The sequence below is a fragment of the Mytilus californianus genome, unplaced genomic scaffold (genome assembly GCF_021869535.1).
Source record: "Mytilus californianus isolate M0D057914Y unplaced genomic scaffold, xbMytCali1.0.p SCAF_1, whole genome shotgun sequence".
In the NCBI taxonomy this organism is placed as follows: domain Eukaryota; kingdom Metazoa; phylum Mollusca; class Bivalvia; order Mytilida; family Mytilidae; genus Mytilus; species Mytilus californianus.
The window spans coordinates 51697250-51813417 of record NW_026262581.1 but is presented as its reverse complement, the minus strand read 5'-3'; the positions used below and the strand labels follow the sequence as shown (position 1 = coordinate 51813417).

At 32.8% G+C, this 116168-nt stretch overlaps 3 protein-coding genes and 5 long non-coding RNA genes across 11 annotated transcripts; 3 read left to right on the top strand and 5 right to left on the bottom strand.

The window, feature by feature from the left end:
• The first annotated feature begins 11512 nt into the window (after positions 1 to 11512).
• On the top strand, positions 11513 to 12542 carry LOC127720778 (zinc finger protein 37 homolog). The gene has a single exon (XM_052227534.1). The coding sequence runs from the start codon at positions 11564 to 11566 to the stop codon at positions 12473 to 12475; it is 912 nt and encodes a 303-aa protein (XP_052083494.1). The 5' UTR covers positions 11513 to 11563; the 3' UTR covers positions 12476 to 12542.
• A 10097-nt stretch (positions 12543 to 22639) lies between these two features.
• On the top strand, positions 22640 to 25015 carry LOC127722992 (zinc finger protein 431-like). Its single transcript, XM_052229433.1, has 2 exons — positions 22640 to 23133; positions 24904 to 25015. Exons 1-2 carry the CDS (start codon positions 22640 to 22642, stop codon positions 25013 to 25015), a joined length of 606 nt encoding a protein of 201 aa, XP_052085393.1.
• Positions 25016 to 32768: 7753 nt separating this feature from the next.
• Positions 32769 to 37534, top strand: LOC127720700 (zinc finger protein 836-like). The gene is made up of 2 exons (XM_052227452.1): positions 32769 to 32792; positions 35560 to 37534. Exons 1-2 carry the CDS (start codon positions 32769 to 32771, stop codon positions 37408 to 37410), a joined length of 1875 nt encoding a protein of 624 aa, XP_052083412.1. The 3' UTR covers positions 37411 to 37534.
• LOC127720851 (uncharacterized) lies at positions 33580 to 113286 on the bottom strand. 3 transcript variants are annotated; one of them, XR_007990983.1, is made up of 4 exons: positions 113179 to 113286; positions 70693 to 70817; positions 43766 to 43904; positions 33580 to 33742 (listed from the first exon to the last, which is right to left on the bottom strand). It is a non-coding gene; the product is annotated as an uncharacterized LOC127720851 (long non-coding RNA). The 3 variants fall into 3 exon arrangements; XR_007990982.1 differs by lacking the exon at positions 33580 to 33742 and adding an exon at positions 41132 to 41789; XR_007990981.1 differs by lacking the exon at positions 33580 to 33742 and adding an exon at positions 41132 to 41218.
• On the bottom strand, positions 46324 to 57644 carry LOC127720873 (uncharacterized). 2 transcript variants are annotated; one of them, XR_007990985.1, is made up of 3 exons: positions 57495 to 57644; positions 54633 to 54826; positions 46324 to 46720 (listed from the first exon to the last, which is right to left on the bottom strand). It is a non-coding gene; the product is annotated as an uncharacterized LOC127720873 (long non-coding RNA). The 2 variants fall into 2 exon arrangements; XR_007990986.1 differs by lacking the exon at positions 57495 to 57644 and adding an exon at positions 55952 to 57108.
• Positions 48860 to 50753, bottom strand: LOC127720865 (uncharacterized). Its single transcript, XR_007990984.1, has 2 exons — positions 50107 to 50753; positions 48860 to 49944 (listed from the first exon to the last, which is right to left on the bottom strand). It is a non-coding gene; the product is annotated as an uncharacterized LOC127720865 (long non-coding RNA).
• LOC127720907 (uncharacterized) lies at positions 77479 to 100877 on the bottom strand. Its single transcript, XR_007990990.1, has 5 exons — positions 100809 to 100877; positions 91897 to 91984; positions 84299 to 84423; positions 79426 to 79564; positions 77479 to 77623 (listed from the first exon to the last, which is right to left on the bottom strand). It is a non-coding gene; the product is annotated as an uncharacterized LOC127720907 (long non-coding RNA).
• On the bottom strand, positions 107969 to 109500 carry LOC127720922 (uncharacterized). The gene is made up of 2 exons (XR_007990992.1): positions 109451 to 109500; positions 107969 to 108296 (listed from the first exon to the last, which is right to left on the bottom strand). It is a non-coding gene; the product is annotated as an uncharacterized LOC127720922 (long non-coding RNA).
• Positions 113287 to 116168: the final 2882 nt, after the last annotated feature.

The following is a 116168-nucleotide window of genomic DNA, read 5'->3' as shown; positions in this document are numbered from 1 at the left end:
TAACAACACTTACTGTTTCCTTGATGATAAAATTACGCGACATTATTCTCTAAATATATTGCCAAAATATCCAAGGGAACTTACTTTAAATAAATCTAATACAAACAGCAATAACTGTCCTTTCGATCCTAGATTTACGGATATTTCAGTTTCAAATGCACGGACGGTCAATTCTATACAAAGATTAATGGCACATGCAAGGGACGATTTTTCGTTCCCTTTTTATAATTTTTCTGTTTTTGACGGTGATTTTCCTTTGGCCACATCTTATGGTGCTTATATGTATCCCAAAGCGTTCACTATGTTAGTGTCTGTATAGAGATGTTATAGATTTCTACGAACATAATCTGTGGTCGATGTACGTTGAAGTCTAGCATATTTGTTTTTCGTTTATTGTTTTGTCAAAAATCAGACGATGTTTTTTTTTTTCGTTTGAATTGTTTCACACATGCACATGTTGTCATATCGGTTACTATACGGTAAGAGTTTTGCTCATTGTTGAATGCCATACGGTGACATATAGTTGTTTACTAGTAATTCCACGTCATTTAGTCTCTAGTGAATAGTTGTATCCTAGACAATCATACCACATCTCCTTATTTTATATTAAGACATACACCTAACTATATGTCTTATAACATGTATCTAAAAGATATGCAATGGTTTACAGCCCTGTCATTTATCGGTGCGTCTTGATCTGAAGGATTCTCAAAAATGAAAATAACTCTTTAAAAATTTGGGCCTACCGAAAAGTTTTCGGGATTAACCTTCATCAGTAACACTCAAATCTAAAATGTTAAAGGTCAACAGGTGTAATTGCATCTTTATGTTGTAAAGTGTTATCTATATATGTTTACTTACGGGATTATAAATATCAATTTATAGTTGATCTATATTTATTTTTAAAAGTTTGAATCAGAATAATAATCTTGAATTTAAGAAACATGCATGAAATACTTGCCACTGGACGTTAAGCAAACACCATTGAAGTGTGCAGAGCTTCCGCTCTTCGTGCTCAATTTGCTGTCAAGTTCCATCAACGAGTTTACACCAAAAATAAGACTAAAAAAAGTATTAACAAAAATACAGAATTCCAAAGTAAATTCAAAAAGGGTAAGTCCATAAAAACTGACTAAATTAAACGTTCGATTTTAGCAACCAACGAAACGAATGGAAACGACTGTCATATTCCTGACTTGGTAAAGGCATTTTCCGAAGAAAATGGTGAGTTAAACCTGGTTTTATAGCTAGACAAACCTTCAATTTGTATGACTGGGGTTAGTTCCGTTATAATAACTTAATTGAATGAGCAACCAAGACATAATAGGTTAAGGTGACAATAATTGGGATCCAGCAGCCAACACTTTGTATAAACATGCATCACAGACATACAACAAAACTGACTTAAGAACCGTGGAAGGAAAAGCTAAATGTGTATTTACCGATGTCATTTGTGAAAAGATGACACAAATTCGTACTGAAACTGGTGTTTTCAACTCCAAATTATTCTATTGTGTCACATGTAAAAAAAAAATCAGTAATGCTAAAAATTTGAAGACACACATCAAAGATCATGAAAGGACATGTCGGTTTAAAGCCTAACGTCTGTGAGGTATGTCGCAAGAGTTTTATGGACAAAGGCGACTTGAAAAAAACATATGCGAATACACAGTGGCGAAAAACTTTACAGCTGTAACATTTGTGGTAGAACATTTATATTTTCAAGTAATTTGACGTGTCATTTGAAAATACATAAAGTTTAAAAGAGCATAGTTGTGAAATATGTGGTATTCGATTCACAGACAAAGGCGATGTGACAAAGCATATGAGAGGAAAACATGGTAACAAGAGACCATACAGCTGTACCACATGTGGTAAAAGCTTCAAATTCCCAAAATGTCTAGCAATACATATGAAAACATACTAATGATCGACCATATGGTTGTGAGACATGGAAAGCCAACGGGGTCAAAATTCTTAATTCGTAAATTGTCTATTTGTAACTTGTAACTGTGAGATTTCAAAATTCTTCATTCGTAAATTGTCAATTTGTAACTTGTGTCTTTGTAATTTCAAAATTCTTAATACGTAAATTTTCGATTTGTAACTTGTAACAGAGACATATATACACATACATGTGTATATATGTCTCTGCTTGTAACTGTGAAATTTCAAAATTCTTTCTTGGTAAATTGTCAATTTGTATATTGATGTTTTGTAACTTGAAACATGTCGATTCGTTAAATGTCATCGTTGTTTTGTGCTAACGATCATTATGACGACAGATGGCGCTCGGTTTTGTCTTCGGTGTATAAGCCTTCTGTAATTAGGAGCACCTCCATATGGAGTATTAAATCAATTATGTACAGCACATACATATAAAAGAAAACAAAGAGATAAATACTTTGTTTTATATAGCATATATACAGGTACTCGGTTTTATGAAGAGGTGACCTAGAATAAACATGTATGTCTACTGTAATGGTCACCACACCTGGGAGGGGATGTGTCACTTCTTTTATTAAGATATATACAGATGTGTCGCTGGAATGGGCTCCCTTTTCAGCTTTGCAAATATATGACTGACACTTGGCAGGAAATTTCTTCTTAATATTTGACCGGGTCAAAATTAGACTAAATACATGAAATGTAAGATTGAGCCGGAAAATTCAGTCTAATATTGTTCTGGGCCGCAAATTTTGGACTAAATATATGATGGGAGAAATAGGTTGCCACCCAACTATTCTTAACATTATTATCTCAATGTTAAAATTTTGGAAAAGAATTTAATTATCTAATGATTTTTTAATGCAAGAAGCAAATGGATGAAAAATCTTTATTTATTTGGCTCTTGAGGAATGAAGATAAAAATGTTTTATATTATGTGTGCACTTAGCAAAAAAAATTAAATGAAGTATTATTTTAAATGAGTCACTAAGTAAATGTATACTATATATTAAAACTGTATTGAAGATGCACTAGTTTTTTATAAAGTCTAAAGGAACTAGAAATCTTAACGAGGACCTAAAATGGACTATCCATATTTCCAACGTAGCCAAGAAGGCAAACTCAACACTAGGATTCCTGATAAGGAATTTGAGATATTGCACACCAGAATGCAAGAAAACCGCATATATTTCACTGGTCAGTTCAATAATGGAGTATGGAGCAATAGTATAGGACCCCTACAAATCTACGAACATTAACAAGCTTGAAAGAATACAGCGACAAACTGCGAGATTTATAACAGGAGACTACAAATCCAGAGAAGATGGTTGCGTCTCAAAAACGCTCGCCAAACTGGAACTACAAGACATACAGACAAGATGCTCAAGCCAGAAGCTAATATTTCTGTACGAGGTGGTTGAAGGGCTGGTTCCAGCTATAGAATCAGACAAATATTTAAAAGAACGCTCGTCCAAAAAGAACAATTACTGCCAAGGGATTTGACAAATATCAGTCAATAAATATTGTGGAAAAACAAGTCAAGAACTACACAAAGTGTTTTGAGATTCCAACCAGAAAAATACCGCAATACTATAACTCATTTTTCGTAAAAACAGTAATCGAGTGGAACCACCTTGAAGACACTGTAGTGCGCACAGAAACTGCTCTCGTGAACAGTCAATAAATCGACGGCGCAATCTCTACTTTTGTATTAAATCCAGTATTGGTATACACAAGGTATTCCTACAGATACAGATACAGATCTAGAATGATTACTGGATCGACGAGACATGACATATACCAGGAGTATAATGGTGTGATTTGGTTTAAACAATATTTATTCAGATAAATCAACATTAAACGATATTATACAAATGAAATAATATTAAGGATTCAGAAACAAGCAATTTGCTTTTACAAATCTGTCTCCTTTTACAAAAAATAATACACTTATTGGACAATACATAAATATAAATACTGGCATGCTCTGTAATAAATATATCAATATGAAAAAAGGTGAAAGAAGAAGAAGATGAAGAAAAAAAAAAAAAAATTAATGAGAAAAAAAAAAAAAAAAAAAAAAAAATAAAAAAAAATAAATAAACATGAATTATTGTAATCTATACGGTGTGAAATGCTTGGGTTTCTATTGAATGATGAAGCATTAACATCAAGGGTTAAAACGTTTACTTTTAATAATATATTTCTGCACCAAACTAAATAAAAGACTATTTTGCTCATCCGAGAGTACCGTTGATCCAAAAAGCAAAGTTTTTGTGTTAACTTGGACAGGAAGAACTGAAACAGAATCTAATAGTTCATGTCTTAAATCAGTGTATATGGGACAAGATAACAGGAAGTGAGAATTTGTTTCTACATCACCACAACGACAATTTGGAGAGTCTACCAAATTACGAACGAATAAGTGAGAATTCAATGAACTTGAATCCATTCTTAAGCGAGCATGAAGAATTTGACCAAAACGATGTCCTATATAATAATACGCTGGGACCTTACAATTTTGGGTACTAATTTGTTTTTTGAATAATGATAGAGATTCACATTTTCTTATGTTTAAGTTAAGAGTGTTCCATAGTTTTGTTGTTGCTGGGATGAAATATTCAGAATATAAACGGGTCCGAGTATTGACTTGTGTAATATTATTTCTTTGTCTTGTATTATGATCATGCCTACTTCCTACTGAATCGGGCAATAAGTCTCTTAAATACTCTGGGGTTTTATTATTCAAAATTTTGTGATAATGAATTAATCTATGATTGCGTCGTCTTTCAGATAATTTTTCCCATCGAGTTTCAACATATAAATTGTTTATACTGGTAAGTTTAGTACCCCCCGTGACGATACGCGCTGCGTCAAGCTGAATATTTTCAAGTTTAGCAATCAAATTCTGATTTTGAGAGTCCCAAACGACATCGGCATATTCAAGAATTGGGCGAACAAATGATATGTAAATTTTTTCAAGTGTAAACCTATCAAGAACATTTTTCATTTTTCTCATTATATTTATTCTTTTATAAGATTTAGAAACTATGTATTCAATATGGTCGTTCCAGGATCCGTTGTTAGAAAAAAAGACACCTAGATGTTTGTGTTTACTTACTGTTTGTAGCTCTTGGGTATTCATATTTAATGGAGGATGAAAGGGTCTATTTATTTTTTTTGAAATTATCATACTTTCAGTTTTTTGGGCATTAAAATTCACAAGCCATTTTTTTTACCAATTATAAATCTTATCTAGATCGTTATTTAAAATTGTAGCTGTTTCTGTTGGATTGTCAACCATAATATACAATGAAGTGTCATCTGCGAATAGCTTAATTTGAGCTTGAATGTCTTCTATTATATCGTTTATAAATATCAAAAAAAGGAGAGGGCCCAGAATGGACCCTTGTGGGACGCCTGCATTTACAGGTAACCATTCGGAACTTGAACCGTTAATAACCACCCGCTGGACTCTATTTGTAAGATAATTTTCAAACCACCTTAGTAAAGAACCCGATATGCCCGCTTGTTGAAGTTTAAATAGCAGTCCCTTATGCCAGACTCGATCAAACGCTTTACTTATATCACAGAATACTACCCTTATTTCTTTACCGCTATCTAAAGCCTTCCCAAAATCATTTGAAATGTTAATTAATTGATTAACCGCTGAATCCCCCCGTGTAAAGCCTGACTGATTTTTCGTTAAAATATTATTACGCTTAAAGTGATTGTAAACATGTTTATATACACAACGTTCCATACACTTTGAAATTACACTCAACAAGGAAATAGGTCTATAGTTTTTAACGTCATTCGGTTTACTATTTTTATAAACTGGGGTAACATTTGCTCTTTTCCATTGATCTGGAAAAGTAGACGTACTTAACGATAAGTTAAATAGCTTACATAGTGGATACTTCAAAACAGAAGATGCTTCTTTTAACAATTTGGGACTTATGAGGTCTGGGCCAGAAGCTTTTGTGGGATTAACAATTTTCAATATATCTTCAACTTCAGTAACCGTAAGTTCTATATAACTAATGTCATCACTAATAGTATGAAGTTCTTCAGGTAACATAGCACTTGAATCATCAATATTTGACTGGGAAGAAAAAAATCGATTAAATTCATTTGCCTTTTCGATTTCATCAAATATTAAGTTGTTATTAACCATTAATGGAGGTATACTTGCGTCGTTTGTTTTTAATCCGGATATTTGTTTGACCGTTTTCCACCAATTAGTAGTGGACGGGTTACTGTTCATGATTTTTTTAATTAAATTGTTGTTATAATCATCCTTTGATTTTCTTATTAAACTGGTAACTTCATTTCGTATTTTCTTAAATTTTGACCAATCCGATTGGTTATTATATTTTTTAGCCTTTCTGTGGATTCTATTTTTTTTCCTTATCATTTTTTTAACATCATTTGTTAGCCATGGAGGTTCATTTTTACGAACAATTATTATTTTATTTGGAATACATTTTTCAGCAGCTTCTATGATAGTTTTTGTTATTTCGGTTGTAAATTGTTCAACGTTATTTAAGTTTATTACGGAATCCCAATTTTTTTCAGATAAAATGTTACGATATCTGTCATAATCTCCTCGATCATATAGCCAAATTTTTCGCTTAAAAGTTTTTTGACGACATTTTGGAAAGTTCAAAAGACTAATAATAGGACAGTGAAAACGTATTTGGTCTAATAAAGGTGGTCCGACTCCACAGTATGTTATTATGTGAGCATCGTTTGTTATAAAAAGGTCTAACAATGATGACGACGATTCAGTAAAATGAGTAGGTTCGTCTATCATTTGAGTAAGACTAAATTGGCTTAACAAAGGTGTAATTTTTGAATTAACAGGGGCTAGTTGGTTATCGTTAAAATCACCAGTGGCCATTATGTAATTAATAGTATTATCATTAGACGCCATATCAAGAGAATAACTCAATATTCAATTTTTTCCCAGATATCTGATCCACTATTAGGAGGTATATAAAAGGTTCCGAGCAAAGCCTTTTTATCTTTTAAGTTCTAACCATATTGCTTCCAAACTTTCGCTTTCGAGGTCACTTCGACGTTGAACATGTATATTATTTTTTACATAAACAATTATCCCCCCTCCAACCTTGTGTTGACCTCTGTCACGACGGAAGGGGTGCTGGTAATTTAGGATTTCAATTGATTCGTCTGTATGATTATTGTTTAACCAGGTTTCACTAAACGCTAAAATGTCGAAATCAGAATATTCAGCTTGAATCAGATCTATTTTCGGGGCTAGGCTTTGTACATTTAAGTGAAGAATTGAGACTGATTTTGAGAAAAGTTCACTGAAATCCGACATGTCAGTTGAGTTAATTGAACTTTGAGAAGAATCGATATCGTCACTTGGACCTGGATTTACCTCTATTCCTGCTAGGATTAGCAAAATTTGTATAACAAATAGTAAAAATGAAATAATAAATAGTCTAAGATTCACATTTACACTTGTTGTTTTTTGTACATTTGAGTCTACATGTTTCATCTCTGAAGGTTTAGGGCACACGCCTAGTTGATGCGACAACGTGAAGATTAAAATTGATAACACCAGTGCCTGCGAGACACTTTTACAAGCGAGAAATAAGTTGATACAGATAAAATCAATATAATTTAGTCTTTGTTTGATGTTTTTGCCTGGTGAGTATTGGCCAACTCTCATACGATATAACTCGATTCCTACCCCCATGAGTTATGTTACATCTGGCTGAAATTGGTCAAACTGAGAGCGGCCGTATACAAAGTTAAATAATCCATAGCATTTCGTTTGTTTTGTGAAAAAAGTGTAAGTAAAAAATAAGAAAAAATTGTGAGAACAAAAATTGAATAACAATATGTTATATGCATGAAGCAAAAGAAAAAGTATGCACATGTACATGGATTGAACAAGTAGTTTGGAGGAATGAGTATACACATGTATAAATGATACAACTTTATCTACGTAGTAATTCAGTACAACTGTTAATACCAGCCGTGTCAAATCAACTCGATTTAATATTGCCTGATTGATTATTTGATCGCTGAATTGACAAGATCTGTCCATACAATTTACCATTTATAGTAAGCATGCACGTTTTAAACAGTACAAATCGCTGTACGTTTTGTTTAAAGATTGCTTGTATACGATAAAATTTACAAATTGAAAGTAATATCTTCTTTTTTAAAGTTGTTTTAGGAGCTTGAAGTTAGCCATGAAAATTTCCTTACCATGGATTTTAACATCATGTAAAAACAACCGTTATAGTTTTACCTTTTTCACGCATGAGTAATTTATTTTACTATGAGAGTTTGTGTTGTGAACTTCAATACGTTAAAATTTGTCACGTGACAAATCAGCGATCAAGGTAAGTATTCCCGTGTAATTAACAGGAATTTGGATGAATTACAAATTAGATGTATTATGTACAAGAATTGTGTAGCATGTAATTATAGAAAAATAAACAAATAAATAAACAATACAAAAAAAAGCAAAAAATTCTGAAACAGGACTGTCAAATAGTCTGAATACATGTAGAAATACGTACACAAAAAAAAAATGTTGTCAATATATGCAGTTTTATTCAAAGTTAAATCATGAAATTTGGACACTCGTGTTTTCAGCTGATGCATTTGAAGATGCTCTCTCTGCTAATTCCTTCGCTCGTGCTTCCGCATATGTTATGAGTTGTGGTGGTGTGTACTCGCGTCTGTTTTGTTTGTTGTTGTATTCTAGCCTATCAAGGAAGTCCATGGAACCAGGACAGCAGTATATCGATACAAAACGTAGGAACGCTGGCATTGTGTTGACAACATGGACTTGCATTTGATTGTCCTTTACATAAATTTTCCCATCAACTGTCCACGTGTCTCTTAGATGATGCTCAATGCTGAGCTGTCTGGCTTTGTATGCAATGGCGTTTCTCGGCTTGGTCAGGTCCTCATTCATTCTGACGTACTTGTATTCTATTTTCCCTTTTAAGAATTTTCTGCATCTGAGGATCCTCTTTTTAACATTATGATCCTTAATCTTGACAATTATTTGTCTAGGAGGCTGAAACTTGTTGTTAACTCGGCCGTCTTCATTGCCTTCCCTTGTGCGTGGTTTACCAATTCTATGAGATCGAATGATGTCTTCGGGTGTTAGTTGTTCATCGATGGTTTTGATAAGATCTTTGACTAACTCGTTTGTTTGAATGGAAGATTCATCTATACCACCGTCAGGAATGCCGTTGATACGAATTAAGTCCCGTCGACTGTATTGTTCTAACGCATCCATGCCATCACGCAGCGATTGGTTTTCTTTATTAAGCCTCTCTATTTCAAATTTGTACTGATTGTTTAAACCAACCAGAAAAATACCGCAATACTATAACTCATTTTTCGTAAAAACAGTAATCGAGTGGAACCACCTTGAAGACACTGTAGTGCGCACAGAAACTGCTCTCGTGAACAGTCAATAAATCGACGGCGCAATCTCTACTTTTGTATTAAATCCAGTATTGGTATACACAAGGTATTCCTACAGATACAGATACAGATCTAGAATGATTACTGGATCGACGAGACATGACATATACCAGGAGTATAATGGTGTGATTTCCTGGTGGTGTCCCCTCTGGATATTTTGCCAATGACCATAATCGTAAAACTATGAAACTATTTCTTTTTTATTACACACCTATACCCACTTTTAACCAAAGTGACACGTACCCTACCCCTTTAACTGGTCAGAGAGAATATTTCGCCATCTCGCCATTTGCATGACAGAAGCAATTCTTGCGGCCAATCTGCTTACCCTAATTTTATTTCTACATGAAAATCTTCATATAATATTATGACAGCTCATTTTAGAGAGCAAAATATCAGCAATCAGTTAGATGTTATGTCTTCTAATTCTATGTAAAACTTTTTCGGACAGGAGAGGCGCCAACAATGGTGTTAAAAGAATTCCTGCCGGCGAGAATTATTTTTTGAAAAGTACTTCGTTTAAACAATATTTTATTCGATAAGTCAAATCATGCTATATAATATAATACTGTATAAACAATGGGATCCAGAAACAAGCAACATTGCTTATTTTAATCTGTCTCCAAAAGTACTTCTACTGTGAGAAGACCCCACAGAAACCAAGCTGTTCGCAATCATTTTATTTCTCCATGAAAATCTTTGCACATGATTTGGGGTTGGGGTTTTTTTTTTTGGGGGGGGGGGGGGGGTCTGTCAGGCCGATCATTTTGGAGAGCAAAATGGTGGCAAACTGTGAGGAGTGGTAGCCTGTGATCCTGGCTCACTGCTCGACAGTATTGCCAGGTGGAATACAACAACATGGTTTCGTCCATTGGATATTAGAATGATGCATCGTGGGATAGCGTCATTTTTTCTTCTCAAATGGCGGGAAATATTTATATTGTTACGAATTCATTGCAAATTATTTTTTATTTCATATGAAATGCAAATTTCGAAAAAGTTATCTTATATAATACAAACGTTTTTGATTAACATCGTGAATCAACTGTTAATTTACGATCCGATCGACGAAGTATTAGAATGAGTTGCCAGGCTAAGAAGGGGTGGGTCGGGGGTTGGGGTTGGGGGGATTCCTAAGCCCGTTTTGACCAAAAAAAGTTCAGTAGGCATGTACATTAATATATATATCTGTCAGCCCTTCCCCCTCAGTCAGAATAAAATGGCTGGGTTTTCCAGTAATGATGTAGCCTCTTATAGCCGACTAAATGGTGTGGGTTTTCTCATTGTTTAAGGCCGCGTTCGTTGCCTATTTAAATCGACTTAATTTAAACTTTGACTTTGGTGGATAGTTGTCTCATTGGCAATCATACGGTTTATTACCACATCTCCTTATATCTTTTTATCCGAATAATTCAGTCGTTATATCTATGACTTCTTCATTACCTTCGCAAGTAGGAGAGATCGATTATTAATACGTGGAGGGACGTACTGAATTAATCGGGCTGTATTTTTAAATAGTTTCCGTTCTCGAACGAAACGCCCCCTGTCGTCTTCAGAAAACAAAATAAAACCTGGTTCCTGTATACATGCCATATAAAAATAAAAAATTTCTGTTTGTTTTCTTTTATATGTATGTGCTGTACATAATTGATTTAAATTACTAAGGGTATATACTCCATACGGAGATGCTCCTACTTACAGGAGGCTTATATACAGAAAAAGAAACCGAGCGCCATCCGTCGTCATAATGATCGTTAACATAATACAACGATGACATTTAACGAATCGACATGTTTCAAGTTACAAAACATCAATATACAAATTGACAATTTACGAATAAAGAATTTTGAAATTGCACAGTTACAAGTTACAAATTGACAATTTACGAAATTAATTAAGAATTTTAAATTACAAAGATACAAGTTACAAATTGACATATAACGAATTAAGAATTTTGAAATTTCACAGTTACAAGTAACAAGTTGACCATTTACGAATTAAGAATTTTGAAAATTTCACAGTTACAAGTTACAAATTGACAATTTACGAATTAAGAATTTTGACCCCGGTTGCCGCTTTCCATACTAGACCACATAGTTGTAGTGGATGTGCAGGTGACCTAATTAAACATATGAAGATTCATAGTGACAAGAACCAATATTGCTGTTCAATATGTGGTAAATGTTTTAAGATGAAAAACAATTTAACAATTCACGTGAAAACACATACTGAGGAAAAAACACACGGATGTCCTACATGTGGTAAAAACTTAATAGATAAAGGAAATCTTACAAAACACAACAGAATTCATAGTGTTGAGAAAAAATATCGTTGTGAAATATCCATCAATTTGAAGGAACACATGGAAACACATACTGGTTTATATGATAAACCACGTGCACATGAATGTGATATATGTGGTAAAAGATTCAGGAAGAATAATTGTCTCACAATTCATATGAGGACCCATACTGACGAGAAGCCCTTCAAATACATGGTGTGTGGTAAGGCGTTTAGACAAAGCAGTAACCTGAACACACACTTGAAAATTCATACGGGCAATAAAAATCATAATTGCGATGTGTGCGATAAAACATATAATTCTCCGGGAGAATTGACTTCTCATATGAGAATACATACTGGTGAGAAACCCTATACTTGTGATACATGTGGTAAAGGTTTTACTCATAAAAATCGCCTGACTAAACATGTGGGCAGACATCCAGATTATAAGGCTTTTGATTGTGAAACTTGTGGTAAAAGTTTTAGATTAAAAAATAATTTTGTAAGTCACATGAGAATACACACAGGTGAAAAACCGTATAAATGTACCAAATGTGGTAAAAGCTTTGCTGAAAATGGGTCTTTAACAATACATACGAGAACACATACGGGTGAAACTCCATACAAATGTGATATATGTGACAAAAAGTTTTCCGTCTTAAGTAATTTACAAAGACACATTAAAAAGACACACAATGGTGATAGGCCCTTTCGGAGACAAAGCTCAGTTACAAAGACACATGAGATCACACACTGGTGAAAGGCCCTATGGGTGCGATACGTGTGGTAAGAGATATGCAGATTCTGGTGGATTGAAGTGAACACATACGGGCATTAAACCGTATAGCTGTGGTGTGTGTGATAAAAAGTTTTTAACTAAGTATGAGCTTACCATCCACCAGAGAGTACACATCGGTGACAAGCCATACACGTGCGAAAGATGTGGAAAAGGGTTTACTCAGCAAACACGTTACAGAGATCACATGAAGAAAAACTGAATTGAAATCTGATAAATTGATTTATATCAGGATTTTGCGTTAGTTCGTCTCAACGAAGTTGATGGTGACTAGTGGTGTATCCCCGGCGTCGGATTGGACATCTCCAGAAACAAAAATTGAAAGTGTTCTGAATTAATTTTAAAGACGACACGTTACAAAATGTCACACTCGTATTGGGATAATGTTATGTTCTGATGCCAGATTGAATAGTCATGTTGTTGGCAAAAGCATGTTAGTATCGAATTTGTAGAGGGGGGGGGGGGGGGGGGGGTCATACTTTATTTGCTTTTTATATGATCTGTTTAAATGTATACATATGAGGTTTCGGACAACTATGGCATATGCTTATAAATTAGAAGGTTTTCTTCAACTTGTGTTTAAAGAGGTTGTATTGAAGTTGATGATGATTAAAACATGAAAAAGCAAACACATTTTTAAGTGTTTTTTTTAACTTGAAGATATTAAAGTACAGATCATACTATAATGCAATTGCTAGAGCCAGAAAAATTAATTCTCCTTTGGATAAACTCAATTTTATAGATAAGAGTCCCCATGAAAAAACAGTCCAGGCAATTACTGAAAACTGTAATATTACATTAAAATGTAATATTACATAAATCTGTAATATTACTCTTTCCTGTAATACAACATTTTTTAAAAGGAAATAAGGGTTATTTCCCATTTGGTACATAAATTACAATTATTGCAGAAAACCATTATGTCTGTTTTTCTTTCTTTCAAAAACTAATAGTGTTTACAGTAAAACGACAACAACAACAAATTTATCAAATTTAATTTATTATGTTCATTGTTTACTTGACAATGAAAGCTAAAAAAAAATAATATAGATAACATACGCATGTACTGAATGGACAATTAAATTAAAAGAAATGTCACTGATTTCCATTAATTCCCATCATATGTTCGAAAGTCATAATTTTTATATTGTTAACAAATGTTAACCAGTAAAAAATATCAAACAGAAAAATGACAAACTGCATTCACATTTTAAATTGAAATTTTATGGGGACTCTTTTCAGAATCCAATCTATATCAAAGCTATTGCTCATTTAAGACATATAGTTTATGTATTCTGCTGTTTTAGGATTATACAAATCTTGCTGTACATATTTGCTTTTATTTAAAAAAAAAATCAGAACACAGTAAACAAGAACTTACAAAAACTATACATTTCTTTTTATATAATAGACTTAATGTTACAAAACAAGTTTTTAACAATAGTAGAATTAAAACACTTTATCTATTAGCTATATATTAGCCAATAATCATGTCTTTGTTTAGATAACTTTAATAAAATCAAAACAATACCCCACCCCCACACCCCACCCCAAATATGTTTTGTGTTATATGGGCATTTTTCAGGTACAAAAATGTACATGTATGCCTTTGGTCAATATTTTTTAAAGATAAATGCAATGAAATAGTCAAATCTTGACCTTGTCTAGGGATTGGGTAATAAAGGTAAAACAATTCTGCTACTTGCATATGCATCTCTTAATGTACAGTTATTATTTATACTTGTCTATTTCATTAATAAGTTGTGTAAATTTACACTTGGGATAAAGAAATATGCCAGTAACATTGCCTCTAGATCTGAATAAGGAAGATTCCCCCTTTATTGTTTCATTGCCATGCACGCAATCACTTTTGTATGAAGACCGACTTTTGAGTGAAAACTCATCTGATTTACTTAAAGAGTGTTACTCTCTCTCAAAGTCACTTTATGATCAAGGTTTATACTCATGGTACTCATATGTAAATCATATTAGGTCCGACAATAATATTAGCAAACCCAAAGATGAAACTAAAAACAAATAGCCTGCAAGAATCTTAGTAAAAAATACTATAAAAATGACTTCAGTAAAGATATAAAGAAATATATGACAATAAGATATCATCTCTTGACCAAAGTAGTAAACCTCTTTTGTTTAAGCATATAAAAACTGAATATAAACCAGAATTTTATTTGACATACCCTAATCTTGATACAAGAAAACTTATATGCAAATTTAGAATTAGTGATCGTTCCCTCCCTATTGAAACTGGAAAAAATAAAATATTCCACGCCCTCAAAGACTTTGCAATAAGTGCAAAGTTCTGGATGATGAATCCCATTTCATTTTATTATGTAAAATAAATAATGATTTAAGACATGTCTTTTTTAACGATTTAAAAACCCAATACAAAGATTTTTCTGATAACAAATGAAATATATTCTAAATCCAACTACTAGTCAGCAAGTGAAATCTTTAGGCTCCTTTATTAAACAGTCTATGGAACTTAGGACAGGGGGCACTTGAGGTCATTTGTTGTGTTGTGTGTTTAATATTTTGTTTTATTTTGGTGTGAATGTAAATGTCATCTTAATATTGTTGTTCATACATGTAATTGTTATGCCTTTGACCCTCTTATACGTGTAATTTGTGCTTAATAAAGTATATTAAAAAATTTATGTCCATAATTGGTGACACTTTAATAAAAGTAAACTATATTTCAATCGAGTTCAACTGTATTCAGATTTTTTTGGTCAAATTTATGTGGTGTATGGCTAGACATACTGTCATAGCATTTTTGAGCGGAATAGTTGTCAACAGAAAGTGGTAACTTCACTGTTGTATATCATGAATGGCGAGACATACTGCCATAACTTTATGGAGTGGAACCATGGTCAACAGAAAGTGGTAACTTCACTGAGCAGGTACATCACAGAATAAGTACTTAGATCATACATTCAGGTAAATATGATTGGTACCTTTTTAAAACAGTCAATAGAACAGGGACAAGTGACTTACTAGATATTATAGTGATGAATTATACAAGACCTAGTTGGAATTAGCTTTGAAATAGCTTTCAGTAACTGCTGCTAGGACTCTTAGATCGACACCTTGATTTTTCTTATTTTTGTTAGGTGTATTCTGTTTACTGAGTGCCCATCTGATGAATCGTGCCTTTTTAAAGTTTTTTTTATAGTTGGTTCTTATGTTATGGTGTTACACCACGAGTGGGGGTTGAGCGCTCACAACATGCTTAACTCCGTCAATTTCGTAATGTGTCGATCCCTAGTCAGTAAGTTGTTATTCAGTGGTTGTCGTTGGTTGCTTTCTGTCATCGTTTTATCTCACATGGCCCAAAGCTTTGCTCACTTGGCGTCTGTCGCCTGTCGTCATCGTCCGTTACGTTTTACAAAATCTTCTCTGAAACTACTGGGTAAAATGTAATCAAACTTTTCCACAATCATTATTGGGATATTTAGTTTAAACAAGAGTGCACACTCCTGTCGACGTCTTACTTATCATTGAATTCATGTTGAAAGTCTGTTATATGAAGGTTTTACTACAAGTATCACATAAACTTAAAATTATCAATGTTCTATGAAAATGAGGTCACAGTCCGATGAACCATGCCAGACAGACATCAGTGGCGGATCCAGAACTTTTTGTAAGATGGGGCCCGCTGACTGACTTAAAATGGGGCCGCTCCAGTTACGCTTCAGTGATTCCCTATATAATCAACCAAATTTTTTGCCACGAAAGGGGGGCCAGGGCCCCCAGGCCCCCCTGGATCCGCCTATGGACATGTACACCTTGCAATCATTCCACTAATCAAATATAGTGGTCCTATTGCTAGTTGTACATGAAAAACAGATTAAACCACAAAATATTAATATTGACCAAAGAAACATGAAAATGATATATCAAGATCATATGAACCGTGCCAGACAAACATGTACACCTTACAATCATTACACACGCCAAATATAGTTGACATATTGCTTATAGTATCTGATAATAGACCCAACCACAAAAAACTAATCTTTGTCCAATGAACCATGAAAATGGGGTCAAGGTTAGATGAAACCTGCAAGACAGACATGTACACCTTGCAACCATTCAATGTACCATATATAGTGGCCCTATTGCTTATAGTATCTGACAAAAAGACCAACCGCAAAAACTAAACATTGTCCAATGAAGCATGAGATTGGGTTCAAGGTCAGATGAAACCTGCCAGTCGAACATGTACACCTTAAAATCAATCCATTCACCTACTTTAGTTGACCTAATGCTTATAGTATTTGAGAAACGGAGTTGACCACGTAACTTTAACCTTGATCACTGATCCATGGCATTAGTTTCGAGATCAGGTGAACCCTACTTGACGGACATTTAGGCTGCAAGGAACCCATATATCAAATATATCTATCCTATTACTCGTAATAAAAGAGTGTTTCACTTTACAAAAAAAACTGGTTTTTTTTCAAGCAGTCATTGAACCATGAAAATGAGGTCAAGGACAATGGACGTATGACAGACGAAAACTTCGCAATATAAGGTAGCTGTATGCATGGTATGAAACATCCAGGTCTTCTACCGTCTGAAATATAAAAGCTTAAAACAAATAGTTTACACCATCAACTCCGCCGCCGCAGCTGGATTGTAATACCTTTGTCTCGCATTCTGCGAATTATGTCGCAGGCGAAACAAAAATATGACCGATGACCCCGCCTAACAACCAACATTGCCGACATGGATGAAAATAGAATATAGGGGTAAAACGCAAGCTTTGTCTATTATTAGAAAACCGCTATAAATAGTGAAAATCTTACAGGAGCAAAAGATTTGAGAATGTTGAGATCTGCCTATTATCTATTTAAATTAAAACAGTAAGACGACTTCTTACAGTAGTTATTGCCCTTAAATGACGAATATTTTAACATTTTATTTTGACCATTTTTGCCAATTATCTTGAAAACTATAAAAGATAAAGAAAAAACTTTAAAATTTCAAAAAAAAAAGACAAGATCTACAAATAAATTCATATGGCCAAAAAATGTCAGTCGACTCCTTATTGGAGTTATTGCCCTATAATTATTATTTTTACCAATGATTTTTTTCTACGTTTTTGCCTAATATCTCCAAAAGTGTAATAGTTAGATATAAACTTAAATAGCAAATAATGATCATCAAGACAAGATCTACAAATAAGTTAACTAGGCTGAAATCCTCCTTATTGGAGTTTCGCCCTTATTGACGATTTCTACCCATTTTTAGTGGATTTACATATTATCTTGAAAAGTATGATAGATAGAGAGAGACTTTAAACAGCAAAAATGATAAGATAAGATAAGGTCTACAAATTAGTCAACATAGGCGTAATCGTCAGAAGACTCCTTATTGGAATTATTGTCCTTTAATAACGATTTTAACATTTGTTTGCGTTTTTGCCTAGAATATCTTAAAAACTATACTAGATAGATAAAAACTTCAATAAGCAAAACTAATCAAACAACCAAGATCTACGAACAAGTCTAATGGTCGAAATCATTTGACTACTTACTGGAGTTATTGCTCTTCAAAGGGGCATTTATAGCTACGAGATATAAAAACAAATGAAATATGATTTTTTTTTTGTTCAATCATTAATGAAACTGATATAGTGAAATAAATTCGCTTTAAGCAGCCAATGTGGTTAAATGTTGATACATATTATCGAGTCAATGCATTGTTAATTGTTTATTTTAGACCTTTTTGTAATTTGGATATACGTTTTAGTATGTTATAAATCAAATATTAAAATTTGAGTCAAATCGGTGACCATGAATTTGACAGCTGATATCCCTTTAATGACGATTTTACCCGTGTTAAGTGTTTTGCCTACTATCTTGAAAACTAATAATAGATAGGTATTTATTAACAAAACTGATCAGCAAGAAAAGATGACCTATTAAAGTTCTTGCCTTTCAGTGTCAATTTTTCCATTTTTTTTTGCGTTTATACTTATTATCTTAAAACTGTAAAAGATAAGTAGACACTTTGAAAACAAAAAATATCAACAAGACAAGATCTACAAATAAAAGTCAAAGTATCCAGAAATTCTTAGTAGCCGGACACTTTATAGGAGTGATTGCCCTTAAATGATGATTTTTTTATTACCCTTTTTGTGTTTTGGAAAATAAATAAAGAAGATAGAGAGAAACTGTAACAGAAAAAAAATATCACCAATACAAGATCTACACTTTATTTTTTTAAATGAATTTTTTCTAGTCCACAATGTTGGAGAGTGTCCATTGTTAAAGATGTCTATAGACATAGCTGAGCGACCCAGGCTCTTTAAATCATCTAGTTTTAGCACACATCAGGTTGTTGGTTTTTTTTTTAAATTGCTTCACATTTTGTCATGTTGGTGTTCTTAAAGCCTAACTATACTATATGGGTTTTGACTTACGGTGCCTTACAGTTGTTTATCCACTCGTCCTATAGTCTCTGATGGAATTTGTCTCACTGGAAATCATCCCCTTATTTTTATATTTAACATATAACATTGTTCAGTGAACAACTTTTTACAGAAGTCTAAAGGTCAGTTGAATCTGTTGATTTATAAAGGATCTTGTGGTGCTCATTGTCTTCTTACATGGAGATAAATGAAAACAATGGAAAACTATCTATTACATAAGAAATCAGTATTTTGATAATCAGCCTGTCGGTCTAGCTCAAAGTTCATTTTAACATGTTTTCGTTCTGAATATAATTGCAATTAGTACCCACTGGACATTAAATACCCATGCTCTCATATGTAATGGCTTGAGATATTTTTACTCTATTTATACCAAGGAGTACATAAAAACCACAACAAAACTTACCACTTACCATTTAACGTGAGCAATGGCAATCAAATCAAATAAGTGACACTGTAAAATATTAAGCTGTTGCTGATATTATTTTCTCAATTTGCGTCGTTATATCAGAAAAAGTTAAATTTAGATAAATTGGAAGAAAAAAATAATCTTTTAAAGAAAATAAAAATGCTTCTGAGAGTAGATGAACTTTAGAACTAGACACGAAACGGGTTGTTTTTTCTGCCTTAAAGAAGTTTCAATACCATTCAATACGTTAAATACTGATTCGATATACTTGTATTTGGAGATGATTTTTTTACCAGCAAAGTAAACTTTCATAAAAATTTGTAAAGAGTTCCACGAAACCCAGTATCTTGCCTGAGATTGCTTCAGTCAAAACAGCTGCACTGATGACTGCAAAAATACCTTTTATCAGTAAAATACGGAAAAAGGAATAAAAGTATTTTCAATATTTTTAGTCAGGATATAAAGAAAACCTTCTGCATTATTAACATAAAATTCCATGAAGATTTGACAAAGTTATTGATGACTGAAAATTTTACCCTCATACTGTATCTAGATATTAACTGTAAATAAATAGAAGTCAATTTATAAAAAATAAAAATATGAACAAATAAAAAAAGATAAACCAAAATTTTTCTCTGGATATTTATTGTCTTTTGGTCATTAAATTTTTTTCTAAAGGTAAACCACTGCGGAATGTTATTTTTAAATATGATGATATTGTGTTAGGTATTGCTGAATAATTTACATATCTTGGTATTTTGTTTTCCGGAACAGGAAGTTTTATGTAATTCCACCCCAAGCGAATTGTAGTTTATTACCGTATTTTTTTCTTTGAAATTAATTTGATTGTTTGAACCGCCAGACAATATATTAGACATTCATAACTTAGTCTTGTTATAATTGGTGTAAAATTACTCATTTAGTAATTTTTTTTTTAGTTCAGCGGATTATTATCACTTTTTAGTTATCACAAATCCATATCTCTCATATAAATGGGTATAAATATTGAAATAGGTCAAGGACGATGCATTCGAATAACCAGCCGAATTTGATACCGAACGTCTTTCACTCGACTGCTGAAGCTGGGTTCGGATTTATGCCGCGAATTTATCTTTGTAAGCACACTATAATTGAAAATCGAACAATGCTGTACCTTCTTGTAGAGTGGTCGGAAACCGGCCGAAAACGACTGAAAATATTCAGGTTACAAATTATGTTGTCTTAATGAATAGATTAACTTTCGCTACGGCGCTTTTTTTCTCTCTCGGAAATCTACCTAAAACACCGAAACAACATTTAAGATTTACAGTGACACAATAATATACATTAATATCGCATAATTACATTACATGTATGTTTCATGAGAATCCGTTAGTTTGATTGGCTAACAACAACCGCGAGTCATTCAAAAATTAACCTTCATATTAAAATAAAATGTTACATTCGTGATGACACGTGCTTCCGCGAAAAAAGGACACAGGTAAATAAAAGAAAAAAACGTAATAAAACTTTTTTTCATGGTCATAAAAATGTTATTATAAGAAATTAATGCTTATTTTAGTAATTTGGTAGGGTTGTAAAAGTGTTGATTGTGCACACATTTTTAGAATGAAGCGCTTTTACGCCCCAAAAAAATTACAAAAAGAAACATTCAAACCAGTATAAACCGACTTTCATGCGCAAAGCATGTGTTTCTGGAAAAACCTTCACGACGTACATTCGATATTTAATTTTGGATTTAGCAATATAATTACAGATCTTTTGATAGCTCAAAAACTGAAACTGACCAGCTAAACGGAACTAAAAATGCCTCGATGGACAACAATACGTTAGTCGTAAGGGAGCTACCATTTTAATTTTAGGGGGGGGGGGGGGGGGGGGGGGCTAGGATGAAATTTGTGAAAAGGCAGGACAGGAGTTTTGAGTAAAAAAAAGGCAGGATGAGCAACTTTGCAAAAAAAAAGGCAGGATTACAATTTATGAAAAAAAAGGCGTTTAGACAAAACATCAACCTGAACAGACACTTGAAAATACATACCGGCAATAAAACTCATATGTGCGATATTTGCGATAATACATCTAACTTTGCGGGAGAACTGATTCAGCATATGAGAATACATACTTACGAGAAACTTTATACTTGTGACACATGTGGTAAAGATTTTACTCGAAAAAGTCAACTGAATTATTACGTTGACATACACTCAGATTATAAGGCTTTTGATTGTGAAACTTGTGGTAAAAGTTTTAAAAGGAAAAACCAACTTGATAGTCACATGAGAACACACACTTGTGAAAAACCTTATAAATGTGATGAATGTGGTAAAACGTTTGCGCAAAGGTTTAAGTTAAAATTTCACATGAAAACACATACCGGTGAAACTCCATACAAATGTGAAATATGTGACAGAAAGTTTTCATACCGTAGTAGTTTACAAACACACATTGAAAATGCACACAATGGTGAGAGACCCTATATAAAAACCTTGGAAGAAAAAGCAAAGTATAATATGACCAGTGTTGCTTCCTGCTGTTCAATATATATATGGTAAATGTTTTAATGTAAAAGGCTATTTTACAACTCGCATGAAAACACATAAGGAGAAAAAAACACACGGTTGTCCAACATGTGGAAATTTTTTTTAAGAAGAGTGCTCTTGCGAATCATATGAGGATCTATACTGACGAGAAACTCTTCAAATGTACCTTGTGTGGTAAGGCGTTTAGACAAAATAGTAACCTGAACAGACACTTGAAAATACATAACGGCAATAAAACTCATAAGTGCGATATTTGCGATAAAACAATTAACTTTCCAGGAGAACTGAGTCAGCATATGAGAATACATACTGGTGAGAAACCTTATATTTGTGACACATGTGGTAAAGGTTTTACTCGGAAAAGTCAACAGAATAATCACGTTGACATACACTCAGATTATATGGCTTTTGATTGTGAAACTTGTGGTAAAAGTTTTAAAAGGAAAAACCATCTTGACAGTCACATGAGAACACACACTGGTGAAAACCCTTATAACTGTGATGAATGTGATAAAACGTTTGCGCAAAGGTTTAAGTTAACATTACACATGAAAACACATTCCGGTCTATACAAAAACACGATAAAATGACACACATAAACGTTTGCGGAAAGGTATGATTTAACATTACACACGAGAACACATACCGGTGAAACGCCATACGCATGTGAAATATGTGACAGAAAGTTTTCATACCGTAGTAGTTTACAAACACACGTTAAAATGACACACAATGGTGAGAGACCCTATCACAGTGATACGTGTGATAAATCTTTCGGAGACAAAGCCCAGTTACAAAGACACATGAAATCACACAATGGTGGAAAACCTTATAAATGTGATGAATGTGTCAGAACGTTTATGGAAAGTTATTATTTACACATGAGAACACATACTGTTGAAACTCCATACGCATGTGAAATATGTGACAGAAAGTTTCCATACCATAGTAGTTTACAGAGACACGTTAGAATTACACACAATAGTGAGAGATCCTATTGCTGTGGCGTTTGTGATAAATCATTCGGAGATAAAGCTCAGTTACAAAGACATACTAAAATACATACTGGTGAAAAACCTTATAGATGTAATGAATGTGGTAAAACGTTTGCGGAAAATGGTAATTTAACATTACACATGAGAACACAAACGGGCGAAACTCCATACGCATGTGAAATATGTAACCGAAAGTGTTCATACCTTAGTAATTTACAAAGGCACGCTAAAAAGACACATAATGATGATAGACCTATCGCTGTGACCTGTGTGATAAATCAATTGGATACAAAGCTCATCTAAACAGTCATACGAGAATACATACCGGTGAAAAACCTGAAAAATGTGAGGAATGTGGTTAAACGTTTGCAGAATGAAAAACGTTGAAGCGACACATAGGAACACATTCGGGCATCATGTACAATGTATACCTTACAACACATTTATCCTTATTAACCTGTGTACGTTATTTCATTTGGCGGCATTTTGTCCAAGGGTATAGTTGTCTTTCTGATATTGTTTTACATCTAACCCCCTTGTTTTATTAATTTTGTATTTACATTGTGTCATAGACCAAATTTATTCGTTCAGTGTATGTTCACTTGTTTTTGTAAATACATGTGTGTGTGTATGTCTTTTGATTGAGTTAAGCCATTTCAATTGACATTTTATAGTGTGTCTTTCTATGTTGTGATGTTACACTGTTGTTTCAGGTAGGGTGAAGGTTGGCGCCTATTAAAACGTTAAAACCCGCTGCATTTGTTTGCACCTGTCCTAAGTCAGGAACCTGATGTTCAGTGGTTGTCGTTTGTTGATGTGGTTCATAAGTGTTTCTCGTTTCTCGTTTATTGTCGAGCCTTCGACTTTTGTCGAAAAAGCGAGACATAGCGATCCTACATTCCGTCGGCGTCGTCGGCGTCGTCGTCATCGTCGTCGTCGGCGGCGGCGTCCACAAATATTCACTCTGTGGTTAAAGTTTTTGAAATTTTAATAACTTTCTTAAAACTATCCTGGATTTCTACCAAACTTGGACAGAAACTTGTTTATGATCATAAGATAGTATCCAGAAGTAAATTTTGTAAAAAAAAAATTCCTGTTTTTCCGTATTTTACTTATAAATGGACTTAGTTTTTCTGCCAGGAAACATTACATTCACTCTGTGGTTAAAGTTTTTAAAATTTTAATAACTTTCTCAAACTATTCTAGATTTCTACCAAACTTGGACAGAAGCTTGTTGATGATCATAAGATAGTATCCAGAAGTAAATTTAAAAAAAAAAATCCTGTTTTTCCGTATTTTACTTATGAATGGACTTAGTTTTTCTGCCAGGAAACATTACATTCACTCTGTGGTTAAAGTTTTTAAAATTTTAATAACTTTCTTAAACTATCCTGGATTTGTACCAAACTTAGTCAGAAGCTTGTTTATGATCAAAAGCTAGTATCTAGATTAAGGAAATTTTGTAAAAAAAAATTTCCTGTTTTTCCGTATATTACTTATAAATGGACTTAGTTTTTCTTCCAGTTAACATTACATAAAGTCTGCAGTTAAAGTTTTTAAAACATTTATTAGATTCATAAACTATCCTGGATTTTTACCGAACTTGGACAGAAGCTTCTTACAATAAAAAAACTTGTATCGAGAGGAATATTTTTATTAAATTTTTTCCTCATCTCATTTTTGTTGAGCCTGCGATTAACAGCAAAAGTAGGCGAGACACTGGGTTCCGCGGAACCCTTACGAATTTTTTTTTATAGATTAGACCGTTGGTTTTCCTGTTTGAATGGTTTGACACTATTCATTTTGGGGCCCTTTATAGCTTAATGTTCGGTGTGAGCCAAGGCTCCGTGTTGAAGGCCGTATTTTGACCTATAATGGTTTACTTTTAAAAAATGTGACTTGGATGGAGAGTTGTCTCATTGGCGCTCATACCACATCTTATATCTTATATCTGTTAAACCGTAAAAGTTTTAAACGGGATATAAATTAAGTTTTCAATACAGAGTACATACTGGTGAAAAGCCATACATGTGTGACACATGTGGTAAAGGGTTTGAAATATCAAGTCGCTACAGGGATCACATACAGAAAAAATTCCAATAAAATTTGATCTAAATTACACAAATTATGATTTGAAAAGATCAAACATGAACTTATGATATTTATGATGAAGTCTAACTGCATATTTTTCGTTATGGTTAGATATTTATCAATAATTGATTGATTGCTGGATGTTTTTAATTGATTACCCTTGGAGATATATTTTGTATCAATTGTATTTAGATAGGAAGTTTATTGTCATTGTTTACATCGCGCAAAGGGAAACAAACTGTTTGGAATAGAATCGTTGTCAACATCAAATTTGTTATCATGTCCTTTTCAGAATAAGTACTAAAAAGTACAGGGAATGATCTTGTATTTTGAAGATTTAGTACGAAGTGTCTGACGAAAATAAATCTTAGTGGTGTAAGATTTTTATGCGATCTATATTATTCTTCGTTTGTACCAGAATTAATTTGCACCGATATTACGTTTTGGGGAAATATAATTATATCAAATACGCATACGTTTATTTTAATTTTATGATTATTTTCAATTTTTTTTCTCAAAATGTTTATTATTTTTAGTCAATTCGTTTATTAAGCTGTTAAAAATGAAGTAAAACAAAAACAAATAAATAAATATTAAAAACAATGAAAACTGAGCAGAAAATAAAATCTGCGTAATATAGGCAGAGTTCTTTCAATTTATGAATATGAATTAATAATGGTAGTCCGAGTTTTTTTGAAGTAGGAGTTTGTTATAGTCCTTCTTTGTCATATGTCGAGTTATCCAGCACCGCTCTGGATGCTGATGGTAATGATCAATGTTTTTCCCTTTGCAAGCATGCAGCCCTGAGAATTCGTCGCTTTTACAGCTTTCAATTCGATTTCATGGATGTGGCCAAACGTTCCACTTATTATTACAACACATAATATAGCAGGTTTTGTAATATTGGTGCAAATATTTCATTGTGAAGGGCCGATATCTTTCTCCGCTTATCTTTATAAACGATGGCCTAAATGTGTGACTATCTACCATAATTAGATAATAATCAACTGTCCTTAATTTTTTAACCAAGGTTTTTACGCAAAATCCTTTAATTTTGACCACTCAAAATTGCGCATTTGATCTTTTAATTTTGGAGCTTGAAATGGACACAAGACATTATTGACAACGGCACGTGCGCCCATAGTTTCTAGCGATAATTTTTCATATCACTCTACTGTGCTGAGAACATAATTATCAGTCATTAAGATCAAAGGAAAATTTCGTAAAATAGCGATAATATGGAATATATAAGGCTTTGAATACAAAAAAATAATGAAATGAAAATACAACCTCTATAAAAATCTTGTCATTGGGAAACCATGCTAGTTTGAAAAGAAAAGAACTTGAAGTTTTACACCATTTAATTGAATTGAGTTTACGATGAAGATTAGACGGTATCACTGTATCACAATATCACAGTGTGAAAAGTCTGACAAATTTAAATCTAAAAGACCAAAACCAATCTTTGAGAAAAATCTATTGGATATACTTTTATATATCTTAAAATAGCTGTTTTATATACCTTCACATTGTATATAGTTTAAACGGTAGTAAGCGCTTTATCGACTTGTCTTACAAAAAATTCAACGGTCACAACTCTGTGGTGAGTAAGGAGCAGACACTGTCTGGCAACACCCCTGGCAAACGGAATGGGTACATAAAACAAGAAAATGTTATAAATTGAATGTCATTTATTACATATAGAATACATGTATTATAGATATAATAAATGTGGTGAACCATTTGGGTCGGAAAATACCACCAAAAATTCAAGAGTAGGGAGAGAAATACAAATCATGTGAATACACAGAACCCCGATCCAATCCTTCTTTTGCTAAAGGAGTTCAATAATCCCTGTTTTATATATACTAAAAGCATTTTATTTTACTATAATTTCCATTTGAGTCTGCGAATATCAATGTCTGTATGGTCAAAATTAAACTGATGATTTTGCTGATTGGTTGAAATTTACTTTTCGGAACGCATTGAATGAAGTCAGCGGTCTTCGGAATAACCTTAACTGACAGATGCTTCTAGAAAAAAATATATAGGCCATCGCTTCAAAAGTAAATCAAAAACCAACTAAAACATTAACGTATTCTGAAATGAGTTACAAAAATATATCTATAAATTCAGCTGGAATGTTGATTGAATATTGAGATTACAGAAAATATAGTGAGTCAACAAATTGTCTCCCTTGAAAACATGCGGTTTTTACATCGCGATGACCGTGAGGGCATTCTGATGTATTGTTGCCGACGAGATTTCTTGTGCTGCTCACAAGGAAGCTATTAAACCAAGTGTTCCAAATGGTGAAGTTGAAATCATCCCTTCGTAAATATCAAGGACGCCATCACGAGTTGGTTGACCGTTATGGAATAACCGTTTCACAGATGATATCGGATATGTTCCTTATGTCGTAATTACAATACCCTTCCCTTTTCACGAATGTGACCTACCGAATTAGACTATTCACCGGATTTGTAATAACATAAGCAACACGACGGGTGCCACATGTGGAGCAGGATATGTTTACCCTTCCGGAGCACCTGAGATCACCCCCAGTTTTTGGTGGGGTTCGTGTTGCTTAGTCTTTAGTTTTCTATGTTGTGTCATCTGTACTATTATTTGTCTGTTTGTCTTTTTATTTTTGGCCATGGCATTGTCAGTTTGTTTTCGATCTATGAGTTTGACTGTCACTCTGGTATCTTTCGTCCCTCTTCACTGTGACGGGCTGTCCGGCTTCCCCCACCAATAGAAATTGACCGCCACGAAAAATAGTACAAGAGTGCTAAAAGTGGTGTTGAACACCAATCAATCAATCAATCAATCAATCAATCAAAAATAACTAATTTATAGATTCAGGCATTACCGAAAATAAGAGGGATGAACTGAGATTTTGAAGCAATCATATTAGTTAAGGTGAATTAAACAAGAGTTTATAATGTCTTTGGTGCGTTAAAATATTAAAAAATATTAATAAAAATAATATGTACACAGCACAAATTGCGCCAATATGATTCAACTTTTTGCGGGAAAATATAAATGCCTACTCAAATCCAATATATTAGAAAAATCGAATTATCATGCTCGGAAGAGTGTCCACCATGCACTTGCACTGCACTATTGCACTATTATTAGAATAGTAGAATAGAATGATATACAAATGGATGAAAATTATATATACATGTAACTGTTATATACAAACATTAATATAATATATTACATGACAACAAACCAGAGTAATACTATACTGATTTGTATCACTACAATATAATAGTTATTACGGTGACGTTGAATTCCCTGTCATTTATTCATCATCCACGCACGAACTCAGAAAAAATATATATCTGTACATTAACCTCACTCTCAGGTATACTGATGTGATTTTTTTTCTGAGACAAGTACTTGTGACCATCCACAAGAACTTGCGATCATCCGATGTTCAGTACTTCAGTACTTTGATTTAACCCTAATGTTACCTCACTGTAAGTATAACAAAAGTACACCGATAAGGTAATATAACACAATTTACGCATGTTTTTTTTTCACCGAACTTTTTTTACAACTATGGCTTTATGAAGCTGAACGTCAAGTTGTACTCTGGGTATTATATCAGAACGTACCTTGTGCCACTGGGTACGTTTTACATAATGAAAGGTACTGTGCTGAAATTAAAGCTGCTGAAGTTACCCAGGTTAAAATCAATGACAAATTGGCAAATGCTGCTCTTCCAACAGGTAAAACTAGTTGGCATGAAGATAGAGTAATGTGTTCGGTTACTGAGATACGTCCTCATACAGAAATTTAGTGTGAGAAATGAGCTTGTCGGACAAGATGGAACGGTAATATTTACTTTCAGGGAACTAGGTTACTCTTTTGTAAGGAGCCCTGTTGGTCTCATATAAACAAAGAGTTGTGATTTTTAAAGTCAAGCGCTGAAGATGTAAAGTCTAGCGTGTAGATTTAAAGTCAAGCGTTGGAGATGTAAAGTTCAGCGCTGTAGATGTGAAGTCCAACGCTTCAGATATCAAGTCCAGCTCTAAAGATGTCAAGTCCAGCGCTGTAGATTTAAAGTCAAGCGCTGGAGATGTAAAGTTCAGCGCTTCAGATATCAAGTCCAGCTCTGAAGATGTAAAGTCCAGCGCTGCCAATGTTATTATGAATAAGAAGTGGTATGAGTGCCAATGAAACAACTATCCATCCAAGTCACAATGTGTAAAAAGTAAACAATTATAGGTCAAAGTACGGCCTTCAACACGGAGCCTTGGCTCACACCGAACATCAAGCTATAAAGGGCCCCAAAATGACTAGTGTAAAACAATTCAAACAGGAAAACCAACGGTCTAATCTATATAAAAAACGAGAAACGAGAAACACTTTTGAACCACACCAACAAACGACAACCACTGAACAACAGGATCCTGACTTAGGACAGGTGCATAAAAATGTCTAGTGCTGTAGACTGAGTATTAAAATTCTATTGCTTGAGATGCATGAAATATCCAGCGCTGGAGATATTTAACCCAACGCTAGATTTTGCATCTTCAGCGCTTGACTTTAAATCTACAGCGCTTGAATTTAAATCTACAGCGCTAGAGTTTACATCTCCAGCGCTAGACTTTAAAACCCTCAACACTGAATTTGTATGAGACCAACAGGGTACCGTACTTTTGTATTACCTACTTAGGTCAATATAAAGAAACATTGTGATTTGACAAAAGATTCAGCATCTACTGAACATTTTTTGTAAGCTGAGGGATAAATCGGGTGTAGAAAACTATGAAATAATTTTACATGCAGGTGAAAATGACTTTTTGAGTATTAAAGAAAAATTATATTCATTACATGATAAAAGGCTGCAAAGCACTAGTAGCATTAGGTTTATAAAAATAGTAGAGAAAGAAGACGGTCATCATACATGTTTACATCTATTCCTGAATATTATAACGAAAGTAACTGTGTGTGCAGGTTCTGAAACTGTGTTAGAAAGTGGTGAAAATTCTGAAAGGCTATCACTATCCCTATGGCCCAGGAAATACTACCGTTCCACCTAAAGTACAAGCCAAGGTGAACTTCATATTAACATTGTTACCGTCTTTACTATAGTTGAAAACTGTACCCAATGAATGTTAAATATGCGCTAAGTTTAAATGGTGGAAGTTTAGAAAGAATGAGAAGTTGGAAATCTGTAATTCCTTGTTTGAATGTTTGTTTTTGGAACTAAACAGTTCTCCGTGGTCTTGATATGTCAGAAATTTATTAAACTTATTTTGAAATCAGCAGACATGTACGTACAGTCGGTAACGATTCCACAAACATTAAATGAAATCGTTACTGTGGCTGCTGTTCACTCATAGAGAATTATAGGAAACAGTCAAAGATGATGCGAGGCTATGGATAAAACCTGAAAACTGAAACACTGCTATAAAGGTTGTGTACATAAGATATGAAAACTTACACATTTTTTATTTGATCTCTGTCCTTTACACAAATAGTCATCATATCAACCACTGGACGTTAAACAACCAACAATCAATCAATCATATCAAACTTCAAAACAGACAGAAGAATTATTCCAACTTTGGTTCATAAAAGTAATGGGCAACATAATAAAGAATTTTGTGTATTATGCATCTTCCTTATGCCTGTATCACTCTGTCCATCTCTTCATAAAAATTGTATATCACGGCGTTATGACGTTAAAAGTTTATAATGTATGACCCGACGTAGATAAGTTTGACCCAATGTTATCAAATCCTCTTTAGCTTTGCTGCATGGTTAAACAAAGAAAACCCTATTGTTTTTGTCGTGAAAAACACACAAATATACATTCCGAGACTATATTCGATTATCATATGTTTATCATATTGATATTGAAAAATATCAGCTTATCGTTATAATATGAGTTTTTTTAACCCGTTTGCTGTGCTCACTCCACAAAATTGTGACTCGCAGTTGATTTTTTACATTACATGTATTTCCTTTTAAATTTAAACATCGTCTGCATGTGGAGTATATACATATTCCATATTTTAGGGCTTGCGTTTCTTACAATGAATTCCTTGATAAAAGGTTGCTTCTAACAAGTTAGCCATTGCACTCGGGGTTTTTATGGTCAAGTTAATGTTATACCTTCGAAAGTTTTAAGGACGATATGATGATTTTGGTTAACCGTAATGGAATATAGATTTGTGTCAATAATAACCTTTCTTTGGCCTGTTTTCAATTAGTATGGCATCATCCGAATTTTTAGTAGTCACGATCAATACAATTGGTAACACTAGAAGATCAGGATTGCTTGCCTTCCATAGAGCATAGATCTGTCTTCACATCCGCTTTTTTGGGGGGTTCGCGTTGTTTTATTTATAGTGTTCTGTGAAGTGTTTCGTCGACTGTTGTTTGTCTGTTTTATCATTTTTTATGGCCACGCCACGTGAGTCTGTTTTTCTCCGACTTCACTATGAAAATTAGCTGATGCGGTATGCTTTACAATGAGACACCTATCCACCTGAGATCAAATGACGCAGATTTTTCAGTTTTATTGTCCCTTATTACTCCTTTTTATAATCAGACGACATAACACGCCCCCATCCACAATGGATGCTGACGCTGACGTTTATATAGACAGTGCAGCGTTGGATTGGTTGCTGTAATCAAAAGTAGTATGTCGATGAGCCATCTATTCAGCAGCTACATATTGTAGTTTGTAGATAATCGGATAATCGGGAGCTGATGATTCAGCACTTCCGTTAAGCAGTAAGGACGAAGACGTGACTGAGAATGAATAGGAGCCCATATCCCCTTCGAAGCCCGAATACTAGTAACAATTATATTATACTGGAGTATCCTGATTTTAACACTAATTACCATTTTCATACGCCCGTTTACGGGACGTATTATGGTATACCGTTGTCCGTCCGTCCATCCGTCCGTCCGTCCGTTCATCCGTCCGTCCGTCCGTCCTTCCGTCTGTCCGTCCGTCGTCAACATGTCGGATAATAACTCAAAAACGCTTTAACCAATTTGCTTGAAACTTTGATGAAGTGTTTATATCTATTGACGTGAGCTCCCTTTCGTCTTTATAAATTTTAGATTTTACGTTTCCGAGTTATGGGGTTTTATTCATTAAAAAGGGGGATTTTCCAGTTTTCGGACAATAACTCGAAAACACTTTCACCAATTTGCAAGAACTTTGGTGAATTGTTTATATCTATTGATGTGAGCTCCCTTTCGATTTTTATATAAATTTTAGAATTTACCTTTCCGAGTTATGGGATTTTATTCATAAAAAAATGGGTGATTTTCCAGTTTTCGGACAATATCTTCAAAGTGCTTTGGTGACTGGTTTATATCTATTAAGATAACCTCCCTTTAGTTTTTCATAAATTTCTGATATAACATTGAGAAGTTATTGAACTTTATTATTTGAAAAAGCGACGGGCGTATCATGCGCTCATTGCGTAGCTGTTTATTATCTTTGTTTTACTTTCTTGATTGGCTACCAAAACAGTGGATATGAGCCCACATCCCCTGTTTAGGTAACCAATGAATTTGTAGGATTAACCGAGATATTTCACTCCAGTATAATATATTCAGATGACACTACTTAGTTTTTCGTCATGAATATGCATGTAATAGAATATGATGCGGGAGTGAGCAAGATTACATACAAAACGTGGATGATATAAACGACCGAGAGATCATTGACGTTATTAGTAATCTAGAATTTATAAATAATTATTTTAAAATTTGATGTGTCGGCATGGTAATTTGCAGATCTAACATTGTTGGGCTAAATCATATCTTTATATATATATATTTTATTTACGAAATACTTTTCACATGTAAAATTGTTGTCTTTTTGTGTATGTATTAGATGTCTGTTTTCATGATAGTGTCTCATGAGTCGTTTTCGTCTGGCATCCTTTTATTTAATGTTAGGTTCTTATGACTTTGTGTACATAGATACTGTACTGGATGGTGACACTTTAATAAAATAAATTATCTGTAAAATTTTGCCAATGGGTGTAAGGATCTGTCAATAAATCAAATTCATATTCTTTTCAATTTCATTGTAAAAATTAGACAATAAGTACTCATAAATTTATGTTTGACGGGATTTTTCATACGTATATTGCTTCAGGGTGACAGTTGTACACTTCGTTATTCCTTTACCAGTATAATAAATAAATCTTCATTGAAAATTTCATTGTGCATAAAAAGCCGTGCACTATTAGGAAAAGATTTCCCATCCAACAAGCAAGAAAGTATATGTTTTGCAAATAAATATGAGCTACGAAATTCCATAAGGACAATATATACAGACTTTTGGTGAGTACCTTTATGTGAATGATAAACAATTTAAATACATTTCAAAATTTCAAATTCATATGCGATTAAGTTGAATTGAATTTTAAAACTCTTGACTGCAGTGAGATCACATGTACACTTCATATGCTTTGACACAAAATATTATTTCGATAGTAAAATCGATTTCTTAGACTAAGATAGTTCCAGAGGAACTCCGCAGGATTATTGAAAAGAGCCATTGAAATTTATTTGGTACTGTGCAAGTTTAATTTATTTAAGATGTAATTATTCTTTACCATAAACATGATGATACGCTGAATAGTATCGTCTAAAATGATTTCAACAATGTTCCTCTGTGAACGTTTGTTTGTTCCGCCTGGCAACAGTTCCTATGGAAGCTTTGTTATAACAATGCCATATCTGTTCCTTTTGGAAAAAAAAATCTATAATCTTTATTCCGTAAGGAACAATATTCCAGTAGAAATAATATTACAGAACAATTCTTCCATTTTGGAACTTTTATTATGAAGGACTTCTATTTCATGACACCTCATTTTCATCAATGCTCTTCTTAATTTGCCTAGTTATACATGTCACGATCAGCGAGAGTTAGATTTGAAAAAAAGTGGGAAATACCATTATCTCTTAAACAAACAAAAATTGCTACTCAAAGAAGTGTAAATATAAGAACTAGACACAAAACGGGTTGGTACTAACTAAAATTTAGAGTTATTATTGTTGGAGAGCCTACATGAATATTAATTAACCTTCATGATAAATTTACATCATATAGATTTTTTACTGTTCATCAACTTATTAAATTTCAGTGAATGTGGTGGTTTCTATATTTATTTCTCCGTGTTTGACAAGTGTTTACGGTCATCATTAAGTACAGAATAATATTAAAATATACTGAAATTCATCTCTGATATCTCCAGAATTATAAAGTAAACCTTTTCACTATTTTCTCTTGCAATAATTTGTCATCTAACAGTCTCAATAGGTAATTTATGATTTTCCGTTCTAAAACCAAGTAAAGTATTAATATTTTTGTAGTCTAGATTTAAAAAAAATGATGTTCTGTAGTTTTATGCAATTGCACCCCTCAATTAAATTGTAGTTTATTACCTAATTTCATTAATGAAATTTGGACTTGTTTGATCTGCCGGAGACAAATACATGTGTATTAGATAATTACTGCGTCATAATGTAATTAGGGTAAAATTACTCATTAAGTATGTTTTTTTTATATCTTTAAAGGATTATTGTCATTTTCCATGGCAGATGTCAAATATCAATATTACTCATATAAATGGGTATAAATATTGAAATAGGTCAAGGACGTTTCATTCGAATTTGATACCGAACATAAGTCTCGCTCGACTATTGCAGCTGGGTTCTGATTTATGCCATTGAATTAACTATGTGAGTAAAGTTTATTTAAAACTCGAATAATTCTGTGCTTTCTTGTGGTATATAATAACCGTTCGGGTTAATGGAGCGATCGGAGACCGCCGAAAAATAACGATTGACATTATTCGGGTTTACACTATTTAATTGTTACTTACAATGTAAGTTATATAGCTAGGGTGTTTATCTCAGAATATCATGAAAACGTTTTAAGATATACGTGAAACAAGAATATAACCTAAAATTATTAAGGAATATAGAAATGCAGACTTTCACGTCCAGACTATCATAAATAATTCTCTTGTGACCTATTATAATTATTATCTGTATCTTACACTGTACGGCTTACGAGCGATTCCACAAATGCGTTAAATTTCGACTAATGCCCACTCGTTCTGCAATCATATTATTGTGTAATAGCTTTTATATTAAATATCGATCATTAGTTACAATTGGATTTCTCAAAATCCTTGCGAGGAAATTGAATTTGATTTGATAATTCATTAGACCAATAATGAAATGAAAACTTATATTCCTTTTACTGAATAACTTTGAACTGTGTTTCAGGAGATTATAATGACCGGGAGGTACATTTAAACAATTGAAATACAAGAGCATTGAAGAAGATTTTACTGAAAATGGACATAGAGAAACCAAATTTTATTACAATGAAAAGCATTTTCAACTATAAAATTGACACGATAGCAAAAAGTCTAAAAGCCGTGGACGAAAAAGCAAAGTATGTTATGGCCAGTGATTTTTCGGAATATAAAGGACTGCAAAATGAAACCAAAATAGTTGATTCGAGTGACAAACCATTCTCTTGTGTCAAGTGTAACAAGAGTTTTAATTCCGGACAATCTCTGAAGACACACATGAAAAGACATGTCGGTTTTAAGCCTCACATATGTGAAGTATGCCATAAGCGTTTTATTGACAAAGGCGACTTGAAAAAGCATCTACGAGTACACAGTGGCGAAAAACCTTACAGTTGTAACATTTGCGGCAGAGCATTCAGTTTGCCAAGTAGTCGTTCGTCTCATATGAAAAGACATAAAGGTATCAAAGAACATCGTTGTGATGTATGTGGTACAAGTTTCACAGACAAAGGTGATTTGACAAAGCATATGAGAAGAAAACATGGTAACAAGAGACCATTCAGCTGTAACACATGTGGTAAAGACTTCAAATACCCCAACTGTCTGGTAATACACATGAGAACACACGCGGAGGAGCGACCACATAGTTGTGAGATATGTGGTAAAAGTTTTAAAGAAAAAGTTAGTTTAAAGTATCACATGAAAATACATACTGGTGATAAACCGTATAAATGCAATGTGTGTGGAAAAAGCTTTGCGTATAATACAAACATGAAAAGCCATATGCGAATACACAATTCAGAGGTACCCACTAGACCTTATAAATGTGTTGTTTGTGTTAGCAGATTTATTACGAAAGGTGAGTTAGCAAAACACCAGAAGATACATAGTGACAAGAACCCATATTGCTGTTCAATATGTGGTAAATGTTTTAAGATAAAAAGCTATTTAACAACTCACATGAAAATACATACTGAGGAAAAAACACATGGTTGTCTTACATGTGGTAAAAACTTTAGAGATAAAGCAAATCTTACAAAACACATGATCACTCATAATGATGAGAAAAAAATTCGTTGTGAAATATGCGGTAGATGTTTTAAGCTTTCCAGCAATTTGAAGGAACACATGGAAACACATACTGGTTATGATAAACCACATGAATGTGATATATGTGGTAAAAGATTCAGGAAGAATAATTGTCTCACAATTCATATGAGGACCCATACTGACGAGAAGCCCTTCAAATGCATGGTGTGTGGTAAGGCGTTTAGACAAAACAGTAACCTAAACACACACTTGAAAATACATACGGGCAATAAATATCATAAGTGCGATATGTGCGATAAAACATTTAACTCTCCTGGAGAACTGTCTACTCATATGAGAATACATACTGGTGAGAAACCCTATACTTGTGACACATGTGGTAAAGGCTTTACTACGAAAAGAAACCTGACTACTCACATGGACATACATTCTGATTATAAGGCTTTTGATTGTGAAACTTGTGGCAAACGTTTTAGGTTAAAAAACCATTTTGTAAGCCACATGAGAACACACACTGGTGAAAAACCTTTTAAATGTACTGAATGTGGTAAAAGTTTTGCTGAAAATGGGGCTTTAACAATACACAAGAGAACACATACCGGCGAAACTCCATACGAATGTGAAATATGTAACAGAAAATTTTCCCATCTTAGTAATTTACAAAGGCACGTTAAAAATACCCATAATGGTGAAAAACCCTATCCTTGTGGTTCGTGCGATAAAGCATTTGGAAGCAACGCTCAGTTACAGAGACACACGAGAACACACACTGGTGAAAGGCCATACAAGTGCGAAACGTGTGGTAAGAGCTATCAAGATTCTGGTGCATTGAAGCGACACCAAGGAACACATACGGGCATTAAACCGTATAGCTGTGATACATGTGATAAAAAGTTTTTAACTGGATATGAGCTGACTATCCACCAGAGAGTACACACCGGTTACAAGCCATACACGTGTGACAGATGTGGAAAAGGATTCAATCAGCAAACGCGTTACAGAGATCACACGATGAAAAGCTGCATTGAAATCTAATTTATCATATAAGAATTTCATAAAAAAGAACTAAATTGTGGAACTTTAATAGAAAATTGTAGCCTGCACATGACAATATGTGTTTCACGTTTTCTTTAGATTGATTGTATATATGTTTAATGACTGCTTTAATAAGGAATGACAAATTAATAAAGCAATGTATTTCTAATTGAGTGATATTGTCCTGAAAATTTATTTTAAATGTCTTGAAAGACGAAACACACTGCTAATATCGTACGGCAGAAATGGACAAATGTTGCCAAACCAAATATTAACCTCTTTACGATATATTTCAGAATACATTACTTGTGACCGGAGACTATCATATATTTTAGAGGTTCGTAAGCATGTGAGAAAAACATTAGACAATATCTTTTCTTACGACCCCTTTCATCAAGTTCGACCTACCATGAATAACCTAAAAATTGTTTTGTGTCAATTGTAATTTGATATTTTGCTGTTGTCCTGAATATGCATGAAGTATTTGCCAATGGACGTTAAGCAAACAACAGTCAGACAATCGTACAATGTTTTGTAGGAAAAATGATTGTGATTATTGTTTTTTCTGTTGACAATATAGGTATTTCTTAAACAAGAAACTTATCAAACATAATAAATGTAGTTATGAATAAAAGAAGATGTCGGGTATAAAACGTCTGGTAAGGTAGTAAGTAAGGAAAAATTAATTCGTTACACAGTGTGCTAGTGACCTAATGAGTAGTTTTTTACTTTTGTTCTAAATTGAAGTGGATTAATTTGTGGTATGCAGCGACATGTATTCGTTTAATGGATGCATCGTGGGATAGCATCATTTCTTGATACATGGTGTTTATATTTGCAAAGATTTTATTTAAAATTGTTTTTAACTTCGTAAAACTGAAATTACCACAAAAATATAGCATTTATAATTAAAACATTTTTGATTTACATCATGAATCGCCAGTTAATTAACGATCCAATCGATATATTCATTGTTTATATAAAATGCACATGCGCAGTAACAAAGTCCTGTTCAGCGCTGAAAACGGTGGTCACGTGGATTGTATTACGCATGACCGTACTGACGAGAAGAGGCGGTTTGGCCAGGATACCAGGCTAGACAAACGTGTTAAACAATTCTGATTTGTTAATATCACTACAACTGGGACTAGACAAAAATTCTACACCATCAATTATGTCTTGCATCACTGGTAAGGAATATCTGTTCCCAATTGAAGAATCTAGAAATCTTAATCTTTCTAAATGATATATAGTATACTCAATATTGGATCATTTGTTGAAGGTATTTTTTTTTATAATCCTGACTTTCATAGAAACAATGTTAGTTGAAATGAACTTTTTTGGTTAAGTATACATAGTTGTTCTTCGGTAATACTATTGATGTACTAGTAATCTTAAACATTTTTTATACATAACCAAACATGCATTGATATCCAGATATAAGCACTAATGGTCTTATTTTCTCTCAATACTCATTCACATGCATTAGCATTTCGCACAACGTAACATTTTTATCAAGCTGCTTATGTCGTCTGTACACCAAATCAGTTGGATGTGTACTGATTTGATTCATGACTGGGAGAACATGGTTTGTTTATTAGTTGTTGTTGGGCCTTAATCTAGCTACAAGTAACTGCGAGGACTTTTATATTGATACTTTGTGTGCCTTGTCTTGTTGTGCCACCGCGCTAGTCGAAGGGGGCATTAAGTGTTACCCTTGACCGTCCATCCATCCGTCCATCCCAAAAGTATTTTCACATACTATAAGCAAGCTTAAGCGGGGGCATTCGTGTCCTCAGACACATTCTTCCGTTTTATTGTTATATCATTTTGTGAATACACGTAGTACCAATCTAATTAGTCAAGACCTTTCAAACTGATTTTTACAGTGTGTTCTTGTATTGTGTTTTCCTTTTCCAGGTTGGGAGGAGGGTTGTACAATCGCAAATGTAAAAAAAGACCCACCACAATTTAACATTACAAATTAAAGATCTATAGAGTGTCGATATGTATAATTGAAATGGAACATTTTTGAGAGTACGACAGAAACTTGTAGATATATTAGAACAATCTATGTTTAATAATTTGTGTATATAACTTATTAAAGTTGGTTTTTATATGCTACTCTATAAGGCGAAAGGAACTAATTTGACAAATTTTCAGGAAAACGCTTGGCCCAAACCGAAAGTGATGTATTTTCGATTATACCGATTGTTTTCGCATTTATTTTAGCATATTTTGTCTACAGGCATAAACCATCCTCGCGGTTATTAGCATTTACATTTTGTATGCTTTTTCAGTGCCACATTTTCCCATCCGTAGAATATTTTGAAATTCTTTGACATCCCATTTTTTTTTACTAGGTTCTAATATGGAAAGACAAATCCAGTTATGTATGACTGATGTGTAGTATGCAAATGTCACCATTCCAGATCATATGAGATGACTCAAAATTGCGCTAGACATATGTTTGTGTATGCCTTTTGTAATAGAATGTGTTCTATTTTTATCGCAAACACTTAGTGTTTCATTTTTTCTAACACATGTAGCTCTATCCATGCTATAAAGTCTTTCCAATTTTGATGAAAGATTGTGTTTTGGATTTCCTGTAGCAAAACTATGTGGTAAATTTTCCACCTACTTCGAAATCGAAACATCTAACCTTACTGAGTTTGTGTTTGAATCAAGATTCAAAGGAAAGACCCTAACAGTGCATAATAAAGATTTTGACTTTTCTACTTTAACTTCAACAGCTTCTTCACAACGTACGGTAAAAAGAATATTTTACTGAACAGTCATAAATACATCAGAAGTAAGGTATATTCGAGATCATATTTGATTTTATAGAATTGATCGGTCAGTAGGAACAGCTATCAGAAGGACTATGCGATATTTAAGTGTACGAAAAAAGGCCCATGAAAATAACATAACAAATTTGAACTAAAAAAAAGTACATCATGGTGGTAAAAAAACTACGATAACTACTCCGAAAGCAAAGATAACAAAGCTTTTCACCGAAAACCAAAGATTGAGCATTGATTTGAAGAGTATTAAAAGCTAAAAATTTCTTAAAGGTTTACCTAAACGACTACTGCAATCCATGACTCGGGGTAGAAAACTTTAGTGTTTCGAATAATTCAACATTTTATAAAACTTTCGAAGGAATGACCACCTCTAAATCACTTGGAACGCTGGATGCAATAGTACTATCCTCGTTGTTATAGGCATATATCAGGGAAATTATGATAGAAAATCCCTGGAATATCGTATCAACTGGAGATCTATACTCCATATGCAGGCGCTGTTGGAATTTTGCTTCTCAAAAATGGAAAGTTCACAATCAGAAAATTGAAATCATATCGATTTTCGAAATTTAAAATTTTATTTCTAAACCAAACCTCAATATCAATTTCTGGATATAATTCAAAATATAAGATAGACTTCAATGGGTTCGTTGGGATAGAAGCAGTCATATCATATGTTCTCGTCTTCATGTGGATGTAATATTTGCCACTGGACGTTAGACACATATCCATCAACCCAACCATCTTTTCAACATCGTTGCTTTCCTTACCGATTCAGCTTAGAGCTTTCATGAAGTCCAGCGTTTCATATGAAGCATTTTAGTAAGGATATGAATATTTTTTATTAGTCTATGACTAAATCATTGATTTTATGGTTGATTTATTTGGATTCTACATAGCATGGTAATAATATCTAGTTTTATAAATTTATATTTTTTTTTATTTACGACGATGCATGTCAGCTGTTATATTCTGCCGTTGCCACTTAAGAAGATGACATCAAACTTAAAAAAAAGAATAAAAATATGAAATACAATTGCTATCTAAACGCAATTTTAGTTATACATCATTGTTTGTAGAAAAAAATACTGCCTTTATCAATAGTAAAACTAAAAAAAACAATAGATAATTGCATTCGATTTATTATCCTCACATCGTTATATGCATGATGTGCTAACGCCAAAACATATTCCATTTCTGAGAAGCAAAATTCGAACAGCGCCTGCATATGGAGTATAGATCTCCAGTTGATACGATATTCCAGAGCTTTTCTATCATGATTTCTTTTCTTTTCTTTTTTAACCTTAAATTCAAATTGAGCATAAGTACTATTTGACTTTCCAAACTTTTGGCGTTAACACATTGTGCATATCTGATGATGTTAATCATAGGAACACTTATTGCACTCATCACATTTATTATTAGTATACATACTATATAACCTTTCGGAAATAAAATTCTCTAGGTATATATACTGTATTAAAACAAATCTTCTCGTGTAGGGATTTGGTGTTGGTGACTGATAGATCTTTAATAGTCTCTGTTAAATTCATTCACAGCTTTCTTGCATTATCACTGTTATAAAAATAAGGAGATGAGATATGCTTGACATATTGTACTTACCCTTGTCCATTGGCAAAGACAGTTTTTTCCTTTTAAAAGATTTTTTTTATATTGTGTGACGTTGGGTAGCTGTTCCATTGAACTATACCCAAAATCTATTTTTATTCATACTTAATCACGGTTCGATTCATGCTTATTGGCAAGTATTTATCAATAAGCGCAGCTACCTCTCATATTTATGATAGTACGATTTCTATTTTGTCATTGTAATAATGCACATCCGAAATGGGCTAGTGTGAGCTTTTGCTATCACATTGCGTCCGTCGTCCGAGAGATTCAGAGATTTCCTCCTTCGAACTACTGAACCAATTTGAATAAAACTTTAAAAGATTAATCTAATAGTATCTTAATTAAAAGTTATTGCCTCATTTACCAACATGGCTCCTAGAACATAAGGGTAACCTTCAGACAATACTCTCATAACTTCTAACCATAACAAATACAAAAAATCTGACAGACATGAGCACAAATATTTAGAAAATCAAAATCTATTTCCTTTCTATTAGTACTAAAATTTCCCAACGACTCTTTTTAAGTGTTATTGTCCTTAAAAGTAGATTTTTGATCAATTTCAGCTAGTTTACTAGAATAAAGAGATGTGGTACTAGTATGATTGCAATGAGACAGTGAGCTTACTAACTTGAAAGCTGTAAGGACAGTTGAGAACAGTAATGATCAGCAGTACAAGATCTTGAAAAATGCTACTTTAAACGAAACAATGAATTGACCCCTTTTTATACTATTTACCCTTCCGGAGAACCTCAGATCACCCCCAGTTTTTCGTTGGGATTCGTGTTGCTCAGTTTTAGTTTTCTATGTTGTGTTTTGTATACTGTTGTTTGTCTTTTGATCGTTTTTTTTTTGCCATTGCATTCAGTTTGAAAACTAATGTTGTTTTGGGTTTTTTTTCTTTTCTACTGGGGTATTGAACTAAGGGTGTCTAAATGTTCGACGATTGATTTTTCTTAAACTCATGTTAAATTCTTCTAGGTCAATGTATTTTCAAATTTCAATGTAAAAACTGGGGGTAACGGACTATGTTTTCTTCGTAAAAATACATTGAAATTCAATGAGAGAACTGCTTTTCATAAATTTATACTTAAGAAATATCAAATAGAAAAAAGTCATGGGCCTTATTTTCTTGAAAAATCTCCCCTAAAACAAATTTTCCTATCAAATTCAATATGATTATCTGCCCTTAATTTTTAAGGGATTTTTTTCTGAAATCTTAAATATACTTAACGACACTTAATTTTTTGATATTCTGATCTTAAAGAGCCAGGAACCCCAATAAATTGCCCTGTAAAGGTGTTTTTTTAATCTTCAATTATTAAAGTAAAACTTTTTGTATTTGAAAGTATGATACGAAAAACTGTATATCTGCTTCATGCTTATAAATATCATTAGCCTTAAATAGGAATAATTATTATTATATTTCATTTTCGTTCATTTTTCTAGAAATTTGTTAATTTTTTCAACCTTTTTTCCTTATTTCATATGTGACGCCACCCCTAGCCCATTGAAATTTTTGTTGAAAACTAAAGGCTATATCAGCAAAAATATTAGTGGGCGATAAATTTTGCAGAATTTTGCAAGAAATCAGTATTTTACGAAATCCAGCTACATCTGTGACGTCACTTATGACGCAATTGGTGAAAATCTATTTTAGCTGAAACAAATGAACATTTTAACATATGTTTTCATCAAATTTTCCCCACATTATCGCCGTGAAAAAAAAAGATGTTTAGGGCCAAAATTAGGCGTTAGTGAACAAACTCCTTTCAAGTTTTAGATGTTGCTGATGCGTATTAAATGATACTACTAGGGAAAAAAATAAAGCAAAAAAGCGTTTTTGTAACATACTCAGAAGAAATGACCAGAAAAAGACACCCGATCTACCCCAAATCAGCCCCTTTAACTTCATTTACCTTCATAGATGGAATTTCTATAGCCTGCGCCACACATTCTAGAAATTTCCCCCGAGCAAGGCATGTTGCATTGCAGTTCCGATGCTTGGGGATAGCCAGGTGTGTGAAGGTAGTTTCCACAAAGGCACCAATCACGATACTGAAAAATAGAATTTTGAAACATCAAAAGTATACGAAACTCAGTGTTCCGAGTTTTAATTTGAATAATGAATTGGCATGTACAAGTAATTCGTCAAAGACATTTTGTCAGATATCAAAATTATTTGTCCACCTCTTTAATATAAAAAAACCCACCAGAAACGACCATCACAGTCAATTATTTCTAGATGTAAAACAACTGTTTAAGTGTTGGTTGTTTGTTTTTGAATTTTTTTTAATAATAGAATATACCCCTAAAGAGAGAATATGCATCCCTATTATTGATTTACCCTTCTTATAAAACAATCTACAGGAATGAATATATATCCGTTTGTTCAATATGCATGATCTGTTTGCACCACAAGATTAAAAGTTGTTAGAATAAGAATGAGGGTTGTGTACATAAGATTACTAGTATACAAGTCGTGTACACAAGATGGTTCATTCCCCTTATTGCCACTTTTTAAAAATCGGGTAAGAAAAGTTAAAATTGCATGTGGGAATAGGTTGTTGTCTTCCTTGTATGGAACCTGCAGACCTGGGGCCAGTATCATAAAAACCTATCTTAAGTTTCATTTCAAAGAAAACTTACGAACGCTTTACGAGAAAGTTACGATGGTGCTAAGAGCGTATCACCAATCCCCTCGTGAGTTACTCTTAACAATTTTACAGCTATCTTAGTGTACACTTACGACTGCGAGTTAAGATAGTAAGTACTCTTATCGACTTTTCCGAAGTGACCGCCTTTGATTTTTGAAGAAAATATTAGAATTCGAGGCAAAATCGATAGTAAAAGTCATCTATGCGTTTAATAGAATGGTCGAAAAACATACTTAAATTCAATACTTGTTTTTATTGTTTGTTCTTATGTTCTACTGTTACACCACTGTCTCAGGTTAGGGAAAGGTTGACGCCTACAAACATGTTTAACCCCGCCACATTCTATATGATCCTATATGTGCCTGTCCAAAGCTCGGTCCAAAGTCATTAGTTGATTATTGAGCATTGAGTGTTATTGAGTGGTTGTCGTGTTTTGCTCATATGATTGTCGTTGGTACATGTCTGTCATATATGTTTTTTAGTAAATTGTTTTGTTATAAATAAGGCCGTCAGTTTTCTCAGTTGAATAGTTTCATATTTTTCATGTCTATTCCTTTTATAGCCGACTATACGGTATGGGTTTTTCTCATTGTTGAAGACCTCAAGATTGCCTGTAATTGCTTACATGCATTTCATTTGAACTTTGGTGGATAGTTGTCTTATTGGCAATCATACCATATCTCCTTATTTCATATTAAAGAAATATTTTCAAACATTGAATAAAAAACAAAAATGGCAGAAGGAGGTGCTCCAAACGGTCCGAAGAAAACAAGGGACGATTTTTCTTTCCCTATTGTTAATTTTCCATTTTTTGACGGTGATGTTCCTTTGGCACCGTCTTGCGGTGTTAATATTTCCCAACTCGTTCGCTATGTCCTTGTCTGTAGTGACGTTTTAGATTTCAATGAACGTAAACTTATCAGGACTTATCACTCCTTTAAATAAACTTATTCTAAAAGGTTACCAATTCAACGCTGTTATTATTATACCTTTAATATTGTTTTGATTGGTATAAATATTGATTTTGTTATCAGTAAATTAAAACCATACTAAATAATATTGTTATACACATATGCACTTTCACGGTACTAGAATCTGTCGATACCCATATTTTGGCATTGCAAAAGGTCATGTGTTTCTCTGACTGTTAATGACGTCTTTACACTAAATCCATTGGATGTTGGGTGTGTACTGACTGATATTTTAGTCTTAGATACAAGATTTTTTTTATTAGTTGTTATTGGCTTTGAACACTGGACACTTTTAATTTGCAAAACACTCATTTGCAAATCCGCCGCCGCCTCTCCTTAGAGCTACAGTGTCATGTATATAACCAAAATGTGCGGAATTACATGGGATTCAATAAATTCATTGCTTTTCTGCTGTTATTATTATATCTATTTTGTAATTTGATTTAGAAAAACATGGGATTTTCAATATCCCATGGGATAAGGCAAATCCCATGGGATTGACCATTATCCCATGGGATTTTGGTTAAATCCCATAGGATTTTTTGGGGTCCCATGGGATAATTGTAGTCCCATGGGATATTTGTTGTCCCATGGGACAAAAAAAATCCCATCGGACTATAATTATCCCATGGGATTTTTAATATCCCATGGGACAAAATAAAATCCTATGATTCAAATTATAAATATACAGTAAATAAATGTGTATGTTACAATGAATTCTGTTTGGTAGTAAATTGTTTTAAGATGAATCTTTTTAGTTGAATATCTTTTTTTTCCTTGGAAATGTTAATGCAATTATATTGTTCTATAACTGTTCAAAACTAAACTTTTAAACAACAAAGCAGATAATGTAAGTATCAATATATGTTTATTTATGAATTCTAGAATACTTTTTTGAAACACAATTTTTTCCCATTTGAAATCAATGAAAACTCTATTAATAGGCTTAACATACTAGTAGCTTTTTACATAAATCTATTTTTTTTTCAGGATATCCCTCCACCCAAAAAATTAATAGTTTCTTATCATCCAGCATTGTGTGATTGTAATGTATAGTCCACTTTTTTGCCATTCAGCACAGAACATTGTCATTATTGTGGTTTTAATATCTTTAGATATTTAATAGAACTTCAATTCATTGGCTGAGTGATGAAAATAATAACTGATCTGACTTTTGTCCTTGAATTTATTTTGGTCTTGTTTCTGTGTTTTCTCCTTTTATTCTCAGTGATGAATTTCAATCCTTCTGAAAAAGAACCAATAAAATCCGAAGTTATGGATAATAAAAAATTGTTTGCATACATGTAGCAAGAACATATGATTTTCAATAAAAATAGCTATGCGGTATGGATTTTACTGATTGTTGAAGGTTGTCCAGGGTTATCAGTTGCTAACCTCCTACATCCTTTGGTCTCTGATGGAAAGTTGTCAAATTAGCAATATACCACATCTTCCTATTCTAATTAAGGAATGACTGTAATATTTTTTCTGTCTATGAAGAAATAACATAAAATGTGGTGCACACTGAATAACCCTCGTAGCGAGTTATTCTAAAGTGTGCACCACATTTTTTATGTTTTTTCGAATAGACAGAAAAAATATTACAGTCATTTCTTATAATTTAATTCTAAATTCCATTTTAAACCGCCCGAGTAAACCATGAAAAAACGTTGATGACGTCACGGTCACATGACAAAATTATGTCTATGAGCTGATAAACAAAACAACGTCAGCCAATTAGAAGACGCGTTACATCCAAAATTAAATTATTATTATATAACAATCAATTTATTTATTCTTCTTTATAACATTTGGGTATTTTCCCCAGTTATATATATATAGATTAATGTTAAAACTTTAGGCAATTACAATAAAATTCCATTTTTCACAAGAATTTGCAATATATTATACAGAAATCCAACAATAGAAACAGCACTTCTTTAAGCTTCTGAAGTTCTGAAAGAGTTCCACTTGTGTTTTATTTCAATTAGAAAATACATTGAACTCTTTGGACATGTTGGAAATTATAACATTGATACAAAAAATTATATTGGTTTTTTTTTCTTATTTTTGTGTTGTTCGGTTGCTGTCTCATTTTTATATATGGTTATACATATATCCTAAATCTTCTTTTTTATATACTTAATCATTAATACACAATGTAGTAAAAATGGGATATTTTTTATTTTGATAATCTCAAAACATTATTATTCTATCAAATAACTTATTTCCAAGTTCACAAAACACCAATGTGTCAGATATTAATTTTAAGACTTGTATAAACATGATCAACAAGCAGTTGAAACAAGGAATTATTTGGATCTGGAATAATTTTGAATTCTGGAAAATTGATGAGTAATTTATGATGAAAACTAACCCAACTAAATAGGGTTAGCCATGCACGAATGGCTAAGGGGGGTTAGTTAGTTCATACTGAAATGATAGTGAAATTAAAATTAACCTTAGCCATGTGCGCATGGCTAACCCTATTTAGTTGGGTAAGTTTTCATCATACATTTCTAATCAATTTTCCAGAAGTCATAATTATTCCAGATTCAAATAATTCCTTGTTTTGACAGGATGTCATGCAAAAATCTCACTAATATTAAACTTTCACAAAAACTCCATACTCAGCGAGTACTATTAAAGTTCTAAGTACAGGACAAATTCCTAGTACAGGACACAATGCCTGGCAAACACTAGCATGTGTCAATGTCTAGTCAATCATGTAATCAGGCTCAAAATCTTAGTTTGGCACTGAATTTAAAAATTCACCACATAACGAACATGTGTATGAAATTCAACTTCATGGTAAGCTATGTACCATCCCTTTGTGGTATTCCAATATCCAAAATCTAAATACATGGTTAGATTCAGCATATCAAAGAACCCCAAGAATTCAATTTTTGATGAAATCAAATAAAGTTCAATTTTGGACCCTTTAAACCTCAATGTGGACCAATTTGATAACCGGGCCCAAATATCAAAAATCTAAATACATGGTTAGATTCAGCATATCGAAGAACCCCATATATTCAATTTTTGTTGAAATCAAACAAAGTTTAATTTTGGACCCCGATTTGGACCAACTTGAATACTGGGCCCATAATCAAAAAACTAAGTTCATGTTTAGATTCAGCATATCAAAGAACCCCAAGAATTCAATTTTTGTTAAAATCAAACTAAATTTAATTTTGGACCCTTTGGACCTTAATGTAGACCAATTTGAAAACGGGACCAAAAATAAAGAATCTAAATACACGGTTAGATTAGGCAATTACCCCCAAAATCAATCCCAGCCTTCCCTTTGTGGTATGGTACCTTGCAGTACAATTTCAGAGAGATCCATACACTTACATACAAGTTATTGTCTGGAAACTAGAAAAAATGCAATGAAGTTTATTAAACTAAAGTTATTAGCAAATTTCCAATGGAATTTATTAACAATAAAGTTTTTGGCAAATTTCCAATATACATAATTTAAAAGCAGTTTAGGTGAGATAAACAAAAACGCTTCATCAGCAACATTTTATATTGGCAAATTTCCAATGAAGTTCATTAAACTAAAGTTATTGGCAAATTTCCAATGGAATTTATTAATAATAAAGTTTTTGGCAAATTTCCAATATACATAACTTAAAAGCAGTTTAGGTGAGATATTCAAATGAGTTTCAATTACCAACCTTACACTGCCTTTAAAATTATGTTTTGTACTTAAGTAATTGTCCATTAACCTGGAAACCCTTTTCCCCCCCTTTTTTGCACCTTATTCCTTAACGGTTTGAGCCATAACTCCCAAAGACAATTCTTACCATCCCTTTGTGGTATTCCAATATCCAAAATCTAAATACATGGTTAGATTCAGCATATCAAAGAACCCCAAGAATTCAATTTTTGATGAAATCAAATAAAGTTCAATTTTGGACCCTTTAAACCTCAATGTGGACCAATTTGATAACCGGGCCCAAATATCAAAAATCTAAATACATGGTTAGATTCAGCATATCGAAGAACCCCATATATTCAATTTTTGTTGAAATCAAACAAAGTTTAATTTTGGACCCCGATTTGGACCAACTTGAATACTGGGCCCATAATCAAAAAACTAAGTGCATGTTTAGATTCAGCATATCAAAGAACCCCAAGAATTCAATTTTTGTTAAAATCAAACTAAATTTAATTTTGGACCCTTTGGACCTTAATGTAGACCAATTTGAAAACGGGACCAAAAATAAAGAATCTAAATACACGGTTAGATTAGGCAATTACCCCCAAAATCAATCCCAGCCTTCCCTTTGTGGTATGGTACCTTGCAGTACAATTTCAGAGAGATCCATACACTTACATACAAGTTATTGTCTGGAAACTAGAAAAATGCTTATTTTTGCACCCTTTTTGGCCCCTTATTCCTTAACGTTTTGGGCAATTACCCCCAAACTCAATTCCAGCTTTCCCTTTGTGATATGGAACCTTGTAGTACAATTTCAGAAAGATCCATACACTTACACACAAGTTATTGTCATGAAACTAGAAAAATGCTTGTTTTTTGCCCCTTTTTTGGCCCCTAATTCCTAATATTTTGAGGCAATTACCCCCAAAATCAATCCCAGCATTCCCTGTGTGATATGGAACCTTGTTGTACAATTTCAGAAAGATCCATACACTTGAACACAAGTTATTGTCTGGAAACTAGAAAAATGCTTATTTTTGGCCCCTTTTTGGCCCCTTATTCCTTAACGTTTTGGGCAATTACCCCCAAACTCAATTCCAGCTTTCCCTTTGTGATATGGAACCTTGTAGTACAATTTCAGAAAGATCCATACACTTACACACAAGTTATTGTCATGAAACTAGAAAAATGCTTGTTTTTTGCCCCTTTTTTGGCCCCTAAGTAATTCCTAATATTTTGAGGCAATTACCCCCAAAATCAGTCCCAGCATTCCCTGTGTGATATGGAACCTTGTGGTACAATGTCAGAGAGATTCATACACTAACACACAAGTTATGTCTGGAAGTTACAAAAATGCTTATTTTTGGCCCCTTTTTGCTTAACTGTTGGTACCATAACCCCCAAAATCAATCCCCACCTTCCTTTTGTGGTATTGAACCTTATGGTAAAATTTCATAGAGATCCATTCACTTAAACTAAAGTTAGAGTGCGAAAACTAATGTGTCTTCGGACGACGCCGGACGACGCCAGACGACGACGACGACGCCAACGCCAACGTCATACCAATATACGACCGCAAAAATTTTTTGCGGTCGTATAAAAACTTAACTATAACCAATGAACCATGAAAATGAGGTCAAGGTCAGATGACACCTGCCAGTTGGTCATGTACACCTTACAGTCCTTCCATACACCGAATATACTAGACCTATTGCTTATAGTATCTGAGATATGGACTTGACCACCAAAACTTAACCTTAAATATAAAAAAGAAGATGTGGTATGATTGCCAATGAGACAACAACTCTCCACAAGAGACCAAATAACACAGAAATTAACAACTATAGGTCACCGTATGGCCTTCAACAATGAGCAAAGCCCATACCGCACAGTCAGCTATAAAAGGCCCCGAAATGACAATGTAAAACAATTCAAACGAAAAACTAACGGCTTATTTATGTACAAAAAATGAACGAAAAACAAATATGTAACACATAAACAAACGACAACATCTGATTTACAGGCTCCTGACTTGGGACAGGCACATACATACAGAATGTGGCGGGGTTAAACATGTTAGCGGGATCCAAACCCTCCCCCTAACCTGGGACAGTGGTGTAACAGTACAACATAAGAACGAACAATAATAAAATGCTCCGCTGGGGCGCAGCTTGATACGACCGCAGAGGTCGAACCCTGAACAGTTGGGGCAAGTATGGACACAACATTCAAGCTTGATACAGCTCTGAATTTGGATTGTGATTAAATATTTGACACAGAATGAATGTGGTCTCAGAACTTAAAAAATTTTAATTTACCTATTCAAACCATATCATTATTATTTGCTTTTATATATAAATCAGAAATAACCAATTTAAAATGGAAAATTTTAAAGAAAAAAAAAAGGAAAAAAAATCCCCCCCTCCCAAATTTTTTGAACCCCCTTATGATTCATCACCCCAAAACTCAATAACAGCCTTCCCTTTGTGGTATGGTACCTTGCAGTACAATTTCAGAGAGATTCATACACTTGAACACAAGTTATTGTCTGGAAACTAGAAAAATGCTTGTTTTTTTGGTCCCTTTTTGGCCCCAAATTCCTAAACGTTTAAGGCAATTACCCCCAAACTCAAACCCAGCTTTCCCTTCGTGATATGGAACCTTGTCGTACAATTTCATAAAAATCCATACACTTACACACAAGTTATTGTCCTGAAACTAGAAAAATGCTTGTGTTTTGCCCCTTTTTTGCCCCTAATTCCTAAAATTTTGAGGCAATTACCCCCAAAATCAATCCCAGCCTTCCCTTAGTGTTATGGTACCTTGCAGTACAATTTCAGAGAGATCCATACACTTGAACACAAGTTATTGTCTGGAAACTAGAAAAATGCTTATTTTTTGCCCCTTTTTGGCCCTATTTTCCTAAACATATTGTAACCTCAATTCCAGCTTTCTCTTTGTGATATAGAACCTTGTAGTACAATTTCAGAAAGATCCATACACTTACACACAAGTTATTGTCATGAAACTAGAAAAATGCTTGTTTTTTGCCCCTTTTTTGGCCCCTAATTCCTAAAATTTTGAGGCAATTACACCCCAAAATCAATCCCAGCATTCCCTTCGTGATATGGAACCTTGTGGTACAATGTCAGAGAGATCCATACACTAACACACAAGTTATGTCTGAAAGTTACAAAAATGCTTATTTTTGACCCCTAATTCCTTAACTGTTGGTACCATAACCCCCAAAATCAATCCCAACCTTTCTTTTGTGGTATTGAACCTTATGGTAAAATTTCATAGGGATCCATTCACTTAAACTTAAGTTAGAGTGCGAAAACCAATGTGTCTTCGGACGACGACGATGCCAACGTCATACCAATATACGACCGCAAAATTTTTATTGTGGTCGTATAAAAATCAGTTGAAAGAGGCTTAACTCATCAGATGGATAAAAATACAAATACAAGTGGACGTGGCCGGGTACTTGTACATCCGAACAACAAAAAGACTCTAAGTACAGATCTGAGAGTACTCGCAGTTACTCTCAGCTAGTACAAAGCCACTAACAACTAATAAAAAAAATCATGCATCTAAGACTAAGTTCTTGTTCACTGATCTATGAAATGAGGTCTAGGTCAAGTGAAAACTCTCTGACGAGCATGAGGACCTTGCAAGGTACGCACATACCAAATATAGTTATCCTATTACTCATAATATGAGAGAAATTAACATTACAAAAAATCTGAACTTTTTTTTTCAAGTAGTCACTGAACCATGAAAATGAGGTCAAGGACAATGGACATGTTTCAGACAGAATTTGTATCATGAGGCATCTATATACAAAGTATGAAGCATCCAAGTCTTCCACCTTCTAAAATATAAAGCTTTTTGGAAGTTAGCTAACGCCCACGGGGTGGGGGTCTCAACATGGGATTTTGGGTACAGTTGTGCAGCTGGAATTTAAAAAACACCCTCCATTCATATATTGAATAATTGTGAAATCCCTACCTATACATATATTTCACAGCGAAATCATAACCCATTAAGTGAAGATCGTTGCACAACAAACTGAAAAATTATGACCCATTGATATATTTCCTCTGTAAAATTGCACCCCATTGATATATTTGATGCATCAAAAAAGGGACCCTTCCAGTGGCACATATGTATATACCTTAATATAGGAAGAGCCCCCCCCCCCCCTGGTGATGATGTGTTTGTAGATCTTACTTTACTGAACATTCTTGCTCCTTACTATTTTCTCTATCTTTAATGAACTTGGCCCGCTAGTTACAGTGGAAAATATTTTGTAAAAATTTACAAAAATTTACAAAATTTATGAAAATTGTAAAAAAATGACTATAAAGGGCAATAACTCCTTAAGGGGTCAATTGACAATTTTGGTTATGTTGACTTATTTGTAGATCTAACTTTGCTGTACATTATTGCTGTTTACAGTTATCTCTATCTATAATAATATTCAAGATAATAACCAAAAGCTGCAAAATTTTCTTAAAATTACCAATTCAGGGGCAGCAACCCAACAACGTGTTGCCTGATTGGTCTGAAAATTTCAGGGCAGATAGATCTTGACCTAATGAACAATTTTATCCTCATCAGATTTGCTCTAAATGCTTTGGTTTCAGAGATATGAGCCAAAAACTGCATTTTACCCTAGGCCGGCCTATGTACTATTTTTTTAGCCATGTCAGCCATCTTGGTTCGCGGGCGGGGTCATCGGACACATTTTTTTAACTAAATACCCTAATGATGATTGTGGACAAGTTTGGTTAAATTTGTCTTAGAAGTTTCAGAGGAGAAGATTTTTGTAAAAGATTACAAAATTTACGAAAAATGGTTAAAAATTGACTATAAAGAGCAATAACTCCTTAAGGGGTCAACTGACCATTTTGGTCAAGTTGACTTATTTGTAGATCTTACTTTGCTGAACATTATTGCTGTTTACAGTTTATCTCTATCTATAATAATATTCAAGATAATAACCAAAAACGGCAAAATTTCCTTAAAATTACCAATTCAGGGGCAGCAACCCAACGACGGATTGTCTGATTCATCTGAAAATTTCAGGGCAGATAGATCTTGACCTGATAAACAATTTAACCTCATGTCAGATTTACTCTAAATGCTTTGGTTTCAGAGATATAAGCCAAAATCTATATTTTACCCCTATGTTCTATTTTTAGCCATGGTGGCCATCTTGGTTGGTTGGCCGGGTCACCAAACACATTTTTTAAACTAGATACCCTAATAATGATTGTGGCCAAGTTTGGTCCAATTTGGCCCAGTAGTTTCAGAGGAGAAGATTTTTGTAAAAGTAAACGATGACCACGGACGACGGACACCAAGTGATGAGAAAAGCTCACTTGGCCCTATGGGCCAGGTGAGCTAAAAACTTTAAGTGAATACAATTTAGAGAAAGACAGATGGATGCACAAACACTATCATAACAGAGCATAAAACTTACCAAACAAGATGTTTTACATTTATCCTTCAGAAGCAGGAAAACTGAAGTGTTTCTTTTCTTTCTCTGCCCTCCATGATATAAACTTCAAATTCATTCATGCAAAATATGAAAATCTGCAAAAGTAGGACCTTGTACCGCAGCTTATCCACATTTTGACTTTTGAACTGCATTGTTCTTTTCATCTTGCTGGCAACCTAAACATAAAAAAAAATGATAAACACATAATTCTGGATTCACTTTGTGTATTTATTTTTGTTGGTACAAACAATTTTTTCCAACTTTAAACTAAATCTGCCTCTGCTTTAAAAAACAACTGAAAACCATGTATTTATCTTAATTGAAAACAATTTCTTGAGTTTTTCTCATTTGTATCACCCTGTTATTATATACAAATTTTATTTTTGTCCCTTTTTAAAAATAGGAATGGTTTAAATTCCTCAATAATCATGATAATTCTAGTCAGTCAATTAAAAATGTATGAATAAATTATTTAACCTGTATACTATTAATATCAATATATTTCATTTTTGATAAAACTAGGCTCTGTGTTGAAGACCATACCTTGACCTATAATGGTTTACTTTTATAAATTGTGTGACTTGGATGGAGAGTTGTCTCATTGGCACTCATACCACATCTTCCTATATCTACAAACAGATTCTATGGACGAGCAGACATTATACCATGGAGGTGGTTTTAAAAAAAGCATACGACTTAGATGTACCATAAGCATGGAAAAACAATTCAGCAGTCAGTTTCACAAAAATCTTACAAATAATATTGATAGTAATTAAGTCATGTACAATACAGTATACTTACGATAAATTGTAATTTTTTTTTTTGTAAAACCAACTCAAGAATACTTATAATCAATCTTAGTCGTAAGTATTAAGTATTATTCATCTTTTGGATAATTTATTGGTTTATTTTATGAATATACAGGTGGCAGATCCAGAACTTTTCATAAGGGAGGGCCGGCTCCAGTCATGCTTCAGTGATCCCTATATAATCAACCAAATTTTTCCCAAGAAACCCCCCCCCCCCCCCCCCGGATCAGCCTATGATATATGTTTATATATCTCTCTGATATGCCATTTCAAATCAAATGTGTATTAAATAAAACTTTACACTAGAAAAGTAATGGATAGTTACTCATTTGGGAAACTTACAAGTTCACAGCATGCCGGTGCCTGTGACTGTGTTCAAAGTGGTGGGTTTTCAGCCTCGTTGTATTGCGGAATAACGATTTAGGCAAATTGAGAAAAACCATCATGTCTTTGGTTGATAATAGTGTGTGTGCATTAATTTAATTTTTATACCTTCTTATTTAATATTTTTCCAATTTTGAGTACTGACGGCAAGTGTTGTAACCAATGTCTTGAGACCAATGTGCCATTTACAAGTGCGATCGAGAAATGCAGGGGAAAGAAACTTATCAATTATGTTTATTCTTAAGACAAAACTGAGCCGCCGTAAAAATGAACCGTGTCGAGGAGGTTACTGACACGTAATAGGGCAGAGACATATTTACACATATGTGTATATATGTCTCTGTAATAGGGTCATCCCTCGAGAACATTAACTAGTACATTGATAGTTTACTATGCAGTCATGCAGTATCCCGAAAAAAAAACGTATGGATGCAAAACGCTTAGTGGTTTCGGCTGACTACTAATACGTGCACTTTGTCTAAAAAATATCCCGGCAGCGTTAAAGTTGAAGTCAGGATCTTGGGGGGGGGGGGGTCTTCTTTTTCTGTGTTCTTTTTTTTTTTTTGCTATATTTCTACAAACTTACACTTTTTGCTCATTACTCTCTTTCCTCATATTTTAGCATTTCATTATTCTTTAATCTTTATTGTTTGCCCGTTATTCTCTATTCTGTTAACCCCCATCCATACCCTGTTATGTAGACTTAAGCTTTCGGTAGTTTATTTTATCCTATTTCTGTCTAAATACATTATTTATCATAAAACAAAAACTTGCTAAATATTTTTTTATGAAGTCCTCACCAGTTGCGGACCCAACAAATGTCATAAGGAGGCACTAACTGTCATGCATAAAGAGGGGGCCCGCTTCAGTGATTCTCTAAATAATCAACCAATTTTTTTCCAAAAAAGGGGCGGGCCCCCATGCTCTCACCTTAATCCACCTCTAAACCCTTCCCACTTCGTATCCTTGAATTCAGATTCAAGATCTCTCTGACTAAAGTAAGTAAGTAAGTCACATTTGCTTATATCAGGTTTTTGAATTGAACTGGCGGATAGTTGTTTCATTACCAATCGCACCACATCTCCTTATTTGTATATATACGAAAGCTTTATTCATATTTTTTGGTGTATTGATGAATGTGTAAAGATGCAGCAATTGTAATACATTTTAAAATACAGCACAAGAGATGCAGATTATATAAAACCAATCTCACTATACAAATCCTTGATAAAACTTATAAGTCGAAGACATACTGACAAACGCCATGGCAAAACTTAAAAACGACCAAATGACGTACAACAGTCTATAAAACTTGACTATAGCATTTAAAACACATAAGAAGCACCCAGACAGCCAAACAGAAATTAAAAGAATAAATAATTTGTAAAGATTTTCAACTAGGCCTACAGCTATATTTTCTTATCGTGTAACAGTAGGCTAAACATAGGTTCTGGTATTATGTGATAAGTCATTTTTTCATGCAGACCCAGTTTTATTGATACCTTGAACTTAAAGTGATTTTATGCATATCAGCCCAGATTATGTGTGTAATTTTATTGAACAATTCAACAATACACGTTCTAAACAGGTTAAATTCAATTTAAAAATTTACAAATTCAGATCTACTGGCATTCAACACCCAATTACTTACTTGCTGTATATTGCTAACTTTGATTGTATATTGTCAATCCCTCCACATCGTGAATACGCCATGCGAGGTGTTGGATAAGTTTGATACAGGGTGGCGGCTTCGAAGCGTAGAAAAAAATCCAGGTAAATGAAAGTGTAAAATTTTATTGTTGAAATTTTAAGTACTAAATTCCTAAATTTGTACTTTACTCCGTTCTACGGGTAACATGGTTGTTTGATATGAAAATAGGATAAAAAGCATCCGGAAAAATTAATTATCACGTTATAATTATTCGTAAATGGATATGAAAAAACTTAACAAGGAATAAGTATTGGTAAACGGACAGAAAGTCGCAGGACAAAGGTTTAAATTAATTATTTTACAATTGTTTAAATATATGAGAGAAAGTTCTTGACGAATTGATTTTATTTATAGATAAATGTATTTAGTTGAGGAAATGATTAATTCGCCTTCAAATAGTTTTTTTTATCAATAACTTATAAAAAGGAGATATTTTTGACAGCATGACTTCAGTTAATTACCAAACCACTTTGGCAGATTGTTTTCTTAACAATCATTGTTCATATTAATATTCAAAAATAAATTTTGTTTACAAGTCCGTTTACTTTTAAAAATGTTTCAGAAAATACTGAAACGTTTTTAAAATTAAGTTTATTCAAAGAAAAAAATATCCCAAAACTGAATCGTGACTTTTTACTTGTTACTTGTTGTTGTACGTTCTAAGTGTCAATCCTAGCAAACACAAATTTGGAAATAAAATCGATTACAATTTAATTTTATAGAAGGAAAAAGGGGGGTTAATGAACAAATTATTACTATACACTCACATACTTCTAAAAAGATTTGCATATGTAAGCTGTCTATAGATAATGTTAAATTATTTCAGGAGTTTCAATTAATTTAGGAGAAAAAAAAAGATTATAAACAGTTTAGTTTTTAACGCCTACTACTACAAAAAATATTGATTCTTTTTGTAGATTTGGTACTTCAGTTTCGACTCAAAATTTCCTATTGTAATTGTTAGATGCCAAATATTTAGGAGAAGATTGTATTTGTACTTTATGTAATTGTGGTGATATTGGCGACGCGATTCATTATATTATAGCAAGGATTTGTAAAAATCCTTGATTATAGAATGTTCGGCAATAGACGAACCCTATTTAAACGGGGTTTTGATCTCCAAGGACGCCACATTTTACATCGAATAAGATCTATATTTGTTAACGTTTTCACATGAAATAACTTGAATTGAAAATTTCCCGACTATGTGGAGATTTCTTATATTTCTAAATGGCTTCAATTGTTACATACAAAACGAAAAATTTATTTAACTTTTTTTGTAAAAACAATATTCATGTATTTTAATAATTTTTCCAAGGAAACGGTTTTTTTTTTGTTTGTTTGCAAAGTTTACTTGTATGTGTTTATAACCATCACCAATCAGTCCTAATTATTAAAGATCAAACGTCGTAATCAAAATGATGATTGGTATTGAATATGATCATCGGTCATGCATGACGTATCCCAAATAACTTCTTTAATGTTGGTTTGATTTTATCAAAACTAAAATTATAAGATCAAATATTAAATTACCCTCAACGCTCACTATAACATATATACATGTCCTGAGTGACTTTTTATGTCCTGTCTGCACTCAGGAGGTCCTGAGCGGTTTTAAGACGTACCGTTAATTTATAGGCATATATTTGAAGCTGTTCTTAATTATGTACATTATCTATACGTATACATGTATCAGACAAAAAGCCTTTCCAATGAACTTAGTTCTAGTTATCTTAGTTCCTAGTCACAGGCACTTGTCCCAGAAAAAAAATTTCCTATATACTTTTAATGTTATATTAAGCAGGGACTTTCTATACTAAGTTTGTATAGAAAGTCCCTGTATTAAGGTATATAGGAAACAAAATTCTGAGACAAGTGCCTGTGGTCCTAGTGTGAAATAAATCCACTGAGAATTGGCCTTTTTAAACACATCTATAGATACGTTTTCTCAAGGGTTTGTACATGTAAAGTGAAATTATGTTTACTCAATGCGTAGTTACATAAGTTTATTTGCTACTTTTTTCTTCTTTATTTTATATAAAATGATTTTTTTTTTTTAATTTTAACATTTTTTTCTTCGAAAGAATTGTAGTGTTGCAATAGGGAATGGACACAGATACTTAACTACATTTAACGAAAAAAATGTTGTGTAATGTCATCAATCTGTATTACACATAGACAGGATGTTCTCTAGAAAACTATGATATTTCTAATAGGTTATACACACCCCGGGTACACGCACTGTCGTAATGGAAAATTACTGCATGCTTTAATTACCTGTAATCAGCCATTCAACAAATCAGTTGACTGACCATGTCATTACAGTTTAAAAAGTTTTTCCTCAGATCAAAACGGAATATTCATTTTAACTTTAAAATTTAAAACTTTAAAAAGTATACTTTGATATAATCATGACGTAAAAGAATTTAACAATTTAATAATCGGATTTTTCCAAAGATTAAGATACAATTATATTTATTATTCTGGGACTGACAGATATATCACAGGCACTTGTCTCAGAATTTTTTTCCTATATACTTTTATTAAAGTATATAGGATTTTTTTTTCTGAGACAAGTGCCTGCGAGATATAAACATGCATAAGTCCCAGACATATATAATTGTAAATCAAAATGATTTACATAATTACTGGGAAATAATATAATGTTTCAGTTATGTTGATGTCACAAATACACATGAATTATTTGATGATGCATGCTGGAATTTCTTATCTAACTGCATGAAGGTGACCACAGACATATATATATATATCCATTTACTGATTCTATAATTTCTTGAGAAAAAAAATCAGGAGGGAAGTCAGAGGGAAGTGAAACAAACATTTAAAGCTTTTATTAAAAATTGTTGGGAAAACAATAAAATACGACACTGAGTTTTGACAAAAAAAGTTTATGATTGGTCTTAATTTTTTTTTTAATAAAGATAGAAACAATTTTTTTTTTTGTCCCAAGAAAAAAAAACAATGCCCCCTTTTTAGCCAAACCGACACACGCCGATGAATGAAGAATTCCAAGTAGGGTCACAAGGTAACATTTTAAAACTTTTTCAGTCGCCCAGTCTCAAAAAGCAATTTTGACTGACATTGTTTTTAGTCGAATTATGTTTTTGCAGGTCAGGTTGCAAAGTGGCAGGTCGGATTTGACAATGTCAAGTTGACAACGGCCCTAAAAAAATATCCGAAAAAACGTTGAATCAAACGATATGAACCTACGCAGTTTTATATTATAAGACTGACACACACCAGTGTGCTAACTGTGCTGGGTGAGGTGCTGTAACTTGATATACATGTATCATTAAGTTACAGTACTGTTAGGATTTGCCTGCCTTTTTACAGGGACTTTCTATACTAACTGTTAGTATAGACTGCCCCTGGCTTGAAAGTATGGTTCTCTGCTCATCAACGGGTGCGTGATTAGCAAATAAAATATCTTGTAGCAGTAAAATACCTCCGGGGGGGGGGGGGGGGGAGGGACACTTCAATACTTAATTGATAGGGGTGTCGCTGGGGTTCTGTTACCCCACCCTATTCATATAATTTAGATCTTAAAAATGTATACCTTTTCATATATTGCGTGGGTAAAATTGTAACCTTTTCCCATATTGGTTGGTTTTCGTGGGGTGTGTTGGAAAAGTGGAATATTCAAGGCTAAGATTCTGTATGTAATGTTTACTTACGGCGAGACATTCGGCTGTGAAAATATGACAGGGCTTTTCATATACAAGTAATTGGAACTTTATCGACCTTATCATATATTTCTGATAGTTTTCCCCGCCTATTCCCATATTTTCAAGCTGGAAAAAGTGACCTATTCCAGCGGCACGTCCTATCACCTTGTATATAGGAAGTGCCCCCCCCCCCCCCCCCCCACGAGTAAAATACACAAATGTATAATACCTTAATTCAGGAGCACAGTCTGTCTTTACCGTAAATAACTTCGAGATTAATATGTAAGTTTACTTTGCTAATCGATGTTCCTGTAATTCAGATTTAAATTTATTTGTGAGACCCCCGTCACTATTTATATTCACTCAAAGAAAGGGGTTCTCCGTTACTGGGAAAATCCAAGGACGTATTGTGTTAGTTATACGTCCTTGGAAAATCTTATCTGATTCAGGATCAATTTATCGGTTACACTCCCCTATCACCAGTGATTCTTTGTGAACTGCATTCTGAAAAAGGTATACTGTTGACTATCAATTTGCATGATTAGTTACAGATGTCGACTCGGACTACTGCAAAAGACAATAATTCAGTTCACTGATTTAGATTGAATAGTGGTTCGGTTAATCCCCTCTTCCCCAAACAAGTAAGAATTAGGTTACATCTTTTGGTAGTCCAAAATTATGACGTCTAGCAAGGCTATTTTTTTTTTATGCGCACGCCGTAGCGGTGGTGGCATTAAGTTTTACCCTTGTCCGTCTGTACGTACATACGTCCGTACGTCTCAAAATTGGTTTCCGTTCTCTAACTTGAGTTTGCCTCAACCAAATGTTAAAGTAAACTTATACACAATGCTTATTACCACAAAAAACAGATCAAGTTTGAATTTTGGTGGCGTCACTTTAACTGTTCTAGAGTTATGCCCCTTTATAAATGGAAAAATTGCAAAATTTTTATTTTCTTCTGAATATCGAGTAATTTTTAAAATTGAAATTATCTTCCTTTGTCCATTATTATAGTTGAATCAACTACAATCAATGCTTTATACAATGCAATGTTTAATTTTGACTTCCACTGATAAAACACAGATCAAGTTGAATTTGGGTAGTGTCACTTTAACCATTATTGAGTTATGCCCCTTTATAAATTGAAAGATTGCAAATTTTTAGTTTCCATTCTGTAACTTAAGTTTGCCCCAACCAAACATTATGAAACCTATACCCAATATTCATTACCACAAAATTAAGATCAAGTACAAATTTTTTGTTTCCGTTTTCTAACTTTAGTTTGCCTCAACCAAATGTTATGAAACTTATACACAATGCTTATTACTACATAATACAGGTTAAGTACGAAATTTGGTGGCGACACTTTTACCATTCTTGAGTAATGTCCCTTTATAAACATAAAAATTGCTGAATTTTTCGTTTCCGTTCTCTAACTTTAGTTTGTCTCAACCAAATGTTATAAAACTTATACACAACCGTTCTAGAGTTATGTGTGTTTACAAATAGAAAAATTGCTGAATTTTTAGTTTCTGTTCTCTACTTAAGTTAGCCTCAACCAAATGTTATGAGACTTACACACAATGCTTATTACCACAAAACTCAGATCAAGTTCAAATTTGGGTAGCGTCACTTTTACCGTTCTTCAGTTATGTCCCTTTATATTTTTCTATCTATCTATCTTCATATTTCCGCACTCAGTCACAACTTTGACTATTACGTGCCCAGAAAAAAGTTAAAATAGCTTTGCAAGATGTCATAATTATTTGGACTAATCTTTTGGCAAATATGGTCGTACCACAGGGGTTTGTTACAATTTGCCGGCTTTTCTATCCTTACGAACCCTGAAAAACTTACCAGGCCAGGTGATAAAAAATCTGTTTACCCCTTTTTATCCCACCAGAAAATCAAAAGGTTGTCTCCTTACACCTACATGACAAAAACATATACAAATATGGTATCATTGCCAATGTGACAGCTCTTCAACAGAAACTAAAAGCGTAGAAGTTAACAACTATATAGGTCACCGTACAGATTTCAACAATGGGCTAAAAAGCCAAACTGAGTAATAAGCTACAAAAGGCTAAAATAGATAGGCAATATCTGACAAGGGTAGAAATGTTCAGAATGTTGAAAAAAAAATCTACTGTCCATTTGCATCAAAACTGGCAGCTGACTCATAGGAGTTGTTGCCTTAAATACAGATTTTAACCATTTTTTTTTTCTTCATATTTCTTGAATTTGCCTTTTTATCTCGAAAACTGTAATAATTAAAGAGAAACTTAAATCTTATTAAAAAGTTATTGCTTTTCAATGATGATTTTGATCCAGTTTTTGCAAAAACGTGGAAACTTTAAATCTTGGGTAAACTCCTTATATTATACTGCCTGGTCTCGTGGTAGTGTGTTCACCTCACGTGCAGAAGGTTGTTTATTTTGAACCCAACCGGATAAAACCAAAGACTTTAAAGTTGGTATTTGCTGCTTCTCCCCTAAGCACGCAGTATTATTAAGGAGTAAGAGCAAATACTGGTTTGTTCAGAGTCAGAATAATGTGTCAAGGTAAGGTGACATGTCTCTCTGAGGACTAGTGTAAGAGATAAATTGTCTGGTCAGACAAATATAACTAGTATAAAAAGTCCATGGATACAGAATTTACTAGTATATTTAGTCCGATGTCAGTAATTTATGTCCCCAGACTAATTTTCCTAGTCCATGACATCACTATTCCTAGGTAAAAATGTCCAGTTTTTCTAATACTGTATGCAACATGTCAAGTATATTTGGTGTATGAAAATTTTTAAGGATGTACATGTTAGTCTGCAGTCTTCACGCTTAACCACAAGTCCTACAGCATTGGCTTGTAAAATTGCTTTCAGGCTTGTAAAATTTTTCTCTACAAGCCAACAGAATCCAACTAAAATTTTCAAAAAACTGAGCTTCAGGCTTGTGGACTCAAAAGTTTATCGTGAAGGCTGAGTCTGGCATGTTTTATTCGACCTTGACCTCATTTTTATGGTTCATTGCTCAGTGTTATTTTTTTGTTTTTTGGTCAGTTTTTCTATTTTCTTATTTTCAAATTAGCAATAGGTCAACTATATTTGGTGTATGGAATGATTGTAAGGTGCATATGTCTGACTGAGAAGTTTCATCTTTAACCTTGACTTTATTATCATAGTACATTGGACAATGTTTAGTTTTTGTGGTTTTTTTCGGATACTGTAAGCAATAACATGAATAAGGCCCCTATATTTGGTGAATGGAATGATTATGAGATGCACATGTCTGTCTGGCATGTTTTATATGACCTTGACCTCATTTTCATGGTTCATTGGTCAATGAAAAGTTTGCATTGTTTTGTCAGTTTATCATATGCTTTTAGCAACAGGTAAATTATATTTGGCGGATGTAACGATTGTAAGGTGTGCATGTCTGTCTGGCAGATTCATATAACCATGATCGCATTTTATGGTTTTTTGGTCAATGCTAAGTTTTCTTGTTTTTTTATACGACCGCAAAAAAATTTTGCGGTCATATATTGGTATGACGTTGGCGTTGTCGTCATCCGAAGACACATTGGTTTTCGCACTCTAACTTTAGTTGAAGTGAATGGATCTCTATGAAATTTTACCATAAGGATTGATTTTGGGGGTTATGGTACCAACAGTTAAGGAATTAGGGGCCAAAAAGGGGCCAAAAATAAGCATTTTTGTAACTTCCAGACATAACTTGTGTGTTAGTGTATGGATCTCTCTGACATTGTACCACAAGGTTCCATATCACAAAGGGAAGGCTGGGATTGATTTTGGGGGGTAATTGCTCCAAATTTTAGGAATTAGGGGCCAAAAAAAGGGGCAAAAAAAAAGCATTTTTCTAGTTTCATGACAATAACTTGTGTGTAAGTGTATGGATCTTTCTGAAATTGTACTACAAGGTTCCATATCACAAAGGGATAGCTGGAATTGAGTTTGGGGGTAATTGCCCAAAACGTTTAGGAATAAGGGGCCAAAAAGGGACCAAAAATAAGCATTTTTCTAGTTTCCAGACAATAACTTGTGTTCAAGTGTAAGGATCTCTCTGAAATTGTACTGTACATACCATACCACAAAGGGAAGGCTGGGATTGATTTTGGGGGCAATTGCTGTAAAATTTTAGGAATTAGGGGCCAAAAAAGGGGCAAAAAACAAGAATTTTTCTAGTTTCATGACAACAACTTGTGTGTAAGTGTATGGATCTTTCTGAAATTGTACTACAAGGTTCCATATCATAAAGGGAAAGCTGGAATTGAGTTTGGGGGTAATTGCCCAAAATGTTTAGTAAAAAAGGGGCAAAAATAAGCATTTTTCTAGTTTCCAGACAATAACTTGTGTTCAAGTGTATGGATCTCTCTGAAATTGTACTACAAGGTTCAATATCACAAAGGGAAAGCTGGGTGTGAGTTTGGGGGTAATTGCCCTAAACGTTTAGGAATTTGGGGTCAAAAGGGGCAAAAAACAAGCATTTTTCTAGTTTCAGGACAATAACTTGTGTGTAAGTGTATGGATCTTTATGAAATTGTACTACAAGGTTCAATATCACAAAGGGAAAGCTGGGTTTGAGTTTGGGGGTAATTGCCCTAAACGTTTAGGAATTTGGGGCCAAAAAGGGGCAAAAAAAACAAGCATTTTTCTAGTTTCCAGACAATAACTTGTGTATAAGTGTATGGATCTCTCTGAAATTGTACTGCAAGGTACCATACCACAAAGGGAAGGCTGGGATTGAGTTTGGGGTGATGAATCATAAGGGGGTTCAAAAAATTGGGGGGGGGGGGGATTTTTTTCCCCCTTTTTTTCCTTTTTTTTTTTCTTTAAAATTTTCTATTTTAAATTGGTTATTTCTGATTTATCTATAAAAGCAAATAATAATGATATGGTTTGAATAGGTAAATTAAAAATTTTTAAGTTCTTAGACCACATTCATTCTGTGTCAGAAACCTATGCTGTGTCAAGTATTTAATCACAATCCAAATTCAGTGCTGTATCAAGCTTGAATGTTGTGTCCATACTTGCCCCAACTGTTCAGGGTTAGACCTCTGCGGTCGTATCAAGCTGCGCCCAGCGGAGCATTTTATTCATTTTATCAGATATTATAAGCATATGTCTACTTGTTGGTGTATGGAATGACTGCAAGGTGTCATATAAAAATAAAAACTATAAAATCAGTTGAAAAGGGTTTTTTTCTGCTCTTGGGTCAGGTTATTTTGATACATTCCCGTTTTCATTCTCAATTTTAATAACTCATTAGAATGCAACAAAGCAGAAAAACAGCTACCAAAAACACAGACCGGATGTGGCTGGAAATTTATTCTTTCCCTTTAACAAAAAAGACTCAACATACAGATCTATTAGTACTCACAGTTACTGACCGCTAATTCAAAGCAAATATCAACTAATAAAATAAACATTTAGTGAGCACCCAACCCACCCCTAACCTTGGACAGTGGTTTTAATAACAGCACAACATTTGAACAAACTGTAAACATTTTTTGCAATTGGCTTAACTCAAAAGACTGCAACAAGGCACAAAAAACAACTAATATGAAAACCATAGACACAAAGCACTGAAATAAGAGTTCTTACAATTTTAAATATTCAAATGAAATTTTTATCAAAATGTACATAAACATGATAAAATAGCCATTTTATTGCTGTATTTCTCTTAATTTATAATTTTTGAGTTTTGTGTATTTGTAGGTCAGACATCTTGGTTTTCATGATCATCATTCAACAGGTCAATACTGAACAGCAAACTTAAAGTTGATATTTTTCTACATAGTGTGACTTTTTTATTAATTTGAAATGGAATGTGTTTTTTCCTACATAAGAAAAAGGAAATTTCAACATAATGACTATAAACAAAAAGGAGTCATATCATCATGATCATAGATGCTCAAGAACTTAATCATGTAAATGCAACAACGTAATTATCAATTGAAAGAAGGGAGGAATGAAAAAATATATTAGTATTTTGTTGTCCAAATGAACTTGCTTTGTCCACTCATTTAAATCGCTCCATCCAATAAAGATGTACGGAGGAAGATTTTTGAAGAACAGATTGCAAAAATGTTTTGTCTAAGAATTGTAGGAATATTCTAGTGGATGAAATAATTTATTTACTTGACTCTTATATAGTGGACTTAATAATTGTTCATAGCAAGCTGAAACAAGAAAACTAAAACTTAACAGGAAAAGTGTTTATTTTATAAATTTACAAATATAAATGTAATATTATGAACACCACAAAGGAATAAGATTCAAATCGTTTGCATATTCATGTATTGCAATGGAACTATAACAAAGAAAACTTTACCTCATGAAAAGAGTAAACTATTAACTGTGCTTTGTCAATTTATTCAGTCAGAATATGAAATATTTTTTTCAGTTCTATTTTTCATAATAAAACAAAGAAGACAAAGATTTCAAATCAATATTTTTTTCTTTTATTAAGACGTCATCATTTTATTTCAGTTAAAGGATTTTATTTTTTGACTTTAAATATTATTATATTTCCAAAATAATAATAATCTTTATTGTCATATAAACAAATTAAAAACATGTTTGTGACAAAATGAAAAAAAACCAAAATACACTCATATATATATTATAAACTTTTTACTACCAAACAGAATTCATTTTAACATATGCATTACTGTATATTTATAATTTGAATTCCATAGGATTTTATTTTGTCCCATGGGATATTAAAAATCCCATGGGATATTAAAAATCCCATGGGATAATTATAGTCCCATGGGACAACAAATATCCCATGGGACTACAATTATCCCATGGGACCCAAAAAAATCCTATGGGATTTAACCAAAATCCCATGGGATAATGGTCAATCCCATGGGATTTGCCTTATCCCATGGGATATTGAAAATCCCATGTTTTTCTAAATCAAATTACAAAATATATATAATAATAACAGCAGAAAAGCAATGAAATTATTGAATCCCATGTAATTCCGCACATTTTGGTTATTTACACGACACTGTAGGTCTAAGGAGAGGCGGCGGCGGATTTGCAAATGAGTGTTTTGCAAATTAAAAGTGTCCAGTGTTTTTGAACAAGTTGTCAGTAACTCGCGAGTACCCTCAGATCTGTACTTTGTGTCTTTTTTGTTGTAAGGGATGTATAAATACCCTGCCACGTCCGGTTTGTGTATTTGTTAGTTGTTTTTCTGCTTTGTATCGATCTGATGAGTTCAGCCTTTTTCAACTGATTTTCAGATTTTGTTCTTATGTTGTGCCATAACTCCACACTAAACAAAATTCTTAAATCTGAATGTCTTCCTTTGCCAGAAAATAAATAAAATGTATTTGGTTGATTTCGCAAAGGTGATCCTCACTCAGGAAAAATGTTTCATTGATCGATGAACACTTATTTAACGGAAAACAACGGTTTTATAGAAGTTTTAAATGACAGCGTTAAAGAAATTTGACGGTGTCCTATAATATAATATGCAACTTTGAAAACAAAGTGACATTTTCCCGTGATCCACAAATATAGCTGCAAAACTTTTTATGTTATCAACTCCTCTTGAGTTTTCAATCCAGATCCCTGAAACTCACACAAAAATTTTGCAAATATTGAAGTTGTTTACCAGTTTTATTGAAATATTAGAGGATTTATTTATAGAACATAGTCATTTTTAGAAAAATTTTGAAAAGACGTAACCAATTTTGTGTAATCAACTCCTCTTATATTTATCAACTAATATACCTGAAACTTCATCGACAGATTGCACACATATAGAAGTTGTGCACCTGTTTTATTTCAGAGTCGTTTTAGGATCCTGGCCTGTCCCGTGTTTACAGATTTTGGAACTTAGCCATTTTTCAGGAATATTTTCAAAAGATTGTACCAACCCTACCAACTGTATAAATTTCGAGGTCAGTTTCAACCTAAATTTAAACTTTACAGAAGATTTAACTCTCCCATCAAGGATTTTAGTGTAATTATTTTTTTATCAATTACAAATATTCATTAAACACCATCCGTTTCTGGAAATATTTCTTAGAACCCAATTTTAAGAAAAAGTTGCATTGTCAAATTTGGTTTTTTTTCGGTCATGACATTTTCTATCCCTTGTCTTGAAAGACTTCGTATTCAAATTTTAAACATTCACAGTCGGTTATGCTTTCGGGTTAGAGAGTTTACAGGTTTCGAAGTTTTACGAATTATGTAATATCTCAGGGTAACAAATGATGCATCTACCATGGCATGGTGGGTGCCACTCGTGGTGGAGCAGATTCTGCTTACACTTCCGGAACACCTCATATCAACCACAGGTTTTAGTGAGGTTCATATGTTGCTCTGTCTTTTGTCTTTATACAGTGTTTCGTGAATTTATTTGTATCTTGTTCGTCTTCCTTATCAATTTACCATAACATTGTCACTTTATCTCGACTTATGAGTTTGAATGTTACCTTGATATCTTTTGCCCCTTTACCAATACCCTATAATAATGTATCCCTTATTATCGACTTTGAAAAACCGAATTTTAAAACGAGTAACGAGAAGGGTGTTAAACCCGAAAATGCATTGACTTCGAGTGCAACTAAGATCTCCTGAATTTTGGTAAGGTTCTTTCTCAGTCTTTAGCTTTCTATGTAGTGTTTTGTTGACTATTTTGAATTTTTGTCTTTTGGTCATGGTGTTATCTGTCTTTCTAGTGATTTTTGTCTTTTGGCCATGGTATTACCTGTCCTTCTAGTGATTTTTGTCTTTTGGCCATGGTGTTATCTGTCCTTCTAATGATTTTTGTCTTTTGGCCATGGTATTATCTGTCTTTTTAATGATTTTTATCTTTTGGCCATGGTATTATCTGTCCTTCTAATGATTTTTATCTTTTGGCCATGGTGTTATCTGTCCTTCTAATGATTTTTGTCTTTTGGCCATGGTATTATCTGTCCTTTTAATGATTTTTGTCTTTTGGCCATGGTATTATCTGTCCTTCTAATGATTTTTTGTCTTTTGGCCATGGTGTTATCTGTCCTTCTAACGATCTTTGTCTTTTGGCCATGGTATTATCTGTCCTTCTAATGATTTTTGTCTTTTGGCCATGGTATTATCTGTCCTTCTAATGATTTTTGTCTTTTGGCCATGGTATTATCTGTCCTTCTAATGATTTTTGTCTTTTGGCCATGGTATTATCTGTCCTTCTAATGATTTTTGTCTTTTGGCCATGGTGTTAGCTGTCCTTCTAGAGATTTTTGTCGTCTAGATGTTTTTTTTGATTTTTTAGACCACACTAAATCTGCTTACAATTAATTTGGTTAATTTGTCGGTTGAAGCTCTCGATAATGAATCATGTTTGGACTGACAATTATAACAGGTCTACTAAAAACGCGAACCACATATACTTTGTTAATTTAGAGCATCGCCTGGCAAGTTGTAAGTGATTGTTTACCTGTAACCCAAGATATCTGTATCCCCTGCAGTGATGTCTGCATTTCTCTAATGTAATCTGATGTAAGGGTTTTATCCTATGCTTTAACAATCTATTGTAGTCGTCGATGAAACATCCAACATAACCTAGTTAAGAAGGTCATTATCGTAATACATATTAAAATAAGGAGATGCGATATGTTTGCTAATGAGACAATCATCCACCAAAAATATGTAACCTATACAAGCATAATTAATACCAGAAGTCCCTAGAAATGGACTTCTATTAATAGGAAGAATATCAAAATTATTCCAGCCTAATTTGTAATACCATATATTTCAAGAATTTTGGAATAAAAATATTTTCTTATCTTATAGATGAATGAACATTCTCGGACATTCCTAAATTTGCGAGAGGCAATTTTTGAAGACATATAAATATCAAAGTCAAATTATATATTGATATTCCATAACTATTTAAACGCGTATTAAACATTTATATATATATTTTTTACACTTATACGATAAGCAAACAGTAATGTTAATCAGGTTAGTGTAGTTAGTAATGAGGAAACAGAGCCAAATATAGAGGAGCAAACTGACCTCCTGCGTTTGGAAACACTTGGGTAGACTTAGGTAGGTAAGTTTTAAGCGTATATTTGTTTCGAATTGATACGTTTTTGTTGCATGCTTGGAAGTTCAATCTGACATTTTTAATTGTTTTTGTTAAAGTTGTGAGGGTGTTACACTTATTTATAGCTTCATATCCAAAGCTGATTGTTAATAAATAGTTTTAGATCTAGGACAGATATAGCGGAGGTTTAAATATCAAATCCGATTTGTCATCAGATACATGAACTGTTAATTCCCAAATTGAAATTAAGAAAAAGAATATGAATAATTGTAAAAGTTATAAAATATTAACAAAAAAATAATTTTATCTTACATAGTAGCAATACACTTCTTCAATTTAGTACAAAATTAAGACAACAGTAGTGTGTGCATGTTCAAAAACTGCTGAAATAACCTATTTTGAGAGCAAGCCATCAGTATTTAACTATGAGCAAATGCTTCCCTCAAAGACATTTTGATACAAAACTTATTTTATAATGATGTTAATCTTCGATGAGCTTTTTCTAAAATTTGTTTAAATATCTTTTTGGGTAGGTAAAGCTTTAAATTTGCTCATTTCTATTTGGTCGAAAAAGTATATGTACGATGGCATTTTTCTAGGTCAAATATGCAATTTTCACTGAGCTTGTTTATCATGCATTGTGATATCACAAGTGCCCTGTTTGCGCTGAAGTATCCAGATTATATTGTTTTGTTCATTTATCAATAAGATTAACATAATTTTGAAAATCATATACTTATTTTAATTTCATTTTTTAGCTTTTTAATTTTAAATATGTTTTATAGACTCTTTAATATTAAATTTCCAGTAGGATATGCCAACTTTCAATTTTTGACTCTGTGAATGAAACAAATACAGGCAATATTAGCCCTACGGATTTCACAAAAGTCATGTTACTACAGTAAAGTATGTGTATAATGTACAAACCTTTATAGTGTCCAATATTTCTGTATGGATTTGAGTAAACAGCAATGATCAAACAAAAGATAAGAAGCATCAAATTCTTCATTGTTCCTTTTAAACTGATAACATTAACAAATATGATAATTTATTGTCATTTACGCATTTTTTTTTGGTTCTTATATTCAAGAAATTCGTCAATAAAACATTTTGTTTTACATTCTAATTCGAGTGAAAAACGTTTTTATTTTACACTTCCGAACAGTTTTGTATTTCAGACTTCAAATAGTTTTGTGTTATGTTATTTCTCTGTCAATTTTTAACAACCCTTGTTCCCGCAACTTCAAACCCTAAAAAAAAATACTATAAAAAAAACCCCAAAAAACCCAAAAGCAAACTATTACAGCACACATACATATATAAGCTAAAACAAGATAATAGAAACAAATAACAACAACAAAACAAAATGCAAACACAAAGGATAAACCAAAAATGTGCCATACACAAGCCATATTCCGAATTCACACACTTGACAAGTCTTCCAAGCTCCAACCGACCATGCATCTTATACAAAACCCAGATAAGACTTGTGTGTAATCTCGGACTTCATTTAATGTCTAAATACACTCAAGCGCATTCTCTTAAAATTTATGAATTTAAGTTTGTAGTTTCAAAATTGAAATCTTTAATTCAACATCTTTAATACCAAAGCCTCGCAACAATTTTAAATAACCTGTCACAAAGAGCAGAAGTTCGTCTTTTTTACTTGCAGAAATTTTGAAAAAAATATTGAAATGTTCCTTTGAATTAAATGAGTGTTCCCAATCAGAATAGACAAGATTTGATAACTCTATACTAGTATCCTGTACAGCTGTAATCATTTCTTGTGTTTTGATATACCTTTTATTTTCTTGTCTGTCATAGATTTTCCCCCAAAAACGAGACATGTATACTTACAGTGTTTAATTTATAATGTAAGTTGACTCTCTAGACTTTAAACAAACCGTGAATCAAACTTAACAAGTGGATATTTTATCACTGCTTTACTAAAATGTAACGCTTTATTTTTTTATTTTTGATGATGACTATTGAAATTACCCATTGATATCTATCTAGATAAGGCAAAGGATAACGTAGATGAGTGTTTCTGTTACATAATCAGGAAATTTAGATAAAGTAGTAAAGAAGACTTAACTTATTTTTTTTTTACAGATTTCACATTAAAATTGATAGAAATTTTATATTTGTCTCAGAGATATTCGTATAAAACAATTCCGTTGTCCTTTGAGAACTGAAATTTGTTATACGGGATAGGAGATAATAAAGAATATTAACGAGTGACACTAGATAAGTCACAATGTAGGTAATTATAACAGACACACTAAGGTTTGGCAAGCGTATACTTTCACGATTACGCAATTACTTATAAAAAATACAGTTTCTAATTGATAAATATTTACCTTGTTATTTTCTATATTTGTTTTCTTCAAATCAGTAATACAGTCAGCTGTTACTTACATTTCGTGGACGTTGCATGTCTGGTTATGTAGCACATAGAAATTAGAATTGAAGTTATCTCTATAGGGAGTCGATAAAAAAGAATCAGATTTCGTTCTGTTGTTGCCTTTTTTGTCTTTTAAAATCTATAAAATTTATAATCGGCACGAGAAATAATTTCTGAAATTCAGCAAACCAGTTATTTACCTCTCTTCTACGGAATTACGATTTTCTTTATTTTTTTCTCACAAAAAACTGATTATTGAACTCATGCAATTTTGGTGAACTTTCTATTATAGGGCTATTGTCCTGAATATTCATGAAATATCTGAAAAAAAATTTGAAGCAAGTGTTTTCAACTTACTTTAATCTTTTATCGAATATCTCTGAAAAATCTACATTTTTTTAGATCAGTTGTCGATTTACCAGACATCTGCAAACGGACAGGATTTCGATTGTTTACACAATTATCACTTCCTGAACTATAGGTCACCGTACATCCTTCAACCATGGAGCTAGTTCTGAACATTCACAAAATATTTGTCACTGGACATTAAGAAAATATCAAATATTAATCAATCACACAATCAAATTTAGAGCAAACCCGCATAGTTCGCTGTTATAAACCATAAGCTACGATTCAAAAGAAAAAAAACTAATGACCCTGATTTATGCTAAAACAAAAAACGAGAAAGGAAATACGACACTCAGCAATTAACGGCAAGTGCTGAAAATTTTCCCCCTAATTATCAATTAACTTTTCCGTTGTTGAACTTTTAATGATGATGATGATGATGATGATGATGATTAAATGTTCATGACAAATGTTACATGCATATTAAGACGAGAATATGATAATGTGATATGAATATGAACCCTACTTTGTACTTGACCAGACGTCATGCTGAGTCAGGAATTAACCGTACTAGTTCACAAGGTAACAGTCCACATGAAGACATGCATGTTACCCTACCTGCAGATATAATTTGAACTAAAGCTCGCGAGAAGAAACACATACCGATTTTCTATTTTTCGGATGAGCCGACCTAGGATCGTACCAACGACCTCCCCGCACTCAAGACGAGTACTCTACAGCGTGACCACTGAGGTGGAACATGATACTTATAGACCTACAATATGTATGTATAAATTACACAATCGGGGCGATATTTCATTCTAATTTATAATATTTCGTTTAATAATCTTCCTTTCAATATGTATATGTTCCCTCTAATAACAACAAACAGCTGTTTCGTTAGTTCTTGGTTTATCAAGGTCGTGCAGTGAAACTATGTCATGAATTTCAGAAAGTAATAAAGTCTTCGCAAAGTTGTATAATGTCATAAGCTTAGGAAATATCTAATCTAAATCTTTACCAATGTCTCATTATGGGTATTATCTGAGAAAACGCATTCAAAAGGAATCAAAGCAGTAGTTCTTAAATCAACTGAAATAAAACTACATAACAACCTTAAAACAGTTTTTAATCGGAGTATTTTTAACGAAGTTAGAAAAAGATGTATTTTCCGAAGCCAGTTTACCGTTTGTCAATATAAAGGAACTATACGCAACTGCATACAAGTGGAAGGTTTAACTAGTTTCTCATCGGAAAAGTCAAGAACATGACAGTTATTTTCAATTCGTTCCGTTGATTGATACATATAGTCTAACGTTTTTATTTTGTCAGGTTTTATGGCTTCTCAGTTTTTAATTTACCTGGTAGTTCGATATTTTTATTAAGATTTTTATACTGTAACATATTTGTAGTGGATAAATGATCGAAACATATAACACAACGTCACTCATGATATTCCTGTCGTGGAATGTTTTAAAGGTCAACATGTGTATCTAAAAATATAATGGTTTTAAAAACTACATATCAGAGACCCCGGAGAAATTGCTTTATATACTCATAAGATAGACTGAACATAGGGATCAGGTTGAAGTTGGCGATACCCCATTTACCAGAAACATTTTCAACTCATATCTCAAATGTAGAATGTGTTCAATTGTCCATAACAAGTTCTTTATACGGTACGAGTCTTTGATAGGTCAGATATTTAAGGAAAGTTAACCAATCTGGCTTGTCCGGACGTCTCAATTGTGGTATTAAGAATTTAATAGAATCTAGTTAACCAAACTATGAACATATTAGCTAAAGAAACATGTGGTTTTTTTAATACACAAAAGAGAATTGAAAATATAACTTGTATAGGAATGGAATTCGAGCCGAATTGCATTTTATTTTATTTGCCAAAAAAATATTAACAAATTTAGATATGATAGCGTCGTATTCTTAAGAAATTAAGACATACCTAATTATTGAATCTACTCGAAAAAATGTCGAATTGTAAGGCTTTGTCGTCTATTTATAATACCGAAATAAACAAAAAGCTAGCCTTGGTTTTTAAAAAAGTAAATACAAATACATTCCCTTGAATTGTGTCATTCATATACATAATATATAAGGCAACTTCTTCATATTTTCTCATAGAGTTAAATATAAAGCGCTCTATTCAAATTGAAATACTCTTCTGTCGCGTTATTTAAGATTTTGATGTTCTTTTTTTTTTGTAATTTTATTAGGATTTAAAGTGTTAACCGAAGCCTTTATTGAATGAAGCGTTGAACGCTTTACACTAAAATGTGCACACGGTCCTGATATTATCACCTTATGCTTAAAAAGAAACATTTAATTATAATAATATCATTTCAATGCTAAAACCCGGAAATTACGAGTTAAATCAAGCTTTTCGTTAGTGTTATGTCAGATAATAATTGAATCATGTACTAAAAAGATATTAAAAAAAAAACTAGTGTAACCCTGCCACATATTGATGTACCTGTCTCAATTCAGGTAAATCACCATTTGTCTGATGACATGTCTCAATGTTTTTTTTTGCTATTTGGAGAATTTGGTGTTGATGGCAGATCTTCGATTGTTTCTGTGTAATTTATTAATAATTTGTATAGACTCTGGACCATTTAGAGCTGACATATTGCATGGTCATCTGACTATTGTTGAAAATTATTTGTTGTTTTTCAAAACTGGCTTTTTTTGGCGTTGACTTGTTTTATGTTTAATTGATGCATACCCACATCTCCATCTATTAATCTATGTTATGTAGTTATAATATTGTACTATATATATTCGATCTAATGTTAAATTTAAAAATGTGTCTGGGTGTTTATTGATTAATTGTTGAATCATGAAAATCGTGATCAATTCTCAATTAATAATTTTATATGTTTAGCTAAATGAAACGTAGACATGGCGCCAGATAAAACGTTCAAACCCGCTGCATTTGTTTGCACCTGTGTCCTAAGTCAGGAACCTGATGTTCAGTGGTTGTCGTTTGTTGATGTGGTTCATAAGTGTTTCTCGTTTCTAGTTTTTTTATATAGATTAGACCGTTAGTTTTCCTGTTTGAATTGTTTTACACTAGTCATTTTATGGGCCCTTTATAGCTTGCCGTTCGGTGTGAGCCAAGGCTCCGTGTAAAAGACCGTACTTTGACCTATAATGGTTTACTTTTACAAATTGTGACTTGGATGGAGAGTTGTCTCATTGGCACTCATACCACGTCTTCTTATATCTATGAAACGGATTTTGTAGATCCTTATAGATAATCTTTCTTTCTATATCTCTTAATGCATCCCGTAATATCTTTGGCTTTCCAAACGATAGGCTATGCTACTTTATAATAAAGATTACAAGAAAAAATAACTCATAAAGCAACATTTTAGAAAGGATATTCAAAACTCTTCGTAGACTAAATCCTTGATTGTAGGTATGATTTATTTTGATTCTACATGTTATAACATGATAATAAAATAAAGTTCTATGATTTAGATATTTCATTTCCGACGATGCAGTTTATCTGTAATATGCTGTCTGTGTTTCTTTGTTAACGCAATCAAACTGTACAAAATGAAAGAACATCTGAATTACAATATTTTACTATTTGAACACCATTTTGGTTATATAATGTTGATAACTAAAGCTGTTTATTCATTCATCAACATGAAAAACTTCAGTTAATTGCATTCGATTTGTTATCCTCACTCCGTTCTCTTTAACCTGCTGTTGTTGTTCTTAAGCTTCATGTCAATAATGTCTATTTGACATATTTGGCGTCTAGTATTTCTGTTGATCGGCATTCCAGTAAGATTAAATGAAGTATATGGATTATAAAGCTTTTGGTTACCTAAAGATTTTGATAAAATAAAAAGTCTCTAGCCACATGTATATCTATTTCAGAGGACGAAATGGTATACCGATGTTCAAAACTCGAAAACTTTCATTTCAAAATACTAATCAAGATAACAAAACATGAAGGAATCGCATGAATTGCGTTTCACCCGTCATGCGAATCCACACTTGTAAAAAATATCACGATAGGGCGCAAAACAAACAGCTTTCATGTAAAGAATTATATGTTGATAAAACATTTTTGCTAGGACTCTAATAATAATGCACAGTTTTTCTTGATTCAGGGCGATTTCGAGATATTGTTTTTTTTATAGACACTTGGCATTCGCAAACACCGTTTCTTTAATGCTGCGTTCACACGTAATTCGAATTCGATTCGCATTAACTAATTCGAATTAGTTTAATTCGCATTCGAATCGTTTTACGTCCAAACGTTAATTCTAATTCGAATTGCAATACGCGTCAAATTTGCTTTACTGTCCGAACGACGTTAACTTTTAATTCGTATCAACAAACACTGATTTCTAATGCGAATTGGTTAATGCGAATTAGCCAATTCGAATCAATTCGAATTAAAAAGGAAGAGTGTGTGAACGCGATTAGCGAATTCGATTCACATTCGATTCGAATTCAATTCGAATTAAATGTACGTGTGAACTAGGCATAAATCTAGTTGTCTTTCGTACTATTTTAGTTTGTCGTGAAGTTGCTGTTCCATTCATAATTTATTTAGAATTGATTGCTTAGCATGTACTATCAGTTGCTTCCAAAAAAAAAACCTTTGATAACCTTGATATAACTTTTATTTTTGTCGTAGTTATAATTCTTTTTAATTAGTATATCCATACTTGTATGTCTTTTGTCATATCTTAATGTTTTTTAGACATTTTCTAGTTGATTACAGATCTGTAATAATTTCTGTTGAATACTTTTACAATTTTAGATTCAGGTAGGTTTGAAGCTTGACATCTGTCTATTGTTAAAGATCATATTCTGACCTCTATCTTTATGGAATTTGGTAAGTATCTCATTAGCCTTTCTGTTTTTAAAAAGTCTTAACTTTTTGTTAATTTCAATTCATGACATACTAGTTAAAAGAAAAAAAAATACTATATAGTTGTTAAATAGAACTAGACATTTATTACGTTAGTTCTACAAACCGGGCTCACTGGGATGAAGGATGGCCAAATTTTGGCTGCAACTGAGCATAATTTGATTTTTTTGGTATGAACAGAAGTTTTGGTTTGTAAGTATCTTTCACGTTCAAAGTGCATTATATCTAAAATCGGATATCACATATTCTCATTCCAACCGGACGTAACTGCGTATGTATATAATACATCTCATATAGACAAACGATCGCTTCCGCCTGTAAGCTTTGGTTCTTTTACTGTACAGGAACGGTCCTGTTGACAATATTTCTATATTATATCAACCATTGTAGATAAAAACCAAATGAAAACATATCAGAATAACTTTGATACAAACTTAGCGTACCCCTCTGTACATACCTTTGTATATGGAATTTCTCCAATCTGCGCCACACATCCTATTATTTTCCCCTGCACAAGGAGAGTTACATTGTAATTCGGATGCTTGTGGATACGCTGGCCTGTATAGGGAGTTTCCACAGAGACAGAAATCACGAGCCTGAAATGTAGGGATGTGTGTTACAAAAAGTAAATGAAAAACAAAACTTTGAATTTTGAGAAGACATATTTAGGGTTTAGAGAATTTACAAGTAATGATTGCGATGATTTATGTATTTGTGATGTCTGATAGATTCGACAGGAGACATTTACAAATCCGTTATTAGATGATGACTTATCACAGGATATGATTCATCATTGTATTTTTATCTCAATGGAATAGCCAATGTCACTTGTAGAACAGGATCTTCTCGCCCTTTCGGAGCACTTCAGTTTACTCAAGTTTGTTTTTATGTAGTATTTTGTGTATTATTGTTTGTTTGTTCGTAGTTTTCCGTTTTGGCCAATTTTCTGTCGTCGACTTTTGACTTTTGATTGCCCTACGGTATCTTCTGTTGCTTTTGTCTCTTTGATAGACATTTTGTACATCTTATTGATCTTGTAAAAGATTTGAAAATCTATATTATACCTTATTCAGTATGGAATACAATAATGAGCAAAACCCATACCGTATAGTCAGCTATAAAAGGCCTCGACAAGACAAAATGCGAAACAAGTGAAAAAAAAAACCACTCAGTCCAGACTTATGACAACACAATAAACGAAAAACAAATATGACAGACAGCAAACCAAAAAATACCACTGAAATACATGCACATATAGAATGCGGTTGAGTTAAACATGTTTATGAGCACCTGACACTCCCCTAACCTGGAAAAGTGGTGTAACAGCATAGCCAAAAAAAAACAAGCTGTAAAAATTTGAAAAAATCATTAGAAAATGACTTGACTAATCAGATCGGCATGAAGCACAATAAATATAAGATAGTGCAAAAGACAAAAAGTACCGATCTCAGAGTACTCGTAGTTGCTGAAAGCTCATGATAAAGCCAATAAATAATAACTATTAAATAAACCATCTTCTTCCACAGTAAAGGATCAATCAGTACCTACCCAACGGATTTAGTGTAAAGATATTTTAAACAGTCAGGGAAAAGCGTAACCGTGTGGAATGCAATATATAAGTATTCAATATCGTCTTCATAAATATATAGTACTACATATTTAGTAATGTTTTAATTTATTAAAAATGAAATCAATGTTAGTACCGATAAAACAATATTCAAAGATCTTACTACGGTATTAAATTGATATCGTTTAAGAAGTTTCTTAAAAAGAGCAATGAAATTACATTGACCGTATAAAATTTTGCTTTATAAACACCAAAACTATACAAATTAGGATGTGCTATCTCGTTTGTAACAAGAATTCGACATGTACATACAAACTTCAAAATCAAATCTTTTTTCCTAAAAACAAAATAAGTACAAGTTTAAAGAAAATTTTATAAAGAAATCCTGACTTAAACCTCACTACAGACACGAACATAGAGAACTAGTAGGGAAATAAACGCATCGTAAGAAGGGCCATGGGAACGTCCCCGTTCAAAAAAAAAATAAACAAAACAAAAAGGAACGAACAATAGTCCTATTCTATCGTAAATTTTTGTTATGATTTTCTCGTGTTAAACTGAAATATTAAAATCTAGAAAAGTACAATTATTGCTATTAACGTTAGATTTACCCACAGTTAGTATCCTCTGAAACATTTCCGTGGTATGATTAGAGAGTGCTGAATTATTTAGAGGAAACATAACATTAAGGTATCGGTAATTGTTATTAAATTTTTCAAGTACTAGGAATTAGACGAATATTTACTGAGTTTAAAATAGAAATACTATTAAAGTAATGCAATTGGTGCCAATAAAAATACATACAACCTTTCGATAAACCTTATTGACGAAACGAACATAGATGTTGTTAAGGAGAAAATTTACGGCTGTAATCATCTAATCACCATGTCAGTAAGTATATCTAGTATATTTATCTTGTTCATTGTTGTAAACGTAGAATTCCGAGCGTTCATAATTTATAAATAAACACAATTTTTGTAGAAAATAACACGATTTAATCAAACTGCATGTATTATACAGACGTTACATAAAATACAAAAAACACACGGCATACACTCCGACAGTTCACATCATTCCAGCTATCCAGTTCGTTCGTCAACACAGTTGGAAAGCAACTCCCTAGAAACGTCCGTTGTCGTCAAGCTCTATCAGCAACAATAGCAGGGGGACATAATTAGGTGGCACCACAAAAGTCAGCGACGACAAAAAGTCCGCGAAATCAATCGACTAAAAATTCGATGTTTAAACTTATTTTTGAGATCGTCATGCTTTTATTATAATTGATTTTTAAACTAAACAGTCCTCTCCAAACATCTCTCTTCTCTCACGTCACTATCGCACAACGTCAAAATACGGGAAGCAACGTTAACACCGTATTGCGTAATCACGGACATGTAGACAAAGTCACAGTCACAACATTCATTACAGAACAACGCTTTAAATGAGTCGCAGTAAATAAAAATCTGCAATCAGATTTTTCAAAGAGCTATTTGAGGACCTAATTTATTTTAAAATCCTTTAATTTTAGTAAGGGAACTAGTTAAAAGCACAAAAAGATAATGAGTAGAAAACCTACTGAAAGCTGACATAAAACGATATTTGACGTTTTTTTTGTAGTTTAGGTAGCTCATACATAGATAAGAAGGAACCATCAAATGTTCAGAGGAGGCCTTAAGCTGAGATGTTGTAGCGACATGATTGTTTACTATTTGGATCTCTATTGAGTGCACAACCTTTAATATAGAAGAATTTATAATTTCATTCTAAAGTACCACATTGTATACACTTTTTTGTACACAAGATTTAACGGTATAATATCAACTTGAAAAATTCAGCACACTAAATTAAAATACGAGTGCACATAGTCAAAAGTTTTGCAATCAAATTTACTCTATAAATTACTTATACCACCACAAGAATCATCGTTTTCTTGAAGATAGTACCAAGACCCTTAACGGTTGTTAGAGCACAAGTCGGAAGAACAAAACTGTTGGTAGTTGAAAATCCCTTGAATTTTGTAAGAAAATAAGAAGGCAGTATGCAATAATAATGTGGCGAAATGACAGAAATTCCAAAACGGAAAAGAGAAAAACGAAATCTACATAATACAACAATAGCAACTAAATAATAAGGTCGATATAAACCTCGGTAGCGTGCTTAGCATTTTTGATTTCACTAGTGGAACCCGTCTTGTTACTAATGGCAAGGGAAATCCGTTTATATGTCGTAAAAGGGATTTCTCGACAAGAGAAAATGGTAATGCGTATTTACGTTATACTTGCAAACTATTATACATTTGTAATGAATGATATAAAGGAGAAACAATCATTGATACGCGTTGATTCGTTAAGTAGATACCATGAGCTTGGATGGCGAATGATATCTTTAAGAATTGTATAAAAATGAGGAGTTGTGGTAGGATTGCCAATGAGACAGCTACTAGTATCGACCAGAGTTAAAATGAAGTAGTAGTTAGCAATAATAGGCCACCGTATGGCCTTAAATAACGATAAAACCCCATACCGTATAGTCGTATATAAAAAGCCCCGACATGAAATATGTGAAACATTTCAAACGAGAAAACTAACGGCCTAATTTATAACAAACATTTACGAAAAATGAATATGACAGACATGAAACAACGACAACCACTATACTTCAGACTCCTGACTTAGGACAGGCACATATAAAGAATTTTGAGGAGTTATACATGTTTATGAGCGCTAAACCCTCCCCAAACCTGGGTCAGTGGTGTAAAAGCACAACATAAGAACAAACCGTAAACATCAGTTGCACATGACTTCACTCAAAAGATCGGTACGAGACAGAAAAACCACTAACATAAAAACAATAGTCACAAAGCACCGAAATAAGAGTCGTAGTTACTGAAAGCTAGTTCAAAGACAATTACAACAAATAAATAAGTCATGTTTTCCCAGACTAAAGACATGCGTCTTTTATTTAAACTATTGTTGTGACGTCTTTTCACTATTACAGCTCTTTCAAATAACCACTCAATTAAATTGAATGATGCAACCATTAATAAGAAGTATACGGGTAGTAGATTTAAATCATGATACAATATATAAGACAAAATCACCCTCATTTTCAGTATACCGTACAGAAATTAACATTACATTATTTTGAATCTGAAAGTTATCAGTAGTGTAAAAAGAATGCACATTTGAACTAATTCTTAAATATAAACAAATGTATGTCATTCATCAATCATTCCACATCCCCATATTTTTATATGTAAAAGACAATTAATATAACTCCCAATGATTATGGCAATTTGTAAATCTTGTCAGATTTGAACATACCTTTACTATGGCAAGAAAAATCGAAAAAAAATATATCTGCGAATAATTAACAAAGGGATACGACACCATAACCAACAATGAACACAACTAAAAGACATATCAACATTCGAATTTACAAGATTGATGATAATGAAAAAAATCCCGATTGAAATTAGATGCTTTGGGAGTGTTAACAGTTTTACCAGTCTAGTTGATTATGTTGACTACTTGAAAGCATCACGTAATACCGGATTGGTCTTTTACAAGAAGAAAAAATATATGTTTTTGTTATGTCATTTTCGGTAGACTCATCGAATTTTCAACACTTTTATAAACTTTTTGGGTAAAATCTCGAGAAAAATATCTTTGGACTGACTATTATTAGACATCTATCGAAAAGCAAATCACATGTAAAATGTTAATTTTAAGCATCGACTGGCAACCCTTAAGTACTGTTTTACCTGTAATCCAAGATACTTGTACCCCCAGCAGTGATGTCTGCATTTTGCCAATGAAATATGATGTAAAAACCGTATCTTGTGCTTTAACAGTCTGTTGGCGTCGTCCACAAAGCATCCAACATAGCCTAGTAAAGAAAGATCACTGTGTTGATTCGCATAAAATACGGAGATATTGTATGATTGCAAATGCGAAGACTATCATCAAAGATCGAATGACAAGGTCGTGAACAACTAGATCACCGTACGGCATTCAACATTCAGAAAAAAAAACTCATATCTTAAAAATTAGCTATAAAATGTTTAAGGATGACAAAACGTGGAAATATTCAAAAGAGAAAGATAACGTCAAGATGTTTACTAAAAAAGTAAACGAAAAAACAATATTGTAGACATCACTACTAGATTGGGACATGCGCATACAGAATATGACGGGGTTAAACATGTTTGTGAGCCCTCAACCATCCCTGGCCTGGAAAATTGTTGGAAAAGCATAACATAAGAACAAACAGTAAATATTAGCTGATATGCGCAAGATACCGAAGTGATATGTAAACTCCTAAGTCGCAGACAAATGAAAACCCTATGGAATTAAAACAAAAACGACCGAAAGACAAATAGCAGTCTACAAAACATCACATAGAAAATTAAGGACTGAACAACACGAAACTCATGGAAAACTGGGGTTGACCTCATGTGCGTACCTGAAGGGTAAGCAGATCTTGATCGACAGGTTGCTCATGTAAATACAAATTCGATGCTAAGTGTTATAAGGTGATGTAACATTTGACAATTATTATAACATTTGCTTTATGATAAATCACGAAAACAACTATCATATAGATAAACACATTAAGTACCGATCTGAGTGTATCCCGAAGTTCTGAAAGCTATGCCAGAGCTCAATTTTAACTTTTCCTAGACTAATATATCAATCAGTACACTCTCAACAGATGTATTAAAAGGACGGCAAAGCATTTGAGGTAGCACGATATAAAAATTTGTTTCACCTCCAATCAGACACATTTAAACAGGACTAGTTACTTTCACATAGCTACACCATTAATTAATGAGAATCAAAAAGAAAGACAAAAGATTAATCTTTCAATGTTTATAATTGTATTATCATATAATAAATTATATTGATTTTGGGCAACACTAGTTTACCGATGTTCAATTAGATTTATTCAGAAGATATAAATCAAGGTTATAAGCAAAAACTGAGGGAATCACATAAACTCCAAAACGGCGAGACCAGGTGCGTCGACAGGTTAGATTGATTATTATGTGTCGTCACCAAGTCTAGTGCCTGTAATTCAGTTATTACCAAATAAAATAATAATGTATGCGTACGAGGGAGGTTATTTGTTGACAATTGATTTCTATGATCTCAACTAAATCGATAATTAACATTCAGTCAATATTGCAGTCTAGATATGGACATGTATACATATGTATATCACTTCAGAATGGAAGACAAATATGCTCACCAAGACGTTAGGGTTCATGTTGGTTAGATTTACTAATGAGGCGATGAACTTTTTTTGTATCCAGCATTCAGTTTTTCCGAACATGCATACCTTTTTCATCTTTGACCAAACATCGGGCTTTTAATTTTACAAAATATCTATTTACGAAATCGGATTTTGTGGTAAAAAATTAAAAGCTTTTTAGAATTTAGTAAGCAATAAAAAATACATTGTATTAACCGATGATCGATTGGATTCGCTATTATTTAGTAATAACAATAAACATCATTTAAATAGTCCCTTCACTCTAGGTAATAATGGTTGTATTTCTTAATTTTCCATTCTATAATTGAAAGACCTTATTTATATAATTGGTTAAAATGTAACTAGTTGCTAAATTTTTATTTACAAATTGTTCAAATTTCAATGAAATTTGCTTCTTCGCTTTTCATACTCATTAGGATCCTAAAAATGTGTGTTAGATTCTTATGCATCACATAAATTTGTCTCAAATTTTTCCTATCGTATTTCACTCTCTCGTTACCTTTCAATTAAGTTTCTAATCCCAATTCAAAAGAGATGTCACATTTAATTGAAGATACAATTTGTTCTACTGATGTTTTTTGAAATCTGATACACGGTTTTAAAGAATTTCATGTACCAAAATCAGACTTATATCGGCACCAATCTAGGAGCTAAATTCATTTAAAACTTCTTTTTTCAAGTCAAATGTATTTGTGGCACAATCTAATAAATAATAGGTTTTCTACTGGAACCTCATTTACTTCAATATTATTTGCACATGTATCATGAGGATACTTCAGGATTGGCCTGTTATCATTATTATTTTGATCAGTAAGAAAGCAGCATTCCTTCACAGCAATTCGTAATATATTAAGAAACTATACTCCCTGTGCATCAATCAGATTTGTTTGGAGAAGTTCCATCACAACTGACCGTGCTCAAAGTTAGTTGCTACTGATATGGTCATAACTTCGTCCACCTTAATAGATATTAACTATTGATGATTTCAGAAGCTAAATTCCACAGTGTACATTATATAAATAACACATAGCTGAGAGGGTATTAGAGCAGATTGTCACACCGAGAAAACATTGTCAACTGAGGCGAAGCCAAGGTTGACAATGTCTTTTCAAGGGGTAACAATCTGCTCTATCACCCTCTCAGATATGTGTTATTCAATTTATTATACTGAAAGTTCTGTTATTACTGTCTATTAAATTTCAAATTCAAAGTAATAAACTATGTCGTCTTGTACATAACATATCATCCGTATTTATTAAAGCGCACACTTGAGCAAGCGTCTCCGTGAAGGGCGATAGAGTATTTGCCATGGGATAGATTAAATTGTCTCCCTCGTATTAACCAATCAAAATCTGGTATTTTGACGTGAAGTATAATAATTGTTTTTGTTCAATTTGAATTGTATTAATTCAGAATAAAACCATGTTTTTGTTTTTAACCTTACCTAGGAAAGTAAGTTATGAATGTTAACACAAAATGAAAAGATGGTAAGTCAAGAGGACTCTATGGGGATTCAAGATTTATAAAATTATACACATTTTGATTTTGTCTGCTTCATGCAGTTTCGAAAACTATGAAATGTTTTTTTTCATAAACTAGAATTATTACTTTGAATGTCCCTTTGGTACCTTTCGCCTCTCTTTCCGTCTGTTTGAATATTAGAATAATCATCAACTTCCCAAATATGAACTACTGTAGATTTATATCTATTGAACACTTGTATATTTATGGTTTGATTCGGTCTATATCTCCTAATGGTTCTCTTGTATTTCTCCAGCTCTTAGCAATGAATTTTTATGTTGAAATCATTATCTCCTTTTTTATAAACCCCTTAATTCACCTCTTTTTTCATAACTGTCATTTTGATAGCTTGTAAGTGGTCATATTTCTATCAAATCATTCTATTGATTAACCTCTGAGCACAGCTCACATGTTTCTATCTTCTAGCAGTCAGTCACTTGCTTTTTTTGACAAAACTATTTAACATAAAAACTCATTGATAAGAGCTGGAGAAATACAAGAGAACCATTAGGAGATATAGACCGAACCAAACCATAACTGAGCTTGATATGAAAATATTTGTTTCTTCTGTGGTTCTGAAATATCAAGAAGTAAAGAAAAAATTCCAGAAACAAAATGTTGATACATTTATTTTGTGTATTGTGATTCCTTAGAATTACTAATTCTTCCGATGGTTTGTCGATTTTAAATACTTACTGGCCTCTCCAAAATACTGCCAATTTGAAAACAAGACTTCATGAAACTTGTTAATAGAGTTGTTTCTGGGTTTTTTGTTTTTCTCGATCGGCAGTATTCAACCAAAATTTATAGCTACCTGCAGTAGCGAGCTCATTTGGTCCCTGCTTTCCAAATTATGTGTCGTTTTTTATTTCTATGTTTAAGAAAGTGGTACCTGCACTGTGCATGTTGTTTCTATTGTATGTTTTATTTTTACAATATATTGAAGGCGAGGTTTGTGCGCACGTGAAACTAGTTTAACTCCGCCTCTTTGTATGCCTGTACCAAGTCAGGCTATCTAAACCACGTATTGTTCGTTGATGTTTGTCTTTGTTTGTACTTCAATAGTTTTGAAGGAGTCGGGTATTGATGCTTAGTATTATCTGTTGTGCTGTGTTGTATGTATTCTGTCGAATACAATTATACTTTTTGTGTATAATTAAACTATTAAAGAAAGAATTCAATGTTATAACCGAAAAGACAATTATATATACTTTATTAAACTAAGATTCAGAGTAAACATACATCGGGATACACCCCCGCAATAAAATATCAGAATATTGAATTAGGTATACTCAATTACCTCCTTTAATATGTGTAACATGCTCATCCACATAGAGTGTTTTCCAACTTTGTATATATAGTTTCATTAATATCCGTCTGGTTGTTTAGGAGGAATTGCTCTTTCAAGCACATGGATAGACGAACAGACGGACGGACAGACAGATAGACACACAGACAGAGATATAAAAAATTCAGGTTTGCGCCAATTTATTTTTTTTGTTCCCATTCGTCTATGGGCACTGAGTTCATACGACCAAACGAGATTTGCAGTTTGTATGCTTCGATCAGAAACTAATCTAAGAGAGGAGCGTTCTTTGACATATCCCTGGTTCATCAACTTTCTGCTCAGACACTGGTGACGTTTTACAAAGTCTGAGTAGCAGCTGCAAGCTCTTGAATACCGAATGAGTTTTGAAATGTATATCCCATATGCAGGTGAAGTTGGTATATTGCTACTAAGGTGGGGGAAATTGATAATTTCAAAATTAAAATCGTCTCGTTTGTCATAGATTCTGGTACTGAGATGACCACTTATGTCAAAATCGAGGTATAAGTCTAAATATTAGGAGGAGGAAGCCGTGTCTGTTGTTTCTAAAAATTCTAGTTCTGGAGGATACCCAATCAGAAAAGTTTGAATTGTTAATGGAAAGAACATCATCAATATATCTGAATGTGAAATTAAAATTATCTGGCTTCTTTGATCTTCTTGTTTTTTATAAGTGTCTGAAGGAACTCCGACTCATATGATAATACGAAGAGGTCGGCAAGGACAGGCGCACAGTTCGTTCCAATAGGAATGCCGACAATTAGTTGAAAAAGTCTACCTCCAAATTCAACAAATATGTTGTCAATAAGAAACTCCAGCATACTGGTCACTTATTCCTCTGTGAAGCATGTTTTACCCTTTTGTTCACTATTAACAAAATATGCTGCATGGTATCCCAAAGTAATAAAATTATAGCGTATGCTACCATTTTTATATTGAAAACCATTGTGGATTATTTCTTTTAGACGATTTTACAATTTCACATGGGGAATGGTGGTACATGTATACAGGGTTGAAAAATCAAAAGTTTTGATAGAATTAATTTCGGAGAAAGATTGCGTTCAGACAATGACAGGACAATGATAGTGTACGACGAAATTCCAGTAAAAGTAAATTGTGTTTTATTGCACCATAGCTCAATAATATTATGATATTTTTCATAAATATGTCAGCCTTAGCATTAATTCCTTTCAAGATACAAATCGTATCACTAGCAAACCACTATTGAACTGACACGGCCATTTTGATCTGAACAATAAATGAGTCCAAATACAAAAGACATTTCCAGGCAAAATATTTCATATCCCTTGAAGTACATTAACCTTTGGTATTTAACCATTTTTTTAACAAACAATTTATAGAGGATCACTGAATTTATTTTACTGCATAACTCATTGAAGTGCATGTGTCATAAGTCAGATACATAACAAAACAAGAATGTGTCCATAGTACACTGATGCCCCATTCGCACTATCATTTTCTATGTTCAGTGGACCGAAAATTGGGGTCAAAATTCTGGCATTAAAATTAGAAAGATCATATCATAGGGAACATGTGTACTAAGTTTCAAGTTGATTAGACTTCAACTTCATCAAAAACTACCTTGATCAAAAACTTTAACCAAAAACTTTAACCTGAAGCGCGACAGACGGAGAGACGAACGGACGAACGAACGGACGCACAAACCGAAAATCATAATGCCCCTAGGTGGGGCATAAAGATAAGGTAATAAGATTTCGATGCGCAGTGCGATGTTTTTATTCCCAATGCAGAAAATCACGACTTTGCGCAACGGTAAAATATAAGTATTAACAGGATGTTAGACCTTAAGTGTCCATTTCATATGTAGTTTGAATATGCATATTCAGGACGGGAAGATGAATATGAACCCAACTTTGTACTTGACCGACACGCTAATCCAAATTTATTGAAGATACATATATATGTACATGTATATTAAAAACATTTAAAACAAAAATATGTGGCCGTAAGACAGCGTGCCCCCTTACATTTACACATTTTGATGTTCAGTAAACCACCTAATTCGGGTAAAACCCTAATTTGGTTTATAATTTTAAAAGTTTTAAATTTAAAAATGGACAGATGAACGGACAGACTCACACAGACTAGAAAATATAATATCCCCTTCCTATCATAAGTTGGTCATGAAATAAAATGATCCTACTTAACAAAACTGCAAATAAATATTCCATACATGGTCGTTTTTCAGACGTATTTGTAGAAGTTTTACGCCACACATTTCATAAAAAAAGTTTGTGAGTAATGGCGTTAAATTATATAAATTTTAGACTCTTTTTAGAACCCATGCATCTTTAAAATTAAAAAATAACTGATTTAGTAAAGTGTAATATTTTTTTTGAGATGCATCCTAATATATTCCATTTTATAATATTATACGGAAAGATGAAAAATTTCTTTAGAAAGATGCCTCAGAGATCTGAATTTCTGCCTCTGACAAAATAATGTTGAAATCAATTATAGAAATATGCTATAAAAAAAAGAAGTAAGTCGTGTACACCTTTTTCATTCCAGTGAGTTTGAAACTTTTGTTTTAACATTATTACTTATAAATCAATAATGAGAAAATCATCTTGCTTCAGATTTTATTATTTTTATTTGTTCAAACTTAATTTTGATTTTAGTAGTTTTCAGAATGCAATACGCCGAGATTCGTTCATATATGTTAGTTATGTCGAGTAATGTCATTTTCTTGGAAATCTCTATTAAAACTTTTTTAGGTTCAATATTTTCAGAGGTAAAGATCAAAATGACCGTTTAAGACTAAAGTTTTTTTTTACTAGTGTGTTGTGTAAAAATAAAACTTTTTATAAAGCTTTATGTCAAAAAAATATTTTGTGAGAGGGGCACTTATAATCGTTCCAATTGGTGTATTAAAAAAGCAATATGGTTCGATAGCCAAATGGATAAGCGAACATGTAATAATCAACATTTGACACAATACCATTTGGCTAAACTGATTTGGAAACTATCTTACATGTACCTGTAAACATGTTATTTTTTTTTTTATCATATTATTAAATAATGTAAATCAAACAATAATATTCTACAAGGTTTCATCAATATTTCCGTATTGAATGTTTTGAATAAAGACAAACAGAAAAAAATGTCCATACTTCTTTGTATAGAACAATGTAAGAAATCAAATGATCAAAAATATGTCAAAGTATTCCTGTAAAGTATGCTAAGACCGTACTTACCAGTATAATGTCCACCATTCTGGTATGGATTTGAGTAAACAACAATGACCAAACAAAAGACAAGAAACATCAAATTGTTCATTATGTCCTGTAAATTGAAATTGATATAAATAATTTGACATATTAAAAAATATGGTCAAATGGTAAAATAGTTGTAAGTCATTAACGTAATCTTTTGGAATCAAATATTCAAGGAATTTGTTGATAAATGATTTTTTTTTTCAAATTTTAGTACCATTAACAATTATCGTATTTAACATTTTCTTACAACTCTTTAAACTTCACATTCAGGAAAAAGGAAAAATAGAAAACTCACAGAAAATTCTTCCTCGTTTTTACTTTTTTGTGGTACAGTCAGAATTCAAAGAGCAATCATATACAAATGAAATAAATAATCAATCTGTCATTGATCTTTTGTATGTGTATGGAGGCTTAGATAAAAATATAAATTATTTGCATCTAAATTACTTTAAAATGATTTGTTTCACAATAGAAGTGAAGGAAATAGTCTCTGTTTCTTTTGAAAATTGGCAACACGAATTATCCCTTAAAGTTTGTTAATTATGTTCTGATCTATCTACCAACATGGCTAATCGACCAAAATACAAAGGGGTTAAATGCAAATTATTGTCTTATGTTGAAAACCAGGATCACATGCTAACCCAACAAAACTGTTTGAAGATTCCGTAATAAGGTGTTTTTATTTTAATTAAACATTGATGGGTATTATCTTGAAAACCAGTATCATTGGATAAAGTGATGAACAGATGTTATAAAAAAATTTTTATTGTGATTTTTACATTAATATCAATAAAATATTTTTTTAACAACTCAAAATATATCAAATTTTGCAGCAATCATCCTTTGCAGATATTTATCAATACATGTAATAATTAACAATTTCAAATGGGTTGTAAAAGTATAGAGATTATCACTGTAAGAAAGTTCAAAGTATTTTAGCTAGTCACAATTCTAATACTAGATAAAAGGAGATATACATGCATGTGATAATACAGCAACCTAACAACTTACAGCACAGTATTGTCAAAAATATCAGAATAAAATCATTAAAATATTAACTGTCATATCCTTGGTACAGGAACTTTAAACACGACAGTTGCGAGGACTGCGGTTCACAACACGTAGTACGATTTAAAACTAGTCGTTAACTTGAACAAATTACATAATTTCATTGTCGAATTTCCTAGGATGTACCCACAAACAAGACTTTTAAACTTGATTTTGATTAAATAATTAATCAAGTCATGTACAGGCACAATCCTATAGAATTAAGCGCAGGCCTGAGTCTAAAAGGCATGAGTTTGCCGCCTAAAAATTTCTTATTCTATGATATTAAAATTTTACCACAGCCTTTCAATGTGAAAAAATAGCATGTAGCAACGAGTTAAAGTCCTTGTCTTCTGTTGCATAGATATCTTGACATTCTATTGGTAAGCTCCTTTGAGTCAATGTTTCCAATCAGACAAAATGTGACTTGGTATGTGCACATCATGAACAACATGAGACATTGTTTATTATAAACCAGGTTTTTTTTTCTTGTCTTCTGTAAACTTCCCCAAGAGCGAGAAGGTATGATTAAAAGGGTTAGTTTTGATGTAACTTGCAATTGAAATTCTACCCCATTCCGAAATAAAAAAACTTTTTTTTTGCAGTTTCAGGCGGTGAAAATTCCCAAATTTCAACATCATTAAACAAATCTTTAAGTTAATGACTATTTCTAATAACTTCAGCAGGTTTGGAACAACCCCACTTTACAGGTATAGTCTCTAAAACGAGGGATTGTCTCAAAAAGAAGTGTCTACTTAACTCCTGAAAACAGGGTCTGCCAAAATAATATGTAGAACGCACGATAATTCAGTGAAAACGCAAATAAATCATGGTTTCGAGGGATTCTTGACATTCTGTATAAAAGGATGGATAGATTTTTTCTGTCAGATGACTATTTAACAGCGCAAGTGGATGTATGCAAAGCCGTAGGCATGCACCATTCATTATTTACCATCTATGTTTTTAAAAATATTAGTAATACCATTTGATATGTCGAAAATTTTTACACAGCCGTCTTCTTCTGTTGGTCATCCGTCATTTTGAAACAAATGTGGGAGCACATGATCACTTATTTAGCCAATAGAATTTGATCTTGCAATATGATCGTGATACTTTGACAAGTATGGATCGCCATGTTCGCTATAATTTATATAGTTTACTTATTTTTTTAAACTAAAATAAGAATGTTTTATAGTTGAAGCACCGTGTATAGGTTAATACTTTTTCAAAAGTTTGAAGAATGGTGTAAATGAAATCAGTTACAATATCGAATAGCTATACATGTACTGTTTATTATTGTACCCGTTTACAACATCGAATATCTTTTTTTTTAATATGTATGAGGTTCACGGTACTTTCATGGAAATGGGTTTTAATTGACATTTTATAAATTTTGATAAATAAAGTAAAACATCCTTCGTATTCAATTCATAATTATTTAAAAAATTTACAGATGTCATCTCAAGACAAAAAAAGGTGCAGCTGTAAAAGTCACGAAGAGTATGTAAGGAATGGAGTCATAGGGAATGTCATCAGAGTAAATGCTAAAAACATCAGAAAGGCAGTGAAAGATGAGCTAATTGAGCGCGGAGATATTTTCGACCACTCCACATTTCTTTGTACGGGCTGTATAAAGTTCTGTAATGACTATTTGCTAGACCAGCCACCGACAAAAAAGACCAGAGAAGACATGGGGGAAAGGTAGAAGAGATACTATCAGCAAAAGACAGTGGTCGTCTTTCTGTATAGGAGATGGCACGTATAGCATACGCACTTGGAAAGTCAGTTTCTAAAGATGTCTTAACTGACTCAAGAACCATATCTACCGCCTATAAAGATGACCAACTGTTGCAAACATTTGATGTATCAGGTAAAATAACATATTTTCATACTTATTTACTGGTATATGGTGACTTCTCAATTAAGGTAGATTCGGTGTCTAACACCAGCTTGGATCGTATAACACTGCATAACATATGCGGTACAGAATTTTTAGTTTTGATGCAAATTTGGAGACAGGATGGCAATTAATGCATAAGGCTTTGTACTTAAATAAAGAAAAATAACTAATTTATTGTATGGCAATAATATCTGAAAGCTATCTTATCTTATTATATTTCAAAATTCTTTCATTTATGTTTCTTTCTATTCAGCAAAATGTGTGTTTCCAGAAATAATCTATACAAACACTCCATATTCTTCCAGACTGGATGTCTAAGCGCAACCAACCCGTACTAAACATTTTACTTGGTATCCAACATGACATGAAAGACAACGAAAAGAACGACTTTGAGATTTCAAAATGTATTGACAACATCTATTACCTTAGGAACACACAGTTTATTTCACCTCTGGCTGTTGCTGACCTATTACAAAACTGGTAGTAAAATTGCAGCAATTCTCAACTGTTATGGGGTTCTATGTGGTAGCTATACAACACTACAAAACTGGATAAAAGACCAAAGTAGAGAGGCTATACAATGTCCAGAAACAACCGATGTAGTTACATTTTTTGACAACAACCAGGTATATTTGGACTTTCTTTTCATTATACTTTATATGTCCTGAACATACATGAAATATTTTCCACTGGACGTTGAGCAACAAACAATCAATCATATTTGAAATTGTCACAAACCATTCATTTTTAAATAACTTATGGTGTTCTGATATTTTGGTTGAGTTAAAATATCTTTTTAAATTTTTGGGCCTATTAAATTTGTAGTACTGTAAAAGAAAAATACCGCATGTTACATAAATGCAAATTTTTAAAAATAGGCTAACTCATAAGTGTAACTGTTTTGCCGTTACATTTACACTTGTTGCTATTATTGCATTATTTTGAACCAAATTCATCTTATAGTTTCTACAACGTAAGTGGAGAGTAGTTACAAACTTCAAATCTCAGACCAGCGTGATAACAACTTTGATTCATGTGGTTCCTGACAGACAATCACTTCTGCAGTACGAAGAAAACCTTTCGCCAAAGAATTGGTACAAGACCGATAGAGAGGCAAAAATTACGGCTAAAGATGAAATCGTTAAAGAGTTCGACAAGCAAGGTTTGTTTTTCCGAAACTTTAGGTATAAAACATGAAATGTAGATTATACATTATATTTGTACAGTTAAAATGTTGAGATAAAAATTACGACATATAAAAATGTTAATTAATCTATTAAATATGTTTTATATTAACTTTAGTAATTTTAATTTAGAAAATATTAACACATCTTATGATAATATTTCGATGCAATTTAAGTTTAGTAGTAATTTGAAACTTTGTTTCCAGAAATGGTTTTGTCCAAAAACAGTTAAAAATTATTACAATGCAAATGGAAAAGAATGGTGAGGAAGTAATGGACGAGGTTCACAAAAAGTCCAGCAACAATTTCAAAATTCCTAGTCACACCAACAGTGAAGAAAGGTATATATAAATTTATCTTATTGATAAAAAGTTGTTTGTGATAGTGTTGTACTACTTATGTCAAAATAAAAACATATTTTATTACCAATTCATACGGATGCACTTTTAAGATATTACCTAGTAACAAAGCATTTTGCGGATATCAAATATAAAATTCTTGCCTTTTCTTTTTAGATACAAATTTGTAACTGCACACCACCCAAAAGAAACAGTGTCTGTTACTATGGGTGAACCCTGTTTTGAAAATCCATGTTCATACGAAGCAGTGATAAAGATATATTTAAAATCATACAGAAATGAACATGTATACTTGATATTTCGAAGAAATGATTAAATATGATATGCTGACCCTACGAAATAGTCACAAGAGCTGTAACGTAATTTACCGGATTAACATGACGAGTGTCAAATGTAGAACAGGGCCTGCGTGCCTTTCTGTATACTAGTACTAGTATTCAAACTCGCTTCCTTATATATTTGTTAAATACAACATCGACAACAACAACATATTTTAATACCAATCTGTAATATGTTTAAAACCAAGTGATATGTTTAGTCGTAAGTTATACTGTTTCTCTCTTTCTTTTTATCATTTTTTTTCCAATTATTTTATGTGTTTGATCACATAATAAATGTCACCAATGTAAAGAATGGCAACTAAAATAGGAAATGGACCATGCTTGGTTGTGATGGCTTTCCTTACACCCTAGGCAGTCGCATCATCGACAACTATTTTGTCTGAAGCAACTGCAAAATGGAGTTTGATGTACCGACTGAATTTGAGAAGCAGAGAAAAGAAAGGAGTCACTGCACCAACATTCCGCATTCAGACTGCCAACAGTATACTTATTTGATGATGCTACCAGGTATTGTTAATACATCATTATGCAAGTATATTATGTACTATATGCTGTCTCTTCAATATTATCAGCGTAATATTGAAAAAAAGTGGTAACATTTTGTAAATTGTTTTGTTATAAATTACGCCGTTAGTTTTCTCTATTGAATTGTTTCATCTTTTTCATGTTGGGGCCGTGTATAGCCTACAATACGGTATTGGTTTTTCTCATTGTTGAAGGCCGTTAGGTTGCCTATAATTGCTTATATCCACTTCATTTGAACTTTGGTTGATAGTTGTCTTTAAAAGCTTTAGATTACCCGAATACTTAAAATATGCAGATAGGTACTGAATTACACAAACTACTAATATGCACCTTTGTGGAAATAACTTACGATTTTTTTTTCAAGGCTAAGCCATTATGAAATAAACATGTCAAAGACGTTAATGAAACTTTTGTGGGATGTCATCATCATCGACTTGGCCAAGATGCTTTGTTTCAATTGTATCAGGGCGTTGCAGGCTTGTCAGAGTGCTTCAGGTAAGAAAAATATTCGAATGTTACCAAATACAGTATTCGAAATGAAAATAAGAAGATGTGGTTTGATTGTCAATTAGACAAATCTCCCCAGAGACCAAATGATGTTAACGTTAGTGACAATATGGAACTCCGTACGGCATTGAACAGTTAAACACCCATATAGCATTGCAAGCTATTAACAAAATACAATGTCATCATAACACGCATATAAGTATGCAGTTTTTTTTAAGACGGACAACCAACCATTTTATCCGAGAAGGCGGGATAAGTATCATTAATATTAAAGATGGTATCTTTTGTGTAATTGGAATATGTGTTTACTGTTTTATTAAAACGTTGGTTTTTTTTCAGACCATCACAAAACCTGGCAAATTCTACAAATTTTCATGTTTGCTGTGGCACAGGATATATTGCAGCCTTACTGCAGACTTGAGGTGCTGTCTAGTAACACACCAACTTTTGAAGGTTTTTATGCCTGGCTAGCTAAAGTTTCCAATCCCAATTCTAAATTCATGTCAAGCGTATTTTTCACCTACTGTCTGCCATTCCATCATTTAAGGGCTGGAACCAGGCGTGACAACTCTACAGCTATCCAAGCTGGTAAGTGTAAGTTTTCGCCGCTTTTCATTGGTCTCAATGTGCCCTTTTACATGGAGACATTAATTCGAGAATTCATTTTTAAGAGTACAATGTCCGCAAGATAAACAGGCCTTCATTGAAAGAAATGAATCTTACAGTGTCAGTGGAGACGATTCCAAGGGAGAAGTTGGAGATTTTGTGTTGGAAAATTTTAATTGAAAAACAAAAATGTGGATTCCAGCAGGTATTCCAGACAATGCAAAGTGGCTGAGAGTGTGCAGAAATATTGGCAGACTGGAAAAGGTATGTTTAAATAATAGCTAATAAGTAATCGATCCATAAATCTTTTATTCAATCAGAGTAATATGCCTTTGGCAGTGATATTTGATTTTACTTAGAGGGGCCTTGGTTTTGACACCAATGCCAATACTCTTGGCATGTACCCAAAAAAAAAACTTCCGGTAAAAATAAGCAATCTAAGCAGGCTGTTTATGCGTTACTAGACCATAAATTAAGACATATTTATGATAAATGTCAACAGAAAGTGATAAGGTACTCACTTTTCTCCTTGGCATGATGCGCTTCTTAGGCTGACAAAAATGAAATGACACGATTCAGATCGGTCCCCAGATTCGAGGGTTTTTCGAAACCTGTTTCGCGGGTTTGTCCCTACATTTGGGGTTTCCGTGTAAAGAGGGGCTGTTCCCAACCTGTTCAGCGGGATAACGGATGAATTAGTGAGGATGGAGGGTAAATATTTTTCAATATCCACACCAAACAGATACTTTCTCTCAAACCAGATATACTAATAAAAGTAAACAAATTCCCTCGAACCTGACATTTTGATATGAAATATACAAGTAATCCGAATTCTCTTCGAGATTGTGTATACGAAATATGAATAAGTTTTAAATATTGAAAACAAATATTCCTAAGAATATATTAATTATGTTTGAAGTTTTCCATTTGTAATTTTGTAAACTGTATAACAAATTTATCCGATTTCATTTTTTTCGAATCAACTAAAGAATACCGTTTTCATAATCTTATCTTAATTCGTTCAATAGTCAGAGTTCGTTATAGGCCGATTCTGAAGTTTGAGGCTGAGTGTGAGGACGATTATGTATAGACCGAGTTTGTTCTTGGCCAAGTCACATTGGCGTCAAATTGAAATATAGGGCATACAATCCGAAACCGCTGGTAATGACGGAAAGGACATTCGGAAATCATTTTGTGTTCCGAATTTATCATAAACTAACTCAAAAGGAATATGTTTGAGGGAGGAAAACAGACTAGAGTTTGCATTCGTAATTTAGGGCAGAAATCCATATTGATTGATTTTATTTGAAAGACGGAGACGCGACACAAAAACAGGTCTCTTCATTTGTAAAAAATAGATTTTGTCTCAGGATATACAGGAGCAATTTTTCTTTAAACGCCCTAATTCAACAAGATGTCCACCACGTCCGAGAGTTGCTAGAACGCAATCTACAACTGATGATAATACATGAGTGATAGCTTTTGAACTTGTCTACAGTTCAGATCAGATGTATTATCCTTTTGTGGTCTAGGTGCATTTCCAAAATGCATGTAACCCTACATCCTAGCATCCACAAGGAGGGCACGCTTCATTTTGGAAAATGGTGACCAGGACGCTTTGAAATCGTTTCGCGAGTTCAAGTAGAATTGCAACTCTTATGCTCTTACGAAAGGCTAAAGGTAAAATTCAAAGATTTGCCAAAATGTGAATGGTTGATTCTTTTTATAAGTTGTGAGATTTACAAGAATTTGCATATCTACATGAATTTCCGTTCCTTTTAACTGAAATTGTGCAAAAATGGAGAAGCTACCTATTGGATTTTTTTTTTTCATCCTGAACATACATGAAATATTCGTTTCTAGACATTTAGCAAAAAATCAAACAATCAATCTGAAACAATGTTTATGTTATCACTAATTCACTAAATTGTAATGCTTTTTCTGATTTTTGAAAATGACTTTTGAAATTACACATATTCCTTTTAGTTACTTAAGTGGCAAATAAGTATGATTTGATTGGACAAACAAATTGCCTACTTTTACACACATGTGTTGCTAAACCGGAAAACTTGCTTAGTTGCTAGCTTCGACAACATTTTGTATGAAAGAGTAAAGGTAGACAAAAATAACGTAGATGACCGATTTCTGTTACATACCCAGGAGAGAGGGGTTAAGTATTATAGTAGACTAAATGTTATTTTTTTTACAGATTTAACCTTATAATTAATATCAATCATATATAGGTATACAACAATTCAATTGTTCTTCGAAAACTGAAATTTGTTATACGGGATTGGAGATAATAAAGGATGACGAGTTAAACCAGATAAGTCACAGTTTATGCAATAATTATAGGGACACTTAGTGTTGGCACATAGTTAATCACTTATAAAAATGTTGATTATAAATGATAAATATTTACCTTGTTATTTCAATATTCTTTCAAATCAGTAATACTGTCAGCTGTTACTACCATTTCTTAGAAGTTGCATGTCAGGTTTATTGGCAGTTGTACAATGCAACATTTAAAATGAAATTAAAGCTATCTCTAAAGGAAGTCGATAAAAAAAGAACCAGACTATGTTATGTTACTGCTTGTTTTCATCTTTAATAACATTTATAATCGGCTAGAAATATATCAGCTTATAAGCTATGTCCCTCTCTTCTACTGGATTAAGATTTTCTATATTTTTTCACTAAAAGATTAGTTGTTGAACTCTAGTGAACTCTCTGTTATAGGGATATTGTCCTGAATATTCATGATGTATTTAGAAATGAACTTAAAGCAAGAGATTATCAACTAATCAGTGTTCTATTAATCAAATATCTCTGAACAGTATAACCTTTTTAATTTTTAGATCAATTATCAATTTACCGAAATTTTGCATGTGGACAGGATTTCGATTGTTTACAGAATTATCACTTGCTGAACTTTGTCATTTCGGGGGGAAATTCCCATAAAACTGGGGAACAGGATTTGTAAGTCAAACTCCCCTACCAATTTTCAAGATAAAACCTTTTTATTTTTTAGAATTGTTGAATTGTGAACAATGCACGTGTACATGACAAAGTTTTGATTGTTTTTTATTTTTCACACCACCATTGATTGTTTAACTTTTTTAGTTCCCGGATAAAGTACAAGGTTTTTCTGTTTAACGCTTAGCGTTATGTAGTTAGTAACGTTCAAAATGGACAAATATTTGTACATTTGTCGATGTGGGAAAGACTTTAATTTTCTTTAATTTTCCCAAAGTGTCATTTTTTGTTGAACTTCGTTAATTTGGATGCAATATATGGTATCCATTTTTAAAATGTACATGAATTTTTCATCTTGCTCCATGTATATCTTTTTAACTTTTTGTAGAATCATATCTTGTTGGTGTGCATGTACTCGGTATGCTTTTTTTTAAATAAGTAGATCTGGTATGATTGCCAATGATACAAATATCCACCAAAATATTTCCTAATTATCCATTAACTTTTCCGTTGTTTTTTTTTTTAATTTGTTAATTTCCAATTGAGTGTACATGGTTTGTAAGACCACATACATATCAGGAAGAGAATATGATGTGATATGAAGACGAACCATATTTTGTACTGGCCCGGACGACATGCCGAGTCAGGTATTTACCGTACTAGTTTACAAGGAAACAGTCCACAGAAACACATGTTACCCTACCTGCAGACATAATTCAAATTCGTAAAGCTCTCAAGAAACAACACTTACCAACTTTCTATTTTTCGAATAACCCGACCTAGGATCGTACCGACAACACCCCGCACTCACGACGAGTACTCTTCAACATGACCACTGAGATGGAACATGATACTTATAGACATAGAATATGTATGTATAAATTAGGGACGATATTTCATTCTTATCTATAATATTTCGTTTGATTACAATATGTACCTGTTCCTTCTAATAACAAATCAGATCAGCTGTTGCGTTTGCTCTTGGGTTTTCAAGTTCGTGCGGTGAAACTGTGTTATGAATTTCAGAAAGTAAGAAAGTCTTCACAAAGTTGTATAATGTCATGAGCTTAGGAAATTTCTTATCTAAATCTTAACCAATGTCTCATAATGGTAGTTATCTGAGAAAACATATTCACAAGGACTCAGATCAGTAGTTCTTACACCAACTGAAATAAAACTACATAACAACCTTAAAACGGATTTTCAAACGGAGTATTATTAACGAAGTTAGAAGAGGATGCATTTTCCAAAGCCAGTTTCACCGTTTGAAAATATAAAGTAACTGTATATATAAGCAACTTTATACAAGTTGGAGGTTTAACTATTTTCTCTTCGGACTGTACTTAGTCGGGAACATGACAGTAATTTTCCATTCATTCCGTTGGTTGATATATATATATATTGTCACGATATTTCTGCCGTAGACTTTTTTTTTTAAAGTTTTACATGTATATCCAAAAATATAATGGTGTAAAAAACTACTTATCAGAGACACCCGGAGAAACTGACTTATTTACACATTAGATAGACTGAACGTAGGTATCAGGTTGAAATTTGCGATGAAACACTGTCTAAATGCCCCATTAACAAGAAACATTTTCAACTCATAACTCAAATGAAAAAAGTGTTCCATCACCTATAACAAGTTCTTTATAACGTACGATTCTTTGATAGGTCAGATATCTAAGGAAAGTATAACCAATTTGGCTTGTCCCGACGTCTCAATTGTGGTATTAAGAGTTCAATAGAATCTAGTTAACCAAACTATGTACATATTAGCTAAAGAAACTGGTGGTTTTTTTCATACACCAAAGGAGAATAGAAAACATAACATGTATAGGAATGGAATTCGATCCTAATTGCATTTTTTTTTATTTGCCAAAAAAATATTAACAAGTTTTAGATATGATAGCGTCATATTCTTAAAAAATTAAGACATACCTAATTATTGAATCTACTCGAAAAAATGTCGAATTATAAGGCTTTTTCGTCTATTTATAATACCGAACTAAACAATAGCTAGCTAGCCTTGGTTATTAAAAAAGTAAATAAATTCCCTTGATTACATAATTACCACTTCCTGAACTATAGGTCACCGTACATCCTTCAACCATGGAGCTAGTCCTGAACATGCACAAAATATTTGTCACTGGACATTAAGAAAATATCAAATATTAATCAATCACACAATCAATTTTAGAGCAAACCCGCAACTTTCGCTATAATAAACCATGATAGTAAAAAATGTGCTACGATTCAAAAGAAAAAACTAATGACCCTGAATTATGTTAAAACAATAAACGAGAAAGGAAATACGACACACAGCAATTAACGGCAAGTGCTGAATATTTTCCCCCTAATTATCAATTAACTTTTCCGTTGTTGAACTTTATTAATTATTTGATGATCATCATCATGCTTAGTCAGGAATAAACCGTACTAGTTCACAAGGTAACAGTCCACAGGAAGACATGCATGTTACCCTACTTGTAGATATAATTTGAACTCCTGAAGCTCGCGAGAAGAAACACATACCGATTTTCTATTTTTTCGGATGAGCCGACCTAGGATCGTACTAACGACCTCCTAGCACTCAAGACGAGTACTCTACAGCGTGACCACTGAGGTGGAACATGATACTTATAGACCTACGATATGTATGTATAAATTACAAAATCGGGCCGATATTTCATTTTAATTTTCGTTTAATAATCTTCCTTACAATCCCTCTAATAACAACAAAACAGCTGTTCTGTTAACTCTTGGTTTATCAAGTTCGTGCAATGAAACTGTCATGAATTTCAGAAAGTAAGAAAGTCTTCGCAAAGTTTTTATAATGTCATGAGCTTAAATCTTTACCAATGTCTCATAATGGTATTTATCTTAGAAAATGCATTAAAAAGGACTCAAAGGAGTAGTTCTTACATCAAATGAAATCAAACTACATAACAACCTTAAAACAGATTTTTAAACGGAATTTCTTTTAAGGAAGTTAGAAAAAGATGCGTTTTCCAACGCCAGTTTTACCGTTTGTCAATTTAAAGGAACTATATATATAAGCAACTGCATACAAGTTGAAGGTTTAACTAGGTTCTCTTCGGAAAAATGACTGTACTAAGTAACATGACAGTTATTTTCCATTCCTTCCGTTGGTTGATACATATTGTCTAACGTTTTTACTTTGTCAAATTTTACGGGCTTCTCACTTTTTCAATTTACCTGGTAGTTTGGTATTTTTGTCAATATTTTTATACTGTAACTCAACGTCACTCACGATATTCCTGTCGTGGAACGTTTTAATGTTCTACATGTATATCTAAAAATATAATGGTATTCATAACTTCTTATCAGAGACTCTCATGGCAACCGAATGTATTAACACATAAGATAGACTGAACGTAAATATTAGGTTGAAATTGGCGATGGAACACGGTCTAAATGCCCCATTTACCAGAAGCATTTTCAACTCATAATTCAAATGTAAAATGTGTTCCATCATCTAGCCAAAAAAAAAAAACAAAACAGGTTCACCCCACCATTTTTTTCTTTAAATGTCCTGTACCAAGTCAGGAATATGGCAGTTGTTATCAAATAGTTCGTTTCTATGTATGTTGGCGTTTGTTTTTGTTGCACTTCAGTATTTCTGTTGTTCCGTTGTTTTCCTCTTATAGTTGATGTGTTTCCCTCGGTTTTAGTTTGTAACGCGGATTTGTATTCTCTCAATCGATTTATGACTTTTCAACAGCGGTATACTACTGTTGCCTTTCTTTATCTATAACAAATTCTTTATACAGTACGATTCTTTGATAGGTCAGACATTTTAGGAAAGTATAACCTAGTTGGCTTAAACGGACGTCTCAATTGTGGTATAAAGAGTTTAATAGAATCTAGTTAACCAAAATATGTACATATTAGCTAAAGAAACTGGTGGTTATTATAATATATCAAAGAAGGATAGAAAATATTACTTGTATAGAAATGGTATTCAAGCCGAATTTTATATGTTTTTTTTTTAATTTTTAAAATTTTTTTTAATAAAATACAGATAAGATAGCGTCGTATTCTTAAGAAATTAAGACATACCTAATTATCGAATCTACTCTAAAAATGTCGAAGTATAAGGCTTTTAATACTGAACTAAACAAAAAAGTAGCCTTGGTTATTAAAAAAGTAAATAAATTCCCTAGAATTGTGTCATTCATATACATAAAATACAACTCAACTTTTTTCATATTTTCTTATATAGTTAAATATAAAGCGCGCTATCAAATTGAACTATTCCTGTGTCGTGTTATTTAAGATTTTAATGTTTCTTTTTCAAATTTTGATAGGATTTAAAATGTAAACGGAATCACTTTTTGTATGAAGCACTTTATACTTAAATGTACACACGATCCTGATTTTAAAATCACATAAAACATAAGAAAAAATAATTTTAATTAAGATAATGAAATGTCAATGCTAAAATCCAGAAATCACGACTTAAATCAAGCTTTTTGTTAGTGTTATTTCAGATAATTATTGAATCGTGTATTAAAAAGATCTTAAAAAATAGTGTTACCCTTTACACATATTGAAGTACCTGTCTCAATTCAGGTAAATCATCAGTTGTTGTCTTAACACATGTCTTAATGTTTTTTGTTATGTGGAGAATTTGGCGTTGATGGCAGATCTTCGATTGTTTCAGTGTAATTTATTCACACTTTGTATAGACTCTAGACCATTTAGTGCTGACAAATAGATAGTTTTCCATTGACATAATATTAGCTAGAGTTGTTCCCCTTTGACGCCACGTTGTGGGACAATATACACAAAATCCTTCTCAAAACAACCAAATTAAAATTGTAATAATGACCACTAGACTTTAGAAAGAGTTGTTTTCATATCTATTTTTCTTTATCTAAACCTATGTTTAAGTTATCACTTTTATCTAGTAAGGATCGTTTATCAGACTTCCTTGTACCATGAGTTCAAACTTAGTTTGTCAAATAAGAAAAACAATCTGTTTGTCCTACAACATGACTGCTAAAGGGAAATTACTCCAATTGAAATTGTGTCAATGGAAAACTATCTATTGTATGGTCATCCGTCTATTGTTCAAAACTGTTTGTTGTTCTTCAAAATCTCTTTTGACTATTTTTGGCATTGAGTAACGTTGTTTCATGTTTAATTGATGCATAAACCACATCTCCCTTTATTAATCTATGTCATGTAATTATTCATAATATATGACCGAATGTTACATTTATCAATGTTTCTGGGTGTTTATTGATTAATTGTTGAATCTTGAAAATTGTGATCAATTCTCAATTAATAATTTTATATGTTTAGCTAAATTTATTGTAAAATTTCCTTAGGAAAATTAGACATGCATGGTTTTACACTAGTCATTTTTGGGGCCCTTCATAGCTTGCTGTTCGATGTGAGCCAAGGCTCCGTGTTGAAGGCCGTACTTTGACCTGTAATGGTTTACTTTTACAAATTGTGACTTGGATGGAGAGTTGTCTCACTGGTACTCATAACACATCTTCTTATATCTATGAAACTGCTTTTGTAGATCCTTATAGATAATCTTTCTTTATATATCTCTTTATGCATCATGTAACATCTTTGGCTTTCCAAACGATAGACTATGATATTTTATAATAAAGATTACAAGAAAAAACTTCCAAAGCAGCATTTTAGAAAGGATATTTATAACTCTGAGTAGACTAAATCTTTGATTTTAGGTATGATTTTATTTTATTCTACATTTTATAACATGATAATGTTAAAATAAAGTTCTATGACTTAGATATTTCATTTACGACGATGCAGTTTATCTGTAATAGTCTCTGTCTGTGTTTCTTTTCATACGAAATCAAACTGTAAAAAAGAAAAATATATAACCATCTGAATTATAATATCTATCAAACACTATCACTACTGGAACAATGCCCCGTAGATTGGCCGTGAAAATGTCCGTAAAAATGCTGGTGATTTTTACAGTGTTTGTAACGGTTAATATTCGGTGGGCCGTGAAACTTATCCGTGACAATGCCGTGGAATGTCTGTCGTGAAAAGGCTGTGAAAAATTTGTGAAGAGGTGCCACCTGAAAACTTGGGTTAAAAGACCGTAGAAAGCCTGTAAAAAAAAATGCACACCGTGAAAAAGTCGTGATAATGCATTATGTGCCCATTGTGAAAAGACCGTGAAATGTAGATATAGTACAGTATATGCCTTTATTTGTCGTGAAAAGGCCGTGAAAAGGTGCCAACTGAAAACTTGGGTAAAGAGACCGTAGAAACCCTGTGAAAAACAAAAATGTACACCGTGAAAAAGTCGTGATAAATTATGTGCCCATAGTGAAAAGACCGTGAAATGTACATGTACTACTGTGATAAACAGCCATTCACTGATTGTGAAAACTCATGTAAAATGTTAAATGTATTTTTCAGGCCATAATTTAACAAAAAAATTAAATGCTGTTTCAATCAAGTGAGGTGAAATGCCTGAAAACCTAGTGTAAACATCTACAGACAACTTATTTAAGTACAATGCAAGTGAGACTATGAAAAACCATAATAAATTGCTGTATTTTTTTTTGTAATAATTGTGACAAAGAATAAAAATATTAATTTTAATAGAACTCTAGTAATTATGTAAAGAAAACATAAAAGCACACAAATGTCAATGTGATTAAGTAGCTAAAGTCAGCTGTAACATGTATTGTAGAAATTTTGTACATCTCTTGGGTCTGATTTTACCACTTCAGCAATATTTGTCTAATGTTATCCTTCACTTCACTGCCCTTTTGAATAACTATTCCAGAAAAACATTTATAGAAGTTCCTGTTAATTCCCAGGAAACACTTTTAACTGAAAAGCTCTTCTCTCCAACTGGATTCCTGAACTATTTTATATAAAGACTGCTATATCCTTTTGCTCTTCATTCCTAGAATAAATAAAGAAACATTACATATATTATACATGTATATAAAAAAACTATTTATAAATTCAAATTAATTTTTGGCATTTATGTACATACATGTACTTAAAACAGCTACAATATTATTCCAAGCAATACAGGACTTCACGGTTAATGACCCCATATTGAATAGGGGGCAAATGTTCATACTGGAGGTGAAAATGGTATGAAAAATACTAAAAAACATCATTGAAACAGAACAGCCACTTGGAAACATGCATAGGTTTTTCCCATATTTTCATACCATTTTCCAGAAAATCTGCCCCCTATCCAATATGGCATCATTAGTTAACGAAGTTCTGTATTGTCAACTTATATTATTTTTTTTAGATTTTTTTAAAGACTAAAGACACTTTTAAGACAGACTATTAAATTAAAATGTTTCTTTGCAGTAATAATATGTATGGCTTAAGCCAAACTTGTCTAGACTAAGTGGCCGTAATGAGTCACAGATATTTATTTTACAGGGGGCCAGGGGCGTAGCAACTTTTAATTTACTGCAGGCACATTCGCCATACCAATTATTTTTTAGACACCTCATTGCCATACCAGTTATTCTTATGATATGGCACAAACCCTTCTAGAAAGGACATTTTGCCGTACAAATATTAAATACTTTCCCTGCTACGCCTCTGATTAATCCAGTTTGAACTCTGTGTCCCGACGGCCAAGTCAGAAAATACTTAAATAGCTCCCGACACATTCAAAGGGGGTTACACCTCTGATTATCAGAGTGAATTCCATTTCAGAGATACTTATTGCTATTATAATCATTTCCAATTATCTATATGTCTATGTCTACGTAGTGTACTGTACATAAATATCATTTTTTTTATATGGCCAGTGTGGGGAAAAAGGACCCCCCCTTTTTTCCCCAAATACATAAACAAAACAAAACCGTAATCGTATTTAAAGGATCCGGTAAGTCTTAGAAAACATTAACCGAAATGATTAAAGGAATCAAGTGCAACAGACTCAAATATAAGTGAATATATCACATGCATGTTTGCGCGGTTTCTGCAAATTCAGTGAAAATCAGTTCAATGGAAATGCTCACAAACGTCATCAACATTTTGGTGATATGATGCATAAAAGAATGAAATATTAATAACTTAACTTACCTCAAACTTGCTGTCACTCGTCTTGCATCTATAAAGTAAATATTAATCGACCTTCGACGTCTTTCAAATTTCCAAAGCAACCTTGCGGAAATGTTACAATTACTCTAAAAGAAACACGAATCCGGATACGGTCTGATATTCCGGGAAGTTCTCGTTTTTACATGTTTCGGTTCCAATTAAAATTAATGTTTACATTGTTTATAATAATGTACAGACGAGAAGCAAAATACTTTTCTTTAAATACAAAATATTTATTGGCGCAAAGTCATTAATTATAACAATGAATGGTTCCATTTAAAAGTCAGTCCTGTACAGTAGTATTGCATATAATAATACTTAAACAGACATATATTAATAATGAAAAGTTTATAGGATATTTAGAAAAATGTGAGTGGAAATAATTAGACCATATTACAATAATCACATGGGATGTTTTAAATCTGAATTAGGATAAGAAAAAATTGACATGAAAAAATATCACGGCCTTTTCACTGGTTTCAGCAACCAGTGAAAAGGCCGTGATATTTTTTATTAAGCATTAAGCATGAAAGGACAAATTATCACGGCCTTTTCACGGGATATTGAAATTTCACGGTCTTTTTTCTAACATCAAATATTTTTCACGGCCTTTAGAAATATTTTTTTTACAAAAGTCACGGTGTATTTAACGGGTTTTTCACGGCCCTGTGATATTTCACAGACAATTCACGGCCTTTTCATGGGCTGTTGTTACAGTAGTGTATTTTACTTATATAACTTGCCGAAAGCTATAACCGTTTATTCATTCATCAATATAAAAACTTCCATTAATTGCATTTGATACATTATCCTCACACCGTTCTCTTTTCCGGCAGCGATCTTAAAGACTTTCCGCTTAGAATTTTCCTTGGAGTTTGATATTTTTGTTATTTTACTTTTTTTGTTTACGTTCCAAATGTTTGAAGGCCCTGTGATATTTCACAGACATTTCACGGCTTTTTCATGGGCTGTTGTTACAGTAGTGTATTTTACTTATGTAACTTGCCGAAAGCTATATCCGTTTATTCATTCATCAATATGAAAACTTCCATTAATTGCATTTGATTCATTATCCTCACACCGTTCTCTTTTCCGGCAGCGATCTTAAAAACTTTCCGCTTAGAATTTTCCTTGGGAGTTTGATATTTTTGTTATTGTACTTTTTTTGTTTACGTTCCAAATGTTTGACGTCTGGCATTTCTGTAGATCGTTATTTCAGTGAACAAAGGCAATAGTAGTATACCGCTGTTCAATAGTCATAAATAGATTTAACTGAAACAAATCCGGGTCACAAACCAAAACTTAACACATCTTTCTAATTTCACATACCTTCATAGATGGCATTTCTCCAAATCCCGCCACACATTCTATATAGTTCCCCTCCACAAGGAAGGTTGCATTGCAATTCCGATGCTTGGGGATATGCTCGGCTGTAATATTTGTTTCCTCAAAGGCACCAATGACCGGCCTGACAAATATAGATTTGTATGTTACCAAAAAAAAATAAAATCGAGACTTGAAATTATGAGTTGGAATATTAAGGGTAAGATAATTTACTTGTACTGGTGATTTATATATTTGGTGATTACTTATTGGTTAGACAAGAGATATTTACCAATCTGCTTTTGAATTATGCTTAATATCTCGTTGGTACATGTTGCTCAATCGTTTTTTTTTCTATAAATTTTTGACTTTGTTATCTTCTGACTCTTTGCACATCTTGCTGATCTTGTCATTGATTTGAAAATCTATGTAATACCTTATCCCATTATTTCGGTACTGGAATAAAATACCGAAATTGTTTAATTGAAATTTGCTGTTATAAACTTAAGAAATTATTTTAAATTAAGGTACAAATGTATATATATCCTTCATGCAAAGCTCTGATTCCTTGTCTAGATTTCGCTATACTTTATGCACTTTTTAGTTCAATCAATTAAAAGTAAAGAATAAGATTAGTATAAAGAGGGGGTAAACTCAGATGCACTTATAGTGTAAGGAATTTTCTATTTTCTATTATAACTTACTTCGGCTGTTTTCTGCTCTTTGGTCGGGATTTTGTCTCTTTGACACATTCCCCGTTTCCATTCTCAATTTTATTTTAACTGTACTTACTATTAAATATACCAACTGATGTATGCCCAGAATTGCAAACCTTCAAGAAACACTTTTTTTGACAAACAATTCTAGATGTAAAATGCGGACCACAACTACTGTACAATTTGCTTATTTTAGATAAGATTGGCAAGTCCTTATTGCTGTTTTACCTGTAATCCAAGATTCTTGTACCCTCTACAGTGATCTCTGCATTTCTCTAATGTTATCAGATGCAAAACCTGTATCTTGTGCTTTAACATACGGTTGGGGTCATCCACGAAACCTCCAACATAGCCTAGTAGAAGAAAATCATGGTGTTATTAATACATGTATACAGAACCTGTAAATTCAGCAACTAATTCGTTTTTGTTTCTCGTTTTTTTGCGTACAAAGAATCGTTACGAACAAATGAGATTGAATTTTATTTGTTTTCCGTCAAACACAAACTCTAAAAGAAGTGAATGTTGTTTATTTTAAATTCATATTCAGCAAAATACTTCATATTATTTTCTTATGACGGACAATGACCGCTTAATTCAGATTCGTCTCAAAAGGTACAGATTAAGCACGATAATGAAGTGTCACATATTGCGAATTTTTTATAATTATTATTATTTAATAATTCTTATCTGATTTGCATATAAGGGAACACGTTTATATGATTGGTCGAGGGGGCTTCTTGAAGTTATTCCTTTTTTTCGATAGACGACGTTGACGGAACTATTTTTTGTAATCAATGTAAACAAGATGGCAGCGATAATACTGTGACAAAAACCGGCTCGACGTTACTTTGCAATCATCGTTAAATTAAATAATAAACACAAAACATTCATTTGAATGAAAATAAGATATTTTTGTAGTTCATCTTTTTATCAGATAGCAAATAATTTTCATGGAGTACATTTTTTTGCGTTAACCAAAAAATATATTCATGCACCAGGCCAATTCAATGACACAAATATACAATTTACGTGTGATAGAGGTTACGAGTGGGAAAATCATGTATAATTCATTGATGTATAAACTGGACCAAGTCCATATTATAAAAGTCCTTCAGACTTTGATTTGTTTGTGAGTTAATTGGTCCAGTATATACACCAATGAATTCCTTTAGAAAGGCGTTTAATCCTATAATAAACACTTCGTTTGCATCAAATTTAAAACGAAAAATAAGTAAATAAAAATTAAGTAAATATTTATGAGTATGCTTATATATATATATAATGTGTATAAATACAGTAAATACATGTTACCATATCCCTCCGTTTCACACAAATATCAAGTATGTAAGAAAATAGAAGGAAACTTCCAATTGAGGTCGTATAGTGAGGGACGTTCTTGTTTATACGACGAAAATAAAACGGAAAGATGTCTTATTTTTTTTTTATATAGTGATTAAACATTTTACACAATGTTGACTGCTGTACCCAAACTTTTGACATTTTTACCTTTTATGTCTTTGTTTTGCTCACACATTCTTGTCAGTTTAATGGAATTTTATGCGAGTGTCATACAAGTGAGAGGTTTAGCTAGCTATAAAAACCAGGTTTAATCCACCATTATCTACATTTGGAAATGCATGTTCCAATTTTGTAAATATTGAATGTATTTACCTCTATAGTGTCCAATATTTGTGTATGGATTTTAGTAAACAGCACTGACCAAACAAAGGACAAGAACCATCAAGTTCTTCATAGTTCCCTGTAAGCTGATATTAATAATTTGAAATACATTTTTGTAGAAACAACAATGATCAAATGGTAAAATTATTATAAACGTTAAAGGGAAAATTCGCGATTTTTAACTTTTCATCTTATTATGTTCATAATACCATAAAAAACATATTCACCAAGTTTTATCTGGATATGAACGCTAATAAAGAAGAAAATTGGGAATTAATAATTTAATTTATTCGAACTTCCTGACTTCTGTGACGTAGTTTAAGTCTTTTTGCATGCCGGGAGTGAATAAATCTCATTGTAAGTCTTGTTCGTTAATGATCTACTAACGCGATTTAAAGCGCAACGACGACTTTTGGCGTAGCTATTAACCAACTAATAATTAAGAAAGTAAAGTAATCAGCCGTGCAACTTTCAAAATTAAAATGTACGATTTATATTTAAAGGATTTCTGATATGATTATAGTAATAAAAGTAAATCATACAATTGAATATATTTTTATGAATTTTTTTTTCCGACGGATATTTTGAACAAACATATATAACTTATATTGTTTTACAAATGCATGTTTGTATTCTCACCTGAAGGCTTTTACTTCAGTCTAGCAAACATTTCCCACCTAAGTACTGTGTAAATACAATGTGTATTGTACTGTGACACTTAGTGACTACCTGTTGAATGTGAAGTTAAATTCAAGGTAATTAAAAGATTAGCATTCTGTAATTCTATTCTTTTGATCTTCACTCAGTGAATTTTAGCCAACACGGTTCACCGTTACAGGTGTGAACAACATTTCGTATGAATGATAAAAACATTATTTGGGGAGGAATATGGTGGCAAAATACCTGAATCGCCGTTATATATATCTTTTAAATTTTGCGTAAGCTTAATTTCAAAATAGATACGTGAGTATTTCGTTGTAACATCGAAATTCTGAATTACTTTCAATTAAATAATTTTATAAATAAAAATGGCCCACGAAAACGAGCGTATAAACCAAACACTGTACTTACTTTTTCAAATTATCATGGGTATAAACCTTGAATATTTCAATGTTTAGAGAAAATTATCGCGGTTACATGATTAATATACCTTGGTCCGTCCACAGCGATCTACATTTACCTAATCGGGAATGCCCTAATTAAAATATTTAAAATCTCACAACGTATACATACTTTAGCTATTTGACCAACGATGTTTAAAAAAAATAACAGAATCAATCTAACGTCAACTTTCCTTTTTTGAATGGAGACAGACCGGCGGAATCAATTTTCAATGTGCATTATATCTTGTACCTTTGCAAGACTTATCATTCATTCATAAACCCACTCTATACCAGAGACATATATGTCAGTCTTAACTGACAAGAATACACCTAAAGCGGACAAGCAGTATATTCTTTAAATTTCTGTGATTTAATACCAAGAAAGAAAAAAAACCCGAAATTAATTTGATACTTTGATACTCAATATTTTTACTTGAAAATATTCACATCCTCGTTTGGTCTGAAAATAAGATAAGAATTTTGTATACAGAACATGCAGAAGTGTGAATGTCATAAAACCTTGTTATATCAGAAACCATTATAATGTGAACCTGTATACGTAAGACCTCATGGGACGTCACCTAACCACATACAGGTAATATACAAGTAGCTCTGTTATACCCGGAAATGTCGAGGTAAATCACTACCGATACAGAATGTACCAATGCAAAGAAAATTCTGATGATTGTGAAGCATGACCATTCATGATTTTAGAGGAGTCTTAGGTGGAAATTGCCGATACGATTTAAATTCTGACTAGATTTTTTTCTCTCAATTTAAATCACTGAACTAAAAAAAAGAAACCTACGTCCAAGACCAGAATTCTTCATGTAAATTTATAAATACAACGTTCTTATTTTGTTACTTTCGATATACTTTACCTCCAACCACCGCCCCCTCCCAACCTGGGAACAGTATATCTAACATTACAATGTTTATTTACCTGCCCAAATCAAAAAAAAAAGAAGAAAAAAGAAAGAGATGAACGGTAAGTCACATCAGATTCAAATATTTATATGGTTGATTGTCGTTAACTAGAGATGTATAGTTACATGTCTCTGCGTTAACTTATAAGAATGACAGGAAAGTATATACTTTAAAGAGATTTATGATGCGGCACCCCTTTTTATCAAAGTGTACATGCATGTATTTTAATGACTGTCCGTTATTTCGATTAAGAATGACAATTGTACGTGAAATTCTATAGTTGCCAGGGAGACTTTTTTTTTTTACCAGATATGCGACTTTTCGTATTTATATTTTCTCTTATATTACTCTCATTTAATATTTTATGCATAAGTGCAATATTCGGAATGGTTTATTCTCCGACAAGCCAACTAATCAGACGTTAATACAATTACTATCAGTCTATCCGGAGTGAAGTTTCTTTATTTCTTCAAATAGTTTTTTGGGGATCATTAGTGTACATCCAGTGGCATATATATTACATGCATGTCGGAACATGAAAGTTAGCATAATGTACTTTTAGAACCATGTTCACATCATTATACATTATACCCAATAATTGTGGTGATGACGAATTTCTTTAACTGTCCGAGAACAATCTAAATGAAATATAAATCTGTGATTTTAATATGTCGATACCTTCGATGAACCAAAGCAAGTAAGATATCAACCTGTATTTAAATCAAATTGGTTCTGGATGTTTCTCTGTTATATTCAAAAACATGTATATATTTTTAATTGCGACTATCTATAGTTCCGTAACTTTCTATCTAGGCGTAATAACCAATGATCGACAAGTGCGTACATTTTTGTTAAATCAATATTTGTATGTTTTAAAATGTCCATCATTATTGACAACCAGTATATACTTACATTTTCCACAATTTACCCTTGGAAAAATTTTATCAAATC

Excerpts from the sequence above, each read along its gene's own strand:
- LOC127720778 (XM_052227534.1), top strand. The coding sequence starts at position 11,564 with ATGAAGATTCATAGTGACAAGAACCAATATTGCTGTTCAATATGTGGT.
- LOC127720700 (XM_052227452.1), top strand. The coding sequence starts at position 32,769 with ATGGTAATTTGCAGATCTAACATT. Across the intron at positions 32,793-35,559 it reads TAATTTGCAGATCTAACATT|TGTAACAAGAGTTTTAATTC; the intron begins GTTGGGCTAAAT and ends TCTTGTGTCAAG.
- LOC127722992 (XM_052229433.1), top strand. The coding sequence starts at position 22,640 with ATGACACACAATGGTGAGAGACCCTATCACAGTGATACGTGTGATAAA. Across the intron at positions 23,134-24,903 it reads TACCTTAGTAATTTACAAAG|TTTTCAATACAGAGTACATA; the intron begins GCACGCTAAAAA and ends ATATAAATTAAG.